The sequence below is a fragment of the Lissotriton vulgaris genome, chromosome 2_1, assembly GCF_964263255.1.
Source record: "Lissotriton vulgaris chromosome 2_1, aLisVul1.2, whole genome shotgun sequence".
Lineage (NCBI taxonomy): Eukaryota > Metazoa > Chordata > Amphibia > Caudata > Salamandridae > Lissotriton > Lissotriton vulgaris.
The window spans coordinates 918,288,426-918,432,604 of NC_141687.1; positions in this window are offsets into that span (position 1 = coordinate 918,288,426).

The following is a 144,179-nucleotide window of genomic DNA, read 5'->3' on the forward strand; positions in this document are numbered from 1 at the left end:
CGTGCAGCGTGCGCTTAATAATCTCCCTAGAAGGTCTCTGGGTGGGCGGACCCCGTACGAAATGCTCTTTGGTATCAAGATGTACGTCCCTGACCTCGATGGTTTAGACTGCAAGGCCCAGGCCTCGGCCTTTGACGTAGATGAACATTGCAATGTTTTACAGGATCTACAAAAGACCAGAGACAGTCTAGCAAAGGGACATTTGCCCTCCACATCGGATGATGCGTTGCAGATCCCGGTAGTTGGCTGGCTACCCCAAGTTGGAGAACTGGTTCGAGAGAAGATCGAAAGAGTTTGGTCCCTCATATCGTGCACCGGTTCGAGTTCTTGGAGTGAAGGGCACAAGAACAGTCATTTTACCACCACTTCCAGGTCGTAAGGAAAACAGATTTATTTCTATTGACAATGTCAAGACACACAGGGTGGCCGATTCTTCATAGCATGACACCGGCTGTATCCTGTCCTTCCATGGTGAGGCATTCTGTGCTGGCTATTACATCTGGTGCAGAACAGGAGGTGTCCCTCGAGATGCCTGCCATATCCAGTCCTTTATTAAATACTATTCCTGTTACTAACATTGATGAGCTAAACTACACCTATCCTGCAGATTTATCGATGCCTGATTTACAGACTCGTTTGGCCGACCAGTCCAGATTCTCTTTTGACTCTGTTTCGGAACTTTCAAAGAAACCCTCAACTATTTCAAAATATGCAACGTTGTTTAAAAAACATTTTCTAGTTCCCCCTTGGACATACATTTGGTTGATCTTATTTTCATTTTACCTTTTTATGTCAATTGGTTTTGTGTTTTATTTTTTCCGCCTGATCGATGGTCACTACGTTGAAGAAAGAACAGGAATTCGGTACCTTAATGGAACATTGGCCCCTCTTTCCTCTTCACACTCAGCGCACAGACTGAAACGAAACTTAAATACAGTCAACATTACAGCTTGGCCTGTCCTTGATGGGATTGTGTGGGATGCGGTTAGATTTCAAATACATGGGCCCACTGAAGTGGTTAATGTTCCGAATGTGCTTAGAGTAAACATGGGAGATGTGATTAAACAAAATGTACGTTCTGATGATTGGGATATTCAGGCCGTAGAAGCATTATTTTCTGATTTAAAATTCTATGCGGCTTTTGATGCTGAAGACTTATATTTAGATTCTGTTAATTATGGGGATTTGTTTTGCTTCCAACATTATGGTAATCATTTTTTCCATAAGGCGAACTCCAGGAGGGTTGCTGTGAATTACACGCAGTGGGAGCACTGCCCAGCTCCTTTAATTGGAAGCTCCAGTACATTTCTGAAAAAATACAGCTATTTTACAGATTTCAATCAATCAAATCCTGAGTCCTTTTATTTCAGAATGACAGAAAAATCCATGTCCAAAGTTAGACTTACCGATACAAAGTTGCTGTATTCAAAGTCCTTTCTAGACAGATTGGCTTTAGATGGCTACGAGTTCTGGAAAGGAATAATTGACCTTAAATCGGTTTGGGGTACCAAAAATTGGCAGGTACAAGGCACTGAGGCTTTGCACCGTGCATGTCTCATCCCGAATCACATGTTGTTTCTAAATTCTACTATTTCCCAAACAACATGCTTTGGATTGGCTACTTCTAAAAAATTAAATACACCAATTATCCCCGAATTAGAAGAATATTCAGGATGGGATAATTTTTCAGATTTGTCTATTAATGAGATACAATCTCTGTTACACAATTCGGCCTTTAATGTGTCCAGCTTGGATCCTAAAGGTTGGCTATTATGGCAAAAGAGTTCTGATTCTTGCCAACGTCGATTTCTAGGGTTGGCTGAAGGGTTCACACAAGTGCGACCAGATCCCCGTTTTGAAACTGATTATACTGTCACCACTTACTCAGTAGGGAAACTGTGTCAGAATTGGTTACGACATTCCACGTTAGCTGCAGTTAAACTACATCCGTCTCAGTTGACTGAAAATGTGGATTTAAATGATTTTATAAAAGGCCCAGTTAAGGGTAGGTCTAAACGGTGGATTTATGCTGTTTACAATGAAATTTGGAAAGTGTCTCAAATTGAGGCTGCTAAGTGCCTAAGGGCAATTGACCAAGCAAATTTGGAAAAGGTACTTGCAGTGGTCGATAACAGTATTAACACGCTTTCTTCCCGAATTTACACGTTAAACAATATTGTTTCTTCTGTTGTTGACATTGTACATGATGAAGTGTCCGTTTTGTATCCTGGTCAAAATCAATTGCGTTCTGTTATGCAGTTTGCCTGGACACTACAGACTCTCAAGTCTGGTCGAGTTCCTTGGAGTTATATGAACGTTTCATCATTGTTTGCCCCGTTTAATTTGACTGACAAGCAGCGCATGCTTTCCATGCGAGATGCAACATTTTCTATGTTACACATTGAGAAGTTAGAATCTTTGCCTTTCTCTGTGGCTGAGGCGGCTGCTGCTACATGGCTTATCCATGGTATTATAACTTTGCCATTTGCTCTGTATAAATTTACAAATTGTATGAGATATATTGCTATAGGGCGATATGAACCACTAGGAAGTGCTTTCCTGCATGAGACATGGTCTTTACCATATACATACAGATGTCTGAAAGAGGGAAATGAAGTGAATCTGAATGGTGAAGAATGCACACAGTCGCCTGACCGTTCACTGATATGCAGACACATCCAATTACATGGTTCTTGTAATCAGGACAGACCAAATTTAGCCTGTGTTTTAAAGGGCACACCGGTTCCTGCAATAGTTCCCACATTCACTTTGTTGTCTAACGGTAGTTATTTACTTTTGAACAACGAACTTTGTTGTGGGTTAATGGTCGGTATCGCATATGTGGTTACTGTATCAGAACGTGTGGTGTGTTGCAAAAACGTGTTATACCCACCCACGCATGGGAATTCAGATGTTTCCATTTGGCCAAGAATTCCAACCTTGAGAGCGGACTTCAATGGGTTGAGCCGAATAAGAGCACTATTGTCTCAAAAACAGGTGGCACTGAGCTCTGCCCGCGAAACTTATGTCCTTCACATAGCTAACACACGCACAGAGGTGCAGGCACTTTTAAATACTGACTTGCCGTTTCATTTCTGCGAGCTGGTTCATCAGATCTTCAATGCCTCCTCCACAAAAGGCCTGGCACATTTTTTTAAATTAGTTAGTAGTGGTCTCGTGACTACGTTTGAAAAAGTATTTGGTATTATCCCTGCATTCTTTCATTCTATATTCGCAAGCTTGTTTGGCGGATTTCCTGTTTTGCTGGCTTTGGCTGCAGGCGCACTGGTGATATTTTGCTTTATAAAACATGGATGCCCATCCTGCGCAAGAAAACGCTCAGCACCTACTGATGCTGTTTCGCAACCGGATGCTTGATTACTATGGCTCCTTGCCGCTTGCGACTTTAAGCGCGGCTTTTGGATTATCGTTCCGATTTTCCTTTTTCACATGTGTCCAGCCTGTGTTTCATTGCCTGAGCTGTGATTTCGACTGGGCCATTGATTTGTGTCTCTGCTTACCGACTTCTCCTGACGTCGATTTTGATCAGCTGATGAGCCCCGTAGTTGCTCACGAGTCGGTTTGTTCTGGCAAAAGGGTTATGGCAGTGGCAGCGATGCATGGACTAATGGGTCAGTGGGACATATTCGCAGCGGCGCATGACTTTCTGGCACATAGCGTTCTCGAGAACCCACTGAGTTGTCCTCTGATGCTGCTAGAGGATTCGGTGCTGGAAGAGCACGCATGTTCTTTCCCATTACTTAATTGGATGGCTGAACTGTTTTCGGATGATGACAGTGATTTCATGTTGGAGACTGTGGCTACCTATTTTGCATATTCTATCCACCCATGAGTGGCTTTGGAGACTTTCACTATTATGGCACGTGACTTTTTAGTAATTCTGAATGGTGCCTTGTTTATTACGAACATTGGACTTTGATATGTTCTGGGCCTCTGATCATATAAAGGGCCTCAAGTTCAAGTTTTTTTTATTATTAATTTTTGTGTGGCCACTATAGGCATTCATACATATTTTTGTATTATTGGATTTTATATACATTTACATACATTTAGCTTGGCTCAATATTATTGAAGTCTGCTTTCATGTTTTGCCTTTCTTGTAGTATTGGCTTAATTGTCCTTTTTTTTTGACCGTCCTCGGATCATTGGGGGTGTGTCATATGGTTACTGCGTTTCTATATATTGTGTTAAGTTAGCATGAGTTTATTAAATGTTTAAACACCATATTTTCCTTCTGGCTTCAGTTTGCGCACGACACCTAATTGTTATTGTAGCTTTCAACCTAGACGAAAGATGTGATTTATTTGAGAATAATATGTTATTGCCCTGATATCAGTCGTGCTTGGTACACTTGGTACAAATGTCTGCTCACTGAGAATTGCACCCTCTAAGAATAACCTAACACAAGGTTGCTGAAGGCCTGATCCTCGCACCACATTAGACATAACACAAATAATGTCGCTTCCAACATTGGGCTCTACTTGGGTTTAAGATAGAGTTACAGGGAATGAATCAACACACTTGATGCTTTGCATGCAGAGAGCTGGTAGCTGTTGATGTGATCTCCTCCTACTGAGAATCAGAGGTATGGGCCTGCCCTGCTAGAACCCTAATGAGACCTTAGATATAATATAATATTCTGAATAGGGTGCGCGAAATATAGGTGATACAGATTTCTATAGATTTTGCATTATAATATGCTATCACCGTTTGCTTACTATGGACTAGTGACTATGCTGCTAACTCTGATTTTTATAATATGTATGTTGATATTATACAAGATACTGCGTTTGAGAACTTTGCATTGAAAAATAAACATTTCAAACTTGCACGTGTGTTCTTTGCCTCCCAGTTTTGGTTTGTAATGATTATATAACGAAAGAGTGTTCATGTGTTCCACGATACCTGAGGTACTCTAAGTTCATGTTCTGGATTGTCTAAGTCATTGGTAAGTTATTACTAGCGATGAGACACTGTAGCTAGCTTGGTAAGGGGATTTCTGAAACAAAGGTAAGTTTTGGGTCACCCTAACACACCCAAGTTCTAGATCTCTGTGCACAGTTCTGTGGGAGAACGGAAACCCTGCTACAGAACGACTCCTCGGCACCCGACATCGCCATAGCCATCCCGGAAGGCTACAAGATCACCCACAGGGACCGCGGCAACCGAATCGGAGGGGGAATAGCCATCATCGACAAGTCCACCCTCAAGGTCACCACCCTCGCTGACGACATCCTCAACACCGCCGAACACCTGCACTTCCAGATCCACAACTACCCCAACACTAGCCTCTGAGGAACACTCATCTACTGACCACCCGGACCCCGGGCTCAGTTCAGCGACTCCATTGCCGACCTCGCCAGCACCCACGCACTCGCCTCCACGGACTACATCCTCCTCAGCCTCAGACAACTCGTCACCGCACCCACCCATGCCACCGGCCACACGCTGGACCCCATCTTCTCCACAGGCTCCCACATTACCTTCGACCACTCCACCAAACTCCACTGGACCGACCACCGCTGCATCCATTTCACCTTCAAGAAACCAACCATGCACCACCGCACCCAACAGCTGCCTCGCCGCTGCTGGGGCAAAGTCACTGAAGACAAGCTGATCACCTCCCTCGCCCAGAACCCAGCCACCGACCCAACCAACTCAGACTCTGCGGCCCGCAACCTCAGACGGCGTATTGACGACTACGCCAACACCTTTGCCCCGCTCAAGAAACCCTCCAACAGCCACACCAACAGGAGAGCCACCTGGTTCACCGACGAGCTCCAGGCCTCCAAACACGCATGCCGGAAACTGGAGAAGACTAAGCATGGGCGGAAAATCCGTTTCGCTCGCGTTTTTTGCGGATTTTCGGTAAATTCGCAATCCGCGAGATTCGCGAATCTCCCGCAAAATCCGCAAATCCGCGAGCAGCGGATTTTATGGCTTGCTCGCACTGTTCGCGTGAGTTCGCGGCTTCCCAGTACAACTTCGCGCCCCGCGAATAAGCACTAAATTGCAGAAATACGATCTTAGCAAAACTGAAACTACTTACCAGGTTCAAAAGTTCAGGCTCATCATTAGTAGCCATTTCCTGTAGTGCTTCCTGAGGGGCCCCTCCAGAGTTCAGTTGCCAGTTGCAACTATTATGTGACCCTGCTCTGAACCTCAGAATAGTTACACATATGCCACAAAGGTCCTGAATTACAGCTAAGGGAGACAAGCAGGAGCCAGGCTGGAAGTTCAAATCCATTAATCAGCCCCTAATTCATTATTGTCAGTTGGGGCAGGGCAGGTGTTGTAACTAATTTTGCAACAATGAAAGCACTTAGCAAGTGCAAAAGATCACTAATCAGGAAGCACTAAGGAAGCAGGTGCCAGCTAAAAAAATATTCTGTGACACATTAATCAGCCCCAAATTAATTCAGGTCACTTGAGGCAGGGAAGGTGTGCTTTGCTTTGCCACAATAATGTACACTGACTGGACAACCAGAGGGTGCTGTGATGAAACAGAGGGTGGCATGGGTGGGCCACAGGGTGGCATGAGTAGTCAGAGAGTGGCAGTGGTGACAGAGAGTGGCAAACACAAAAAAAAAAATCCGCAAATTCGCGAGAATTCGCGGATTTTGCGGATTGCGAGTTCGCAAATCCGCAAAATTCGTGAACGCGAGATTCGCAAAATTCGCCCATGCTGGCTCCTCTAACGCACACCGGACAACCACGCAACCAACAAGGACACTATCCGCAGACACCACCACCTCATCAGACTAGCCAAGAGATCCTCCTTTAAAGACCGCTTGGATAACAATGCACACAACAGCAAAGAGCTCATCAGCATCGTAAAGGAACTCTCCAACCCCAGCGCCAACGCCAACGACATCCCGCCCTCACAAGAACTGTGCGATTCACTAGCCATCTTCTTCCACTGCAAGATCGCTGACACCCACAACAGCTTTTACACCACGACCACCCCGAATACGCCAGACTCCACCCCCCCTGTGAACACCACCAGCCTGACCTCCTGGACCAACGTCAAGGACGACGAAACACGCAAGGTCATGAACTCCATCCACTCAGGATCTCCGTCTGACCCATGCCCACACCACGTATTCAACAAAGCAGACGCAGCCATCGCACCCCAACTACGGAAGGTCATCAACATCTCCTTCGAAACAGCGACCTTCCCAGAAAGCTGAAAGCACGCCGAAATCAACGCCCTCCTCAAGAAGCCCAAAGCGGACCCCAAGAACCTCAAGAACTTCCAGCCCATCTCCCTGCTCCCGTTCCCGGCAAAAGTCATTGAGAAAATCGCCAACATGCAACTGGCCCGCCACCTAGAAGACAACAACATCCTGGACCCATCCCAGTCCGGATTCAGATGAAACCACAGCACCGAGACAGCCCTCATCGCCGCCACAGACAACATCAGACGCCAACTAGACAATGGCGAAACATCAGCCCTCATCCTCCTGGACTCGTCAGCCGCCTTTGACACGGTGTGCCATTGCACTCTAAAGACACGCCTCCTAGAAGCCGGAATCCAAGAGAAGGCTCTTGACTGGACCACGTCCTTCCTCTCCGACAGAACCCAGAGCGTCCGCCTCCCACCCTTTCGATCCTAAGCCACCGACATCATTTGCCGCGTCCCCCAGAGCTCATCCCTCAGCCCGATGCTGTTCAATAGCTACATGGCCCCCTCACACAAGTGGCCCACCATCACGACCTCAATATCATCTCCTACGCTGATGACACCTAGCTCATCCTCTCCCTCACCAAGGACCCACGCACTGCCAAAACCAACCTCTGTGAGGGAATAAAGGCCGTCACTGACTGGATGAGGAGCAGCCGTCTGAAGCTGAACTAAGACAAGGAGGAGGTCCTCATCCTCGGACCCACCCCTTCAGCCTGGGACAACTCCTGGTGGCTGACCACACTGGGAGCAGCACCAACACCCACCAACCATGCACACAACCTAGGATTCATCCTCAACTCCTCCCTCTCCATGTCGAAGCAGGTCAACGCCATCTCCTCCTCCTTATACAACACTCTCCGCATGCTCCGCAGGATCTACAAGTGGACCCACCGAAACAAGAACGGTGACACAGGCCCTTGTCAGCAGCAGACTGGACTACGGCAACGCACTCTACGCAGGAATCCCAGCCAAACACCTGCGACGACTACAACACATCCAAAACGCCTCTGCCCGACTGATCGTCAATGCCCCCCGCCGCAGCCACATCACCCCCCACCTCTGAGACCCACACTGGCTCCTCATCGACAAGAGGATCACCTTCAAGCTTCTCACCCACGCACACAAAGCACTCCACAACGCCGGGCCAGCCTACCTGAACAGCAGACTCAGCTTCCAAACACCCACCCGCCAGCTCCACTCAGCCAGCCTCGCCCTTGCAGCTGTCCCCTGCATCTAACGAACAACCTCTGGTGACAGATCCTTCTACTACCTCGCCGCCAAGACCTGGAACAACCTTCCTGCCCACATACGGCAGACCGAAGACCTTCTCGCCTTCAGATGGCTCCTCAAGACCGAGCAGTAGCAGCATCCCCCCCTCCCCTCTCTGCGCTTTGGGACCCTCACGGGTAAGTAGCGCTCTTTATAAGTAGATTGATTGATTGATTGATTGATTCTGTCCATCAAGTGTTCTTTTTGCATGTGTCTCAGTTAGGCTTGGAGGGAAACACTGCCATTTGACATATGTTTGGTTCTTTCACAAAGTTGCCTTCACTTTTACGCAGTGACTTATGACACACATTTACGTCAGTGACAGTCTGGATTAGTTTCTTGAAGACTATGCTTGCTTACAAAATCAACTTCGCAAGAACACTATCATGCTACCTTGACACCATGTACAAGGTTTATCCATACATTGTCCAAATGTGCTTGTTGTTTTTGTACATATAGCAACATAGCAATTTATAACACACAAACAATAGCAGCCTGACCAAGAGCTTAGCCCAAGGCAAGGATGCCTTTTGTAATGAATAAACATCCGTTTCTGGGTGTTGGAAGAGGAGTACTTTGCAGTCATTGGTGAGGTCTCTACATACTGATGCTTCGGCCCAGGAGCCTGCTTACATGTCTACGAGGGGTGTCCAGCTCGTGACCATGACGAGGACCTACATTTTCCCCTTCAGGTAATGGGGGTGGAATCATCCAGTGCGAGGATTCGTGGCAGAACACATACACATGCCCTAGACACTTAGGTTAGAAGATGCATGATAGGAGTACGCCTGATTTCTATATTGTTTTATATGCTTGCATATATAAATTGTTTTAGCACGAAGGTGCAACTTTTCATTCTGTTCACTGTCCTAGTACTTCTAATAACTTTCATTTGCTTCTGTCTATTGATCAATGCAGCACATATATATCATAAAAGATCATGTTAATCAAGTATAATTAGAGTATCCAGAGGCACACGCCAAGGCTGTCCATGTTCTCCGATATTATTTGCCCTGTATATAAACCCTTTGATTTTGAAACTTTTAGAGAACCCACTAATCACACCTATAGTTGTTAACAAATTTGAAACCAAAGTATTGGCCTATGCAGATGATATTGCGGTACTGACGCCTATTCCTTCCGTGGCAATATCAGAATTGGAGGCAGTAACGCAAGTCTATGGACGCTACTCTGGATATTCTCTGAATAAAGAAAAAACAATCATCCTATGTACCGATAACATTATTTGTAATGATCACAGGAAAACTGACACTGCTACATACCTTGGTGTTAGCATAAGCCCCGATGTTACACGAATCTCTCAACTCAATTATGAGCCATTACTAAACACTGTAAAGAAAGATCTAGATCGGGTTAATAGTCTACAGTTGTCAATAATTGGTAGAGGAAACTTTTTAAAAATGAATATCTTGCCAAGGGTGCTTTATCTTTTCCGGGCTATTCCATTGATACCAGAAGAAAAGGTCCTCAAAATTCTAGACTCTATTATGTCCAAATTTATGTGGCAACAGGGCAAAACCAGAAGATCCTTGAAGCTTTTGTCACTACCACAGAACAAAGGTGGACTAGCAGTTCCAAACATTCTGCTATATCTCTGGGCTTCATTTCTCCAACAGATGGCTCCTCTACTTTATGAGAATCCTAGCTCCGATACTATGGAGGATGTACCTATCCCATCTATATACGAGCTATCCCTAGGGGAAAAAGCTAAAGGTCTTTTTCTAAGACAAGTAGAGAGAAGCTACTACAAGAAAAATAAATTCAAAGTTATCACGAATGCCTGGACAATCTGGTTAAGGATTACGAAATATATGCACATCCCAAAGCTTAACAGGTATTCTCCCCTATGGCATTCTAATCTTCTTCCCGAACTAGGGAGTGATGCAATCGCAAAGAAATGGCACTCTGTAGGAATTACCTCAGTTGGTGACCTTTTTGGTGCGAATGAGGCTTATACTTTTACTGATTTACAACAAAAATGTAATCTTCCAAATGGGCACTATTTTAAATATTTGCAGATTCATACTAAGCTCAAACATAAGAACCCTAATATTAACTCGGAGAAAATTGAAATTATCGATACTATCGCTAAAAGAACAGCAAGAATAGGTACAATCTATGGTCAGCTACTGGATAAGATACAAGATGATCTAGAACATACAGAAATTGCGTGGGCAGACAGACTTGATAATCCGAATGTAGATATTGATATGAGTCTCTGCCTATCATCACGACTAATTATGTCAGCCAGTTTAATTGCCCAGACCTATAAGACTATCTATAATCTATACTATACTCCGGCCAAATTATATGCCTGGGGTAAAAGAGAGAACGATCACTGCCCCAGATGTCTTAAAGGCCCTGCAACGCTTATTCATATGTTCTGCGAATGCGACCAACTAACACTTATTAAAAAAATGATCTGTGAATTCTGGGAGGAAGTGTTTGGCCATAAAATACTCGACTCCCCTACTCTATATCTGCTAGGTACTGATAATACACTAAACCTGAGCAGGGAAGAAGAGGACATGCTTTTTATAAGCTCGGCAGTCCTCAGGGTAATACTAGCAGCACGGTGGAAAGACTCAGATCCACCGAGTTTTCAAATGTGGTTAGCACGCCTTCTCGGGGTCTTCAATCAGGAAAGTGCTATCTATGCCACTAGAGGGCCAAGATCCGCTATGCGTGGTATGGCGATCTGGCAACCCATCACTAATTGGAAAAGGAGGCTTAGCACAGTATGATTGTATGATAATGACTTACCCTAATATCTGCCTTTTTTATTATTATTATTATTATTATTTTTTTATTGTTTTCTTCATTTTTATTTCACTTTCTCTCTCAATATGAGAAAGAAAACAAATCAAACATGAAAGCCATTGTTTATTGTATAATATTATTGTATTTTGAATACTTTTTCTTTTGTATGTACCTGTTTTATCTGGTTCTGAAAAATAAAATGAAAAAAAAAAAAAGATCATGTTGGTTCAATAAATATTAAAAACATCCCACACTGTATTACTTGTATATTTCTCTGAGAGAAAGACAGCTCGAGTGACTGTCATGGTCCTGGATGGCGGCTCTAGGTACCGGATGCATGCTTTGTCCTTGTGCTTTCAGCCTCCGTGTCACAGATAGCTATGTGGCAAGATCCATGGACAGTTTGCCATACCCAAGTACTGGTGGAAATGTCAGCATGTTTCCTGTCTCTGAAAGGTGTACACATGGACTCTTTGCCTTTTCTTTGTGCTGTGTTAGCATGCTATGTTATTGTGAAGCCAGGCATTGTTTTATGCCAGTCTGTTATCAGCCCTCCTTTATTGGATGTTTTCATCTTGCAGAACTACCTCCTAACGTTCTCTTGCTGAGGAAAATACAATATCCAGCTCCCCGGCCTCTCAGCCATCTTGGGAGGGGATCTGGTATAAAATGAGCCCCACCCTTGATGCAATGCTCGCTATTCCTCTCGCAGAGGAATAGCGAGCATTGCATCAAGGATGTCCTCTTAGAAGCTTCTGCCCGAGTTTCCTGTGAGTCACATGTGGCTTTGGGCGTGGTCTTCAGCTTCCCATGGCCTCGGAGAAAGAACCGATGGCCATCTTTGGATGAAAACAGCTTTAGGAAGGAAGCACGGCAGAGATCTCGAATCACAGAAAGATCACAGGTTTGAGGTTGGCCCAGTCCCCAAGAGTAAGAGTTCATTGCTTGCACAGACTCACTCACATGGAACTCATGTTCTTTACTTTATAAGGCAGGTCCCTCAAGTTAACTTGTGTATGTAAGTACTTTACAGAAACTGTTGGGAAAACAGTCAAACACTCTGCTACGGACTTGATGATTAAATCTCCACATACATAACAATAACTGCAACTGTTTTGAAGATCAGAAGCAATACTTTCTCAAGTCCATTAGAGAGCAGAGTCTGCTAGGTATTATTAACCCCTTCGAAGCTAATGACGAGCTGGGCTCGTCATGGCGCTTACCTGCCGTGCGCTGATGACAAGGCCAGCTCGTCATGAAATAATGTAAAACAATCATCTGCAGCTCAGGACGGGAAAACGCCTAGCAGCCATGTGGTTAAGGAGTAGGGATACTGTTTGACCAACTGTTGCCTTCCTTGCTGATGCTCTGTATTATTGTGTTTTAAAGTATGTTCCTACCATATCATGACCATCACTAGGAGACTGTGGCACATGGCACAGATGATTATCAAGTGGAATTAAAGGTCAGGGAGAGCAAGGGGGATTTCTAAAAGGAAGTAGTCATGAGACTGTTATTTTTTCCTTACAGATACCCTTCCCCGCTGTTCCTTTCCCAACACCCTTTCGCTCACCTGGCCACTACAACAGCCTGTGCTATATCGACAATCAGACTTGGTGGTGCCTGAAGGTGGAGCATGCTGGCATCAAGCAAGCTCTGAGGAATCGCAGAATTGACAGATTAGGGAGCCCACAGATTACTTTCATTTATTTTGGCACATTGGATATAAATCACTCTTTGTATGTTGAATGTATAGTTTTCTGTTCATTTACGGGTTATATGGAAATGTGGGTCAGATTGTAACCATCAAGTAAAGCATTTTGTAAAAACACCATGATTATGACTAAGATGTACTGTAATTTATGCATCATCTGTCTCCTTGCAGTTACCCCTGATGAAGGGCATATGCTTCCCAAAATGCATTGGGTTTTTCAACTGAATTAACGTCATGCTGCATGGAGGGGTGAATCCCTAGGTGTTGTTAATGAAAGGCCTGGATGGGCATTCGTTGAATTTGGAACTAAAATCTTGAATTACGATTGGACATGAATTGATTATGAATTTAGACTTGGAAAATAAATGGTTTAAAATGAAAAAAATCGTAGTAATTTTAAATCCAACTTCATTAGTAAGGAGGATTTGTCATTGTCATTCCAAATATATGAAATATGAAAAATCTACTCCTCTCTGATTAGGAATTGCAGTTTAAAAGTGTATTATGGAATTCCCAATGCTAGCCTACGAGAGGAGTAGGCCTCACAGTAGTGAAAATTGAAAAAAGGTTGTTTGTCACTACTAGGACATGCAAAACATAAAAGTATATGTTCTACGTTTTAGTTACATAGCACCCTGACCTTAGGTCTACCTTACGGGTTACTTACATGTAATACAAGGGGAGTTTAAGGCTTGGCAAGTAGTTTTAAATGCTAAGTTAAAGTGGCAGTACAATGCACACACAGGCACAGGCCAGAGACTGGTTTGAAAGGCTACCTACATGGGTGGAACAATCAGTGCTGCATGCCCACTAGTCACATTTAATTTACAGGCCCTGGGTATTTGGTATACCACTTTCCAAGGGCTTACAAGTAAACCAAATATGTTAAACAGGTGTAAATCAAATCTACCATGTTTAGAGGAGAGAGCACATTTGCGCTATACAAATAAAAGTATAACATAACATAACATAACATAACATAACATAACATAACATAACAAGCATTTTAGCACTGGTCACCAGTGGTAAATTGCCCTGAGTACTAATGCCAACAAAAAGAAGGTCAGAAAAAGAGGAGGATGAAGGCAAAAATGTTTGGGGTGACCCTCCAGAGAGGGCCATTTCCAACAGTAAACTTTAAGCTTAAGTTGTCAAAACTAGATTCAATATTGAACAACTAACCTTGATTATCTGATGCAGAGACAGACATATCAATAACAGATACTCCACAAATGGCTTCTGGCTGTAATGTTGATTCTGTCATCTCTTCCATAGGATCTGGGTAATGGCTCTTTAGACTTGCATCCACCAGTAACTGATGCATCCTTCATTCTGTTTGCTAGCTTTTCTTTGGTACAGGAACAAAGGTCACACTACCTCTTATGTATTTCATTGTCCCATCATTTGGCCACTCGAACAGCACTTATTCTGTCCTCGATCACGCTACATATTTATTTAGTTGTAGCCTCTGGAACAGACAAGAACGTCTTTCCAAAGAGCATGTCATGCTCCTCCACACACTCTTCCAACAGAATCTCCAGCTCTGCATCGTCACATTTTCATTTTGTCTTCCTTCTCACCTCCTCCTATGGATAAGTGCTCGACATTTTCAGTGTTGTATCTGCTAGGCTGTAAGCCAAACAATGACTGTTCTCTGCTGCTGCTCCCAGGAAATACACTTCTTGAACTGGGTGTGTTTCTCATTCCCTCCAGGAGCCACATTTACAATGTGCAATTCATACCTATTCACATTTACCTATTTTGTATTCTAAAATTCCAAATTGTAGCCAATCACTATTTGCATAAGGAAACGCTACATAAATCAACTTTAACGTTTCATATTTTGCGAATTGGTATGACTTACAAATTAGGAATTGATATATTGAATTTTCATAAATCAGGCCCCAAGGTCCTTATTCTGTGTGGCCTGTTAATTTCAATGAAGCTGCAAACAGGAGCCACTGGTCCTATTGGAATTATAAATTGTGGTGTTTTACCTTTCAGCAGTCAGCAGCATACTGGGGAAATGCATGTGGGAACTATCACAGAAAAACGAATTACTGCATGTTATTCCCCCAAAATCCTATAATCAGAAATATTATGGAACATTCCACTCCTGAAGTTATCCGTGTCTCGGTATTGGTAACTACTAGGGGTGGGGGAAAGCGGGATTCTGAGGAACCCAAAATAGAGCCCTTAAAGCCTGAATGAAGAACAGCTAAACTGATTCAGAGATGTACAAATAATTAAGCATAGGCACTGCAACAAACAAAAACATACACAGCCCAAAAGCTGCAAAACCACACAGACCAAAGTAGAGAGAGCCGTGGTAAGACATACACACAAACACACTTAAACACAGACGCACAAACCCACACACACACACACATACACCGATATATATACAAAGGTTGATCAATTATGGTAACAGAGTGTGTACTTACTATAACCACCAGTGCATTATTAGTGAGATAGGTTATAAAGTAGATCAAAGCAAATATAACTGTGTTTTTAGTTTTTTTTGTACAAGCTTTAAAGAGCCTAAATACTACGGTGACCCCATCTCATGCTGGTCCTCACCAAGATTGTGTTTGTCTGGGTTTTTTCAGGGTGTACCAAAACTGTAAGGTCCTTATGGTGTGGGTTCAACATGCCCACAGACATTAAGAAGTTCAGAAGTGATTCACATTTAGAAAGTATTCTTCTCACCCTTTTTGTGTGAGAGAAATTGTTTTCACTTTTTACATCACCTAATTAGAAGAAATCTTTAAGACAAGCACCATGACAAAATATGATCTGTGATATGAATGTAGAATGTAAAAACAAAACGATTGTCCCCAGTTTTACAAAGTGGAAATCACATCAAGAAGTTTCTTTTATGAAGTTTATTCGTATACAACCCATCGCATTGAGAATGTTGCCGCACTCAACACTCCTTCAGAACCCTAATAAAAAGATGTCATCAATGCTGTGACTCTTAAACCGCTTGATCCTAGCAAAAAAACGAATATTGTGGTAGATGCAAGTGCTTATGGGTTAGGTGCCGTTTAGATGCGGAGAAAAGACAAATTTGAATGGGCAATAGCGTTTGCTTCTCAGACTTTGAGAGGAGCGAGCCATCGTATTCGGTCATAGAAAAAGAAGTGTTGCTTGCTTTTGGGGAGTTAATTACTTCAGGACCTATGTGTGGGGCACTAATTTCGAGCTAAGAATGGATCACAAACCCCTTGTGGATATATTTTCAACTAAAGGTGCTGGTAGAGCAACTCCCAGAATTGCTAAATGGATCTACAAATTACAGGAGTATGATTTTAAGATTATGTATGTACCAGGTATTAAGAATGTTAATGCTGATTGCTTGTCTCGCCTTCCTTTGAATGACAATTGTGAGATGATTGACATGGATGAGGAGTGGTCAGTAGCCACTGTGGGTGAAGCTTACAATGGTGCTATTTGTTTGGAGGACTGAAAACAAGCTGTACCGGATGATCTGTTTTTACAACAAGTCATTTCACGGTTAACTCAAGACGGCAATCGTTGTACTTGGAATGACAAAGAACTTCCAGAGTATAAAACTGTGTGGTCTGAATTATCCTATGATTCTGTTCTTGGCATTGTAAGGAGAGCAGACAAACTTATCGTACCATTGAATTTATGTTCTAGATTACTGAAGCTCATTCATGAGAGACATTCGGGTATGTCAGACATGAAAAGAAGAGCTAGATGCGATTTTTGTTGGCCAGGCATGGACAAGGACGTTGAAAGGTGTGTTAGAAATTGTTTAGCATGCACCTGTAGTGACAAATCTCATTTATCACAAGAATCTGCTATCATTCCTGTTCCTTTTCCAGAGAAACCTTGGCAGAGGTTAGCTATGGATATATGTAGTCCATTTGGTGTTGGTAATATTACAGGAAAATTTGCCATTGTTTTAATGCATTATCATAGCAAATGGCCTGAGGTTGCGTTTGTTAGGGAGATCAAGGCTTCAAATATAATTTGTTTTTGTGAGGAGTTATTTGACAGAGAGGGTTTTCCAGAATCTATTACTACGGATAATGGTCCACAATTTGTGGCAGGGGAATTTCAGGATTATTTAAAGACACATGGTGTAAAACATATTACTACTGATTTTTATTGTCCAAGGGAAAAGGGAATGGTGGAGAGATTCAACCGAGTATTGAAGGAATGTATTCAGTTGGCTGTTGTGGAAGGTATGGATTGCAAAGTGGCTGTTAAGAAAATGATTTGGATTTATCACAATACTCCACATTCAGCTACTTTAGAGACACCTTTTACTCTTCTCAAGGGACGTTCAGCGTGTAGTAAAGTAACTCCTGCATGGATGCACAAAACACCTTCTAAGTCTGTTTCCAGACAGATTCTTAGTAATAGAATGAATGTATATCAGGAAAAGTACACCCGCAGGCATAATAGTAAGATTAAGAAGCATGTGCAAGAGTTTGGTGTGGGTGATTGGGTGAGAACTTCGCATGTTGGAGTGTCAAAGGATAGTTTCTCTAAGTGGTCTAAACCAAACAAAATCTTAGAAGTGATGGGTAGTTGTGTATTATTGAATGATGGGCGTAGATGGAATTTCAACAAATTAACATTGTGCAATGATTTAGAACGCAACATCTGGTTGGACAGTGATGGAAATTCTTGTGTTTCTAAAAATGGAAATGCTAATGTTTCTAGAAATGTTTAACCAAATTCTGTCATTGTTTCACCAAAAACAACATCAGGTGTATCTGTTCCAAACAGTTCTGGTTCTAGGAGGTTATCTGGACGGATTGTTGTGAAAACTGTCAAGTTAAATTATTATGTTCTCTATTCTTAAAATTGTCATCATTATGTGTTTTATGGTATTACTGATAGTATTCATTTTTACATTTATTTATTTTTCTCGTTTTTTTTGTTTTTTTGTTGTTTATTTTAGGAAAGAGGATGTGTTACATCTAATGTTTGTTTATATTTAATATGACATCGCCTGGTATGTTTGTTCTACATTCTGAAGGAGTGTTGACTGCGGCAACATTCTCAATGCACTGAAAAGGGTCCTGAGACAGCAGCAGTTGTGTAGCTGTGTCTCGGGGGTTGTATACTAATAAACCTCATAAAAGAAACTTCTTGATGTGATTTTCACTTTGTAAAAGCTCAACATTCCTTCAGAATGTAGAACACGATTTCATATTAAATATAAACAAACATTAGATGTAACACCCAGTAAGGCAGCTTTTCTATTTTTGTGAGTGGTAGGGAGGTATGGTGGAAGAGTAGAACGAAAGAAGGCAAACACCCTCTCTTATGATTTTAAAGGACATATATGGAATCAGCTTGCAGTCGTCCATATGACAGTTCATAGTTTCCTGCTGTCCATCTTTAGCATTAAAATTCTTATCTATTCTCGGGGCAACTGATTGTAACTATACTGTTGTAGTGTTTTCTACATTTTTGTGGATTTGACACATGCCACATATTTTGCCATTTCCCCTATAATTTGCAGGTTTAAAAACAGTTTCTACCTAAAGTAGCCCAAAAGTCACTGAAAGAAGTACAGCACCATGGCCTGGAGGAGGAGATGCTGAGGGGGGCCTAGGACCTCCCAAAAATGAAACAGAGACCGATTCCAGCGCTCCTCTATGCGGATGACGCCGTCATCCTGGCCCGAACGCCGCGTGAACTCCAGTATTCACTAAATAGATATACCACCTTCATGAACGCCTTGGATTTAAAGGTTAATGTAAAAAAAACGTTTGTCATGATCACGGGGGGGGGGGGCGAAGAAAGGCACAAAAAACATCTTCCTTGATAGTCAACCACTGGAGATCACTACACAATATCCATACCTCGGGATCATGATCGATGACAAGCTAACATGGAAACCAGCAGTGGAAGCGAGGTGCCACCTTTTTAAGCGTTCAATAGCAGCCTTGCAGACCTTCTCACGGAAACTGGGAAGGAGGCGTCCAGCAGAACTGTTAAGAATCTACAACGCCAAGTGCCAGGCGATTGCTCTCTACGGAGCAGGGGTCTGGGGCCACACAGACGTTGGAGCCTTACAAAAAATTGAAAATCTATTTATAAGATTTCTTCTTGCCACCCCGAAAGGTTCACCAACCTACGCCTCCCATATGGAACTGGGAATTCCTTACTTGCAGGATCTCCTTAAAATTCAGCCATTGCTTTTGTGGAGGCGTATATGGTCATCGGATGCAAACACGCTATCACAGTCGATAATGGCTGACACAATGTCACTTGATCATTCCCTTAGACTGAACTGGCTCCGCTATATTAGAAACTTTTTTACTGACCTTGGACTTGAAAAATATTATCTTCATCCAGAATCGATTGTTGCCCTCCCAAAAAAGGAGCTCAAGGAACTTGCACTACGACATCTGGAAACACTAAGATTGTCAATCGAGGCTGTAAAACCTTCAGTGATTCACGCGAACACAGTTCAGCAAACTTTTGGCATTCAACCGTACCTTACTCTGCACACTAAAACATATGAGAGGATGCTGTTGACCAGGCTTAGACTGAACCTTTTTTTCAGACTAGTTGCTTTTCCCTTAAACAAGGCCTGGGAATCAAGCTTGCCCCGTGTCCCTGCGATGCGAAATCAATTCAATCTAATATCCACGTCATCATCTTTTGCAAATTTTACCAACCTCACAGAAAACGTTGGATACTCCCGCTATGTAGGCGATGGGGCCTCAGACAATGTCGACCGGCCTTTCTTAGACTGCAAACCTTAGAGTCTGAAGAAGTCTGTTACCTGGTCTTAAACTTTTTAAAATGTATCATGAACCATAGAAAAAACCTTTAGCAAAATGCACTAGAAAAAAAAATAATGACTTTTAAAAGCAAAAATCCTCTCCTTTTTAAACATATGTCAGTTGCTTTTTTTTTTTTTTTTTAACTGTACAAACTTTCCTATGAAATGTCTTTTTCTATTTACTCGTATTTATATGGACCTTTTTATGCTGACTGTCTCTTTTATGGTTTTCTTCGTGATTAACCGAATAAAGAATTATTATTATTATTATTATTATTATTATTATTATTATTATTATTATATCAGGAAAAGTACACCCGCAGGCATAATAGTAAGATTAAGAAGCATGTGCAAGAGTTTGGTGTGGGTGATTGGGTGAGAACTTCACATGTTGGAGTGTCAAAGGATAGTTTCTCTAAGTGGTCTAAACTAAACATAAATCTTAGAAGTGATGGGTAGTTGTGTATTATTGAATGATGGGCGTAGATGGAATTTCAACAAATTAACATTGTGCAATGATTTAGAACGCAACATCTGGTTGGACAGTGATGGAAATTCTTGTGTTTCTAAAAATGGAAATGCTAATGTTTCTAGAAATGTTTAACCAAATTCTGTCATTGTTTCACCAAAAACAACATCAGGTGTATCTGTTCCAAACAGTTCTGGTTCTAGGAGGTTATCTGGACGGATTGTTGTGAAAACTGTCAAGTTAAATTATTATGTTCTCTATTCTTAAAATTGTCATCATTATGTGTTTTATGGTATTACTGATAGTATTCATTTTTACATTTATTTATTTTTCTCGTTTTTTTTTGTTTTTTTGTTGTTTATTTTAGGAAAGAGGATGTGTTACATCTAATGTTTGTTTATATTTAATATGACATCGCCTGGTATGTTTGTTCTACATTCTGAAGGAGTGTTGACTGCGGCAACATTCTCAATGCACTGAAAAGGGTCCTGAGACAGGAGCAGTTGTGTAGCTGTGTCTCGGGGGTTGTATACTAATAAACTTCATAAAAGAAACTTCTTGATGTGATTTTCACTTTGTAAAAGCTCAACATTCCTTCAGAATGTAGAACACGATTTCATATTAAATATAAACAAACATTAGATGTAACACCCAGTAAGGCAGCTTTTCTATTTTTGTGAGTGGTAGGGAGGTATGGTGGAAGAGTAGAACGAAAGAAGGCAAACACCCTCTGTTATGATTTTAAAGGACATATATGGAATCAGCTTGCAGTCGTCCATATGACAGTTCATAGTTTCCTGCTGTCCATCTTTAGCATTAAAATTCTTATCTATTCTCGGGGCAACTGATTGTAACTATACTGTTGTAGTGTTTTCTACATTTTTGTGGATTTGACACACGCCACATATTTTGCCATTTCCCCTATAATTTGCAGGTTTAAAAACAGTTTCTACCTAAAGTGGACCAAAAGTCACTGAAAGAAGTACAGCACCCTGGCCTGGAGGAGGAGATGCTGAGGGGGGCCCAGGACCTCCCAAAAATGAAACAGAGACCGATTCCAGCGCTCCTCTATGCGGATGACGCCGTCATCCTGGCCCGAACGCTGCGTGAACTCCAGTATTCACTAAATAGATATACCACCTTCATGAACGCCTTGGATTTAAAGGTTAATGTAAAAAAAAGTTCGTCATGATCACGGGGGGGGGCGAAGAAAGGCACAAAAAACATCTACCTTGATAGTCAACCACTGGAGATCACTACACAATATCCATACCTCGGGATCATGATCGATGACAAGCTAACATGGAAACCAGCAGTGGAAGCGAGGTGCCACCTTTTTAAGCGTTCAATAGCAGCCTTGCAGACCTTCTCACGGAAACTGGGAAGGAGGCGTCCAGCAGAACTGTTAAGAATCTACAACGCCAAGTGCCAGGCGATTGCTCTCTACCGAGCAGGGGTCTGGGGCCACACAGACGTTGGAGCCTTACAAAAAATTGAAAATCTATTTATAAGATTTCTTCTTGCCACCCCGAAAGGTTCACCAACCTACGCCTCCCATATGGAACTGGGAATTCCTTACTTGCAGGATCTCCTTAAAATTCAGCCATTGCTTTTGTGGAGGCGTATATGGTCATCGGATGCAAACACGCTATCACAGTCGATAGTGGCTGACACAATGTCACTTGATCATTCCTTTAGACTGAACTGGCTTCGCTATATTAGAAACTTTTTTACTGACCTTGGACTTGAAAAATATTATCTTCATCCAGAATCGATTGTTGCCCTCCCAAAAAAGGAGCTCAAGGAACTTGCACTACGACATCTGGAAACACTAAGATTGTCAATCGAGGCTGTAAAACCTTCAGTGATTCACGCGAACACAGTTCAGCAAACTTTTGGCATTCAACCGTACCTTACTCTGCACACTAAAACATATGAGAGAATGCTGTTGACCAGGCTCAGACTGAACCTTTTTTTCAGACTGGTTGCTTTTCCCTTAAACAAGGCCTGGGAATCAAGCTTGCCCCCGTGTCCCTGCGATGCGAAATCAATTCAATCTAATATCCACATCATCATCTTTTGCAAATTTTACCAACCTCACAGAAAACGTTGGATACTCCCGCTATGTAGGCGATGGCGCCTCAGACAATGTCGACCGGCCTTTCTTAGACTGCAAACCTTAGAGTCTGAAGAAGTCTGTTACCTGGTCTTAAACTTTTTAAAATGTATCATGAACCATAGAAAAAACCTTTAGCAAAATGCACTAGAAAAAAAAATAATGACTTTTAAAAGCAAAAATCCTCTCCTTTTTAAACATATGTCAGTTGTTTTTTTTTTTTTTTTTTTTAACTGTACAAACGTTCCTATGAAATTTCTTTTTCTATTTACTCGTATTTATATGGACCTTTTTATGCTGACTGTCTCTTTTATGGTTTTCTTCGTGATTAACCGAATAAAGAATTATTATTATTATTATTATTATATCAGGAAAAGTACACCCGCAGGCATAATAGTAAGATTAAGAAGCATGTGCAAGAGTTTGGTGTGGGTGATTGGGTGAGAACTTCACATGTTGGAGTGTCAAAGGATAGTTTCTCTAAGTGGTCTAAACTAAACAAAATCTTAGAAGTGATGGGTAGTTGTGTATTATTGAATGATGGGCGTAGATGGAATTTCAACAAATTAACATTGTGCAATGATTTAGAACGCAACATCTGGTTGGACAGTGATGGAAATTCTTGTGTTTCTAAAAATGGAAATGCTAATGTTTCTAGAAATGTTTAACCAAATTCTGTCATTGTTTCACCAAAAACAACATCAGGTGTATCTGTTCCAAACAGTTCTGGTTCTAGGAGGTTATCTGGACGGATTGTTGTGAAAACTGTCAAGTTAAATTATTATGTTCTCTATTCTTAAAATTGTCATCATTATGTGTTTTATGGTATTACTGATAGTATTCATTTTTACATTTATTTATTTTTCTCGTTTTTTTTGTTTTTTTGTTGTTTATTTTAGGAAAGAGGATGTGTTACATCTAATGTTTGTTTATATTTAATATGACATCGCCTGGTATGTTTGTTCTACATTCTGAAGGAGTGTTGACTGCGGCAACATTCTCAATGCACTGAAAAGGGTCCTGAGACAGCAGCAGTTGTGTAGCTGTGTCTCGGGGGTTGTATACTAATAAACTTCATAAAAGAAACTTCTTGATGTGATTTTCACTTTGTAAAAGCTCAACATTCCTTCAGAATGTAGAACACGATTTCATATTAAATATAAACAAACATTAGATGTAACACCCGGTAAGGCAGCTTTTCTATTTTTGTGAGTGGTAGGGAGGTATGGTGGAAGAGTAGAACGAAAGAAGGCAAACACCCTCTCTTATGATTTTAAAGGACATATATGGAATCAGCTTGCAGTCGTCCATATGACAGTTCATAGTTTCCTGCTGTCCATCTTTAGCAATAAAATTCTTATCTATTCTCGGGGCAACTGATTGTAACTATACTGTTGTAGTGTTTTCTACATTTTTGTGGATTTGACACACGCCACATATTTTGCCATTTCCCCTATAATTTGCAGGTTTAAAAACAGTTTCTACCTAAAGTGGACCAAAAGTCACTGAAAGAAGTACAGCACCCTGGCCTGGAGGAGGAGATGCTGAGGGGGGCCCAGGACCTCCCAAAAATGAAACAGAGACCGATTCCAGCGCTCCTCTATGCGGATGACGCCGTCATCCTGGCCCGAACGCCGCGTGAACTCCAGTATTCACTAAATAGATATACCACCTTCATGAACGCCTTGGATTTAAAGGTTAATGTAAAAAAAACGTTCGTCATGATCACGGGGGGGGGCGAAGAAAGGCACAAAAAACATCTTCCTTGATAGTCAACCACTGGAGATCACTACACAATATCCATACCTCGGTATCATGATCGATGACAAGCTAACATGGAAACCAGCAGTGGAAGCGAGGTGCCACCTTTTTAAGCGTTCAATAGCAGCCTTGCAGACCTTCTCACGGAAACTGGGAAGGAGGCGTCCAGCAGAACTGTTAAGAATCTACAACGCCAAGTGCCAGGCGATTGCTCTCTACCGAGCAGGGGTCTGGGGCCACACAGACGTTGGAGCCTTACAAAAAATTGAAAATCTATTTATAAGATTTCTTCTTGCCACCCCGAAAGGTTCACCAACCTACGCCTCCCATATGGAACTGGGAATTCCTTACTTGCAGGATCTCCTTAAAATTCAGCCATTGCTTTTGTGGAGGCGTATATGGTCATCGGATGCAAACACGCTATCACAGTCGACAGTGGCTGACACAATGTCACTTGATCATTCCTTTAGACTGAACTGGCTCCGCTATATTAGAAACTTTTTTACTGACCTTGGACTTGAAAAATATTATCTTCATCCAGAATCGATTGTTGCCCTCCCAAAAAAGGAGCTCAAGGAACTTGCACTACGACATCTGGAAACACTAAGATTGTCAATCGAGGCTGTAAAACCTTCAGTGATTCACGCGAACACAGTTCAGCAAACTTTTGGCACTCAACCGTACCTTACTCTGCACACTAAAACATATGAGAGGATGCTGTTGACCAGGCTCAGACTGAACCTTTTTTCAGACTGGTTGCTTTTCACTTAAACAAGGCCTGGGAATCAAGCTTGCCCCCGTGTCCCTGCGATGCGAAATCAATTCAATCTAATATCCACATCATCATCTTTTGCAAATTTTACCAACCTCACAGAAAACGTTGGATACTCCCGCTATGTAGGCGATGGGGCCTCAGACAATGTCGACCGGCCTTTCTTAGACTGCAAACCTTAGAGTCTGAAGAAGTCTGTTACCTGGTCTTAAACTTTTTAAAATGTATCATGAACCATAGAAAAAACCTTTAGCAAAATGCACTAGAAAAAAAAATAATGACTTTTAAAAGCAAAAATCCTCTCCTTTTTAAACATATGTCAGTTGTTTTTTTTTTTTTTTTTTTTTTTTAACTGTACAAACGTTCCTATGAAATGTCTTTTTCTATTTACTCGTATTTGTATGGACCTTTTTATGCTGACTGTCTCTTTTATGGTTTTCTTCGTGATTAACCGAATAAAGAATTATTATTATTATTATTATTATTATTATTATATCAGGAAAAGTACACCCGCAGGCATAATAGTAAGATTAAGAAGCATGTGCAAGAGTTTGGTGTGGGTGATTGGGTGAGAACTTCACATGTTGGAGTGTCAAAGGATAGTTTATCTAAGTGGTCTAAACCAAACAAAATCATAGAAGTGATGGGTAGTTGTGTATTATTGAATGATGGGCGTAGATGGAATTTCAACAAATTAACATTGTGCAATGATTTAGAACGCAACATCTGGTTGGACAGTGATGGAAATTCTTGTGTTTCTAAAAATGGAAATGCTAATGTTTCTAGAAATGTTTAACCAAATTCTGTCATTGTTTCACCAAAAATAACATCAGGTGTATCTGTTCCAAACAGTTCTGGTTCTAGGAGGTTATCTGGACGGATTGTTGTGAAAACTGTCAAGTTAAATTATTATGTTCTCTATTCTTAAAATTGCCATCATTATGTGTTTTATGGTATTACTGATAGTATTAATTTTTACATTTATTTATTTTTCTCGTTTTTTTTGTTTTTTTGTTGTTTATTTTAGGAAAGAGGATGTGTTACATCTAATGTTTGTTTATATTTAATATGACATCGCCTGGTATGTTTGTTCTACATTCTGAAGGAGTGTTGACTGCGGCAACATTCTCAATGCACTGAAAAGGGTCCTGAGACAGCAGCAGTTGTGTAGCTGTGTCTCGGGGGTTGTATACTAATAAACTTCATAAAAGAAACTTTTTGATGTGATTTTCACTTTGTAAAAGCTCAACATTCCTACAGAATGTAGAACACGATTTCATATTAAATATAAACAAACATTAGATGTAACACCCAGTAAGGCAGCTTTTCTATTTTTGTGAGTGGTAGGGAGGTATGGTGGAAGAGTAGAACGAAAGAAGGCAAACACCCTCTCTTATGATTTTAAAGGACATATATGGAATCAGCTTGCAGTCGTCCATATGACAGTTCATAGTTTCCTGCTGTCCATCTTTAGCATTAAAATTCTTATCTATTCTCGGGGCAACTGATTGTAACTATACTGTTGTAGTGTTTTCTACATTTTTGTGGATTTGACACACGCCACATATTTTGCCATTTCCCCTAATTTGCAGGTTTAAAAACAGTTTCTACCTAAAGTGGACCAAAAGTCACTGAAAGAAGTACAGCACCCTGGCTAAAGTGACAGTCACTTTGCAAACGTTTGTTGCTCGCTGATTGTTATTTGTTGATTGCTGTACTCAGTTGTTACACTAGTGCTAATCAGAAGAACCTGCAGCCTTGGCAGTATGGTTATGCATAGAAGATGGATGGAGAGGAGGGAGAGAACAGGACGTTTTCTGCATCATGTAATACATCTTTACATCATTAAAGGTAATTCAAACAGTGTGGAAATAAGGATTTCTTCATTGCCATGATAACATATGTTTAATTATTTCTGCACTTTCTTCTTACACTTGGGACATTGTTTCAGACTTATATTTTAAACCTTACAATTTCTTAGTGCCTAATAGTATCTCTCTCTCTCTGTCTCTTTCGATCTATCTATGTATATTCACTTAAAAAAACCAAAGGTTACAGAGATGTTATAGTTAGGCGCAGGTTTCACTCGTAAAAGAACACTGAAATTCAGCAGTTATAGTTAGCTGAGCTAACTATAACTTGTGTGCCTGCAATGAACTGCTTATGACCTCACATATTACATCACTCATGAGATGGTCAATCACATCTCTCATGATATCACTGATGACAATCTCAAATGACATCACTGATGACATCATCCAGTGACTGTGAGTGTTGTAAAAAGGTTTATGCCTGTTTATGCTTGTTAATAACTACCTACTGGCGGTCGCCAGTAGGTAGTTATAGTTAAAACCTAGTTTCCATAGGAAATCTGCAACATTCTATTTGGATTAACTATGGCGCCGTTGGATGGATGTACCATGTTACTCCGCATACTATTACAACTACCTACCGTTACAACGCGACCATTACAACGCATACCATTACAACGCATAGCGCTTTGAGGTGCTGGATAGTGGTAAGTATAATTTACTATTCTAACTCCAGTCCCCGTGGACCCTAGGGAAGGTGTTGGATAGTAAATTATACTTATTCCCTATCCTAGAGCGCCCCCCAGCGCAATGCGTTGTAATGGTATGCGTTGTAAAAGTCGCGTTGTAACGGTAGTGCATTGTAACAAATGCGTTGTAACAGGTGTATACCTGTTGGATGAATCTTCGCAAATTTCTCCAAGAAAATGGCCTGCTCCGCTCCGCTCCTTCCCTAAAAGTTTGGGGGTGATTAGTGAAGCGGGGACCGAGAAAAAAGGGGTGTCCCAAAACATGTTTTCCCCATGCAATTTCCCATAGGAACTTTAGCTAGGGCTACAGCCCGAACGGGTGAACGGAATTACACCAAACTTGGCAAAAAGGTGAGTTCCGTTCGCAGATCACACTTTTTGTTAAATTGTGTTAATCCGTTCAGTAGTTCGTGAGAAAATCATAAGTAAAATCATAAGTATATCTATAGAAGCTTACCGTAATCTTTACTGTACTCTGTACAGTAAGCTTACGTATGCGTACATCCCCGAGCATGAGCTGCATGCTAATTGGCTGTCAACTGTCTGTCAACACTCCAAACCAGGAAGTGTTGGCAGCTATCTTGTGCCTCGGTAGAACGCTGAAAACAAATGCGTAAAACACGCAAAGGGGGCATGGTAGACACACCCTGACTCCCTAGGCCTGCTCAGGGGGTCCCACAATGACCCCCAGGGCCCAAAAAAAGTTCGTTTTTTAAAAAACAATCACGGGGTACGCCGTGAAAAATAAATAAATTGGTGTGCTTTTTTTAATATTAGCCACCGGGGGGGACCAAATCCCGATGGCATATTTTATAAAAAGTGTGGGGGGCCCCTTTCCCCCCCCTACACTGCCATGGGGACCGCCACCCCCGAGGCAAAGTTATTATGCTAGAGGGGGGCATAGAGCTCCCCCGAGCCCCGGGGACCGCCACCCCCCCCGGGCTTTAATATTTGTGATGGGGGGCCTCTAAGGCCCCCGAGCTTTGGAGACCACCACTCCCCCGGGGCTTTCTTTTTGAGTATGCGGGGGAGTCATGGCCCCCACAGCCCAGGGGACCGCCACCCCCGGGGGCTTCGTTTTTTATAAATAAACCTGTGTGAGGGGGGGCTCAAGCCCCCCCACACACCCCGGGGACAGCTACCTCCCCTGGGCACTAATATGCAAATAGGGGGGTCTGTGATTGACCCTCCAGCCCCGGGGACCACCACCCCCCGGTGCTTCGTAAATGTTGGGAGGGGGGCCACGCAGCACCCCTCCTGGAGCCCTTGATGACCCTGGGGACCGCCACCCCCCAATGCCGGCTCCTGCAGTTTCCCGGGGTGCCCACACCCGGGACACTGTTGTTTGCTGTGGTAGAGCGGGAGCTTTGCGGCTCCCACCATACCACAGCAAACTGCTTTGATTTTTGAAAGAGAGAGCAGGAAACCTGCTCTCTCTTTCAAAAATCAAAGCCGATTGCTTTTCTGTACGGGGAGCAGCATGTTAGCTGCTCCTCATACAGAAAAGCAATGCCAGCTCCCGCAGGATGCGGGGTGCCGGCAGGGACCGTGGGGGGCTATGGGACCCGCCCACGGCCCCCAATGAGGAAGGCCAGGCCACGGGGGATGGGGGCCCCGGGGCCAGGAGTGGCCAGGGAGGGGGGCCATGTGGCCCCCCTTCCAAAAAATAAAAATAATAAAAAAGGCCAGCCCCGGGGGATAGGGTCCCCGGGGCCTTAAGGTAGTATAGCCCCCCTCCAAAAAAATATAAATAATATAGTTGGCCATGCCCCGGGGATGGGGTCTCCGGGGCTGGGAAAAGCCACAGGAGGGGGGCCACGTGGCCCCCTTATTGATTTTTTTAAAAAAAATAATAAAAATTGGGGGCAGGCCCTGGGGGATGGGGCCCCCAGGGCCAAAAAAAAAGAATTTGAAGGGGGCTACAAAGACCCCTTTCTTAAAAGTTTATTTTTTTTAAACTACGGGATCGGGAGGAGGCCATGCCTCCTCCCTGCACCTCTCTGCGAACGCGCCCCCTGGTGCATTTGCAGAGGGGGAAGTAATTCTCCTCGCATACTGGGGGTCTCTGGGGGCCGACTAGCCCATCAGGAGCCTCCAGTATGGGCCAGGTGGCAGAGATATGTAAAGAGGCCACGCCCCTTTTTACACCTCTCTGCCATAGAGACCCCTGGCGCATACCGGAGGTTGCTGGTGGGCTAGTTGGCCCCCAGGGACCCCCAATATGCGAGGGGAATTACTTCCCCCTCTCAAAAAGCACCAGGGGGCTGTGTTGCAGAGACACTCATTCTGATACTCAAAAAAACAACTAATAGCCCATATAGACACACATGTAGATACTCACCAACCCATGCAGCCACTTATACACAAAGTAAGACACTGATACAGATATTTACATATTTAAACATTACTCGCTAATACATGTATTTACTAAGATATACTTAATAAGTCAGTTTTACAATCAATTTTACAAAAAAACATCCATTTAGACACCTATTTACCCATTTATTCTTCCATCAACCTTTAGATATACATATATAAAAAATATTCATTTTTCAGAAAGACACACATTCACTGGATGATGTCATCAGTGATGTCATTTGAGATGTCATCAGTGATGTCATGAGTGATGTCACTGACCATATCATGAGTGATGTAATATGTGACATCATCAGCAGTGCATTGCGGGCGCGCGAGTTATAGTTAACTATAATGGTGGAATTTCAATGGTTTTGTATGAGTGAAATGTCCAGCTAACAATAACATGTGTGAAATCTATGGTTTTTCGGTGAATTTATATGTTTTTTTAAATGCTAATTTTTAACTATAACGTGTGTGAAACCTATGTTTTTTTCAGTGAATATTTATATATATATATACCAAGGTGTACTGGTGAATCAGTGGGTGCATGAGTGCTTGATTGGATGATTCAGTGGGTGCATGACTAACTGTATAAGTGATTAGGTGTCTCAGTGAATGCATGGGCGAGTGACTGGTTGTGTGAATGTCTGTATCTATCTATCAGTTGGTGTCTAAATGGTTGACAGGTGTGTGAGTGGGTATGTGGGTTTCTGTGTAGGTGAGTGATTGATTGTCTGACAACCTCTATAGGGGCCTGAGTATCTGTGTGGGTGGGATAGGTGTGTGTATGGCTGTGTTGGTGGGTGATTGCATGTGTCAGTGGTATATGGGTTACTGGGTATGTGAAAGGCAGTATAGGTGAGTGATTGGGTATATGAGTGACTGTATGGGTGAATAAGTGAATGTGAGAGTGCCTGTATGGGTAAGTGTGTGCTTCTGCCAGTGACTGTATTTGTGAGTGAGTATGTGTTATTATCTGTATGAGTAAGTGAGTGTGTGTGTATGTAACTGTATGGTTGAGTAAGTGGCTGTAGGATTGACTATATGGGTGAGTGAGTAGGTATGTGAGTAACTCTATGGGTGACAGACTCAGTGTGTGAGTGGCTATATGGGTATATTTGTGCATATGTCAGTGGCTGTATCAGTGGGTGTGTGAGTGGCTGTATGGATGAGTGATGGGATGTGTATGTTGATCTATGAATCAGTGAGTAGCTGTGTAATACTGCTATGGCTGTGGGGCTGGGTTTGAGAATGGTAGTGTGGAAGTTGGAGTGGGTATATCAAAGGTTATATGGGGTGTGAGTGGCTGGGGCAGAGATTATGTCAATGATGTCATCCATTATGTCATCAGTAATGTCATTTGAGATGTCATCAGTGATGTCACTGACCATGTCATGTGTGATATAATATGTGAGGTCAAAAGCAGTGCATTGCGGGGGCACGAGTGATAGTTAGCTCTGCTAACTATAACTGGTGAATTTCACTGGTTTTGTATGAGTGAAACCTGAGCCTAACTATAATGTTTCTGTAATTGTTTTTCAGATAATTTCTAAAAGAAATTTCTTCAATTTCCTAACTATAATGTCCCTGTAACCTTTGTTTTTTTCTGTGAATTTCTAAGGATATTTAAATGCTAATTCCTAACAATAATGTCCCTGTAACCTTTGTCTTTTTCACGGAATTTCTAAGGTATTTGAAGTAGTAGTTGTGTTTGCAGAGTGGTGGAGAAAGGACGCTGGGCCTCTGACCAGCTCTCAGGAATCCCAATCTGTAGGACTTACACAAGGTACCAGGAGGGCTTCTTGGCCCCCAATGCCCCTCAGAAGTAAAGTGAACTTCATACCCCAACCAGTAGTGCACCATGTGCCCCGTTTGCTGAGTGGTGGAGAAGGGGGCATGGCCTCCGAAGACCTTGGCCACTGTTACCTCCAGTAAGTCCCACACAACGGGATTGCCGAGACCTCATAGGAGGCCACACCCCCTTTCTCCACCACTCCCCAAACATGCTTCCTGGTGCACTACTAGTAGGGGGATGAAGTCCCTTTGGCTATTGTGACCTTGGGGACCAACTACCTCTCCTGTTACCTCCAGCAAGTCCCACACAGTGGGTTTGCTCTGACGATTTCGGTGACCATGCCCCCTTTCTTCTTCTTCCCTCTGCAAACATGCCTCATAGCACACTATTACTTGGGGGATAAAGTCACCTTGGCTCTCGAGGGTCTTTGGGGGTCAACTAGCCCTCCTGTTACCTCCAGGAAGACCCACGCAGCTGGATTGTTGAGTGGTTGTCAGAGGCCATGTCCCCTTTTTCCACCACTCTGCAAATGTGTCTCTGGCACTGCTGTTTGGGGGAAGAAGTCCACTTTAGTCCTGAGGCCCTCAGCAGCCAAGTCGACTTCTTTCCCCAACCAGCAGCGCACCAGCAGGTGCATTTGCAAAGTGCTGGAGAAAGGGACGGGGCCTCCAGTGTGTTGCCAGGCTTTTAAATTTTTTTCAAGGGAAGGGGGGCTGCGTAGCTCCCTTCCCTTGGCCGATTTTGGCCCTGTGCATCCTATCTCCCAGGGGCTGGCATGTTAAGAATGGGGAGGGGCTGCGTGACACCCCTCCTAGGCTGATTTCGGCCATAGTGACCCCATCCCCTGCAGCCTGGCCATAGTGTGGGTTCCCTGGTCCTACATAGGGCATCCACTTTTGAAACATTGGGGACAGTGGGGGGAAGCTCAAGGCCCCCACGGTCCCTGCCAGCTCCCCGCCTCCAGCGGCAGCCAACATTACTTTGAGACCCAGGGAGCTTCTAACATGCAGCTCCCTGGATCTCAAAGCAATTTGTCTGTTTCCCTGTTTACTTGACAGCGGGCAGGGAAACAGATACGCTTCACTTTCAGCAAGCAAGAGCATTTTCTGCTCTCGCTCGCTGAAAGAGGAGTTCTTTGCTATGGCTTGGCGTGAGAAGCTAAAGCAAACTGCAATGTCTCAGGGTGGGCACCCCGGAACATTGTTGGAGCTGGCCCTGGGGAGTGGCAATCCCCAGGGCCATCTAGCTATCCAGGAGGGGAGCCATGCAGATCCCCTCCAATGTTAACCTTAGCCCCTGGGGCCAAGGGGCCGCAACAGACCCCCTTCATAAATGTGTTTCTTCCCCAGGGTGGTGGCAGTCCCTGGGGCTTTGCATAAGCCTAAGAGGGGGACCTCATGAGCCCCCCTCCTTCATGCCCCCAGAATATGGCCTACCCGTGGGCTTTTAAAATATTGCTGTGAGTTCATGACAAACTAAAAAAAGATCCACAAGTCCACTGCAAGGCCTCGCGTCCCCAGACATCTTAATTTTTTTAAGTTAGATATCTCAAAAAACAACTGAATGGATTGAAACCAAATTTTAAAAAAGCACGATTTCTGGACCAAAATCTAGCTTTCTGTCAAATTTGGTGTAATTCCTTTCAGAAGTTCGTGCTGTAGTCGTGTTCAAAAAATGAAAAATCCCTATAGACATAACTTGGGGAAAAAGCATTTTGGGAGCCCACTTTTCTTGGCCCTTTATATATACTTTTTTTCCAACGAAAAAAGACAACGTTTAAAGCTTAGTTATAGTTTGGCAATCTTTTTTCCCCTATACAAACCAAATTTAAACTACACAAACTTAAAAATTCTTCAGTTGTAGTTATAACTTTCATTTACAATTTATCTACCACCTTCCAATTATTATAAGTAGCGCACTGTTGGAGTAGATGAGTAAAACGTTGTACCGTTCAGAGTTGTTGAGTGCAGTCTAATAGAATGGAGTATAGTGGAGTACACTGGAGTGGAAATGTGTTGACTGGAGTAAAGTGTCATGGAGTGGAGTAAGGTGTTGTAGACTATAGTGGCATGAAGTGCAGAGGAGTGAAGTGGTGTAGCATACAGTAATTTGAGTACCTTGTTGTACAGTAGAGTGGTGAGTCATACAGTATTGGGAAATTATGTAGACTATACTACAGAAAAGTGGCATATAGTCTAGTTGTGTTTTCTAGAGTGAAGTGGTGCTCAGTACAGAACAGTTTCGAAGTGTGTGGTAGAGTAGATTGGCATAAAGTGTTCTAGTTTTCAATGGAATAAAATGGCGTAGAGAGTGGAGTGGCGTACAGTGGAATAGTGGAGTAGAGTGGAGTACTGTGTCATAGAGTAAAGTGGAGTAAAATGGGGTGCAGTGGCACACAAAACGTTGCGTACAGGGTTGTATAGTGGACTAGAGTATCATAGTGCAGCATAGTGTGGAGTGTTGTACATTGCCATACAATATAGTACAGTGTTATACAGTAGAGTGTATGGGGTGTAGACAGTAGTAAAGTTTTGGCGAGTGGCATACAGTGTAGTAGAGTGTTATAGAGTACAACAGTGTGTCAAACAGTGGATCTGAGTAGAGTGAATTTTTGTATAGTAGTGTAGAGGGAGGTCCAGTCTCATACAGTGAAGTAGAAGCAAGTGGTGTGGTGTAATGTAGTGTGAAGTAAAGTGAAATAAAGTGTATTGGTGTGTCGTAGAGTAGAGTAACATTGAGTGGAGTGGTATAATGTAGGTAGTACATTGTAATACATTGATTTGGAGTCTCATACAGTAGAGTGGAGATCTGTGTTGAATAGAAAAGTGTTGTATAGTAGAATAGAGTGTGTACAAACGAGTGTATGGGCATATAGTGGGGTATAGAGTTAGACAGTGGAGAGTATGGGACTAGAATGGCATATAATATTGTGGTAAAGTGTGGTGGACGTTTATCGAGTGGAGTGATATAGCTGGAGGAGAGTGCCATACAGTGGAGCTACATAGAGTGTAGTGGCAAGCACAGTAGTGGTGTAGAGTGGATTACCCTAGAGTGGAGTAGCATACAGTGGAATAGCGTACAGTGGAATACTCTACAGTGGAGTGTTGAAGAGTGGAGTGGCATAGAGAGGAATAACATAGAGTGGAGTGGTGTACAGTTGAGTGGAACAGAGTGGAGTAGGGTACACTGGATTAGCGTACAGTGGGCAGGAGTACATTGAAGTGGCGCAGTGTAGAGTCAAGGAAACTGTTATAAATTGGAGTGGCATCTCATACAGTATAGTATAATGCTGTATTGGACAGTGTTGGTACCGGCCATAGAGTGTTGTACGATAGAGTATACTGGCATAGAGCTGGGTACAAATTTGGACAGTGGAGTGTACAGGGATAGAGTGGAGTGCAGACTAATAGAGTGGCATAGAGTGTAGTAGAGTTTTGCAGAGTGGAGTTATAGAGAACGCAGGAGAGTACACTGTGATGGCTTAAAGTAGCGGACAGTGGACTTGCATAAAATAGAATAGCATTGAGTGGAGTGGCATAGAGTGGAGAAGCATATAGTGGAGTAGTGTACAATAGAGGTGCATACAGTGAAGTAGCGTAGACTTGAGTGGCATACGGGGGAGTGGCGTAGACTGTATTATCATATAGTGCTTATTATATAGTGCAGTAGCATACAGTGGAGTGGCATACAGTGAACTGTTGTAGACTGGAGTGGTGTATTGTGTAGTGGGATAGAGTGTACTAGCATACAGTAGACTGGCATACAATTGAGTGGGATAGAGGGGAATGCCATATAGTAGAGTGGTAAAGATTGAAGTTGCAAACAGAGTTGTAGCGTAGAGTAGAGTGGAGTTCAGTACAGTAGAATAAAATAGAGTGGAGTACAGTGTAGGGGCATAGAGTAGAATAGAAAAGAGTGGAACAGTGTAGAGTGGAATAGTGTACAGCAAAGAGGGGTACAATAGAGTGTCATACAGTTGAGTGGGATAGAGTGGAATAGCATACAGTGGAGTGGTGTAGAGTTGAGTAGAGTGACGTCCAATGGACTGGCGTAGAGTGGAGTGGTGTACAGTGGTGTGGTGTAGAGTAATGTAGGATATAGTGGAGTGGCATTCAGTGAAATAGCGTAGAGTAGAGTGGTGTAGAGTAGAATAGTGTATGGTGGAGTAGCGAACAATGCAGTGCCATACAGTGAAGAGTTGTAGACTGGAGTGGGGTAGAATGTAATAGCATACAGTGGAGTGGCGCCCAATGGAATAGCGTAGAGTAGAGTGGCATAGAGTGGGGTGGTATACACTGGAGTGGCATAGAGTAGAGTGGCATACACTGGAGTGGCGTAGAGTGGAGTAGCATACATTCTAGTGGCACACAGTGAAATAACATACAGTAGAGTGTTGTACAGTTGAGTGACATACAGTGGAATGGCAGAGAGTGAACTAACATATACTGAAATAGCTTATACCAGAAAGGCATACATTAAAGTGGGGTAGAGTGGAGTTGCATACAGTTTAAAAGCGTAGAGTGGACTGGCATAGAGTGGAGTGCTATACAGTGGAATAGCATAGAGTGGAGTGGCGAAGAGTAGAGTGTTGTCCAGCGAAGTGGCACAGATTATAATAGTGTATAGTGGAGCAGCATACAGTGGAGAGGTGTAGACTGGAGTGGCGTACAGTGGAGCTGGGCAGAGTGTAATAGCAAACAGTGAAGTGGCGTACATTGGAGTGGCATCCAAAGTAATAGCGTTGAATGAAGTGGCATAGAGTGGAGTGCTATACACTGGAATGGTGTAAAGTAGAGTAGGGTACAATGGAGTGGCATACATTGGAATAGTATACAGTGGAGTGTTCTAGTTTGGAGTGGCATACAGTGGAATAGCATAGAGAAGAGTGGTGTACAGTGCTATGGCATAGAGTGAAATAGCATATAGTGGACTAGCGTCCACTGGAGTGGCGCACAGTGGAGTGGTATAGACTGAAGTGGCATAGAGTGGAGTTGCATATAGAGTAAAAGTGTTGAGTATAGTGGCATTCAGTGGAGTTGCATAAAGTGTAATAGCATAGAGTGGTGTGGCATAGAGTGGAGTCTCGTACAGTGGAAAGGATTAGAATGGAGTAGCGTAGACTAGAATAGCGTATATTGGACTGGAGTACAGTGGTGTGGGGAACAGATGTATGTGAAATTTAGCAACAATACAGATTATGATGTTCAAAGTAAGGCAAAACAGTGAATTGTGCTGCCTTGTTTTTCTCCAGGTTTACCAATCAATGCAGGGCCATGCATGGTGGCCTTGTGTTGCTTTGTAAGTCTGACATAAGTATTGCATTGCCCATGCCACCCAAGCTTTGCACAAGGGTACCAAAATCCAATAATTCTGTATGCCTTAGTTATGTTTTGGGCCATTGTATACTGTGGTAACTTTCCAGTGTATGTGGTACATGGCGATGACAAGACAGTATATATATGGGTAATGGTTGTTTTTAGAGAATGAAAAGGCAGCCACATTGTTTGTACTACACTTTGGCTGTGTTCAGTGTTAGGGTCTCTGATATAGGTAAGTAGTAGGACTTCCACTATTACCACTTTATTAAAGTGGTAATAGGTAGGGACATTTTTAATATATATTTTTATATACATTTAGGGCCATCTACCATGGTAGTTTCAAGAACTTTTGTGAAATTCTACAACAGTACAGTGGTGACAAATATCACTATATTTAAATGTCTTATAGCTTAAAAAAACGTACCCTACTAAACTGCAGTTCTCAAAATGCTTCATCCGTGCACTATATTGTAAAATCCTGCCAAATTTCATGTAAATTCGTTCTGCCATTTTCAGGCTACGTCAAATGCAATAATCTAGGGAAAATGAATTGGTGGAAAAATATGTTTTGGGGCCACTCTTTTTTCTTTGCATCCCCTTACTGATTCTATGGCAGGACCGGAGGCTCAGATTATGCTTTTCTTTCTTCGCCATTTATTAACATACAAAACGCACAACAGCCCAGAAAAGCTCTTATTGGAACATCATCATCGGTTTCAATAAAAGGAAGAAAACCATTAAAGAAAATCAACATAGTGCAAATGTCCCAGACTTTAACTTCAAGTCCCAGCACTCCAACTTGTAAGTAAGCTTGGGCGAATTTTGCGAATCTGGCGTTCGCGAATTTTGCGAATTTGCGAACTCGCAATCCGCAAAATCCGCGAATTCTCGCGAATTTGCGGATTTTTTTTTTTGTGTTCGCAAGGATTTCTGCCAGTTCGCAAGGATTTCTGACAGTTCGCAAGGGTTTTGTAACAGTTCGCAATCGCGAACTTACATGTAGGCTCGCAACGGTCACGATTATGTTGTTTCTACGTCTGGTTCATCATCATAGGTTCCCAGCACCCTCTGTTTCACCCCTGCCACCCTCTGTTTTACCCATGCCACCCTCTGGTACATCAATGCCTTATGCCACCCTCTGGTTCATCATCACTGTAGATTATGGGGGGGAAAAAAAAGCACACCTGCCTGCTTCAACAGACATGAATTAATTTGGGGTTGATTTATTAATGTGTCACTGTTTTAAAATTCCAGTCTGGCACCTGCATCCTTATCTGTAATTTGCTTTCTGTTGCAGTGCAATTTTTTTTTTCCAGGACCTTTGTGGCCTACTTGTAGCTATTCTATGAGCCTGCTGTGAGGGTCAGAGCAGGGTCATACAATTGTTGCAACTAGCAACTGAACAATTGTTGCAACTAGCAACTGAACTTTGGAGGGGCACTTGTCAGGAAGCACTACAGTGAACGGTTACTAATGATGAGTTTGAACTTTTGAACCTGCTTTCACTTTTGCAAAACTCGTTTTTCTGCAGAGCAGCATTACAGCAACTTTAATGCCCCACCAAGCTTATATGAGAAAGTTGATTTCTAATCCAAAAGTTATCCAAAGAAAATCAAAAGGCCTCAAATCTAAAAAAGTGCAGGCAAATGTCAACCTGAGGAGTTATTCTGATAAAAATAATCATTTTCAGAAGGTCTATGCTGCTTGCTAGTAGATTTCTTGTGCAGAATTGCAATTTTTGTAATTTCGCGAGTGCGAGATTGTTGCTGCCCGCCGCACCTACATGTTCGCAATTTCGAACTTACACCCCAAAGAAAAAAAATCCGCTGCGTGCGAATTTGCGGATTTTGCGGGAAATTCGCGAATCTCGTGGATTGCGAATTTACCGAAAATCCGCAAAATCCGCGAGCGTAACGGATTTTCCGCCCATACTTACTTGTAAGGATCCGAGGGTAGTCCTTTCACAGTGTCCATTATCCTTATATAAGCAGTCCCCTCTCTCTGTTCCTCCTCTTTCTTCGCTGCTCCCGCAGCCAGTTAAGTGTTTTCTCTTTTGCTCTTGGGTTTGTAGTGTTATTTACCTCACATTGGGGGTTTTTTCTTGGTTGCTCTTTCGGGGTCTGTGTAAGCACTGTGGCGTTTTTCTCTTCACAGAGCCCCGAGAGCGTCGCGGGGGCGGTTTTCCGCACCTTTCGCGACTGTTATTCCGGTTGTGGTTCCGCGGCGTGTATCAGCCACTAGAGGGCACTGCGGCGTCTCGTTGGTCTTTAGCGTGGTTCCTCCTCAGAGGAGCCGCGCTGAGGAACCCAACGGACGTGGAGCCTTGCCCTCGTGCCCCCTCAGTGACGCTCGGTGAATCCGGGTCTGTAGCCCCAGTTAAGTGATTTTTTCACTCTTACGCCCTGTTGAGGGTCTGTATTGCGGTCTTACCGCGTTGCTGCCGGTGGTGCCGGTTCCAGCACTCTTTAGCCCTGGTGTGGTAGCGCGCTGTGGGGGGGCAGACCTGGTCCCTTGTGGTGGGTCGGCGCGCTGTGTGGGGTCCGAGTGCGCCCTAATTGCGGTCAGTTCCTGACGCCCAAAAGCTATTCAGTCCTCCGGGCTGTTTGAATACCTTTGACCCCCTCGTGTCTGGGGCTGTGTTGTGAGACCGTTGGGTGTCTCTAAGTCAGGTGGTGGTCGTCGGTCAGAGTACCTTTCATTATCGAGGATGAATACTATGAGGAGCCCCATTCCTACCTGAATGATGAGGAGTTTTATCAGGCGGTTGATAGTTCTATCTATAGGTGTGTGACTGAGGTAGTTGGCCCTATGGAAGACCGCCTTTCGGCGCGCATTGTTGAAGAATGCGCCAAGTTGGCGCGCGCTGATCTTCCAGGTCCTTCGGGGTAGGGTCCTCCAGCACCAAAGAAGCCTTGCAAGGAAGGGCCGTCGGAGCTGGCCCACGGGGTGGACAAGGGTGCCTTTGAGCGTCTTCGGGACGCTTTCCTGGTGAAAGCGACCGCGCCCCCGCGGAGCAGCCCGCTGCCCCGGTCCCGGCGGCGCCTTCGGAGATGGCGCCTTCTTCCCCTGACAGGGATTCCCCAGATACCGATGATGACGACGAGTCGGAGCGTTCCTGGCGTCCTTCGGGCTCGGTTGAGGAGTTGCCTTGGGATAGCTCTGGCATGCTGGATCCGGACAAAATCATTCATCCGCGGTCAGCGGCCTGGGCCCTGGGCGACAAAGTGGCCAAGTTCATGGCGAGCAGGCTTCGCAAACCTCTGGAGAAGGAGGCCAGAGGTTGTCTGCGGGGGGAATGTCCTAGGCCATCATTGGAAGGCAAGGTAGCCATGACTCCAGACCTGGACGCCAAGATGGCAACATTTCTGGCCAAGTTCATGAAGGATCCACGCAAGGGCATAGACCGTTCTTGGCGGTCCTGCCAAGATAAGTTATTGGACACGGTGGGTCCGATCACGAAGATTTTGGATATGGCGGAGGAGGCGAAGGTCACAGGTGTGACCATTTCCCCTGAAGTGCTGTCTAATTGGGCACAGAGGGTGATTATTTTCCTGGGCAACGCCAACTGCGCCCTTTCCACAGAGCGCCGTCGGTCCTTTCTAATTAAATTGGACCCGAAGCTTGGAGACCTAGCCTCTTCGGAGGCAGGGGCTGTGGCCCAAGGGGGTCTCTTTGGGGAGCCTTTCATTAAGGAATTGGGCAAATTCGTATCTACCTTTACCTCGCTGGACAAGGCCCAATCCAGCATCAAGCGTGTTTTCCATCAGCGTTTTTCCTCCGGGGCTGGTCGCAGCAGGGGCCGTGCGACCGGCCGTACAGGGCAGAATGCCGGCAACAGAGGGCAAGGCTCCGGACGAGGGCAGTGTAATACATCTGCCAACTATACCAACTTCTATCCCACCAGAGGACAGCGCTTTGGAGGTCGCGGCTTCAAGAAAGGAGCAGGAATTAACTCCAATGCCGGTGAGTGTAATTCCTGCAGACCAAGTTTGTGTTGGCGGCCGTTTAGCAGCCTTCTGGGGGGAGTGGGCACGTCTCACTGTGGACGCATGGGTGTTACAAACCGTCCCCGGTTTCCATATAGAATTCTACGACCAGCCCTTTCAGGTGAGTGCCCCTCATCCGATGGTGTTCTCAGAGGCCGATGCGTTGTTGATAGACGAAGAGGTCGCGGACTTGCTCCGCAAAGGGGCCGTTCGTCGTTCAACTCAACATCCCTCGGGGTTCATCAGCAACCTCTTTCTAGTGGACAAGCCGGGCGGCGGACGTCGCCCTGTCATCAATCTCAAGGAGTTCAATGGGTGGCTGGTGTATCGCCACTTCAAGATGGAGGGCATCCATCTGTTGCGCGACATTCTTCTTTCACAAGACTGGTTGGTGCGGTTGGATTTAAAGGACGCCTATCTGGTGGTTCCAATTCATCCCCCGCACCATCGTTTCCTGCAGTTTGTCTGGAAGGGTCAAGTGTTCGAGTTCATGGCCCTTCCTTTCGGTCTGTCTTCCACTCCGTGGTGCTTCACGAAAGTACTGCACCCGGTGATAGAATTTTTACGCGGTCAAGGTGTCCGGCTAATCGTCTACTTGGACGACACCTTGCTCTTAGACCAATGCCCTCAGAGGCTGCGCGAACACCTGCAGCTGGCGGTGTCGCTTTTGCAAAAGTTGGGGTTTGTTATCAACAAGACCAAGTCGGTTCTGGTTCCCTCTCAACGGATAGAGTTTTTGGGTTTCATCATAGACTCTGTCGAGTCCATCCTCAATCTTCCAGCCCGCAAGTTGTCGAAGATCCGTCATGTGTTGCGACAGACTGTGGGGAGGTTCCACACCTCATTGAGGCAGATTGCCAGAGTGGTGGGCCTCTTGTCCTCTTCCATCTAGGTGATTTTCCCAGGGCCGCTGCACTACAGAGCCCTTCAACGCCTCAAAGCCTTTCATTTGCGCAGAGGTTTGTCTTACGATCAGATGGTTCCTCTCTCCGAGGAGGTGTAGGAGGAGATGACGTGGTGGCTCTCTCACAGGGAAGCCTGGAATAGTCGGGCGATATTTGGGTCGGTCCCAGATTTAGTGATCGAGTCCGATGCCAGCAGGGCCGGTTGGGGCGCTCGCTGCAGAGAATTTTCCACAGGCGGCGCCTGGTCGTCGGAGGAGCAGAAGTTGCACATCAACTGTCTGGAGCTCTTGGCGGGGTCCTTTGCTGTTCGTTGCTGGACCAAGGATACGGTGCAGACGTGCGTCCTTTTGAAGATGGACAACGTCTCAGCCGTGCGGTATGTGAACCATCTGGGAGGTTCTCGGTCCCGTGCGCTAGCGAACCTCGCGAAGGAGTTTTGGACCTACTGCCTGGACAATCAAGTGTCGGTACAGGCAGAGTATCTACCGGGCCAGTCCAATCAGGTAGCGGACTGGCATTCCAGATATCTACGAGATTTCAGTCAGTGGAAGCTGGATGTACCGGTTTTTCAGTGGTTGAACGGCCTCTGGGGTCCTTTTTCGATCGACCTTTTTGCCTCGCGGTTGGATCATCAACTTCTGAGGTTCTTCAGTTGGAGGCCAGATCCGGTGGCGCAAGCCACGGACGCGTTTCTTCAAGACTGGAGTCGGGAGTCTACTTATGCGTTCCCTCCCTTCTCCATGATAATGAGAACGGCGGCTCAGCTTCGCCGGCAGAAAGGGGAGCTGGTCTTAGTGACTCCATTCTGGAGGTCGCAAGTGTGGTTTCCGGTTCTACTGGAACTTTCCTGGGATTTTCCAATCCTACTCCCCCAGTTTCCTCACCTGCTTCTCAGTCCAGATCAGGAGCCTCATCACCTCCTCGCGCAGGGTTCTCTCCACCTCATGGTATGGAGGCTTTCAGGGGACGCTGGCCGCTCCCAGGCCTTTCGCGACCGGCTGAGGGACTTTTGTTCAAGGCTTTGCCTCCCAGTACGTCGAAACGCTACAAGTCCGCTTGGGCTAAGTGGGTACGTTGGTGTCTTCAACATGACCTGGATCCCTTGGTCGCAGGAGTGGTTCCCATCCTGAATTTCCTAACGGAATTGGCTACGGGGGGTTTGGCGTATCGCACAATCAATGCCATGCGTTCAGCGATTTCTGCTGCGCACCTGCCGGTGAACGGTTCCCCAGTGGGTGAACATCCTTTTGTGTGCAGGCTCTTGAGGGGTGTCCGGTTGTCTTTGCCGCCGGAACCCCGTTACTCCATCCTCTGGGACGTGAATGTGGTGCTGAATTTGTTTCTCTCCTGGCAGGCCAATAGATACTTGTCTTTAAAAGAGCTTTCGGCCAAACTGGCCATGCTGTTATGCTTGGTGTTGTGTCGCAGAGTTTCTGATGTTCGAGCTCTGGATGTGTCCGCACGGGTGTTTTCGCTGGAAGGCGTCACCTTTACGGTTGGCCGCCGTACGAAATCTGGCTCCAGAACCATTACGTATCCTGCTTTTGTGGATGTCCCAAAATTATGTGTTGTAAATTGTTTGAAAGCGTATGAAGATATGACTTGGGATCTTCGCCCTCCGGGTGAACGTCAGTTGCTGATTGCCTTGCGAAAGCCACACCATGCTGTCTCTTCCCCCACAATTGCCAGGTGGGTGCGCTGGGTCATGCAAGAAGCAGGCATCGATACTAAACGTTTTGGGGCTCATTCTGCCAGAGGGGCCATGGCCTCTAAGGCGTTTGCAGTAGGTGCACGTTTGGAGGACTTGATGCGTGCAGCGGATTGGTCTTCAGAGTCCACTTTTAAGTTTTACTTCAAACCAGTGGTGGACATTGCCCAGTTGGTGGTGAGTAAGCTTTTAACTAGCATAATCTGAGCCTCCGGTCCTGCCATAGAATCAAAATTTGCCTAGCTAGTGTGACGGTAAGTTTCAATTCTATTAAGGACACGGAGGCGAGGATTATCCCACCCAGATCGTCCGCGTGTGACGTCCCACCCGTATACCAGTAAGTACGTAGGTTTCCAGTTTGGTGCTGTTAACTTCATGCCTGTTGTGGTCCATGTTTTGTTGCGGACATGCTTCTGGTTGTACAGCTCTCACGTAGTTGTGTTTTCTCTAGGTAATGATGGTGCCAAGCAAGACCAGTGAAGATATAGCGTAATTTGCGAAGAAAGAGGAGGAACAGAGAGAGGGGACTGCTTATATAAGGATAATGGACACTGTGAAAGGACTACCCTCTGATCCTTACAAGTGGGAGTGCTGGGACATTTGCACTATGTTGATTTTCTTTAATGGTTTTCTTCCTTCTATTGAAACCGATGATGATGTTCCAATAAGAGCTTTTCTGGGCTGCTGTGCGTTTTGTATGTTAATAAATGGCGAAGAAAGAAAAGCATAATCCTCGCCTCCGTGTCCTTAATAGAATTGAAACTTACCGTCACACTAGCTAGGCAAATTTCGATTCACCACAAAAATTTAAATCATCTCAAAATGCAGAAAATGCTAACGGTCTGGAAATTTTGTGGTGATTAGGCCTGGGTGGAGCACACGGAGTGTTGCTCTGTGGAAATTCCACACAGTTAAAGAAAATCTAAGCGAGATTCTGCAGAGTTCCACAAGCTATGGAATTCCGGTCCATCACTTTGAAGAGACCCCACACAAATCAAAGACCAATCCACCAAAGGCCATATTGTTTAATTAGCCCACTGTGGTAGTGTCATTACCTCTCCCTCCATGTTTTCCAAGTGGCAAACTCCACAGAGGCTGCTGCTCCATTACTGCTGCAGCTTGTTCTCCATGCAGCTCGCTGCTGACTGGTCTCCACTCTTCCCTCTACTAAACTCCACACTTCTCACTTTCCACAGAGTAATAACGCAACAAGCAAAAGACTCCTAGCTGAGCAACGAAGTGTCAGCAAATAGATACAGGAAGCTGTGTCCAGGCCCTTTCTTGCTAGCCAATCACAAATGAAGTCATTATTCAGCCATTCAGAATGCACACTTTGGCTATCGCCTCCCTTGCAGTCCAACCACAGCTCACTTTCGGTTTATCATTACACCAATCAGAAACTGTGCCTGCCTTGTGTGGCTCCTTCTGAATCTAAGTATCATCGCTGCATAAATGCCACTTTCATTCACGGGTGATGTGCCGCAGAACGAGCAGTAATGCACACAAGAGCACAGGGATCGAAGTTATTTATTAAGTGCACATCCTTTTAAAAATGTAGCTGTGCATTTTGATACAAACTCCGGGTTTCAACATTTAGTTAACATTAGTTGAAAGCATAGAGTGCAATATCCTAGAGTTGAGCGTGTGCCAAGAATACCTGAACATTTTGTACTCTCAGAGCTTATGGCTGCTCTTAAAATGTCTGATTAAATCACTGCCTTGGTGCACCAAATACCAGAGGAAAATTATGTACTAATAAAGTATTTGCACATTCCATCCAGCCTAACTTCATACCTACAAAAAACTGGATCATAAAATGACAGACACGTACAGTGCTTTAATAATATCGTTGTTTAGATGTGTGTGAGTCAGGCCCTTGAGCTTGTCACAGTGGTGTGCAAGCAGATAAATGAGCAGAACAAAATGACCGATTTACAATTCACTCTACAAGACATGTGCCCAGGTGCATCAACCTTTTTAGGAAGTGCAAACGGTGCGATTCGCATAAATCGGCCTTTTGCACTTCCTAAATTGGTTACTGGGATGCATCAAGCATTTTTTGAAAATCGCTTTTTTTTGCGAGTTCCAAAAAATGCGATTGCTGTTAAGGAATCGCAAATTTGCGATTCCTTAAAAGCAATGCATCATCCTCAAAACATTTGCGATTTTACAAATAGCAAATGCAAATTACCACGAAGTTGAACTTCGTGGTAATTTGCAAAAATGTTTAAAAACGCATAAAAATGCATTTTTTAAACGTGTACGTTACAGGCACACATGTCCTTAGGACATGTGTGTATGTAACTCACATGTAAAAGTGCATTTCATGGGTGCAGGGGGGGGTCCTTTGGACCCCCCTCTCCACCCTTGAAAGGCTTTGATGCATTCCGATTTGAAATTGCGAATTCGCAATTCCCATTCATTCCTATGGGCATTTCAGCCCATAGGAATGAATGGGAATATCGGATTCGCTATTTGGAACTCGCAATTTTATTGGAATTCGGTAAAAATTGCGATTTTTACCGAATTTCAATAAAATAGCAAAATTAATGATGCATTGCCATTTGCGAATCCTTAATTGCGATTCCTTATTTTTCGCAATTAAGGAATCGCAAATGACAACGTTGATGCATCTAGGGGAAAGTGATTAGCAACTGTGACTCGTTCTGGGTTAAATTACACAAATAAAAAGAAATGTTGTACTAACAATACTATAAAAGAATACATAATTTGAAACCTAATATAATGTTATAAATAAACATAATTAAAGGCACTGGGCAATCTATGGCACATAGTAACAGAAGTACTGCAGTAGAGCCATACTAAGATATAATTTTTTTTATTATGCAAAATGCACATATATCAAATGGCATAGGACAGCTGACAACTAAAGTAGTAAGGGAAAGTGGCTAACCCCTGAACAACCATACATTCTCCCCTTTCTGGCTTACAAGATGGAGCTAGTTACAGAGTTAGCCAGATGATTTCAAATCATTTCTCTCCCTTGTGCCACACAAACACAATCACACATGCACGCTATTTGGAACATTTTAAAGAAGATTTTGACTGTTGAGATGGAGCAAAGTTCTTTATTGAAACTGGGATGGATGGTAAAACTCCATAGGTGGAGTTTTTGCTGAACTCCGCGCTCCAAGCAGAGTGCGGAGTCGTCAAAACTCCGCCAACTCCGCTGATGGAGTGGAGTTTACTGCCCACTGCTATGATGATTCAGCAAATTGGTGGAAAGTTATTAGGAAGGTAAAATCCAAAAGATTCCTATCACTGGGAATACTAACCATAACTACAGAGTGACAATCTGATTTAATGCAGTCTATCTTTTCATATTTTGTATTTGTTATGGATGATATGCAGTCTAGTTTATTTCTTGGGCTGCTGTGTTACTTTTAGTAGGATTATGCTGTATATGAAGCCCAAAGTGAGTGAAAGATGATGATTATTGTGGTATAAAAATTGAGATTTTTACCTAGTGGCCAATTATCATGTCCTCTAAAGAGTAGTTTGCATAGTTCACAGCTCGGTCACTTTTTCATTTGATTGCACAGTTATACATAAGGAAGATGTTTTTTGTTTGACTTGTTCAGCACAGTTTTATTTTGTGATCCAGAGAGCACACAAAGAAAACTTATGTAGAATAAGAAGAATTCTATTTGTTATGTATTTGTTTATAGGTTTCCATTAGCATGAGACCATACATCGTTCAGTTGTTCATTCAGTACATCTGAAACTTTACATATGCAGTCTATCCTAGACGCCTCCCAGTCTGGATTCCCCAGCAATCACAGCACCGAGATGGCCCTCCTCACTGCCACCGACGACATCCGCATGCTACTAGACCAGGGACACACCACAACCCTCTTCCTGCTAGACCTCTCTGAAGCTTTAAACACTGTCTCACATCGCACTCTTGCAGCCAGCCAGACTCCAAGATGCTGGGATATGAGGAATTGCCTTTCCTGGATCCAATCCTTTTTCTCTGGCAGAACCCAGATGATCAGACTCCCTCCATTCGTCTCCGAACCCAATCAGATCAACTGCGGAGTACCCCAAGTATCATTGCTCAGCCCCACGCTCTTCAACATTTACATGGCACCCCTCGCCGCCATTGTCAGACAACACGGGCTCAGCATAGTCTCATATGCTGACGACACCCAGCTCATCCTCTCCCTCACAAAGAACCCCGAAGACACCAGACACTGCTTCCAGGAAGGAATGAGAGATGTAGCCGCCTGGCTGAAAAGCAGCTGCCTGAAGCTCAATTCAGATAAGACAGAGTTCCTCATCCTCGGACCCTCCACCTCTGCCTGGGACAACACCTGGTGGCCCTCCGCCCTTGGGAGAACACACACGGAACCTTAGCATCATTCTCGACTCCTCTCTCACCATGACCCGCCAGATCAATTCCATCTCCTCCACCAGTTTCAACTACCTTCGGATCCTCCACAAGATCTTGAAATGGAAACCCCCGGAATGCCGGAAAACCATTACCCACACTCTCATAACCAGCCGACTGGACTACGGCAACGCCCTCTACGCCAGGATCAATATAACCCTTCTCCACAAGTGATGGTCCATCCAGAATGCCGCAGCCATACTCGTCCTCAGAACACCATGGCACGAACACATGACCCAACACCTATGTGATCTCCACTGGCTCCCTGTTGAGAAGAGAGTAACCTTCAAACTGCTCGTCCATGCCTATAAATCACTCCACAACATCGGGCCTAAATACCTCAATGAGAGAGTAGCCTTCCATGTACCCAAGAGGAACCTTCGTTTGGCAGACCTCACCCTCACAGAAACCCCCCACATCCGCAGAACCTGAGCAGGTGGAAGAGCTTTCTCCTACGTCGCAGCCAAAGCCTGGAACGAGCTCCCTGTCAACATCAGACGCTCCCCCAGCCTCCACACCTTTAGGAAGAACCTTAAGACCTGTCTCTTTGACTGAACCAGAGCTTCAACCCCCCCCCCCCCGCCCGGCGCCTTCAGACCCTCACGAGTGAGTAGCGCACTTCAAACCCACTGATTTATTGATTGATTGAGTTTATTTCTGGGCGTCCTTGCTACTTTTAGTAGTATTGTGCTACACAGCTATCACTAAGTTATTGACCCTTATAACTTCATAACCACTTCATAACATCCCTTGCAATAGCAAAAAGAACCATCTGCATAGTTTAATGTCCTTTGCTGTGAAATTTCATTACAATCTGTTCAACCGTTTGCTGCTATGTGAAATACAAAAGTCTATGTAAAATGCATTGGAGTGCAAATGTGTTTTGGGACGGCTCATTTTTCGCTGCATCCTCTTGATCAAACGCCACCAAACCTTCAGTCCCTTGACCAATATAATGGGTGGAAAAGCTCTGAAAAATGTTGCGATGGTTCGTCAAATGGGTGCTAAGGGACAAATATCAGAGGGATTCCTATATCTAGTAAACAGTGTTGTAACAAAATCTGAGGGTGCCCCCTGCAAAGTATATGAAGGTGCCCCCCCACGCTCCTGACCTAGTCAAGAGCTCTCAGCCCAGGGGCCTGCCGCAGGTGCACAATGCCTGAAGGGTCCCCTGTAGCACGGGCGCCCTGCGCCACAGGTACTGCACGGGCTATTGTTACACCAATGTTGGTAAACCTGACTATAAGTACAGATAGCTATATGTTTTATATATATTGTTTCTATTCAAAAAGCGTTTTTTCTTTTGCCAATATCTTGGTGCCGTTGGGCAAATCGTTGGGAAATTTTCAAAGCTAATTGTGCGCTCTCATCAGCTTCTGTCTTTAATGTTTTGGTGTGATTCGTCAAGCGGGGCCGAGAAAAAAGCGAGGTCCCAAAATGCGTTTTCCTCATGTTCATTTCCATAGGAACTTTAGACAAAGCTACAGCCCAAACTGCTGAACAGAATTACACCAAATTTAGAAGAAAGGTAGCTCTTGGCTCAGAAAAAGACCCTTTTTTAAAATGGTGTAAATCCGTTCAGTAGTTCCTTAGAAATTAAAGATATAAAAGTTTTGATATCTGAGCACCGAGGAGGAGTCGCGACTTCCCCCGAGCATGAGCTTCACTCTGATTGGGTGCCAACACTACAACTCAGGAGGTGTTGGCAGCCATCTTGTGACTCGGTTTTTTCATTGAATACATATATAGATATCGCACAAGAACTCCTGCCTGCCACTCAATCTGGCAGTACCTCCAGGGGAGGACCTCGAACACTCCCAGGAACTTAGAGAGTCCCATGAAGTGTTGGTGGATGGAGCAGTGAAGTTTATTAATAAAAAGCCTACAAATAAAACAGGCATAATGCCTGCCCTGAGCGTTTCACTCCTAACAGGGCGAATGGTCACATGAGTGTTGGTGGATGAAGCAAATATAGATATATAGATCTATATATCTGGTGCCTAATACTATCTATATCTATCTATCAATATGAATAATTATATATACATATCTATTCACTAAAAACAAAGGGTACAGGAATGTTACAGTTAGCTTCTGAATTTACACACACAAAACCATAGAAATTCAGTTGTTATAGTTAGAGTAATGTCAAGTAACTATAATTCACGCCCTAAGGTAACTATAACTCGCACCCCCACCATGCACAGTTTTTACATAAATAATTTTTTTGTAAATGTTGCAGTGATAATATCAATGATGCAACAGAAGATCAATGATGTAATATTTGGAGTAATTATTTGTGCATGGCGGGGGCACGAGTTATAGTTACCTTAGGGCACGAGTTAGTCTGGGCCAGTCAAGGATCTGAGGGGAGAGGGTTATTTTTTAATGGAGGTTTATTCATTAAACAAAAGAAAGTCACAAAAGGAGATGTGATATAGACAAACAAAAATAATACAGACACTGCTGATTGAGGTTCTTTATTAGAGGGCATTCCTGCTTGGGTTCTCCGCAGCTCTCTGTGCCGTTGTTGTGGAAGACCTGGTATTAAGAAGGGACACAAAACAAAAAAAAAGAAAACACCTCTGTTACTACTTCTGTACGGAATCTTTTAGGAGAATGGAAGAAGGGTAGTGTAGTGGGGTCAGAAAGGAGTACACAGCAATACGTCACCCGTGACCAATATAGAGAAAGAGAGTCTAATGCTAGCGTGGTGTTTGTGAGCCTCCCTCCTCCCCAAGAGACGATGGCTTTCCCACGGTACATTTTGCAAACAGGGTCCGAATTCTGCCACATACCTGTGGGAGCGTGGCGGTTCTTTCGCAGTGCTGATATGGGTTTGGCTTCTCCTTGTTGCGAGGGAGCTCCGTGGCTCTCCCTTCGTCCTCGTCTGCTTCTCGTCCCAGCACTCCAACTTCAGGCGGTGTAGGAGGTTTCGTCAGCTGCTCCGGCACTTCCTTCTCCCGGTCGGCTTCTTCCTCATCTGTTTCTTCCGGCCTCGTTATGACGCTGGAGGTGGGTTGAAATACACCAATGGGATCCCTGCTTCCTGGTTGGTGGGCAGGGTTTGACTCTTGGACTCCTTAAAGGCCCACAATACCTCGGCAGAGGAAGATGACTGAAAAGAGAGGACGGGGAAGATACCGGGGAAATACATCAAGATCCTCGTCTTTTGACTGGTCAGTACCTAACAATAACATCCCTGTAACCTTTGTTTTTTTCAGTGAATTTTTATGGGTTTATACATCCAGTGGGGCTTACTAATGGGGCCAGGCCCTGTGGCCAACCCAACACGTTCTGCCAATCCCACGGCGGTTGGTTGGCCGCAGGGTCTCTCCCCCTGTTTTTCTGAATGCTTTTCCCTTCTTTTGCCTAATTTTTTACTGCTTTCTTCTTACTTTCCCCCATTTTTCTGAGTACTTTCTCCTGCTTTTACCTCATTTTTTACTGCTCTGTCTTTTCTGTCAACCTTTTTTCTGAGTGCTTTTGCCTGCTTTTCAATTGTTTTTTACTGATTTCTCCTTCCTCTTCCCCCATTTTCTGAGTGCTTCCTCATGCATTTGTTTCACTTTTTACAGTTTTCTCCTTCCTTTCCCCCTGTTTTAAGGCCCGGGGACCACCACCTCCCCAGGGCTTTATGTAAATATTGAAGGGGGGCCGCAAAGATCCCCTCCATGTGATCATTTTTTAAATGGAAGGGGGCCATGGGGACCCCCCTCCTAGGGCTCTTTGAAGACCTAGGGACTACCACCTCTCTTAATCTGTAATTAAAACAAATGGAATTTAAAATGGGAGGGGGAACCATGCAGCCTCTTTACGGGCCAATTTCAGCCCCGGGGATCCCATCCCCGGAGCCAGGCCATTGTTGAATAGAGGAAGTGAGCCACGTGACAGACGATCTTTACTGGGTAACTCAAAGTGTTGTGAAAATCTCAGACTCCCACTCCCCCAATATTACTGACTAAGATAATCCCCTGAGCAAAATATAATTGTCAAAATATCATCCAACATAAAAAGTGTATCCTAAATATCATCTACATAAAAACTGCCCAACTGGACTTAATACTAAAAACTCTACACCCAATGGGATGAGAATTATGCAAAAGATACTTAGGACACAATATTTATGTTAGATGATAGTTCTGTATATTTCTGCATATTTGGACATACATACGAGTCAGCGTTAGGGTATGATTCTTCCTGGTAGATATTAAGCAGCTAAGAGCGGGGAACAGCCATCTCATCGCGGATTTTACTCTGCTTACCATTACATCGCATGCATTACAGCGCATACGATGTAACTATGCATAGCCATTACTACACGTACCATTACATCGCATGCGCTTTCACAACACATGTGATGTAATGGCTATCCACGTCGCTGTGAGGAAACTGAGGCTGTTTCCTCACAGCGACGTGTACCGCCCCTGAAAGCAGGAAGCAGGAACCGGGAGCAGAGAGGCGACGCTGGAACCACGAGGAAAGAGGTAAGGCTGATAGTGCTTGGGGTGGGGGTAGTGGTTTAGGGTAGTTTCGTAGTGTTTTAGGGTTATGGGTAGTGGGAGTAGTGTGGGTAGTGTTGTAGTGTTTGTGTAGTGTTTTAGGGTAGTGTAGTAGTGTAGTGTTTTAGGGTTTAGAGTAGTGTTGTAGTGTAGTGTTTTAGGGTTTAGGGTAGTGCTGTACTGTTTGTGTAGTGTAGTGTTGTAGGGTTTAGGGTAATGTTGTAGTGTTTGAGTAGTGTAGTTCATTAGGGTTTAGGGTAGTGTTGTAGTGTATGTGTAGTGTCGTTTTTTAGCGTTTAGGGTAGTGTTGTAGTGTTTGTGTATTGTAGTGTTTTAGGGTTTAGGGTAGTGTTGTAGTGTTTGTGTAGTGTAGTGTTTTAGGGTTTAGGGTAGTGTTGTAGTGTAGTGTTTTAGGGTAGTGTTGAGGGTCGTGCAGGGTAGTGTAGTGTTATTGTAGGGAGAGGACTGGGGTGCGGGAGGGTTGTGTAGGGGTAGGGCTGTCACTTACCTTGCAAAATTTAACCACAAGTGTAGCTTTACCACACATGCCTTTGCGTTGTAATGGCATGTGTGGTAAAGGCATACTCGTGGTAAAATATTCGATGTAATGGCATGTCGTTTTCACTGACATTGCGTAGTAATATCCGCGTTGTACTGGTATGCGTGGTATTAGTATGCGATGTAATGACATACAAATACAACAGCTAAGAGACAATCATTGATTTGGGGTATTGTAAAGCTGTCTCTTTTTCAACATGAAATGCTTGTTGGTCGTGGTAATGCGTTTGCGGATGAAGTTGCGAAAGTAACTGCTAGAGACGTGATGAGTCGAATGTATGTTGCGGGTCCGGCGATATGGGTTCCAGAGAAGAGTATGTGTGAAGATACCATTAAGAGTGTGAAATCCATTCAAGGTGAAGCCACAGAGAAAGAGTTGAATGAATGGAGAGAAAGTAAGGGTAGATTGGATTTGAATGGTTGTTGGACTGATTTGTCAGAGCATCAGAGATGGTTGTTGCCTAACGCGTATGTGCTTCCAGTTGTTACAATGGCTCATGGAATGGCACATATTAGTGTGAAAGGGATTTGCAAGTTGTTGGCTCTCGTTTGGCAGAATGTGGGAATCCCCAAATGCGCAGAGAATTTGGTCAAGAACTGTATGGTGTGTTTGATGCATAATCCTGGTAAGGAAACTACAACACCAGCTGGTCATTTTGCTCCTCCTACGTATCCGTTCGAGGCTTTGCAGCTAGATTTCATCCATATGGAGAGATGCAACAACTTGAAATATGTGTTAGTGGTTGTTTGCTCCTTTTCTAGATGGGTAGAAGCTTACCCCCTTAAGGACAATACTGCCTTGTTCACAGTGAAGGCCTTGATAAAAGAGTTTTTCCCGAGGTTTGGAATGCCGAAAATTATCTGGAGTGATAATGGGAGTGAATTTGTGGGTCAAGTTATGAAGAGAGTGTGTGAGGGGCTCGGGATTAGGCAGAAATTCCACGCTGCAAATCACCCTCAATCAGCTGGTTTAGTTGAGTGCTATAATGGCACTCTTAAGTTAAAATTGGCCAAAATCCAAGAGAGCACTGGTTTACAATGGCCAGATGCCTTGCCATTAGCACTTCTGTCCACAAGAATGGGTTTGAGTCCGTATGAGGTTGTGTTTGGTCGCCCGGCAAATTTTTGGGGCGTACCAAGACCAACGAGGTTCAGTGACCTCGAGCATCCTGTTTTGCTTGACTACTTGCGTGAACTGACAACTAAAATGAGTGTTTTATGCCAACAGGTGCATGACAGCCTTCCACAAGCTGCAGAAGATCCAGGCAATTCTATTGAACCTGGATCGTGGGTTTTTGTACGTAACTTCCAGCGGACCAAGAACGAACAGCCCCGTTGGACGGGGCCCTACCAAGTGCTCCTGTAAACAAGATCTGCGGTCCGAGTGCGAGGCAAGCGAAACTGGATCCACGGATCCCACACCAAAAGGGCACCTTTGCCCTTGCCATACGATAAGTGGGTCCAGGAGGGACTTGCCGACTCTGAAACAGAAGTTGTCCCACGGTTTTTACCGTTCAGTGATGCTCGACTGATTGGAACAAACTCAGAGAAAGAGAGCGACAGGATTTTGCAAGAATCAGTACCTCCTGCAGATCGATTGGACTCTACAGAGCCTCACCTTTTGTTTGCTGATCAAGAATTAGCTGGAAAGAATCGCTATAATTAGAGACAGAGAGTTACAGACAAATAATAAAGACTAATAAAGTTTGATGATTTTTTTCTGTTTGCAGGTTAACTCTCCACCAAGGATCTACTCATTTTTGTTTTTCTTGAACCGCCATCCGGTTCTTGCTGCTAGGGTCACGGTTGCCGTCAGTCTTTGGAGTGCAAGCCTGAGACACTAGGTCGAGGGTTCTGTTGGCCCAAGGCAGCCTTCCTGGGTTAGCAGAGGCATTCCTAAGCAGAATCAACCTACCACCGCGGGCAGCACATTTAGTTTAGGATGGATTTCTTTGAGTTGGAGAGACCTGTACAGACACTGACTTTTAGAAAACGAATATGTAAAATAATATCCAAGAAAAGTTTTTTGATACCATGTTTATTTTTACTATTGAGCTTTATGATATTTATAGCTGGTTATGTAACATTTGTTTTTAAAATGACGTTTAATCCCACTGTGCAACCTACACCTTCACCTACTATTTCTTCTCATTCTTTCCATCCTTTGCCTGAGCATGAGGTAGTTAGGCAATTGGAATTTGCTAACAATTCCTTCATCCAACTTTTGCACCAACACCAGTTAGTGATGAACACGACAAACTGCTGGATTTGTGGTTTGATACTTCATACAACCGATAAGGAAATTCCTTATTTAGTCTTGCCCTTTAGTTTTAATGGTTCGATTTGGGCTTATAGAACAATGTTTATCTATGCCCATAGTGTTTACCCCCAACGCTCACTGAAAGACAACCCAAAGAATAGCGCTATAGTTAAAGGCATTGTCGACATGATTAGAGGGATTAGCTCGTATGAGACTGTTCCGAGAGATGAGACACTAGCCTACATTGGTTGGAACGGTACTGGATATGGAGTTAGTCTGAGTCTTAACCAGCGAGCGAAAAGTTCTCCACTGATTTGGATAGTGCCCCATCAGGGCCACTATTGTCTGCAGGGCAACGGCAAGAATCCGAAGGCTCAGTTAGGGAAGAGTGTTTGCGCTGAGACTTATGTATTTGCGTCTTAGTCTTCTCCAGCGTTCTTAGCTGCTAAGGGTACCTACTTTGTTTGCTATGACAAAGCGTATACATGGTTGCCCCTCGACTTCTCGGGCACATGTTTTGTTTCCTTTCTGTTACCTCCCACTTTTACAGCTGCGGCAGATTACCATAAGACAAGAGTTGCTAGAGGTGTCTTTAGTCAAGACGACTCTGCAGGACAAGAACTGGGAGATTTCTTTAAGGGTTTTCTGCCGTTCTGTGGACCTATGGCTAAAAGTAGGCATATTCGCCAGTTGACGAGAGTGGTTGAGTCCACCATAGTCGAAACTGCTGGTGCCCTTGGTAACTTGACTGCTGAGCTCCAGTCGGATAGACTCATGACACTTCAAAATAGAGTTTCCCTTGATGTTATTCTAGCAGATCGAGGTGGAGTTTGTAAGCTGATTCATTCGAGCTGCTGCGTTTTCATTCCAGACAACGCTCCATCAGTCTTCCAGGCCATTTCCAAATTGCATAAGATCTCCGATTCTGTCCATTTGGACAAAGGAGATTGGTCTTTGATGGGATGCTTATGGGGATTGATATCCACTTGGGGTTGGAAGATTTTGATGGTCATTGGGATGGTCTTAGCAATCCTTTTCATGTTCTGTCTCTGCATACAGTGTGCTCCTGCTATTTGTGGCTTCTGTGCTCCTTCATATGCAAGGAGACCTGTCCAGGGAGAGGTACTAAGTAATAGGATGATGCTACAGCAACATATCGATGATCTGATTAATATAGATCCGGATTCAGATTAACATGGGTTAGGGTCTGTTGCCTATGTAAGGGCAAAAGGTGGGTCTGTGGTTCCGTGGTTCGCGAACTGGGTTCGATGGTCCCGAACCCGTTCAATAAAGATCGTTGGAAATGGACGATTTTTGTGTCAGCAGACCGCAAATGACGAATGTAGCGTGTCTGAGTGTTTTCGTATGAATCGATATAGGAGAACACTTCGTATTTAAGGATTTAGTTTGAACCTCCGGGTTCCATTTTGTATACGGCAGCCATTTTGTGTGGTTGCCCTAACATAGGCCCGATGACTGTGGCCGAACGAGTCCTTGAGACACGTGCGCCTTAGCTGACTCCTGGGTGACCTGGCCGAACTGACTCCTTGCCCGAGGCTGACCTCGCTGAGCCAGTTCCTTGTTCAGCAGCTGGTCTGATAAAGATTAACCTCTTGGCTGCTAAGGCATTATTTGAATTTGTATTTAATTTCCATTGAAATCAATGGAAAGTCCATGACGAGTTACCCTTGTCATTAGCAGCCAAGAGGTTAAAGAGCAGGACGTGCCCGAGTTTATGGTACACTGCTCCCACCTTTCTATCTCCTTTCTAATCTGTTTCTGCCTTTCCTTTACGACATAATCATTGATTTGGGTTGAAGGTTTTATGATGGGTTTGTCCGGCCTGATCGAACAGGAAACCTGGAATTCGCTTGGTCATTTCTGGTGGGCTGGACAACGGAAAATGGGATTATCTGAGATTGTCGTCATACGCTACTTTTGAAATGTTACACTGTCATTGGTCAGTTTGTATGCACCGAATGTTAATTTGAAATGTTGCCTGAGGCTTGATTTTTGGCATAAAAGACCATGCTCCGCTTACTGAATTTGGGCAGTCTCTGACGAACCACCTGTGTGTGCTTCGTAGATCTCTGTTCCTGGTTGCAGCCAATAAACTTTGGTCTTTGACGTCATCAAGAAGTATCCCGTGTCTCTGTTTGCCAAGACAGGGGAATTCGAAGGTATCAGGCGTTCTCCCTGACGCCGCTGGGTTCTAAAACCCGGTCCTTCACTTCACTCTACTAAACAACACACATCTCACTTTCCACAGAGTAATACGCAACAAGCAAAAGACTCCTAGCTGAGCAACAAAGTGTCAGCCAATAGATACAGGAAGCTGTGTCCAGGCCCTTTCTTGCTAGCCAATCACAAATGAAGTCATTATTCAGCCATTCAGAATGCACACTTTGGCCATCGCCTCCTTTGCAGTCCAACCACAGCTCACTTTCGGTTTATCATTACACCAATCAGAAACTGTGCCTGCCTTGTGTGGCTCCTTCTGAATCTAAGTAACATCGCTGCATAAATGCCACTTTCATTCACGGGTGATGTGCCGCAGAACGAGCAGTAATGCACACAAGAGCACAGGGATCGAAGTTATTTATTAAGTGCACATCCTTTTGAAAATGTAGCTCTGCATTTTAATACAAACTCCGGGTTTCAACAGTTCGTTAACATTAGTTGCAAGCATAGAGTGCAATATCCTAGAGTTGAACGTGTGCCAAGAATACCTGAATATTTTGTACTCTCAGAGCTTATGGCTGCTCTTAAAATGTCTGATTAAATCACTGCCTTGGTACACCAAATACCAGACGAAACTTATATTGATTGATTGATTGATTGATTGATTGATTGAAGCTTTATTTCGATATAAAAACATATCATAAAAGCAATACATTACATCAATAAAAACAATTTAACAATGCATAATATAAAATATCCTACAGAATCAACAGTGGGATTAAAAGAATGCATTATTGGGCAAATTATAAAAGTCAATACAGGCAGAGAACACATTACTGAATCAGCAACTTCTTTGCAGTTCTTATTCGCCAAGCCCAGCCTAGGAATTTTGCCATACAGCAGGCAAAAAAGGGTCGGGCATCTGTACGCAATATGCGTAAGGCTTCCAAATGTGATCTCGTTCCCAAGCTCCTACATAAAGGCTTTAGCCATCTCGATCTAGGCACCGCATAAGCATAGCACTCAAACAACAGGTGGGCAAGGGACTCAACCCTTGAGTCACAGAAGGGACAATATGGTACAGTTTGTAATGGTGGTTTCCAGGTGGAAGTTAACAACCCTAAGGGGAGAACCCCCACCCTGAATTTGAAGTACAGTGATCTGTCGCCCGAGTTATGGATTAAATCCAGATAGGGTTCCCTATAGGGGAGCTCCTTAACTAACAGAAACTGGGCAACAGATTTACAATGCTTAGGATTGCACATTTTCTCGTTGTCCACCCATGACCAATAAGCCTTCTTTAGCAATTGTTTTGACGGTGCTGATCTATTGACCCAAGCGTCTCCTAACCCCAACTCATAGAGAAGCCGCTTAACCTCCCTGAGCCAGGTTACCTTATAACAGCCCGAAAGGGACAAAAGTTCACTTAGGGCATCTGCGTAACTGCACAGTTCAGGGACATTCCATATCCTGGCCCATAATAAAAGGGGACGTAGTTTTGCTTGCTCACATATTGGGCGGGTGCCTGCGTCTAGCAAGAGGGGGATTGTAGGGGTACTGTGGGGTAGCCTCATAAGATCTTTGTGAAAGTTATTTTCGAGGTGGGCCAAGGTGTCAACTCTCTGAATACCCCACAGTCCTGCGCCGTACAGTGCTGCACTCACAACCCTTGCCCTATAAATGTCTAATAGTGCCCCAATAGGTTTTATAGATGAGGCACGTTGTTCTTTGAGCAGGGCACCTGCGCCCCTCTTATGAGTCAGAAACACCTTTTGGTGGTGTGCCTTCCAACTCATAGTGTCGCAGAGTCGTATGCCCAAGTAGTCAAATTCCTTGACTCTTTCAAGTGGAACAGAGTCTAGAGCAGGAGGGGCAACAGATTTCTTGGGGGGGTTAAGGACAAGGAATTTGGTCTTGCCTATATTTATAGACAGGCCCTTAGTATCACAAAAGGCCTTGAAACTAGAAAGCAACTTTTGGATGCCTGCTGGTGATTTTGAGATTAGAAGGGTGTCGTCCGCAAATAGGAGCGTCAGAACTTTCCTTCCAGCCAGGGAAGGTGCATCAGATGGATGTTGAAGGAGATGCTCCACCACTCCGTTAACGTAAAGAGAGAACAGAGTGGGGGCAAGCACACACCCCTGGCGGACGCCCCTATTTACAAGGATACGAGATGTTTTTTCCCCCTGAACACCCCATCTAATCTGAGCAAAGTTGCTTTCATGGAATTTTATAAGCAAAGCCAGCAAGTAAGGGGGTATACCTAACCCATCGAGGACATTCCACAATAGGGCTCGTGGGACCAGGTCGAAGGCAGTTCACAAGTCTATAAAGACTAGATACAAACTGCCCCCTCCCAGCACCACCACTTTCCAATATATCATTAGAATGCGAAATGTCTGCTCGATGGTGCCTGTCCCTGTTCTAAAACCTGCTTGGAAATCTGACAGGATCTGGTTTTCTTCAGACCACTGCAAAATCCTACCTAGTACCACTTTGCCCGCAACCTTTTGAGTTGAGTCCAGCAGACTGATAGGGCGATAGTTGGCTGGGTCGTCCCTACAGCCTTTCTTAAAAATAGGGACGACTTCAGCACCCCTCCATGAGTCAGGGAGAGAACCTCCCAGCAAGGCCTCATTTAAGAGTGAAGCAATTAATCTGCTCCACAATAATGGGTAGTTCTTCAGCAAGTCACCCGGAATCCCATCAGGGCCTGCAGCCTTATTGGATACGATACACCTGATTGCCCTTTCAACTTCCTCACTGGTAAAGGGGCCGTCATTAATTGGGAAGTCAACTGTGGGACTGGGCAAAGGACCCAGACTTAGATAAGGTGCCCCCAGTGGAGCAGAATATAGCTTGGAGAAGTGGGCAAACCAGACGTCACCAGGGATATTACAAGTTATCTGTTGATCAAGAGGCTTGTCCCTAGCTCTCAGCAGATCCCAAAACCCCTTGGAATCTTTCCTAGTACTTGCCTCTACTAGCTCCCACCAAAAATTGTATTCATGAGCCTCCTTTGCCTCAGCCACAGTTTTTTTGTAGAGTTTCCTCGCGATTCTAATATTAACTGGGTCCTTGTTTTTTACTGCAGAGAGAAGTTCCCCCTTAGCAGCTCGACATTTGGAGGAATACCACTTGTCTCTTGCCTTAGAAACACCTTTCGGTACAACCCTCGCACTGGTTTGGGGAATGATAAACAGTTCGCTCAGTGCCACTATAGTCTCTGTAAATATTGGTAAGACCTTTTTACTGGTGGGACTTAAGGCGTCAAGCCGTGGCTCCACCACTGACAAGATGGTCCCGGCTTGCTCCATCCTTGCTTCCTCCGCTGCTGCTTTTGCCCACTTTAGGCGCCTGCCACAGTTTGAGGGAACAATTTCATGGGATGATTTCCACTTGTGGGCAGACTTGTCTAGGTTCCCGACCTGCCAAGGAGGAGTAAGGGTTAAGGAAAGGGGATTGTGGTCACTATCACAAGACACTATGACCTCCATGTCTTGATGGAATGACCAAAGATTATAATTCAGCATGATGTAATCAATTCTGGAGGTATGTCCCGTCCTGTTATATGTATGCGCACCCATAGAATCCGATTTGGATCGTCCATTTGTTGGTCTCAGGTTGTGTTCCATGCAAAGAGCATTGATGTCTATCGCACTTTGCGTCCATTTGGGAATCGGGTCTAGGGTCAGGATAGGGATACCTCTCCTTGTATCCTCTTCGAAGGTGTCCAAAATATCCTCCCTAGCCAATGGCTCAAAACAGCAGTTGAAGTCGCCTGCAAGAAGAACATAGGAATCGATGTTGCAAGCAGCTAAATCGCTGCTTAGTCCTGTTGAGGTTAGGCATGATGCCCCACCCCTGGCGCCCCTCAAATAAAGATTAAAGACTTCTAACTTCCTTCCCCCTTGGCAGTGTATAGTTATCCTCTGGAGGTCAGGAGATTGAGTGGTCCTTTGACTTACACTTAAACCTAGTGCAATGCTGATCCATATAAGAAGGCCGCCGGACGGGCGACCTTTGCATCCATGTTGTTGGGAAGCTGGGACAAAGTAGGTTGTAAAGCCTACTCTGTGCCTGGGTTCTAGGCACCAGGTTTCCTGTAGGAGGCAGGTGTTATAGGGTTCTAAGAAGGCATTCCATTCAGGGATTTCAAAATTACGGGCAAGCCCTGCCACATTCCAGCTTAGAATCTTTAGCAAAGGTTCACCTGGGGTAGTCTGCTTTGGAAAATAGACAGGTATAGGCGAATTGGTCACAGCCGCTCTAGATAGCCTTGGTGGTGGCTCAATCTGATGGTAATTAGGAGCCATTACTACACCAGACAGCTTCCTATCTATTAGGACAGTCTGAATGGGTGACAGGGGAATCATACAGGGTGAATCCAGCCGTTCTTGAAAATCTAAAATGCTAGGAGCAATCAACCCCCCATCTATAAACAGAGTATGTGGTATTCCTACTGGACCTACTGGGGGGGTCAGGAACTAAAGGTTCAATTAACAAACGGGGAGATTCTACGAGCCCTAGGGGCTGTGGCGGAGGTGCTTTTCCCATTAATTGATGGTCAGGTTGCCTAGGGAGTCAATCTACCTCCTCCAGGCCATCAAACCTATTTAAGGTTGGAAGGCCGTTCCAATGTGAGAAGAAATCCTTTTGGTTGTTAGGGTGACTCTTCCATGGATGGTGATGTACCAATGACCAGTCATCCACCTGGATATGTCTGGGGCGTGGTGGATAAAAGAAGGACAGCGGCCTAGGTATGACAAGAGACCCTTCGCTGATGGGCCAAGAACAGATGTGCTGTGCCGTGTGTGAGTCCTCAAAAGTCACCACTATACAGTCCCCGGGACTGGTTTTCTTTGTGGGACCCACCCAGGGAATTCTACGAACCATCAGGACTCTGCTTCTCCGGCCATTGGGGATTGGTCTATTCACATTAAGCCAATGCATTATCTTGTTCTTCAGGGACCAGTGGTTCTCGTGTTGACCATTACCAATCTGGGGGACGCCCGTCAACACAACCACATAATCATTGGCCTCTGGAGGAAGATCAATAATGCCCCCTCTAAAGTTATTCTTAACAGGAGGGCCCTGAGTAGGCTGATAAGCCACTTCACTGGGAGGGGGTCTAAGAGGGACTCCGGCATTAGGGTTTATTGATTGGTGCGGAAAAGCACGCTTAGAAGCCTTAGGTTTAGTGACAGCGGAAGTTTGATCCACAGCCACGGTCCTCGGTTTGGGAACCGGCCGTACAGAGGCTGGTACTGGGGGGGGAGGTTGCTGGGCTTGTGATGTAGGGACTAATGGTGTTGGATCAGCTACAGGGAGACCCTGATTTTCAAGACTTCTCAGGCCGAGAGTGGCCAGAGCAATAATGCTCTTTTCCATCTCAAGCAAGTTGTTTTCAATGCGTGAGAGTCTGAGGTCGAGGGGGGAAAGAAGTTTTTTAAGAGTTTCCCAAACTAAACCTATAAATTCCCCTTCATTCTTTCCCAACCCATCTACCTGTAAGCCCTCATCCTCTAGAGTGGTGGTGGATGAAGCAGTGGCTGTCCCCTCTCCCCCTCCCTCCCTTAGTGGCTGTTTACTAGGGATACGCTCTCCTTTTGCGTTAGATACGGGGACACTAGTCAATGTCAGATGTTGTGAGACCGCAATTTTTGCCTTCTTGCGAGAGTAGGCAGAGCGGGAATGGCGTTTTCTTTTAGGTTGTTTGCCACTAGTCAAGTTAGAAAATGCCGGGGTGGGGGGGTTAAAACTAGCATCCTGTTTGGGAGAAACAGCTGGTAGGTTCGCTTCGTCTGTCTTGGACAGTTGCTCTAAGGGCGGGGAAAGAAGGGAGGGAATCGGGGTCTGGTGAACATCGACCTGCGTGACTACACAATGGGGAATGGCAGGACGCTCCGGGGTAACCGCAGTGGCTATGTGGCCAATGGAGGATTTTTTAGAAATTGCAATGACCTGGGACAATCTTCTAGCAGCTACCAATTCCAGGGAGACCCGAGTTTGGAGTTTAGAAATGTCTTGGTCTATAGCTAGATTGGTACGGGTAATGAAGTCATCCATGGGGCCATTGATTGGTGGGCCACCCTTGGCAGCCTTACTCCGAGTTAACCTGGTACACATAACTTTAGTACACAAGGGCAATCGCCAATCTAGCAGTAAGAATGGGATAATAAGATGGGTTTACCTATTTAAACTCAGTAGAGGGTAATCGAGGATATAATGGCGAAAGAGGATGGCCAGTCCAGTCCACTCAGTCCTCGAACGGCCTCAAACGGCCCGCTCTTTGCCCGGTCTTCGCCCCGGGCTGCGTCCCGCGCTGCGGGAGTCTTAGGATGTAATATAGAGGGGCGTGTTAGGCGGGGGGCGGGCCAGCAGGGAGAGCGGACCGGATGGTGGTTCCCGGTCTAGCAGGGGCTCTTGGTAGTTGGAGTCCCCTGCACACTCGCAGCCCCGCCGAGCCTCACGCCCAGACCGCCTTGCTGCCTGAAGGTCCAAGTCTCACGCACTCCTGTGCGCTGCGGCACCCGCGGAGCGGGTGCGGCGAGGTGTGGTCGAGATCACAAGGGAAAATGCCGCCTGGAAAGGTATGCCTCCGTGAACGCTGTGGAAACAGGAATCCGAAACTTATATACTAATAAAGTATTTGCACATTCAATCCAGCCTAACTTCATACCTACAAAAAACAGGATCATAAAATGACAGACACGTACAGTGCTTTAAAAATATCGTTGTTTAGATGTGTGTGAGTCAGGCCCTTGAGCTTGTCACAGTGGTGTGCAAGCAGATAGATGAGCAAAACAAAATGACCGATTTACAATTCCTCTACAAGACAAAGGGATTAGCAACTATGACTCGTTCGGGGTTAAATTACACAAATAAAAAGAAATGTACTAACAATACTACAAAAGAATACATAATTTGAAACCTAATATAAAGTTATAAATAAACTGATATATAATTAAAGGCACTGTACAATCTATGGCACATAGTAACAGAAGTACTGCAGTAGAGCCATACTAAGATATCATTTTTTTTTATTATGCAAAATGTACTTATATCAAATGGCATAGGACAGCTGACAACTAAAGTAGTAAGGGAAATGGCTAACCCCTGAACAACCATACATTCTCCCCTTTCAGGCTTACAAGATGGAGCTAGTTACAGAGTTAGCCAGATGATTTCAAATCATTTCTCTCCCTTGTGAGTGCCACACAAACACAATCACACATGCACGCTATTTGGAACATTTTAAAGAAGATTTTGACTGTTGAGATGGAACAAAGTTCTTTATTGAAACTGGGATGGATGGTAAAACTCCATAGGTGGAGTGTTTGCTGAACTCCGCGCTCCAAGCAGAGTGCGGAGTCGTCAAAACTCCGCCATCTCAGCTGATGGAGTGGAGTTTACTGCCCACCGCTATGATGATTCAGCAAATTGGTGGAAAGTTATTAGGAAGGTAAAATCCAAGAGATTCCTATCACTGGGAATACTAACCATAACTACAGAGTGACAATCAGATTTAATGCAGTCTTTATTTTAATCTTTTGTATTTGTTATGGATGATATGCAGTCTAGTTTATTTCTTGGGCTGCTGTGTTACCCAAAGTAAATGAAAGATGATGATTATTGTGGTATAAAAATTGAGATTTTTTTTTACCTAGTGGCCAATTATCATGTCCTCTAAAGAGTAGTTTGCATAGTTCACAGCTCGGTCACTTTTTCATTTGATTGCACAGTTATACATAAGGAAGATGTTTTTTGTTTGAATTGTTCAGGACAGTTTTATTTTGTGATCCAGGGAGAACACAACAAAAACTTATGTAGAATAAGAAGGATTCTATTTGTTATGTATTTGTTTATAGGTTTCCATTAGAATGAGACCATACATCTTTCAGTTGTTCGTTTAGTACATCAGAAACTTTACATATGCAGTCTATCCTAGACGCCTCCCAGTCTGGATTCCCCAGCAACCACAGCACCGAGATGGCCCTCCTCACTGCCACCGACGACATCCGCATGCTACTAGACCAGGGACACACCACAACCCTCTTCCTGCTAGACCTCTCTGAAGCTTTAAACACTGTCTCACATCGCACTCTCGCAGCCAGACTCCAAGACGCTGGGATATGAGGAATTTCCTCTCCTGGATCCAATCCTTTTTCTCTGGCAGAACCCAGACGATCAGACTCCCTCCATTCATCTCCGAACCCAATCAGAGCAACTGCGGAGTACCCCAAGTATCATTGCTCAGCCCCACGCTCTTCAACATTTACATGGCACCCCTCGCCGCCATCGTCAGACAACACGGGCTCAGCATAGTATCATATGCTGACGACACCCAGCTCATCCTCTCCCTCACAAAGAACCCCAAAGACACCAGACACTGATTCCAGGAAGGAATGAGAGAGGTAGCCGTCTGGCTGAAAAGCAGCTGCCTGAAGCTCAATTCAGAGAAGACCGAGTTCCTCATCCTCGGACCCTCCACCTCTGCCTGGGACAACACCTGGTGGCCCTCCGCCCTTGGGAGAACACGCACGGAACCTTAGCATCATCTCGACTCCTCTCTCACCATGACCCGCCAGATCAATTCCATCCCCTCCACCAGTTTCAACTACCTTCGGATCCTCCACAAGATTTTGAAATGGAAACCCCCGGAATGCAGGAAAACCATTACCCACACTCTCATAACAAGCCGACTGGACTACGGCAACGCCCTCTACGCCAGAATCAACATAACCCTTCTCCACAAGTGATGGTCCATCCATAACGCCGCAGCCAGACTCGTCCTCAGAACACCACGGCCCGAACACATGACCCAACACCTATGTGACCTCCACTGGCTCCCTTTGAGAAGAGAGTAACCTTCAAACTGCTCACCCATGCCTATAAACCACTCCACAACATCGGACCTAAATACCTCAATGAGAGAGTAGCCTTCCACGTACCCAAGAGGAACCTTCGTTTGGCAGACATCACCCTCACAGAAGCCCCCCACATCCGCAGAACCAGAGCAGGTGGAAGAGCTTTCTCCTACGTTGCAGCCAAAGCCTGAAACAAGCTCCTTGTCAACATCAGACCCTCACCCAGCCTCCACAGCTTCAGGAAGAACCTTAAGACCTGGCTCTTTGACTGAACCAGAGCTTCAACACCCCCCCCCCCCACCCAGCGCCTTCAAACCCTCACGAGTGAGTAGCGCACTTTAAACCCACTGATTTATTGATTGATTGAGTTTATTTCTGGGCATCCTTGCTACTTTTAGTAGTATTGTGCTACACAGCTATCACTAAGTTATTTACCCTTATAACTTCATAACCACTTCATAACAACCCTTGCAATTGCAAAAAGAACCATCTGCATAGTTTAATGTCCATTGCTGTGAAATTTCATTACAATCTGTTCAACCGTTTGCTGCTATGTGAAATACAAAAGTCTGTGTAAAATGCATTGGAGTGCAAATGTGTTTTGGGACGGCTCATTTTTCGCTGCATCCTCTTAATCAAACATATCTAGTAAACAGTGGTGTAACAAAATCTGAGGCTGCCCCCCTGCAAAGTATATGAAGGTGGCCCCCCACGCTCCTGACCTAGTCAAGAGCTCTCAGCCCAGGGGCCTGCCGCAGGTGCACCATGCCTGAACGGGCCCCCTGTAGCACGGGCGCCCTGCGCCACAGGTACTGCACGGGCTATTGTTACACCACTGTTGGTAAACCTGACTATAAGTATGTAAATGTATGTAAATGTATTGGCATTTATATAGCACACTACTTACCCGTAGGGTCCCAAGGCGCTTCGACCGCTGCGAAACCCTTCCTAGCTTCCCTGAGAGATGGTCCCTTAATGGGTATCTCCAGGGTGAGACCAGGCATCCCCGGCGGTCTGGTGGGGCCGTTAGTGAAGATGAGGCAAGCTAATGCCCAGAGTTGCCGAGTGTGATCGCTGATCAGAGTGGGCACCGAGGCGAGAGAATTATCGAGTCCGCTGACCCTGGTCCAGAAACCTGCCGCGCCGGGAATTGAACCCTGGTCCCGGGCCGTCCTCTGCTCTCGGGTCGGCCGCCTCTAACCAGTGAGCCACACTACTTCACTACTCAGTACAGATAGCTATATGTTTTATATATATTGTTTCTATTCAAAAAGCGTTTTTTCTTTTGCCAATACCTTGGTGCTGTTGGACAAATCTTTGGGAAATTTTCAAAGCTAATTAGGCGCTCTCGTCAGCTTCTGTCTTGAATATTTTGGGGTGATTCGTCAAGCGGGGCAGAGAAAAAAGCGAGGTCCCAAAATGCGTTTTCCTCATGTACATTTCCATAGGAACTTTAGACAAAGCTACAGCCAGAACTGCTGAACAGAATTACACCAAATTTAGCAGAAAGGTAGCTCTTGGCTCAGAAAAAGACCCTTTTTTTAAAATGGTGTAAACCCATTCAGTAGTTCCTTAGAAATTAAAGATAGAAAAGTTTTGATATCTGAGCACCGAGCTTCACTCTGATTGGATGCCAACACTACAACTCAGGAGGTGTAGGCAGCCATCTTGTGACTCGGTTTTTTCATTGAATACATATATAGATATCGCACAAGAACTCCTGTCTGCCACTCAATCTGGCAGTACCTCCAGGGGAGGACCTCGAACACTCCCAGGAACTTAGAGAGTCCCATGGAGTGTTGGTGGATGGAGCAGTGAAGTTTATTAATAAAAAGCCCACAAATAAAACAGGCATAATGCCTGCCCTGACGCGCTTCACTCCTAACAGGGCGATTGGTCACATGAGTGTTGGTGGATGAAGCAAAGATAGATATATGGATCTATATATCTGGTGCCTAATACTATCTATATCTATCTATCAATATGTATAATTATATATACATATCTATTCACTAAAAACAAAGGGGACAGGAATGTTAAAGTTAGCTTCTGAATTTACACACACAAAACCATAGAAATTCAGTTGTTATAGTTAGAGTAATGTCAAGTAAATATAATTCACCCCCTAAGGTAACTATAACTCGCACCCCCACCATGCACAGTTTTCACATAAATAAACTTTTTGTAAATGTTGTAGTGATAATATCAATGATGCTATGGAAGATCAATGATGTAATATTTGGAGTAATTAGTTGTGCATGGCGAGGGCACGAGTTATAGTTACCTTAGGGCACGAGTTAGTCTGGGCCAGTCAAGGATCTGAGGGGAGAGGGTTATGTTTTAATGGAGGTTTATTCATTAAACAAAAGAAAGTCACAAAAGGAGATGTGATATAGCCAACAAAAATAATACAGACACTGCTGATTGAGGTTCTTTATTGGAGGGCGTTCCTGCTTGGGTTCTCCGCAGCTCTCTGTGCCGTTGTTGTGGAAGACCTGGTATTAAGAAGGGACACAAAACAAAAAAAAAGAAAACACCTCTGTTACTACTTCTGTACGGAATCTTTTAGGAGAATGGAAGAAGGGTAGTGTAGTGGGGTCAGAAAGGAGTACACAGCAATACGTCACCCGTGACCAATATAGAGAAAGAGAGTCTAATGCTAGCGTGGCGTTTCTGAGCCTCCCTCCTCCCCAAGAGACGATGGCTTGCCCACGGTACGTTTTGCAAACAGGGTTCGAATTCTGCCACATACCTGTGGGAGCGTGGCGGTTCTTTCGCAGTGCTGATATGGGTTTGGCCTCTCCTTGTTGCGAGAGAGCTCCATGGCTCTCCCTTCGTCCTCGTCTGCTTCTCGTCCCAGCACTCCAACTTCAGGCGGTGTAGGAGGTTTCGTCAGCTGCTCCGGCACTTCCTTCTCCCGGTCGGCTTTTCCTCATCTGTTTCTTCCGGCCTCGTTATGACGCTGGAGGTGGGTTGAAATACACCAATGGGATCCCTGCTTCCTGGTTGGTGGGCGGGGTTTGACTCTTGGACGTCCAACTCCTTAAAGGCCCACAACACCTCGGCAGAGGAAGATGACTGAAAAGAGAAGACGGGGGAAGATACCGGGGAAATACATCAAGATCCTCGTCTTTTGACTGGTCAGCAGTATGCTCCTCGTCACAGTTAGTTACTTGAAATAACCATAACTATAACAGCTGTATTTCTATGGTTTTGTGCCTGCAAATTCAGTACCTAACTATAACATCCCTGTAACCTTTGTTTTTTTCAGTGAATTTGTATGGGTTTATAAATCCAGTGGGGCTTACCCATGGGGCCAGGCCCTGTGGCCAACCCAACACGTTCTACCAATCCCACGGCGGGTGATTGGCCGCAGGGTCTCTCCCCCTGTTTTTCTGAATTTTTTTCCCTTCTTTCGCCTAATTTTTTACTGCTTTCTCCTTACTTTCCCCCATTTTTCTGAGTGCTTTCTCCTGCTTTTAACTCATTTTTTATTGCTCTGTCTTTTCCGTCACCTTTTTTCTGAGTGCTTTCGCCTGCTTTTGCATTGTTTTTTACTGCTTTCTCCTTCCTCTTCCCCCATTTTCTGAGTGCTTTCTCATGCATTTGTTTAACTTTTTACAGTTTTCTCCTTCCTTTCCCCCTGTTTTAAGGCCCGGGGACCACCACCTCCCCAGGGCTTTATGTAAATATTGGAGGGGGCCGCACAGATCCCCCTCCATGTGATCATTTTTTAAATGGAAGGGGGCCATGGGGACCCCCCTCCTAGGGCTCTTTGAAGACCCAGGGACTACCACCTCTCCAGGGCAAAATCTGTAATTAAAACAAATGGAATTTAAAATGGGAGGGGGAACCTGCAGCCTCTTTACGGGCCAATTTCAGCCCTGGGGGTCCCATCCCCAGAGCCAGGCCATTGTTCAATAGAGGAGGTGAGCCACGTGGCACCCCTCCCGGGCCAATATCAGACCTGGGGACCCCATCCTCCAGGGTCCCAGGGCAGCCATTATACTATGGGGAGGGTTACTGTATGCCCCTCCACCCCCACTCCCCAGGCCGATTTAGGCCCTGGTGACTTCAGGTGAAAATGTCAGTTGTAATGTAACACTTTAAACTAATAATTAGTAGACAGTGGGTGCACCAGTTACAGTAAGCTCAGTAAACTATAACTGGTGTTATGTCAGTGTTTTTTGTGTGTAAAATGTTACATTACAACTGACATTTTCACCTAAATGTGATGTAACTCTTACCCTTTATACAGTGAATGTTAAAATTTTTTTACCGTAAAGCATGATAACATTATTAGACCTAACTACAACAGCTAATTAACCTTTTATTTTCTTCAGTGACATTTGTATCAGGACACAGATGGACTCATTTGCAAAACAGGTGCATTAAACCACCAAGCAATCTTATCATTACCTGCAGGTCACACACTCCAAAGCTCAGTCTCCTGAGCCCTCATACTGGGTTTGGTCCATTGAGAAGTACTTAGAAAGTCAGTGATTAGTTTTGTCATGGCCATGTATTTATTGATAGCTTTTCTCACACTTTTTTTATAAAAGGCTTGTAAATGTTTCATAGCATTCGTTATTGTGTTTTACTTTGCAAAATACCACCATCTAACTCACTGGTTTAACAAATGTAAACCTCAGACCCTATCAATACCATACTTTCCCTACTTGACAGACGATCTTTACTGGGTAACTCAAAGTGTTGTGAAAATCTCAGACTCCCACTACCCCAATATTACTGACTAAGATAATCCCCTGATCAAAATATAATTGTCAAAATATCATCCAACATAAAAAGTGTATCCTAAATATCATCTACATAAAAACTGCCCAACTGGACTTAATACTAAAAACTCTACACCCAATGGGATGAGAATTATGCAAAAGATACTTAGGACACAATATTTATGTTAGATGATAGTTCTGTATATTTGGACATACATACGAGTCAGCGTTAGGGTATGATTCTTCCTGGTAGATATTAAGCAGCTAAGATCGGGGAACAGCCAACTCATCGCGGATTTTACTCTGCTTACCATTACATCGCATGCATTACAGCGCATACGATGTAACTACGCATAGCCATTACTACACGTACCATTACATCGCATGCGCTTTCACAACGCATGTGATGTAATGGCTATCCACGTCGCTGTGAGGAAACTGAGGCTGTTTCCTCACAGCGACGTGCACCGCCCATGAAAGCAGGAAGCAGGAACCGGGAGCAGAGAGGCGACGCTGGAACCATGAGGAAAGAGGTAAGGCTGATAGTGCTTGGGGTGGGGGTAGTGGTTTAGGGTAGTTTCGTAGTGTTTTAGGGTTATGGGTAGTGTAGGGGTGGGAGTAGTGTGGGTAGTGTTGTAGTGTTTGTGTAGTGTTTTAGGGTAGTGTAGTAGTGTAGTGTTTTAGGGTTTAGAGTAGTGTTGTAGTGTAGTGTTTTAGGGTTTAGGGTAGTGCTGTACTGTTTGTATAGTGTAGTGTTGTAGCGTTCAGGGTAATGTTGTAGTGTTTGAGTAGTGTAGTTCATTAGGGTTTAGGGTAGTGTTGTAGTGTATGTGTAGTGTCGTGTTTTAGGGTTTAGGGTAGTGTTGTAGTGTTTGTGTATTGTAGTGTTTTAGGGTTTAGGGTAGTGTTGTAGTGTTTGTGTAGTGTAGTGTTTTAGGGTTTAGGGTAGTGTTGTAGTGTAGTGATTTAGGCTAGTGTTGTGGGTCGTGCAGGGTAGTGTAGTGTTATTGTAGGGAGAGGACTGGGCTGCGGGAGGTTTGTGTATGGGTAGTGCTGTCACTTACCTTGCAAAATTTAACCACAAGTGTAGCTTTACCACCTTTGCATTGTAATGGCATGTGTGGTAAAGGCATACTCGTGGTAAAATATTCGATGTAATGGCATGTCGTTTTCACTGACATTGCGTAGTAATACCCGCGTTGTACTGGTATGCGTGGTATTAGTATGCAATGTAATGACATACAAATACAACAGCTAAGAGACAATCATTGAATTGGGGTATTGTAAAGCTGTCTCTTTTTCAACATGAAATGCAATATGCTTGTATGAATAATGCTGCTCCCATTGCAAGATAAGTTTATCCTGGGCTGTATCAGCAACACAATTTATTATAACATGATTCTTTTGAAGCCACCAAATCTTGACATTAGCATAACATAAAATTGACCTCTCCCATCATGCTCCTCATACTCGAATATTGGCATATCCAAACCAAGCCACACTTGTTGAGTATGTGAAGCCGGAGAAGGCTGTTGGATGAAATGAGATCCCTGTAAGCACACCTTTTGATTTTTCTGAGTAATATTAGCAAGGTCCACCCAACACCAAATCTTTGATACCCTCAAGCATTGTCAAATGTTCCCTACTCTTTGATCCCAATGTGCCATTGTCAACTAATTCTGAACCATGATGGCTTTTGAGAAAGCATTCTGCATACTCCATCTGTGTATTCTTTCATACTCATGTGCATCAACCCTCAGAAACCAACATTGGTTGCTAACTTTATCTCTGCAATGTAAAGAACTTCCCAGTCAGACTGTTGCGCACTATGCGCACACGAAGTGCTTTTTTATTTAGTTATTCTTGGAGTAGCACATCCTAAACCCTAATTAAAGTGTCAGAAAGGTGCAGAAAATAAACAAATAAAAAAAAAAATCTGCATTGTAGGAGATAATATTGCATACCGAATTAGGCACCCTGGAGGCATTTTAGATGGAGCCATAATGTCAACGTTAGGAGATCTTCTACAGCGAGGTGTTGGAAGCTCTAGAGCGGTCACATTCATGAGACGGTCAAGCTTGTGTAAAATAGGTATACCATACCACCCGACTTAGAAAGAGCATTCCGCCAATTAGTAGCTAGCAGCTTATTTTTTCATCAATGTAAAGGAGACTGTCAGGTGTATCTTTGTTGGGAGGGAGTTCTAGATTGTTGAGGCATTGCCCATGAATGTATGGGTCTTTGTGGCAGTTGTCTAATATGTGGAGAACTATAGAGGGCTTTGCTGGAAGTTTTTTGCTTCTTCTGGCTAAGATCATTTTGGTTGATTTGGATGTAGTTCAAGTCTCTAGAAGTAGCCAGTTCTGTGACGTCAGGATTATATTACTGAACATTGGCCCCCAGAATATCATGGTACAAAAATACCAAAGACAAAATATTGAGACAAAAATTCAAAAGGTAAGTGCATATAGGGAAGTACAGATTTAGTATTCTTAACTCCACATCTATGTACTTTGAGGAAATATGAAATGCGCAGGTAGATAAATGTGGGGTTAGGTATAGAAAATCTATGCTATTTACCTGTCAATATTTTTTTTTTGTTATGTTTCGATATTGTTTCTAATTGAAATTCTGGGGTCGATATACAGGGTGCACACCAGTGTGCGTACTGGAGTGATGTGGACACATTTCTTTATTTCATAGATGAGGCTGGTAATAGAGTGGAAACTGCTTTTAGCGGTGTAAGTCGTGTCCTTAGGTGGTCTGCGAAGAAAATATTGATGCTAACTTCTTTAGCTCGCACCTGGGAAGGAAATGTCTGATATTTCGCACAGTGGCTGCTCCACCCCTATTGCTGGGGAGCGTCACCCGACTGCTTTACAGCAATGCCAACTTTAGAAACATAAAATGACAATAACCTAGTTGTTATCATTTTATGGTTCGTATCTGTCTGCGTAGCGGGCGGGTGGGTGAATGGTGCTGCTCTGCTCTGGGAGCAGGGGAGAAGTGGTTTACCCACTCCTAAGTGCTCAATGACTGTTTGGTCGGCCATCTCGGGCCGCCCAAAACAGTCATGCGCACTTCCCTGATCTCCATGTAGGCTGCAATACAGCCTGCATGGAGAACATGCCTACCCTCCAGCCACTGACTGAGCGCTGTGGTATGGCACTCAGACCAATCACAATGCTGCATTGCAGAGTTGTGATTGGCTTAGGGGAGGGAGTCTGGCTGTCTGCTTCCTGTTCCTGTCGAAGGCAAGAGAGCAGGAGCAGAGAAGACGCAGACCCGGTCTCAAGGTAAGTTTACTTTTTTATTTTTTGCCCCCCTCTGTGCGACATCTCCTGTAGCCCCCTCTTGCGACCCCCACACCACACAATCTATGCCTTCCAAACCTATTTCTAAAACTTCCACGGTCATTTGTACTCTGCATGTGCCGCCTAGGTGTCGACCTGCTGTGCATGCACTGCTGGGGATGTCTTATGCTTGGCTGTCTTCTTGATGTGTGGACCTAACCTATGAATTTCACTGTATTGTATTTCTGGGTCTCTACTAAGATATATGCTTATCAAATTAGATGTCTCCAATAGCATGAAAACTGCCTTTCAGCAGCCATTGTCAGGCCTCCACACAGTGATACAATTCCAGTTCCCACCAAGCAAAAGCAATTGAAATCCATGGGAGGCAGAGTATTGAATAAAATATTTTTATATATCTGAAATCATGCATGTATTCAGCTGTCTTGAGAATTCTGCATCGCCTTGTTGGTCCAGACAAGACTGTTATCGAAGGTTTCACTTGCAGAGCGAAAACTTGAGATTCAGCTCACAGAGCAGGATGTAATTTGTGTGTGTTTTTGTGTAATTACTGCACTTTAGAATTCCTGTTTGTCTTCCAGGAAAGCATTTTGGATAGCAGGGAGACATTTCTACTACCATTGAACCATTTGATTTTATCTTTGCTGGCAAGGGTGGCAACGTCTTTGTCAGGTAATTAATTTGAGTGGCAAACACCCAAGCTAAATTATTGGGAGCAATTAGTGGGAATGGGAACGTGCCAAAAACAGCGATAGTTTTGGCAAGCGCAGTCAGAGCAGGTACTCAACAAACAGCCCATTTCAGCGCTGCTTCACCTGGGGATGGCACGCGTTCCAAGCAGCAGCTCTACTATAAATCTGCAAAAATACAATTGTCGGTTTCTTGGCTCTATACCGCCACGCACTTGATCTTTATTGGCGCCACTTTTAATATTTGTCAGATCCTTTCCTATTTCCCTCATTTGGAACCGCAGAAAAGCGATTAGCGTTTTAGGGCTTCTGTGTAAATACAGACTCAGAGAGACACCATTAGATCCTTCCGATCGCATCAGTGTCACTGCAAAGCAAAGAAAAGGAGGCGTGATTTAAATAGGTACTGGCAAAGCCAGTAATTTCTGGCTTGCCTCTTGAGTCCCGAATTAAATAGTTTAAAAAGCATGCTGCAGTTATGAAACAGAGCATATTTAGGTAGGCAGTGCATCTCTGAGATAAGGAACGAAGGGACATATTTACTAATCCTTCACACAATGCAGCAATGCAAGTTGCTGCGCTATGAGAGTGCAACATCTCCATATTTACCAAGATATGGCGCTGCTCAGCTCCCTCTATGCAATGGCAAACTTGTGGCTATCTATTGCTGTCTATTGCTTACCACAGGCCACTTGCGCCATCCATCGTGCAAGGGTGCCTGCATGAGGAGCAAGATTGTTTTTGGACAATAAAGGATTCCTTCCTGCACATAACCAATTCTCCGAGGCATATTCCTCTTTCTCTGTTTGCTGCTGAATGAAGCACACCTGGATAGAGGAGAAATGGAGATATTTTTACATGTTACGTGACTGTCGAGTAGGCACACTACTTTGGTGCAAATCCACGTTTACAGCAGGGGCGGCCTTAAGCATGTGCAAGTTGTGCACCTGCACAGGGCCACCAAACCCCAGGGGCCACCATGCCAATATATATCCTTAATATAATAATCCTCTGAGGATGGATACATATTTGTGTGGCGGCCCCTGGCAGGGATTTGGCGGCCTCCGGCTCTGTTCCACTTCCAAACACCCTGACCCCCCCTCTTCACCGGCCTCCGTGCTCTGCCGCGCCCGGACCCCCTCTTTTGGGGCCCCCTACCTACGCCTCCTGCCCAGGGCCGCCATGAGCCTAGAGCCGCCCCTGTTTACAGGTATATGTAAGTCTGGGTTTGGGTCAAAATAAAAGGTGGGTGCACGGAACAGCTATGCTGCACTCATGTAACACCTACCCGATGCAAATTAACTCAAGGCAGCGGTTAATGCTGCCTTGCATTACTTTGTGTTTACTAAACCAGGCAAAGCCATGCAAACCGACTTTGCATGGTTTAGTAAATGTCAAAATGGATTTTGTGTTGCTGCTGCACCACAAAGATGGCATAACCCTGAAATATAACGGGCAAAAGTGGTGCGGTCCACTCCGCACCCATCCGTCGCACTGCTGAGTATCTGGATTGTCCCTTTCATTAACCCCTTAACTGCTGCCGACGGCCAACGGTCGTCACGAGCACTACCTCCCCAGTGCTGCATCCGACCGTTGGCCGTCGAGCCAGCATTCGTTCTTCGAACGTTCAGCACTGGGCGCTGAACGTTCGAAGCTCTGATGAGGTTAAGTTGAGCTTTGTTATCTTGTCAGTATACATCTCGTCAACCATTGTTAATCATCCGTCTTCATCCAAATCTTAAACCATGTATTTAAGACCACTACAGAGACTGCATAGTTCCACTTGAACGTTTTATTTATCATTTTCAAATGCCACCTGGCGTCATCTTGACTTTTACAAGCAGCACATGTTCACAAAGCATCCATATAGAGCAGGTACTTTACAATCCACCCAATGCATTTCGAACCTTATCTGGTTCTTCGTCAGGGGTTACTACAAGAATGAAAATGAAAAAAAGTGACTATGTCATATATGCGATAAACTTATTGCAAAATCATACAAACGATCTGTGTTCCTTTAATTACCCACCCTCGTTGTTGTCATGATTATTACACAGAAACTACCCAAATTTTTCAATGCGAATGATGAACAGTTCTACCTGACAGTGGGCGCTCGTCATCATAAATATCTAGTCAATGCATCTTACAAAGAACGTACCTTAACAAGAACAGTTAAAAAATGACCTGAATGCTCTATTACTCTCTCCTGCTACCTCCCCTAGGATTCTACTAAGTAACGGCCCATTCAGTTATAAGCGTAACCCTCCTCACATTTTACCTTTAAAGCCACATTTTGGCGCTACATCTTTTTCTTTCCAGTTGCGCTCTGACTGAACTCTGTTGCTTTTCACCGTTATATAGTCAAATCCCGTTAACCTGTGAGTAATCAGTATCACGTGGGCCCTGACTCCGTCCTCCCCTTTCACGGCCAATAGGACTTAAAGGGATATCGTATCTAAGGAAGTAGTCGCATTGCATCAACCCTCCACCCACCGTAAACATCCACACATCTTTTAAAGCATCTCGAAAAGACTTTTTTTTGCAAACACAGGTTAAGTCCAGTGTATAATTTACCCACTTGGGCGAAATAAAACATTTGAAATAAAGTTGAATTGAAACTTGTGACTTGTTCATCTTTAAAAAAAAGACCTTATAGTTTAGTGAAAAGCAATAAACGTGCACACTGAAATCCATGTCAAATCCATAGTCAATAAAGTTCACTTTCTAGTCCGCTCTCGATCTTCCCAGTGATATTCTGCTGTCTCTGAAGTGGTATTTTCATTCTCATTGTTTCTCATCATAATTTCATCAAGTCATCTAACCCTGAAATATCTCAGTAAACCTGGGCCTTAATGTGTGAGCATTAAAAGATACCCTCATGAATTTCAATGCATGCTCTCCATAGCAGGTGGGATGAAGCAGCAAACACCCAACAGCAAGAGTTGTGAAAGAATAACTCTCCTGGGTGGAGCTAAAGTCCTGTCTAGTTACATTTTGAAGAACTTGCAACAATAGCTATTGCAGACCGCTGTATCAAGTAAGACATAAAATGTGTCCAATGAATGCCTGCCCCTTGCTCTTCCCACATTACTGAGCTATCCGCAACTCCTCTGGAAGTTTGCAGTCATTGCATTATCCCAACATGCTTCATGGACCTTAATTACATTGCTTGACAGTCGTCATTTATGTCCAACTTAAGTACCTAAAATTGATGGAGAAACTAGCAATCAGTCTAAGAGCAATTTCAGGCCCAGCTTTTTCAGTACTGTTATAATTGAGGCTGGGTCCAAACTGGGTTGGTGTGGTGAGCAAAAGAATGATGGATTTAACCCAGATCCTCGTGACTGGGGGTGAATGTTTGCATTGTCCAGCATTCCGTCCATCAACTGTTCCTTTTGCATATGTCACCCTAAGTGGGAAGGGTATGCCCAGACGTGGGTCCCGTGCTCACCACACCACTGGATTCAAGCTAGCCTGGCTGATGAAGGGTGATGCCCTGAAACCAGTACCCGGATGCCTGTTTCCGGTCCAGGGAGGACCTGCCTTGGTAGTTTGGGCTGGACTGTTCCCACAAGGAACAGGGTCAAGACTGATTTGCATAAGGCTGGGTCCAAACTGGGGTGGTGTGGTGAGCAAAAGAATGATGGATTTAACCCAGATCCTCGTGACTGGGGGTGAATGTTTGCATTGTCCAACATTCCGTCCATCAATTGTTTCTTTTGAATATGTCGCCCTAAGTGTGATCGGTATGCCCAGACGTGAGTCCCCTGCTCACTACACCACTGGAATCAAGCTAGCCTGGCTGATGGAGGGTGATGCCCTGAAACAGGTCCCAGGATGCTTGTTTCCGGTCCAGGGAGGACCTGGCTTGGCAGTTCGGGCTGGACTGTTCCCACAAGGAACAGGGTCAAGCCTGATTTGCATATGGCTGGGTCCAAACTGGGGTGGTGTGGTGAGCAAAAGAATGTTGGATTTAACCCAGATCCTTGTGACTGGGGGTGAATGTTTGCATTGTCCAGCATTCCGTCCATCAATTGTTTCTTTTGCATTATTTGAGGCTCCAGCACATCTAGGAGGATGTAAGGTTACATCTGGTGTTGTAATTAAGCGGTATGGCTAACAATTTTTTAAAAACAATGAGAGCCAGAAGAAAGGTTTAGATGTGTCTATGTTATTTTCCCAAACTATCCTCTAAAGAATTTCATTACTGAAGAAAAAAGCAATGGCAAACCCAATAAGTCTACATATAAAACTGATGACTTTGTTAAACGTTTGTTTTTCACCCCAGATGCTCGCGTGAATCCGCACATGTGTCAGCCATCCTTGAATTCATTTTCTTATGCTTTAAGAAAAGCTATTCAAAAGTGACAGATGCAGATGTGCAACTATCCATGGAGTGAAACCTTGAATGGATTTTCTTGAAGCATAAGAAAATTCCTTAGAAGACGTTGGCTGTGAACGTGTGCGCGCAGGGCAGATTACTTAGAGTGGTTAAAAACATTTAAGATGTTTGCCCACCAGTACAGCAGCCAGCAGGACTCAGTGCGAGAGGGAGTTGGAGGAAAGTGGATGCTGGGGGTCAATTTTTAATAAAGCTGGGTATGGGAGGAGGTGGGAGCTAGTAGCGAGAGAGAGGGAGAGAAAGTGTCCCTCATTTGCACTGCAATGCAAGGCCTCAGCAGCAAAGTGATACATACCATCCACTGAAAACATGGGCAATTCAGAGGAAAGATCCAGAATCAGGAGATTGGGAAGTGAGATAGAAAAGAAACGAATTCAGTCATTAGTAGGGACTGAACTAAAGCCCATTCTACGGCCCTGATTCCAAGGTGGTGAACGTTTTAAAATATTTTCTCAAACCACATTGACCAGGGTTCACATTTCTGGGTTGGATGGATTTCTCTACCCCATTAATTGCAAGGTGTATTAAATAACTCACCCTTCTTTAAATTGTGGCACAACAACTTGCCGGAATTTACCAGGGCAAAAAATACTGTATTTTCGGTGCCGCGCAGATTGTGGTGTGGTATGCACCAAAGTCCACATATGATTCTCTGTAACTCAGAAGAAGTGAACTTTATGACACTGGACACATTTCAAACCGTGCGAGTCAGATTTTTTGGGGTGCAATAAATAGCAACTACTTTTCCAACCAACTTGTAATAAGAGCTAAGTATTGTTTTGTCCACAATAGATCTTTGACAAAGGAGAGCTAAAGCTATCAGTAGTCAACACCTAAAACCACTGCAGAAATTAAAGTGGGAAAAAATGATCATGTAAGCTATTTTGGTGCTAGGGTTAATTAATTGCAGTGTTTTTCTTTGAAGTCCCTATTTCCAGTGCCCCTTCCATAATGCAGAAGTTAAATGTGTTAATCTGGTGAGACTTTCTCTGATATATTTTGAAATTATGCCCCCCTTTTCCTACACCCCTTCGCAAAATGAAACAGCACCCGCTGTTAATTTTTATGTTTCAGTTTTCATTCACTGAACTTCGTTGCCTCTTTGCCCACACTGCACCAAAACACCCACATTTACTTACCTATAAAAATGTCAGAAGTGTAGCATACACATGGTTGATTAAACAGAATCTGATCAGAACCCATGAGTGGATCAGCAAGGGTAATCGATAGGCTCTCCATAACCGCCCCCACCCTCCAAACTCCCCCATCACTCTGAGAGTTTCAACGTGCAGAAATGCATCTATGGCACACTTACAGATTGAGTGGTAGTTACAATTTGAAAATTGTGCATATTTTTGGATGTTGTTACACACTTGGCCAAGCCAACATGCAGAATTTGTGTTTAGAGATGTGATGTACAGAGCTCTATTTGACAAGAATGGTCTGCCAAGGTAGGTCACAATTCTTTAAATGAGCACTGTAAATCAGTGCTCCTTCAGCAACTGCATTCTCAGCGTCAATCACATTGTAGCCACTGCGCTGGGTCTGTCATTGTGGTAGCTTATGACATAATGGCGACCATCCGGTTTTTCATTGAGTGATGATGCACGTCACTGGTTTAATGATGGCCCTTACCTAGTGACAGTAACTCTTGGCATATTATGTGCATCCATTGCATAATGCTGTCAACTTTATACACCGTGCTATAAAGTTGACTCTGGCAAAATGGTTGCAATGGTTGCCATTTTGTGGGCATCCTTACCATGATGATCCACACCACTGGAATAATGCTTGACCTGATATAGCGGTTGGCATTTTTGATATACTGTGGGCCTTTTTCGAAGATTGTGCCCTCTCCTGATATAATGCTGGGGATGGCATAAAGGTGTTTGATTCCTAGCTCTTTTGAGAACATCCATAGCATGAACAAGCCACCATTGTTATCATTGCATAATAGCTGTAAATCGTTGCAGATTGCGAACATCCATGGCATATTATTGTGATACATGGTCGTGCAAAGCATAATGAATCCATTTGTGCAGTGACAGAGTCCTTAGTCAAAATGAGAAATTGATGTTTGCTCTACAAACAAATATTTTTTTTATGAAAACGTTATATTTCAGGGTCAAATGTTTGTGTTTTGTTCATAAAAATATTATATGATTTTTATTTGTGGGAATTCAATTTATTCCAAATGTTTTTCCAAAATGAAACCTTTAGCTTAGATAGCAAAAATTAAATAATTTTCATGAACTGAGAAAATGACGTTTTTGTACCAAATTAGTACATTTCCAAATATATATTTGAAGCAAATATTAGACTACTATGTAGTACTCCTGTCAAAATCCCTAGTCTCTGAAACTGATGTATCAGCTGTACTGTCTGGGCCTACAACGTTTTAGTAATCTCAGTGAGAGCACTGTTGTATTAGTCTATAAAATCTGCCTGGTTCTGCTGTACTCCCTGAGGTTATGATATCTGGGTATTGTTTTTTTTTCCATCCTGCCTTTTCCAAAGAAATGCATATATGATTGCTGAGAAAGAGCAGGGTGGGAAGCTTAAAGGGAGTGAACGGCAGAGGTGAACAAAGTTGCTAAACAAAATGATAGGACTTGTAATTGCTTTTATCTAAGTCTCGATTACCTATGGTTTTATAGACATTTTTTGAGAAATTGTGCTACTAAATGCACCATTTTACTACCACGTTTTCAAATTTATCTCGAGAAATGATAATCCTGCAACACTTGCGGGACTCCTGGGGAGATTTATATTTGCTTACTACACATCATAATTATCATAATATTTCATGAGAACCTTTTTAGAAACCTGGCTGCTTCGCAAATTAAATATGAAAATTATGCTGTAAAATGCATTATTTTGCCTTATTCTTTCAAAATCACTGCAAGAGAGCACCTACATGATCCACCCTTGTGGAAGTCACTTAAGTCACTTAGTTGCAGCAGTTTAGGGCATCTTTTTTGTCCCACCACTTATAAGTTATCTGACGTGATAGGCTGGTGCCCGACTTAGATTGTTACTTAATTGTTACTTAATTGTGAATTAAATGTTATTTATTACTTTTGCCCTCTTGTTAGTAATATCAGCGAGATTTTTTTAACTTTACATTTAACTCATATGGCAAGACTTAAAATGGGCACCTTCATGACTGTGTGTTAAGGTATTGCCTCTGAACGGGTTTAGTGGGACATGCTGAGTTCATCATTTCGAAATGGGGATGAGATGGGATTTTGATCTTACAGCCACGTAGCACTGCATGCATTCATACAGGTTTCGACCTTGTAAGTCATCCTGACAAAACCTGGAGTGAATTGAGCATGTCTAAGTGCAATTTCCATCTACATTAGACTATCTAATTGGGTGCAACCGGACTTTGAACCTAATTTAACATGTATAGCAAGACTCAGAATGAGCCTCTAAGTATCAAAAAGTATCAAACGTGGTTGAACAGATCCTTCCAAATATCCATGAAGCATGGCACAGGTCCTAGAGTCTGATATATCAACTGCTGCATACAGAATGACGTTGTCTTTCCAATGATTAAAGCACAGAGGGGCATATGTACAACAAAATGTCGGAGCGCGGAGCTGGTCCAAATTTGGCAGTGCCGCTCTAAGACATTTTTAAAATGCAGGGATGTGCCATATATACAACAATATGGTGCAGGGAATGATTGTTTATGTGCAGGAAGGTGTCCATTTCTGCACATAAACAATCCATAATGGCGATTTCTTACTTCTATGCGTGCTGCATTCTGCAGCACACTTAGAAGTAGCAAATCATCAATATTTAATGATTGTTAATGTGCAGGAAGGGACACCTTCCTGCACATAAACAAGAATTAATGGCATTTTTCTCTGTCTATGTGCGCTTTAGGGTTCAGGACTAGGTGTGGGTTTTGGGGTACAGGGGTATTTTTAGGGTTCAGGGATAGGTTTGGGTTTTGGGGTACAGGGGAATTTCTAGGGTCAGGATGGGTTAGTGTTTAAGGGTGCTGGGGTATTTTAAGGAATAAGGGTGGGTTAGGATTTTGGGGTGCTGGGGTATTTTAAGGGAGCAGGGTGGAATTAGTTTTTAGGGTGAAAAGAGTAATTTAAATATATATGTAAACACTTAAATCATTAACAGGCATTCAACCGGAGTATGTTTAAACAAGTTTACTAACAGTAACCAATTCTTAAATAAATAAAAGAACACAGCAGATTTACCTCGTGGCATACGCGGCATGCCATGTGTCACCGGGCCGATGTCAAATACAGAAATCACCGGCCACCTGCAGTAGTGTAACATTTGTGCTCTCACCCTCAGCACGAGTGTCCAATTACAGACCCACAGACTCCCAACTTAGCAAGCCCCAGCCAATCATGTGTTATATGTTATACACATGTGTTAACACCAGGGGCCAAGGATTCGGTAAACAGACTCTATACAAAACATTGCATGGATCAATATTAGAGGTGACGCTTTAAAAACATTCACAAAATATTTTATTTTATTTTATTGAGCACATGGGAATGGCAATTCCAATTGTAATGTATTATTTATTGAATGTTATATATGTCCACAATAACAAGTGAAGAAAGACTACCATGAATTTAAAATGTGCAAGTCACCAACTTTTTAATTCACGGGGTGTAACCATGTTCACCATAGCAATGGCCTGTTGTAACAGGTTGGCTAATGAATCACATGACATACTTAACATGTATATATATGTTTGGATTTAACACACAGATGTTAGTGAGCAAGGCGGGAGCAAGCCGCCGAAACGCGTCTGAGCAGAAACTGAGCATGAAAAAAACGTTTGAACTGAGATTCACGGAGTCAGCACCTTCTTTGATGGGATGTTTGGTGTGGTAAAGAATATATATATATATTTAAAAAATATTTGTAAAAAATATATATACACCAAATTTCAACACCTTGCCTGTGGCACTGGAATAGTACTGATGGGCAGCTGTATTTCCTGATGCGTTTCGTTTGCCTGCTGCGAACTTTTTCAAAGGTAAGCCCAGGTGGTTCAGGGTGTGTCAGTGGGAACTTCAGAATTTATAACGCTTGGTGGACATCTTGGGTGACGGTTGCCTAGCATGCTGGTAGTTGAAGTCTCACTGAGTCCCTGCTTGCATGCTGACGGTGCTCTGTTACTACGGAAACCTGAGGATTTCCTGCGGTGTTGTACCGTGGCAGTCTGTATTGTTGGACTGCTTGGATCCTCACCAAACTCTGATGCTTGGCGGCTGCCGTTCACCCTATGTTCGTTTCCGAGGCAAAAGTTGTGGTCCATGGTCGGGTTTTGGGGTACAGGGGTATTTCTAGGGTCAGGATGGTTAGTGTTTAAGGGTGCTGGGGTATTTTAAGGAAGAAGGGTGAGTTAGGATTTTGGGGTGCTGGGGTATTTTAAGGGAGCATGGTGGAATTCGTTTTTAGGGTGAAAAGAGTAATTTAAAAAGAGTAAAATATATATATACTTATATACATATGTATTATTAAGTATATATATATATATATATATATATTACCTACTGGCCAGTAGGTATATATAGTTAGGATTTTTTTCCTATGGGATTTCTGAAAATTCTATGTCGAATAACTTTGGCGTTTGTGGACGGAATTGGCTGAAATATTCAGGAAAATGGCACATTTTGTTTCTGAGCAGCCCCTGAAAATTTGGGGGGGTTTCGTCAAGGGGGGGCCGAGAAAAAAGGGAGGTCCCAAAATGCGTTTTTCCCATTCATTTTTCCATAGGGCGGTTGGAATCACTTTTAGCTCGAACGGCTGAATGGATTTACACGAAACTTGGCAAAATTGTAGATATGGTTTGCCTGACGTGCCTTTGCTATGTCTCAATATATGTGCTCCAGTGGATTTTGAGAAATAAACGTTTTAAAAAACAGATATATCTGTGACAGCGCTCCGGTTAGCGCTCCGGTTCGCGTACCTGACGCGTAACGGAACTTCGCGAAGCGAAGCTGATTGGCTCTCCGGTGTCTGTCAACATTCTAAACAGTCCGGACCGGCCGCCATCTTGTCTCTCGGTAGGATCGAGAGACGAGGTGGAGAAAAACAAAGGGGGAATTTAATGAAAGGGGGCAAGGTAGACCCCTCCTGACCCCCTAGGAATGATGTGGGGGTTATTAAAGAGTCCCGTGGGGCAAATAAAAAAAATTCGATTTTTCGCGGTAGAAGCGCTTCCCGGTGCGCGAACCGGGTAGCTCACCGGTAGCGTAACGGGAGTTCGCCATTTTATGTTTCGGATGAAATAAATCACAAATTGGAGGGAAAACAATGCGGGAAATGGGAATAAGGGGGCACAGGAGACGTATCCTGACCCCCTAGGTTTTCTGAGGGTGGCTGAGGAGGCTCATATATGTCGGAAAAAAAAAATTTGAATTTTTTGCGCGGTTAGCTGCCGGTACGCGAACTGGTTAGCGAACCGGGAAGCGAACATAAGTGAAAATTAGTGAAAAAAGGTACATTCGAAATTTAAAAAGAGTAATTATAGTTAAGGTAGCTCTGAAAATAGCTTTTGGGTTCTGTGTATGTTCTAGGTACTTATAAGTAGGTACCAATACACAGTCTTAAATTTTGTATGAAAACTCTGTTTCCCTCATCTGAGAAGTGCACACCATCTCCTCTGTAGATATCTTGCATGTAGTAACGCAAGTTATTGTTGTAGATGGCGCCCATTCCATGGTCTCTCATATAAGCTGAAACAGACTTATCTACATGTTTCCTCGCTTTCTCTATTTGTGGACAAATTTGATAGGACCACCTCCATTTCTGTCTTTGGCATATATTGGAATATACCAAGGCAGTTTGAGGAAAAAGTGCCATCAATTGCTCAAAGGTGTCCTTTAAAAGCATTTCCAGACCTACCCCAGTCAAAGTGCCCAAATCATTTCCTCCACCGTGCACTATTATGAGGTCAGGGTTTGGCAAATGTAAAAAGGTTTTCACCAATGGTATCAATTGGTGACATCTCAATCTGGCCAATCCAGTTGATTTCCACATTTTGTAAATTGAGGTTGTGTAAATTTCTGTTATCAGCATACCTGTGAGCCCAGTGGATGTAGCTATGTCCAAGAATCCAGACAGAAAACATGGTGAGAGGAGGTTCTGCTGCTTTCAGATGAAGTGTGGGAATAAAATGGCAGTTGAAACAGTAGGAGTTTGTAAAGAAAAAAACTGTGGAGTTTCAGTGCTAATGATTCACTAGCAGTGATTGGTGGATTTCCATTTCTGAAAATAGAAAGTTAGGGTGAATGGATGTGTTCTTTGAAAGATGTAATTTGAATGGTTAAGAAAAAATATAAAACTGTTCAGAAAAGCCATAAAAAGTAAAAAATGTTCAAAAAAACAATAAAAAAATATAAAACAACAAAAAGAAAAAAAAAACAGAAAAAATTCTTTTAAGAAACATTGCAGTGGATTTGCAGGTGTACTGAGAGTTCAGAGTTATCTTTCAGAAAGTGGCGGGCAGAAAATATTAACAGCACAACAGAGTATAAGCTGTTCATAGGACATCCTTTTACGTCATGGAAAGTAAGTTACTTTTGAGGAGTTCTGATTTCTGATTGGTTATATTATATGGGTTTTTTAAACACAATCATTTTGATTGTGTTTTTTTTGCCCGCTGTTATATGATGAATACCTTCAACTCACTGTTTTTAGTGAAATTTGATATATTCTGAGAACAGCAAAAATAAACCATTTAATATGTATAATTAATTCTGTACTTTGAATTGTGATTTTTAATATATACTTATCTTGTCTCATGCTCACTCATCTTTTACTACCTTCTATCAATTTAAAAATTGTTGTTCTTTCATTCACAGATTGAAAGTATAAAAATAACAAGGACTAAGTTAACGATAATTATAAGGTAAGTGTTTAGTACTCATTCCGTTACATCTCTTTCACATTTAACTTTTATTAGTTCCACTGCTTCATTTCTTTAACCCTCAGTTTCCTGCCTTTGCTACTTCCCTCATTCCTTTTCTATTATCTATTATACAGTATCTCTGTGGTACTCCCTCTAGCTATCTTTTACCATTATTCTCCCTGTCTTCTTCCCTTATACTCACTCTTCCTTTTTTTTAAATTGTTTTTTTTTTGTTTCGCTTCCGGTTTGCGTACCGGGACGCGAACCAGGAAGCAAACTTTTTATAAAAAGAGGTTGCCAGAGTGCTAAACATTCTAGCATTTTTTTAGAAATGGGAGGTAGTTCTGAAAAGAACTTTTTTTTATTGTCTTTGATGTTTTAATTTTTTAAAATTATTTTTATGAACATTTTTGGACTTTTTTTGTATTTTAAGAACGGTTTTATTTTTTTTTGGATTTTTTGGGGGGAAACGAAAAACAGTCATTAAGAAGGGCTCAACAGGAGCAACAAAAAAAAAGATAATTTACTTTCGGGGCCGTTTTGAACATTTATGATTTTCATAAGCTGTGTTTATGAGAGTTATACTTTTTTCCCCATAGGAAATTAACTTGCCGCAAAAAATACAGGTATGTTTCATGTTACCAAAGTTCATCTGTATGTTTGGGACCGTCTCCCTCGCCTCTGGTCCAGTTACTGTCTGTTCAGCTGATGTACTGGCCACAGGAGGGGGGTTTTCTTGTAGGTCACGTACCTGTGCAGCACTGTAATTAATAGGATGCCACCTCTCCATGTGGCGATGCATGGTGTAATTCCCATAGCTGTATTTTTTATCTGTTCCTCTGGATAGTTCCATGTTACAGATCAAACAAGTGACATAACGGGCATTCACTTTTTTTTGGCCCTGGGGATATGTAAAGAATTGTCAGATGTAGTTTACTTTGACATGGGACCTCCTTGGTTCTTCTTGCAAAAACGGCCTTCTCACTTGCTGATCTTCCTCTTCTTCTTCTTCTTCTTCTTCCTCTTGATTAATGAAGACCTGAGGAGGTGGTCCATCCTTTTTTGGTGGTGGTGGTGGAGGGGCTCCAGCAGCTGCAGCTACAACACTTGCCATTTTTGCAAATTTCCAAAGTAGGTTTTTCTCTCATAAAAATGAAAGTCAGAGTGAGGGGAAAAGGTGGGGCTTTCATCATTTGGGAAAAAAAATGTTCTAAACCAATGAAAAGTGTTATTTTTAGGTCATATGGCCTAGCCTTACATCATTAGGAAACCAAAAGTAAAATGAACCAATGAAAAGTTTTATGAACAAGTCACATGACCTGTTATGCTTACGTTACGCGTCCCGCTACGCACCCGGAGCGCTTCCGGGGCGCTGCGCTTCACGCCTCGGTTCGCGCTCCGGAGCACTTCCGTGTGCGCTAACGCGGCACGTCATAAAACGCATTACGAGGCAATGCGATACGTTGCGTTTACGCTACGCGTCACGATGTTGTTTTCTTGCGCGGCAGTTGCGCTAACGGAACGTTTCCCGGTTCGCGGACCGAGTCGCGGCACCAAATTGAGCTAACGGGAAGTTACCTGGTGCACGGACTGGTAGCAAAACAAAAAAAAATTATTAAAAAAAATATATAAATAAAAAAATTATATTACAAACATATAAAATATATTTTTGCATTAAAATAAGAATACATTTTACAGCTTTTGATATTTGCTATTAAAAAACCATTGAAATTCACTGAAAAAACCATAGGTTATAGACCATATATAGTTAGGAATTAGCATTTACAAAACCTTAAAAATTCACTGAAAAAACCATAGGTTATAGACCATATATAGTTAGGGATTAGCATTTACAAAACCTTATTTTACTCGAACAAAACCATTGAAATTCACATATATAGTTAGTTGCACTAACTATATATCGCGCACCCGCAATCCACTGCTGATGATGTCACATATTACTTCATTCATGACATGGTCAGTGACATCACTGATGACATCACTGATGACATCTCAAATGACATCTCAAATGACATCACTGATGACAACATCCAGTGACTGTATGTTTCTGTAAAGTTAAAATATGTCTTACGTATTGAAGAATGAGTGGATGTATAAGTGTCTGGATGAAGGATTTAGTAGGTGCATGACTGACTGTATGAGTGAGTGATTAAATGTGTCTCGCTGAGTGCATGGGTTAGTGACTAAACTGTCTTAATTTGTGCATTATTATGTCTGTTGTTCTGTAAACTGCTGCATGTGTTAATCAGTAGCTATATGAGTAACTATATGGGTTATTGATTGGTTGCCCAATTATTTGTATGGGAGACTGAGTATGTGTTTGAGTGGCTGGGAGGTGTATGACTCTGTGCATAGATGTGTGAGCAGTTGATTCACTAGATGTATGGGTTCAAAAGTGCATGTGGAAACAGCTGCATGGGCAGTTGACTGTGTGCATTAGTATATTGGTGAGTGAATGGATATCTCAATGCTACATGTCAAAGTAAGTACATATGTAAAACACAGTACATGTGAGAGTTGACATATATAAATAACTGTGCATAAGAGCCAGTGAATGTGTGAGTGGCTGTATGGATCATTGTGAACTTGTATCAGGGATTGTATAAGAGAGTAAATATGTGTTAGAATATGTTTGAATTAGTAAGGTGTCTATAACTGTATAGTTGAGGAAATGGAGGAGTGATTGATTCTTTGCATGACTGACTAGATGTATGAGTAACTCCATGGATGAGTGACAATCTGTGAGTGTCTGTTTACACTGATTGTATCTAAGGTTATATTAGAGTCTGAAGAGGTTCATCGTATTATCACATGAATGATATTATCAGTGATGTGATCAGTAATGTCAAATGAGATGTCTTCAGTGATGTCATCAGTGATGTCACTGACCATGTCATGAATGATGTAATATGTGACATCATCAGCAGTGGATTGCGGGTGCGCGATATATAGTTAGTGCAACTAACTATATATGTGAATTTCAATGGTTTTGTGCGAGTAAAATAAGGTTTTGTAAATGCTAATCCCTAACTATATATGGTCTATAACCTATGGTTTTTTCAGTGAATATATATATATATATATATATATATGTATATATATATATATATATATATATATATATATATATATATATATATATGTATATATATATATATATATACATATATATATATATATATATAGATATATATATATGTATATAGATATATATATATGTAGAATATGTGACGTTATTCAGCAAACAATAATCCCGCATACCATGACTCTGCATTTATTGAAACGCATGAGCCATTACTCCGCAGTACTATCACTCCTCAATCTTTTACCCCGCATATAACTTTACCACGCATGCCTTTACAAGACAAAGGCATGTGTGGTGAAGTTATAAACTGTACTTACCACATATATATAGATATATATATATACAGTATATAAAGACTGACTGGGGAATTGAAGCAACAGAGGCACTTTTAACACAAAGAGGGCATTTGAAAAAGGATCACTTCCGAAACGCGTCATGCCCGAAAATTTTCATAAATGGTGTTTACCAAAACCCCGCTGTGCCGCCTTAATCTGCTTCGACACGAGGAAGATTGCCTGTGGAAATATTAGCGTGCTCTCACCGGCACGCGAGGATGGCCCTCCCTCAAGCGTTAGGGGAGGAGTCAAGTTGTGGAAGACTTCCCGACCGCCTCGCACTACGGAAGCGGTGGAGAAACGCAAATGGTGGTCCCTACTTTGATGGAGGGGTGCTGTTACTTCATCAACATCCCCGACTGCACTGTGAAAGTAAATGCTAGGCTGGGAGTGAGGGTTACTAACACCAGGGAGCCCAGAACATTTGCGCAAAACCCCTACCTGGTAAACGCTGCCATCGGAATCCCAATTGGAAACAAGAATCCTGCCGAGAAGTGGAGTCCACAGACAGCGTGATGGCAGCACTGCATGCTGAGAGACGAAGTCCCAAAAAGGAAGCGTTGTGACTCCATGCAACTTCTTACCGGGATCCAAACACTACTTCAGTGAATTGGACAGTATATAAAGACTTACTGAGGAATTGAAGCAACAGAGGCACTTTAAATACAAAGAGGGCATTTGAAAAAGGATCACTTCCGAAACGCATCATGCCCGAAAATTTTAATAAATGGTTTTTACCAAAACCCCGCTGTGCCGCCTTAATCTGCTTCGACACGAGGAAGATTGCCTGTGGATATATATATATATATATATATATATATATATATATATATATATATATATATATATATATATATATATATATATATATATATATATATATATATATATATATATATATATATATATATGTATGTATGTATGTATATATATATATATATATATATATATATATATATATATATTTATACATACATATATATATATTTATACATACATATATATATATCTATATATATGTATATATATCTATATCTTTAAGCAAACTCGTCCCAAATCCACAAGACTGCAAAGATCCTGCACAGCTCTGGACAAACGAAGAGAGGAACCCAGGAATGGTGCCAAACAAGTGTGATTTTATTTCAGCTCAATCTCGCTCAGCATGCCCGCCATTACGCGTTTCGACAGTATCCACTGTCTTGATCACATGATGTGATCGCAAAGTTACATGGGATTTTATCCATCTAGTCATAGACACTAAAGGTGGACTAAATTATAACCACCACATTTAAAACATAGCATTCTTTCAAAAGGGTACATGGAAACAACAGAAGGACTACCGTTATTTTGTATAGTCCAGTTCCATCTTGAATATAACCCATAGTGGGTAAATAAACTGAAGTATATACATGTGCAAATACGCAAATAAATAGCATGTACAAAAAAACTTCATAAATATATACATATAAATATATAAATATATAATTCATTTAAAACCATTGTTAAATTTCATGATTTACAAGAGGACAATGTTTCACAAACCCTTTTTGAAAAAACGTTCAAAGAATATATCCCAAGTGGGAATTTCCAATAAAGTGTCATGTGCTGTATGTAAACAAAGACCATATGTAAACACACATATTTGAAAGTATCCAATTCCCATCTTGTAACAAGGAGCAGCCATCATCGCAAAAATTGCAAATAAAGAATATATTGAAAGTGATTGAGTGCCAGTATCTCAGTTTTCTTAAAAAGGGAAGAGCCCCTCCCTATTTCATATTCATCAATCTGACAGATGTTAATACACGGCAGCAACCGAAAAATACAAAACAATTCTATTGACTGCAAATTTTACAATTTGTGAATTTAGAACAGTCTACTCTAGTAACTAAACAGTATGGTTAAGTCCAGCTCTGGTATAGGTACACCTTATTTTCTGAAAAAAACTACAAACAAGTGTATAGGTCCTCACTGGCGTTAAGACCTCCAGGGGCACGACTGTTAAGTTCTAAGATGTACCTAGTTTCAAGTACCCTGAGCAGCCCATCCCTATTTCCCCCTCTCTTCAGGGGTGGCACACAATCTATAACAAAATAGACAAGATGTTTGGGATCACTCCCGTGTACCGCCTGAAAATGGCGTGCCACAGGGTAGGCTTGTTCATTATTGGTGATTGCCCTCAAGTGCTGCAGTATTCTCCTGTGAACCGGCAGCCGGGTACTCCCTACATACCTAAGTTCACAGGGGCACTGCAGCACATAAACGGCAAACTCCGTTTTGCAAGATAACTGTTTAGTTATCAGAACTGGATCTTCCCTGAAAGGAATGAGATAGCGTGTTGTGTTGCATCCGTTTTTACAGGCTTTGCAGCTGGAACATTTCAGAAAGCCTTTCCTCAAATTCATAAAGGTCTTAGATGTTGGGAGTTCCAAATGATTTTTCACTAGCCTGTCTGACATGGAGGTAGATTTCCTAAAGGAAAACTCTGGCCTTCTGCCCACTGAACCCACAATGACGGGGTCCCCCGTCACTAGGTTCCAGTTGCGGCTGAAAATCCGCCTGATTTCCCTATGTTGCTGGTTGTAAGTAACCACGACTCTAGAGCTATCTTTGGGTACTGCATCTGACTCAGTATCATTCTTAGATTTGGGCACTAGAATCTCTGCCCTGATCAGATTATTGGCTCGTTCCATGGCCCTAGTGACCGTATTAGCTGAATATCCACGTGCCAAAAAGCGCAAACGACTTTCATCCATAGCTCTAGCGCACTCCCTCTCATCACTGCAAATTCTTTTGATGCGAAGCATCTCCCCAAAGGGGATGCTTTGTATCAAGTGATGCGGGTGCTGACTTGCCGCGTGCAAAATAGAGTTGCCTGCAGTTGGCTTTCTATATAGTCGTGTTGCTAGTTTACCTTCATGTACATAAACCTCCATATCAAGGAAGCATAGTTGGATTTTACTCATAGAGGATGTGAATTCCAAGTTCTGATCATTACTATTTAATTTTTCTACAAATTCCTGGGCCTCCAGCATGGTACCCTGCCAAATGAGAAAGAGGTCGTCTATATACCTCAAATAGACCGGTACATTCCTCTCCATGGTGGCCTGATGCTGCACCATGAGGACCTGTTCCTCCCACCAGCCCATGCGCAAGCACGCTAGGCTGGGAGAAAAACAGGCCCCCATAGCTACCCCTCTAACCTGCTGATATACCTGACTATTGAACAAAAAATAATTTTGCTCCAGACAAATTTTAATCATCGCAGTGAGCATGGAATTATGAGCAGAAAAATTCATAGATCTCCTATTCAGGTAATAATTCACAGCCCTGATGCCGTCCAAATGACGTATAGACGTGTACAGGGATGTAACATCCAAACTTATGAGTATACAATTTTCATTCCAAACAAAACTGTCCAATTTTCTAACAAAATCTGAAGAATCCTGTACATAGGAGTCCAAGCCCCTAACACTGTCCTGTAAAAAATAATCTATGTAAGTTGACATCTTTTCGGTGGAACTGTTAATTGCAGAAATTATAGGTCTGCCAGGAGGGATTTGTGTGTTCTTGTGGACCTTTGGAAGTAAATAAAAAGAGGGTATAACAGGGAATTCTTTCTTCAAAAATCCTAGCTCCTCTTTCGTTATTAAATTGCCACATTTCCATGCAATTAGCTTGGCATTCTGATCTTCCCATGCCAACCTTACTGCTCCCAAATTACTCCTCCTGTAACAAGAATGGTCTTGTAATTGCCTTTCCGCTTCATCTATATACATCTGGCGAGGCCACAGTACAATATTTCCACCCTTGTCCGCTTGACGGACCAGGATGGTGTTGTCAGACTCAAGCTTTTTAACCAGGGTGTTGTAGCTCTGATTTAATTTGTTGATCACTCCGCGTTTCTTGTTGGTGGTGATGTAGAGCTGTTTTAAATCTTTGGTTATCAAATCTTGATATACATCTATATTGTCATGAGGCAATATGGGGAGAAATACTGACTTAAGTTTGAAAGGAGTGGTCCCCGCTATTTGATCAACTCTTGATCTCACCAAAGGCAACATTGTCGAGGGGGTCATTTCCTCTTGCAATCCCCATATTTCATCAAAGTCCTCTCTGTCCCCTGCTTGCAAGGTGATTGCGTCCATGTCCACTGCCCCAGATTTCTTTTTCCTCGCCGGTTGTAATTCAAAATATGTTTTTCAGTTTTAACTTTCTCACAAAACGGAAGGCATCCATCCTCGTATCTGCATAATTAAAGTTGCACGGGGGACAATATGACAAACCCAGACTCAAAATATTGGCCTCCTTTTCCGTTAGTTTCAATGTGGACAAATTCATTATTGTGTGGGGGCTGCCGCCTGTGTTTTTGCTGTTTTCTTGCTGTTCCAGCGGTTTTTCTTTTGACTGTTGTTTGTTTTTGGTTTTGTTGCACCATCTCCTTTCGCCTCGTTTCCTGTTGGCCCTTTGGCGTTTGGACCGCCAGTCTGCCCTCTGGATCTCAATGTGTCCCGGCGATCTTGACACATGCAGCTCATTTCCTGGGCCTTGGAGAGTGCTGTAAACCCCAACGGCATACTTCTTGCCCCCTCATTTTCTGACTCGCTGCCCACAGAACTCGCATCTGAAGAGGATGGGACATTCGGAACATTGTCAGGCGCGACTACACGAGTTTTTCTAGCCCTCGCCTTGATGTTTTCATAGCGCTTGGCGTATGTGAAGATTTGCCCATGTAAATAGTCCAAGCGATCCCGCTCGAATTTGTAGGCTTTACGTTTTTTTATAATATCCTCTTCCTTGCTTAGTCTAGTTTGCATTTCCACTCGCATTTTGTCCGTCGCTTCACTCATTCCCATACCTTCAATTTCCTCTTCTAATGCTTCGATTTGCGCTTGCAATTTGCAACGGTCCGATTCCGCATATTTTACCAATATTCTCATTAATTTTGCCGATGACTCTAGGTTTGCCTCTGCCCACTCAGTGAGCATGTCCGGGTCGGGTGTCTCATAACTAGGGGCTAAGCTGATTCGTAACCCTCTAGGAACCCGTCCTTCCTGTAGGTACATAGTTAAAGACTTGTTCTCCCACCATTTGGACTGTTCTTTAATTTTCAATTTTTCTAATTTTCTGTAAAGGTCCCGAATTGTCGGGTTTGCATTTGTAACGGTTGCTGACCGCGTAGAGTCAGTCCCCCCAGCCGGGGGTTGTACAAACACGAGGCCGGCGGCCTCTTCTCTGCTCCGCAATACATCCGCGGACATGCTTATGCTGTAACCTTTGTAATTAGAGCCACACTCTTTAAAACGGAAAAGACGTTCACAAAGGCAAATTACTCTTGCTGGCTCGTGAACGCCACTCCAGGCACACTCCCCACCGGACAATCTTCCTCGCCTACCTTGTAGGATTACCGCTGTGCACTTAGTCTTCTCCAAACGAAGCGCCGCGATTCCGAGAACCAAGGCAGGATTCTTCAGCGTCCGGGGGTTACAGGCGGCTAACTCCAAGCCGAAGTACGTAGAGACAGTCCCACAAGGAAACTCTCAGCTTCCCGCCGCCAAACCACTTCAAAGGGGGAGGGGTTCCTCTCGCACCAACGGAAGCCTCCAGGTGCAATGTATTCAAGCAAACTCGTCCCAAATCCACAAGACTGCAAAGATCCTGCACAGCTCTGGACAAACGAAGAGAGGAACCCAGGAATGGTGCCAAACAAGTGTGATTTTATTTCAGCTCAATCTCGCTCAGCATGCCCGCCATTACGCGTTTCGACAGTATCCACTGTCTTGATCACATGATGTGATCGCAAAGTTACATGGGATTTTATCCATCTAGTCATAGACACTAAAGGTGGACTAAATTATAACCACCACATTTAAAACATAGTATTCTTTCAAAAGGGTACATGGAAACAACAGAAGGACCTCCGTTATTTTGTATAGTCCAGTTCCATCTTGAATATAACCCATAGTGGGTAAATAAACTGAAGTATATACATGTGCAAATACGCAAATAAATAACATGTACAAAAAAACGTCATAAATATATACATATAAATATATAAATATATAATTCATTTAAAACCATTGTTAAATTTCATGATTTACAAGAGGACAATGTTTCACAAACCCTTTTTGAAAAAACGTTCAAAGAATTATATATATATATATATATATATATATATATATATATATATATATATATATATATATATATATATATATATATATATATATATATATATATATATATATATATATATATATATATATACATACATATATATATATATCTATATATATGTATATATATCTATATCTTTATATATATAGAGATAGATACTTAATAATGCATATGTATATATATATATTTTACATTTATATTTTTTTACAAATATGTTTTAATATATATATATATATATATATATATATATAGTAGAGCAAATTGCGCAAGCGCTTCGGGAGGGCTCACCGCTTCATCCGACACTCCGGTCTGTATTTGGCTCCTCTGCAATGTTCACAGGTTCCTCTGAATTAAAATTGGGTCCGAAGCGTTTCAGACAAAGACAACTCCTTTTGGCTTCTGTTTATTTATACTTTTAAAAAAACGATTAGCGCATTTTTGATACATTTTATCCTATGCAATCAAGTTTGCAGTATTTGTAAATCCGATAAACAACAGGTTATCTAGTTCTTGGAGACTATTCCATGCACGTAAAACTTGAAGGACAATTTTCCCCATTTCCACAGTCATTAGTTATCTCTTTAAACATGTTTTTCTTACATGTACTCCCTGATAAGATCGATAAGCACATATGCCCATCTCTCCCGATGAGGAATGAGGACATGTGGGTTAACCTAACCAATATACAATGCTTAGGGTATTTAGGCCGAGATATATAAAGCAACGCATAACAAAACCTAAGACTTAATATATATACCTGTTTAACCTGTACCATATACAATTTTTCAACTATATGCATATTTTCTAACGAATCTCAATGTGAAATACTGTATGCACTGTATGTTGTGCTATGGCATAACATTTGGTCACAAACATTTTGTATACAATTTCCCTATTAGAACTCACAGAAGAACTCTTGCTCCTCGAGTATTGAACTTTCTGTATCTTGGATATTATCAAAATTGGAAACAGTAATAATATACGCTGTATAAGTGGAAGTAGGTATGATTACTACATATTGTCTATAATGCTCTTACTCTTCTGTCTTGTCTTATTACATCATCTTGGCTTGGTGCCCTTGCTCACTACCTGAGTCGCTAGAGAATATCGAACACTCGACCTATCGGAGACACTGTTTAAAGCGCACTCTTCTGTACTGTTCTTAAAATCACTTGTTTCATCCTTTTACGTCTTGCACTTTTTGTTGTTTGGCCTCGCTATAAGTACATGTGAAATCTGTAATTACGTGACTTGAGGCACGATACACTGTCATTTCACGTTCTAGATAATGCCTTGATGCTGAGACTTCACAAAATATTTCAATCACTCTCCACCTTAGGTGATGTCTTTCTTTTCTCTCTTTCTCTTGGGGTCAACTGCTATCTCATCACACTACTAAACAATTCATTCATCTTTCTTTACAGCCTTGAGAAAGCCCCGGCGCAATTCGCCAAGAGGGGGCAAAACACGTGTCGGCTGTCCATGTCTCACTAAAAAATAATAAAGATGTTACACTGCAACCTGAAATAGTTCTGTCCTCTGTATGACGACTTGAAAGAACGGATATTAATCCTAACAAGCACAATTGTGATCCCTCATGGAGTACACACTCTCCACCTTTCAAACTTGCATTCCTGTATGAAGCTCAAGAGGTCCAGAGCTTCGAGTGTGTCTCCATTCACCTACAAAAGCAGCTTATCAAAGCGTTGTTTAAGCCTCAGAATCCTTGGACCTTTCCTATCTTGCCTGTAACCTAAAAACTAATTCCACCCTGCTCCCTTAAAATACCCCAGCACCCAAAAATCCTAACCTACCCTTACTCCCTAAAATACCCCAGCAACCTTAAACACTAACCCATCTTGACCCTACAAATACCCCTGTACCCCAAAACCCAAACCTAGCCCTGAACCCTAAAAATACCCCTGTATCCCAAAACTCAAACCTAGCCCTGAACCCTAAAAATACCCATGTACCCCAAAACCCAAACCTACCCCTGAACCCTGAAAATACCCCTGTACCCCAAAACTCAAACCTAGCCCTGAACCCTAAAAATACCCCTCTGCCCCAAAACCCAAACCTAGCCCTGAACCCTAAAAATACCCCTGTACCCCAAAACCTAAACCTACCCCTGAACCCTAAAAATACCCCTGTACCCCAAAACCCAAACCTACCCCTGTACCCTAACCCCTGTACCCCAAAACCCAAACCTACCCCTGAACCCTTAAAATACCCCTGTACCCCAAAACCCAAACCTAGCCCTGAACCCTAAAAATACCCCTCTACCCCAAAACCCAAACCTAGCCCTGAACCCTAAAAATAATCCTGTACCCCATAACACAAACCTAGCCCTGAACCCTAAAAATACCCCTGTACCCCAAAACCCAAACCTGGCCCTGAACCATAAAAAACACCCCTGTACCCCAAAACCCAAACCTAGCCCTAAACCCTAAATTACCCCTGTACCCCAATACCCAAACCTAGCCCTGAAGCCTAAAAATACCCCTGTACCGCAATACCCAAACCTATCACGTAACCCTTAAATACCCCTGTACCCCATAACCCAAACCCACCGTTAAAATACCCCTGAACCCCTAAAACATATACCCCAACACCCCCAAACTAAAACCATATACTTACCTTACACTTAAATATTAAAAACATATGCTTTTACCATTAATGCTTTTACAACGAATTTCGTTGTAAAAGCATGCGTGGTAAAAGCATATAAGATGTAATGGCATGCGTTGTAATATTTTGCGGAGTAAAGGTACTTGCGTTGTAATGGTATGAGGAGTGAAGGTATGCAGAGTGAAAATTGCGGAGTGAAGGTATTTTACCGTTTATGGCATGTAGGTAAAGTCACAGATTCAATGCTAAGGAACAAACGGAAGCGCTTGCCTGCGCGACTTTAATTATATAGAAACGCACAAAAGTGAGGCTAAAGCCCTTTGCTGTTCCGATGGAGTTTATTGAATGTTGCATTAGCTACCGTGTGCAAGTATGAAGACCCTCTGTGCTGGACAGCCAGCTCCTGGTTAATAGCTCATACATGACAAGTTCTACATTGTTTCTAGCCACCCGACTCGGCCCCTTAATCCAGAACCCTACCCAGTGAACGAGCAGCATGTGAGGCTCAGGTAAGGGGCATGTAACGGGCTCACAGCGGCTCCTTTTTGTTCGGAGATTCTGAGCGTCCCTAATGCGTCCGCGGTCACTGGGCATGGGGTGGGGGTTTGGCAACAGGAGTCCGACAAGAAGCTTGGGACGGGTACCGGAAAAAGCACAGGAAGAGTAAGCTTTAAAATACCAGGCACCCGTGTCCCACAGGGTGCGGCTGAAAAACACCTGGTAATTGGAAACCTCGCGAAAGCAGTGCTGGCCTATTAACACCGGCAGAAAAGATGGCATAAACCAAGGAAATTAGGCAAGAATAAAAAATTAGCTAGCTATCGCGCCAAGAATTTTCAACTCTACTAAGGACACGGAGGCGAGGATTATGCTTCTCTTTCTTTTAATGCTACACACAGCAGCCAATGAAAATCATTGTAAATGTAAACAAACTACATTTCCCATGATGCAAACATACATCACTTCCTGTCAAAGCCCATAAGAACTAGGCAACACCGGATATAGTCCTCTTTCTTTGCTACGAACATAAGTCCATTAAGAACATTGATCCAACATGAATCGCCTCCAACGTGGAAGAACAGTCAACTGGAAAGAATCCCATCGATCCTCAAGAAATTCAGTCCATCTTCTTTTCAGAACCTGAAAGGATTTATTTATTTATTTATTTTTTCAATTTGTAGGACGCAACAGCTACCCAAAAAGGGTTTCCCGGCGCCTAGACTCAGCTAGTTAGAAAGACAGAAGAAGGGTTTTGGCTATTGAGATTATTGTTCAAATAGCCAAGTCTTAACATGCCTTCTAAACCTGGCATAATTTTCCTCCTTTCGGATGAAGGGAGGGAGTGTGTTCCAGAGGGATGGTCCCAGATGGGCGAAAGATCTGCCACCTACTCTTGCCAATTTGAATCTCGGCACACAGAAATTGGCCACCGATTGAGACCGCAGGTTGCGCTTGGGAGTGTAGGGGTGGGCTAGAGCTAGAAGGTATTTAGGTGCCGTGCCCGCTTTAATTCTGAACATATAATTCAGGGCTTTAAAGCGGATTCTGTTTTCGACCCTGAGCCAATGGAGTTCCCGGCGGTGACTCGAGACTCCGGAGTTTTTAGGAATTTTGCACAGTAGACGGACTGCTGCGTTCTGGACCAATTGTAGTCGGCCGACTACTGATTTGTTAGCTCCCAGATACAAAATGTTGACGTAGTCAAGCCGCGATGTTATAAGGGCATTGACTACGGTCTTTTGCGTGGAAAGAGGCAGCATCCAAAGGATTTTCCTCAACCATTTGACTATGGTGAGGCATAGACCAGTAACTTTACTGGCCTGTTGATTCATAGAAAGGGAATTGTCCAGAAGAAATCCCAGATTACGAACATGGGTCACCGGGGTAGGAAGAGCGTCCATCTGATCAGGCCAGTGTAAGGGATTCCACAAATCTCGATGTTTTCCCAGGACCAAGATCTCTGTCATGTCACCATTGAGTTTTAATTGGTTTCTCGTCATCCAATTAAGGATGTTTTGGAGTCCTACTTTAAGTAGAGAAGGGGAATTTGGACAGGATTCGGATAGGGAAAAAATTATTTGGGAGTCGTCGGTGTAGGTCATAAGGGTGAGACCAGATTGTTCAACAAGGTCGGCCAGGGGTCTGAGATATAAATTAAAGAATAGAGGACTGAGAATAGATCCCTGCGGCACTCCATGGGGTGGCGACAGGGTATCCGAAGAGGCTCGTGAGGAAGTAATTTGAAAGATTCGTTCCGCCAGGAAAGACCGGATCCATTCAAGGGCCTTACCGCGTACACCATTTTTATGCAGTTCTTTGCTGAGAGTTTCGTGGGAGATGGTGTTGAAGGCCGCGCTTAGATCTAGTAGCACAAGCGCGACCGTCTGACCTTGGTCTAGGAGCTTTCGAATGTGTTCAGTGACTCCAAGCAGGGCGGTTTCTGTGGAGAAACCAGCCCTGAAACCCGACTGTGAGGGGTGCAGCAATGAATTTACTTCTGCAAAATTGGATAGAACTGAGTGCACGTGCCTCTCCAGACATTTGGAGAAGGCAGGGAGAAGGGATATAGGTCTGTAGTTGGCAAGGATTTCCGGGTTTGCTGTAGGTTTTTTTAGAAGAGGCGTGACCATGGCATGTTTCCATATGGCTGGGACAGTGGCAAGGTTAAGAGAGGAGTTCAGAAGATTTGTAATAATCTCCAAGGAGCTGTCGTCAAGTTGCTTGATGATTTTGATTGGCATAGGGTCCCTGGGAGAGCCGGATTTGATGGTCTTAAGAATCACTTTCAGTTTGTCTACTGATAAGGCAGGCCAGGATTCCAGTACATTGGCACAGGAGGGAGTTAGTTCTGAGTCAGAGGAAGGGGGTGGTTCTTTATTGTTAGCATTAATGTCTAGGATGATTTTTTCAATTTTTTCCGTGAAGAAACATGCTAAAGCCTGGCATTGTTGAGTATTTAATGGGGGTGCTGCAGCTATAGTGTGAGCGCCAGCCAGTTCTTTGACTTTATTGAATAGGGTTTTAGGCATATTAGTGGCTTCCATGATAGTTTTTGAGACGAATGCAGCTCGTGCTTTTGCGCAGGCCGTGTGGTAAAGATTCCTAGCTTCATGATAGCTTTTTTTAGCTTCAGGGGCGTAATGTTTTCGCCATTTGCGCTCAAGCGCTTTACAGTTAGATTTTTCAGTTTTTAAGATATCATTGAACCATGGAGCCGGGTGTCAGTGTCTGCTCCCTTTAATGCGAGAAGAGGGCAAGCATCGCTGAGCCACTTTTGTTCAGCAGCCGCTAGGCTGTCCATATTTTGGCTGTTACTTGGAGGGTTGTCTTGTAGTGCCGAGCTGAGCATTTCTAGGTCCACTAATTTCCAATTTTTTCTAGATGTGTCAGGGAAGTCGTATTGCAAATTGGAGGTGGGTGGGAGAATAATGCTGAATTTTATTAGATGGTGGTCAGACCAGCATATGGGCGTGGTGGCGAGACATTTTAACTCTTTGATGTTGGAGATTATAGGGTCCAGCAAATGGCCGGCTATGTGAGTAGGGTCAGAGTTGATCAGAGACAGGTTAAGGGCTTTCAAGTCATCACGTTGGTTTGAACAGGAGGTGATGGAGGGGTCCTCTAGGTGCAGATTAAAGTCGCCCAGCAGGGAAAAGTTACTTAAGGTGATAGAATATGGGGTGATAAGATTAGCTAGATTTGATGCCCATTTGGAGGAATTTCCGGGGGGGCGATATAACAAAAGGCCTGACATCGTGAAATTCGGGTTCAAGGAGATTTTGAAAAGGCCTGCTTCACAATCTGGGATAGCTACTGGTTCAAGCGTGCATTTAAGATCTCTGTGAAAAATAATTGCTATTCCGCCACCTAGCTGTTTGTTCCTGTCTATCCTAGCGATGGCATAGTTGTCAGGGAGGGCGGTAGCAACGTCCGGTCCGGCGCTGTCGTGTAGCCATGTCTCAGTTAAAAAGAGGACGCTAGGATTGTTATCTAATAAAAGGTTAAAAATGTTGTGTTTGTGTTTAGGTAGTGAGCGACAGTTGGTACTGAAGAACACATATTTTAGAGGCTCGTTTTTATGCGATAGTTTGCGTTTTCTGTGTCTTCTGGGGGTGTCAGGGTGGGGTTGACATATTGTAGTGGTCAGTTTGCAGTTAGCACAGGAGCGTACTCCAGTTTTATGTAGATTAAGTGTAGTGCACCTAAAGTTAGAGGTAGGGCGTAGCGCTTTCATTTCCGACGAAGATCTTACCAGCCTTATTTGTGCAGGTGGAGCATGAGCCTCTGCCCCATGCCCCGTCCTGGCACGGACGGGCACAGACGGGCTAGTCTTTGGCGTGTCTTCGGCGTGCCGATGGTGTGCCCGCTGCGCTCGTCCGCTGCGCTTCCGAGGAGTGAGCATGGTAATAAGGTGGAGGAGGGGGCGTGGCTACTTGGGAGGGGCGTGGCCCCGACTCACGTGGGTGGTGACGAGTCTCAGGGAAATTAGTCTTCCCACAACAAACAGCGCTCGAGTAAGTTCAACAAATTGTACACATTTAGCATTCTAAAATCAACACAGGTAGTGCAAAGTGAAACACAGTTTAAAAATTGAAGAGCAACACCCCCGGCTTCCGCCTCAAGGGTAACTAGCAAGTCAACACCGGCTGCAGCTCAGCGCAGTGGTTTTAAGCCTCCAGGAGGGGGCGTGGTTACTTGGGAGGGGCGTGGCCCCGACTCACGTGGGTGGTGACGAGTCTCAGGGAAATTAGGATGAGAAAAATACGCCCGTAAAGTCTGTCAAACAGAACATATCAGGGCGGGCATAATATTACAATACATGTAATAACCGGGTGGGATAATCCTCGCCTCCGTGTCCTTAATAGAATTGAAAATTCTTGGCACGATAGCTAGCTAATTTTTTATTCTATTACGTACCGGAGGCTTCGTATTATGCTAGTTAAACGCTCTTGAAACACCACCGAGGAAATATCACCCACCGGTTTATAGTAAAACTGTTTGAACCTTGATTCAGAAGACCAATCAGCAGAATGCATTATATCCTGAATAGTACATCCCAACATAAAACTTTTAGACGCCATGGGGCCCCGAACAGAATGTGCACCAAACACCTGAGTATCAATGCCAGCCTCTTGCATTATAAATTTCAACCACCTGGCTATAGTGGCCGCAGTAACAGGTCTGAAAGGCTTCTGTAAAGCAATCAACAATTGCGAACCACCTAGAGGTCTTACATTTTTTGTACATTCCTCGTATGCTTTAAGGCATTGCACCACACACAGTTTAGCATTGCTAGGAAAGGCATAGTAATCAACACAACGGGACATAGTCTTAGTTCTGGCTGTTATATTAAAGGAAACCCCCTCCGGGGTGAATACTCTACCCATAATATCCAGGGCCTTCACGTCAGAAGAACGGCGACAAGCCAAAAGACAGAGTAACATAGCGAGTTTGGCTGAAAGTTGCTTTCTGGACAACAAATCGTTATGGGGCCAATTCGCGAGAAAATCGAGCACTTTAGAGACGTCCCATAAGGACGTATACTTAGGCGGATTCGCAACCCAAATCCCCTTCAATAGCTTGCAGACCATAGGGTGCATACTGTGAGAAGTTGGCCTGGTATATAATGCTCACTAATTCTAGTGATCACTTTGTACCATGCCAAGCAACCCTTATGATGATGGTTGTAATTCAACCTTGTAGACCAGTTATCCTAGTGGTAACGTGGACAAAGCAGTCTTAGGCTAAACTCTGAAAGGCATGTGAAGCCAGCTGTATTACCATACACAACCCCCTTGAATACCAAATGAAAGGGACACCACACAGATATATATTCAAAATATATATTGATTTATTAACTATAAAATCCCCTGGACTCTTTATGAGCACAGAAGCACAAGCGTTAAATCACAAGACAGTTTAAAATACACAAAGGTTGCACAATATGGATGAGCCCTAGGGGCCACCTAAACCATATACTAAGAAAGTGATATAAGAGATACCAATAGGATACCAATAGGAAAGGGAACAGGCCTAGGGCCTTGGGAATCACTGGAGCTATTCGAGACTATCAATGATTAAGTCGGGAAAGGCCCGCTGGACTCGGGTGCAGTGTTCAAAGTGCACGCACTTTCCAATGCAAAGTCTATGGTGCGTAAAAAGTAGAAAGTTAGAAAGTTAGGAACCTTCCGAGTGACCTACGGAGCTGAAACTTAAGACACAGGCCCTTGATATGTGTACCAGTGCAGGAGCACCGGCGGAGCTGAGTTACTTCACCCACAGGAAGCGGGTGCACAGGATCAAAGTAGTGTCGGGTTTCGTCACGTTGGTCGATGGTGCTTGGAGCTGAAGATGCTGCAGGCGGCTCGATGTGAAGAGTTCCGGTGGATCCAAGGGTGGATCTGAAGATGTGAAGACCTGAAAGCAGAGGGGACAATGTTCAAAGTCACTAGCCAGTGACTACCGTGGAACCAGATTGGAACCAGGCGATGTCTGGTGCAAACAGGCGTTGTCGGGTAGCTTCTCTCTGCAGCCACGTGGACACCGGGGGTCAAGGACATCCAAGAGTCGGTCACGAGCTGTCCCACGCAGGCTTCTCGCTGTTGGCGGTGTCGGTAACTTGATCGGAGCAAACAGGCCTTGGCAAATGCAAGCCACGCAGAAGTTGAAAGATGCTTAACACTCGGACCAGCAAGGTCAGAGCAAATGCTCCTTTTTACAGGAGCTTGGGTAGGTCTGGAGCAACCAGACCTGCTGTGTAAATTGTCAGTTTCGTCGCCAAGATGGCCGCTGACCACGTGGCTAGTGGCCGGGATGGCGCGTCGAGTGGCACAATGCAAAAGGGCCCCACGCAGATCGTGGAGATGCTGGAGGGTTGATCTTCGGTGCAAGGGCTGCTCGGTGGTGGGGGTTCTTAGTCCCCAAAGCACAACGTCGAGGATACCTCAGAAGCTGCGCAGTCAGCTTTTCGAGTGTCTTCCAAGAGGTCCGGTCCCACGTCACTCGGTGCCTCCACGGGTCCCTTCTTTGCAGGGACTGTGGATCGGGCTCTGAGAGGTCTGGGAGTCTGGTTCTTGTTGGGCTCTGGGCTCCGGCGGGAGGCGGGAGGCGGCGGCAAAGCAGACGTCGAGTTGCTGGTTGGTACCTGTGTTCACAGGGTGGCCACTCCTAGGCCACAAGGGAGATTCTCTTCAGTCTTCTGAGCAGCAGAATGTCGAAGTCCAGTCGTCTTCTTAGTTTCAAGTTGATTCAGGATGATCTGCTGTGCAATGGCACTGCTCCGACTCTTATTCCCAATCTGAGGGGTGGATCACCTACTAGGTCCCTCCTCTGAGAGGAACCAGGAAGGGGGGCGGTTACACCCCCTTTCCTTTGTCCAGTTCCACGCCAAGCCTGGGTCTGGAAAGTCCCAGGACCGGTTTGGACTGGCCTATGCACGGGGACACCTTGTGTGCCCCGGACATGTCTGATTCTATTCAGCCCTGTCCTACCCAATACACAAAACCCTGTCTGGGGTGGTGCTCGCACCTCCCAAGGCAGGAAACCCTTTGTCCAGGCCACCATATGCAGAGTTTCGGTCAGCAGCAGGAGGGCCAGACTCGTGTCTGTGGTGGCAGCATCCATTTTGTGATGCTGAGGCTCTGGTTAACTTTAACCGGGGTTTAAGGTTACACACATGTCGTGTCCCTCTAGAAGGGTGGAATGCTATCCCCATCGACAGAACTGTCGAGGGGATAGTATTCCAATTCGTATGACACCTTACTCGACATGTTTTGATAAAGCCAAACCAAAGATAGCATTTAACCGCGAGGATTATAATGCACTTAAGAGTATATGGTATGGCAATATCCCGGAACAGCTTAGGGAGTGGTTCCCGACAGCTGCAGACAGGCTCAGCTCATGCTAGAGCACCATTTCACATATTTCCAAGCACTCTGCCTCCAGGATTGATGAGGCCTTCCATAGGAGTGGCTGATAGGAACATATGTGTCCAGTTTAGGGTTAGGCACAGACATACTGTACCTCAGTAAGAGGTGATTACACCAACTTACCCCAGCTGAGTGATCAGCCAGTTGTGTCAAATATGGAGGCCAGGCCAGGGGTGGCACAATGCATGCTGCAGCCCCTGGTAGGCCTTGGATACACCTATGCCCTGGGTACCTATGGTACACTACTACAGGGGCTCATAAGGTGAACCAGTTCCAATTCGTAATGCACCTAAAGTGCATTGGCAGTAATTTAGAGAGAGAACAGCAGGCTGTGGGTCTGATTAGCAGGCCCACAGCCACATTAAGTCAGAAACCAGTGAAGCAAAAAGCAAAAATTTGGGGTGACCATAGGATAGCAGACCCTACTCTCCTACATAACCCCCCCCCCCCCCAAACGCAGGGACATTAGACTAACCTTGACCAGTTGTGTCTTCATGTTCTAAGTGGAAGTACCTGGAGAGACCATCTGCGTTGCCATGGTCAGTCCCTGGGCGGTGCTCCACTGTAAAGTCCATCCCCTGTAGGGAAATGGACCACCTGAGTAGTTTGGGGTTTTCACCCTTCATCTGATTAAGCCATAAGAGGGGCTTATGGTCAGTCTGAATCTTGAAGTGAGTGCCAAACAAGTATGGTCTCAACTTCTTCAGGGCCCACACCACAGCAAAGGCCTCCCTCTCTATAGCTGACCAACGTTTCTCTCTGGGGGTCAGCCTTCTGCTAATGAAAGCAATGGGCTAGTCCTGGCCATCTACATTAAGCTGTGAAAGCACTGCTCCCACTCCCAACTCAGAAGCATCTGTTTGGACAATGAACTCTCTTGAGTAGTCAGGACTCTTCAGGATAGGTGCAGAGCACATGGCCTTCTTCAGGTCATCAAATGCCTTTTGACAGATTTCTGTCCACTGAGCCTTTTTGGGCATCTTCTTAGATGTCAGATCATTAAGAGGAGTCACAATGGACCCATAGTTCTTAACAAACTTCCTGTAGTACCCAGTCAGGCCCAAGAAAGCTCTGACCTGAGTCTGGGTGGTTGGAGGGGACCAGTCCTTGATGGTCTGGATCTTACTCTCCAGTGGTTGAACTTGGCCTCCACCTACAAGGTGGCCCAGGTATACAACCTTACTCTGCCCTATCTGGCACTTTGTTGCCTTGATAGTGAGGCCTGCCTTCTGCAGAGCCTCAAGCACTTCCTTCAGGTGGACCAGGTGATCCTCCCAGGTGGAGCTAAAGACAGCAATATCATCCAGATAAGCTGCACAAAAGTCATCCAACCCAGTAAGGACTTGATTCACCAACCTTTGGAAGGTGGCAGGTGCATTTTTCAAACCAAAGGGCATCGCCACAAACTGATAATGCCCACTAGGGGTAGAAAATGCTGTTTTGGCTTTAGACTCCTCAGCTAACCTGATTTGCCAGTAGCCAGCTGTCAAGTCAAATGTGCTCAAATATTTGGCAGAAGCCAACTTGTCAATGAGCTCATCTGCCCTTGGAATAGGGTGTGCATCTGTCCTGGTGACAGCATTGAGTCCTCTGTAATCCACACAGAACCTCATCTCTCTCTTGCCATCTTTGGTGTGAGGTTTGGGGACCAGAACCACTGGCCTAGCCCAGGGGCTCTCTGAAGGCCCAATAACACCTAATTCCAGCATCTTTTGCACCTCAGTCTTTATACAGTCCCTGACATGGTCAGGTTGCCTGTAAATCTTGCTCTTTACAGGAAGACTGTCACCAGTGTCCACCACATGGGTACACCAGTTAGTCTGACTGGGTGTCAAGGAGAACATATGTCTGTATGCCTGTAGAACTTGTCTGCAGTCATGTTGCTGATGCTCAGTGAGGCTGCCACCTAAGGCCACACCATCAACTGAACCATCCTCAGGGTTCTGAGTGAGCAGGTCTGGGAGAGGGTCACTCTCTTCCTCCTGTCCCTCATCTGTAGCCATGAGCAAGCCCATGTCTTCCCTGCTGACATATGCCTTCAATCTGTTTACATGGAGCACCCCGTGGGGGCTCCTGGGAGTTCCTAGGTCCTTCAAGTAGGTAACCTCTCCCTTCTTTTCCAGAATTGTATGGGGTCCAGACCATTTGTCTTGGAGTGCTGCTGGGGCCACTGGCTCCAACACCCATACCTTCTGTCCAGGCTGAAATTCAACAAGGACAGCCTTTTGGTCATGCCAAGCTTTCTGTAATTCCTGGCTAGCCTCAAGGTTTTTGGATGCCTTTTCCATGTACTCTGCCATCCTGGAGCGGAGACCAAGTACATAGTCCACTATGTCTTGCTTAGGCTTTTTGAGAGGTAACTCCCATCCTTCCTTCACTAGACACAGGGGTCCTCTTACAGGGTGCCCAAACAACAATTCAAAGGGGCTGAAGCCAACCCCCTTTTGAGGGACCTCTCTGTAAGCAAACAAAAGGCAGGGCAGTAGGATGTCCCATCTTCGCCTGAGCTTTTCAGGTAATCCTTTAATCATGCCCTTTAGGGTCTTGTTAAATCTCTCAACAAGCCCATTGCATTGTGGGTGATAAGGAGTGGTGAACTTGTAGTTGACACCACATTCCTTCCACATAGCTGTCAAATATCCTGACATGAAGTTGGCATCTCTATCAGATATTACCTCCTTAGGAAACCCCACTCTGGAGAAAACTCCAAGTAAGGCCCTGGCCACAACAGGAGCTGTTGTGGTCCTAAGTGGAATTGCCTCTGGGTCCTTGGTGGCATGATCCACTACCACCAGTATGAATCTGTGCCCAGCTGCTGTAGGGGGATCCATTGGACCAACAATATCAATCCCCACTCTTTCAAAGGGAACCCCCACCACAGGTAGTGGTATCAGGGGGGCCTTTGTTGTTCCACCTGCTTTACCACTGGCTTGGCAGGTTTCACAGGAGCGACAAAACTCCTTGGTGTCTTCAGACATGTGAGGCCAGTGAAAGTGAGGGACAAGCCTGTCCCAGGTCTTGTTCTGGCCTAAGTGTCCTGCTAAAGGAATATCATGGGCCAAGGTGAGAAGGAAACCCCTAAATTGCAGAGGTATAACCAACCTCCTGGTTGTACCAGGCTTGGGGTCTCTACCCTCTGTGTAAAGGAGTCCTTCATCCCAATCAACTTTATGGGCACCTTGAGCATTCCCAGCAGCCTCAGCAGCAGCCTGCTGTCTGAGGGGTTCAAGAGAAGGACAGGTTAACTGAGCCTGCCCCAAGTCTGCCCTAGAAGGTCCCACTGTCCCCAGAAACTCAACCTGATCAGGTTCAAGTTCTTCAAAGACAGTTCCTTCAGGGGTCTCAAGATCAGTTTCCTGTGAAGCCTGATCCTCACTTGCAGGCAGTTGGGAAGGCACTGCCTTTACCCTCCTGTTCTTCTTCTTGGAAGGTGCTTGGTCCATTTTCCAGGATCCAAGACCTGAGGTTCAGAGAGGCACTTTTTGGCCTGTGACCTGGTCACAGCAAGGACATGTGATGATATCCCTAACATCTCTGCATGAGTCCTGTACTCAACTTCTGACCATAGGGAGTTCTCCAGGTCATTGCCCAACAAACATTCTACTGGGAGATCAGCACTAACCACAACTCTTTTTAGGCCAGTTACCCCTCCCCAGGAAAAGTTAACAAGTGCCACACAATGTGTAGTAGTGACATTGCTGGCATTGGTCACCAGGTAATTATCACCTGGCATGTATTGTCCAGGGTCCACAAAGTTAGGTGTCACCATAGTGACACTGGCACATGTGTCCCTGTAAGCTTGAGCCACTTTATTGTTGATCAAAGGCGTCTGTCTGTATTTGCCCAGATTACTGGGACTTATGTCAGGGGTCAAATCTATGTCCCCTTCACAAATCAGGACAGCCTGTGTAAGGGTTCTGACTAGGTCAGAATCTCCTTCAGTTCCCAAAGTGATACCCACTACCCCCTTGGTTTGAGGACCAGCACTGCTAGCTGTACTAGTGGGTGCACTTGCCTTAGGGGCTGCAGTGCTGGGGGCTCCACCCTTTTTACACTCACTTGTCCAGTGAGAGGTGTTCTTACAAGTTTTACACCAGGGTTTCTTCTGACCTTCTCTCTTCTTCTTCTTGGAAGTTTGGGACCCACCCTCTGTCTCAGTTTTGGGCCCTGTTGAAGACTTCTGGTCTTTAGATTTCTGCTCCCCACCCTTCTGGTCTGTTTTCTTCTGGTCACCACCCTGGTTCTGGTTCTGGTTCTTTTGCTTAACTCTGGTTCTTACCCATTTATCTGCCCTCTTTCCCAATTCTTGGGGAGAGGTCAAATCTGAGTCAACCAAATGTTGATGCAACTGCTGGTTCTGACAATTATTTAAAATTTGTTCTCTCATCAGCAAATTATACAATCCTTCATAGTCTGTAACCTTGCTTCCCAGCAACCATCCCTCCAGAGCCTTAGTGGCACACTCAACAAATTCAGACCAGTCCTGAGTCTGTGTCTTCTGGGTATCTCTGAACATTAACCTGTACTGTTCAGTGGTTAAGCCTAACCCATCAATCAGAGCACTCTTCAGGACCAGGTAGTTTCTAGAATCCCCATCACTAACTGTGAGGAGTCTGTCTCGGCCTCTACCTTCAAAGGAGAGCCACAAGATTGCTGCCCACTGCTCCTGAGGGATCTGCTGTACTCTGCAGGCTCTCTCCATTGCAGTAATCCATTTATGGATATCATCCCCAGCTTTGTAGGGGGGCACAATCTTACTCAGGTTTCTGTTATCAAAAGACCTGTCTTTATCCTTGTGGATATTGCTGCCACCAGTGGGTTCTATTATCCCACTCTCTCTAGGCTGTCTTGCTCTAGCAAGTTTCTCTTGGGCCAGGGCAACCTCTAATTCTTGCCTCTGAATCCTAAGCTCAGCCTCTCTCATCTTGGCCTCATGTTCCCTTCTCTGAGGGCTATGTGGAAAATTAATACGGTTTAGTAAACATTATCTGCGCCATCTTGCCTTCTCTCCCGATGCCACACTTTTTGTCGTGCACACCCGCCATTTTAGGTACCTTGGTCAGAACCACCCTCTGCACGCCACTGACCCCCAGCACGGCTCTTCGCCCTCACAAGCTCCCCCACGCACTGGTCACGCCCGCTCTCTCATGCATGGGCCATAAACCCTCCCCATCTGCGCGGCTCTGCCTCGGAATCCTATCCTGTTCCCAGCGCGACACCTCCCTTCATCCCTTTCATAGTCCCAGGTCCTTTGATACAAACCCCCTTTTCCTGTGTGCCCGTTTGTCTTCCTCGTTCCCAGGCCACCACCTGGACCTGCGGATACTGTTTATTGCCCCCCCCGTACAGTAGGAAGCTTCCCCCATTAAAGGACCCTCGAATTGATCAAAGCCCCCACCCTATGAGATCCGATCAACCCCACACATTCCGTGAATCGGCGGAATGTCCAGCTGCGCGATAATCATCACCTGTTGTGACCAGGGTGGGGACTTCAACTGTAAATGTGTGTGGGAACGGGCCTGAAGGGGAGATTCCGAGGATGTCCTTTCATACTTCAAAGCATTGCAAGAATGTGTTACATGCAATAAAGTTCGTAAACCTGTGTATAAGAGGCCAGGCCTCAGACATGCGGTTAGAGCACCTTGTGACGATACTTGCTGTCCGAACTGACGTGTTTCTCCTCCGGAGAGAATAAAACTTCTGTTTCCTGCCTTCCAGTCTCCAGCGCCTGCCTCTTTGTTTGGTAAACTTGAGTGGGTATAGAGGCGGCTAACGCCGGGCAACTTCGGAAAAGGTCTTCTGCCTGTACCTTTTTCAACAATTGGCGTCCCAAACGTGGGGCCCATCAGCGACCAGTGGATCCAGTGGGAGAGGTCCTGACGACAGAGTGAACGACTGCAACGATCGGGAGTGCACCTGTCCGATAGACCCTCGTCTGACAGCCGATCATCCGAACTTCACTGGTTCCGAACAGACCTCTCTCGAGTGATCTACGGTCCTGACTGGGAACCATCAGGAGTGCCGCGAGGAATACGAAGAATAGAGGACGATCGGGCGCTGGATTCGGAAGACAAGAAACTGTCCATGCAGTCCGGGTAAGGTCGTGTAAACACGACAAATTGCGAAATGATTGTTTGATTGGAAAATACTAGTATTACTCTTTGATTGATTTGTTTGGAGATTCGCTGTCTGCAAACGGAGAAACAACAGGCTCTCTCTTTGCAAACAGTGAAGGATAGGTAACGCAGCCGTCGTGCCTATCTTTCTCCCCCACTGATTAATTGATTGAACCCGAACTACTGTTCGCGGATTGTTTTTCTGGAGATTCTCTGTCTACAAACAGGAAAGAACAGGTTTCCTCTCTGCAGATAGTGAAAGGGTAGGGAACGCAGACCTTTTGCGTGCCTATTTAATCTCCCCACTGATCGTTTGATTGACTGAACACTGATTGTTTGATATTGGTTCTTGAGGTATTCACCGCCTGCAAACAACGTAGAATAGAAATATTCTGTCTAGTCTTTGCACGCAGTGATAAGATAGGTAGTGCTGACTTTTGTCCCCATTGTGATCCGTCATGCCTGTCTTCTCCCCACTGATTGGTAGCCTGTTTAGCCCGGACCGCTTATTAGAGGTGGACCATCTAGCTCCGCTGGAAGGCACCCCTAATAAAGACATGTTCACAAAGTATGGATTAGTTACCATAGCTTATAGTAAGCTATGGCACAAGTATACCAAAGAAAATCAAGAGAAACAGTGGCCACTGATAGGATCCTTCGACCTTGATAAAATAGAAACATTAGAAATAGCCCTTTGTAGTAGTAAGACAACGCCTATTATGCTCGACAGTCTCGGTATGTGGCGCAAAGAAGCAATGCAACGAAAAGAAAGAGAAGAAGTCAGAGTAGGTAAAGAAACACGACAGACAACCTTCCAAGCATCTGGTAGGCCAAAGGAAGGGATAGCGGCAACACGGTTCCAAGGAGTAAACACAGGAAGGGAACAGTGCAAAGGGATGTACCGACAGGACAACCCCAAGACACGACGACCCGAAAGTAATCCCCCGACATTACGCGCAGGACGAACAGACTTAGGACAAAATCAATGTGCTTTTTGTAAATATTTCGGGCACTGGAAAGCCCAATGCCCGACTCTACTGAACACGGGTAAGAGCAGAGGGCCGACAGAAATAACAGGCCGGCAGAAAGGGAAAAGGCGTGAGACAAAGATGAATCAGACTGACACAGACAGGCCGGATAGAACCACCACGTTTGATTACGCCCGATGGCACAGATTTCGCCAGACCGATTTCAGCGACATGTTTGAGTTCTCATAGCTCGAACAACGCTAAAACGGGAAACTCAGTCAAGCTCTAAGTTACCCGGTAACGAACCCCGTACTACCGCTACTGTTCCCGAACACAAAAGCCACCCTTTCGGATAACACACAGGAACAACACACAGAATAGTTTCGGACAGATTAGTATACATTCCATTAATGAACTCAAACCTCGAGTGCAATGGGACTGATTACTCTCTGTTTGCCCCCCCCACTCTGTGAACAAAAGCAATTACAGGCCTGCATAGACAACCCCCCGTTCAGGAAAACTGTTCTTGTGGACACCCCACCCCCCATTACCCAGGCATAAATACCTACCCCACTGTAGCGAGGTTCTCGTAGTAAAAGGATTCAAGGAAACCAAGTCTCTGTTATATAATTTAAGATTTAATTCCAGTAAAGTAACACCGTATTAATAGGAGCAATACAATACATATTACACCCACTCCGGAAGTTCCCAAAATGCAGCAGGTCACCGGTCACGCCCATCCGGAAGGTGAAACACGCAGCACGTGTGGGGCGGGGTCCTGCTGACAGCCGTCGATCGAAGAGGTCGCCGGTGGGAAGTCCAGGAGGCACCACGGGCCCGGCATGTCCCATCCTCTTCTCCCATATGGTCTAGCAGTTAGGATTCCTGGTTCTCACCGCCGCGGCCCGGGCCACGAGTAGGGAGAGGGCGGATGCAGATGGCCCCCTCCCTCGTATCTCCTGGTCCAGCCATCACGAATACCTCCGCTGAAGAAATGGTGCAGGGGGGCCGGGAGAGGGAGGAGGCGCGAACGAGCCTCCCTCGCCTCCCCAGGTGGAGGTTTCCCAGCCCCGGCCCGGCGCCGAAATCCTCCAGCCGGGCGACGCACATACTTGCGCAGCACAGGACATACAACGGCGACGCACATACTTGCGCAGCACAGGACATGGAATGGCCAGCCGCCATACTTGTGCAGCACGAGACATATGATGGCCCTCAAGAGTACTTGTGGAGCACGTGATATGGTCCGGCCATCACGTATACCTGTGCAAAGGGACGGCGTGGGGTGCACTGGGAGAGGGAGGTGGCGCGAACGAGCCTCCCTCACCTCCCCAGGTGGAGGCTCCACAGCTGCACCCTAGCGCCCTGAACCGAATGTCCTCTCCTACGGCACGGTGTTCCATTTTTTGCCCCAAGAAGTCTCATCCACTCTTGCAGACACGACGAAGGGCGACTGCTGCGGAGTCTCAAAATGGCGTCTGGGCCCCCTGGAAGCCGAGTCTAGGCCGCTAGAATAACTTTGACCAGCAACGTAACTTGGACGCTTGCCCACCTGGGCATGAGCCCCCACCTCCGACAACATCTCCACAGCTTTGAAGATTCTACAAGAGTCCCAGGAGCCCTCGACCCCTGCAGGCTTCCGGTGGGGAACAACTGCCTTGATCACTCGAACAAGTTCTGGCTGAATCTCAACGTGACCCGGTAGGGGAGATTTTTACCTCCCTCCCCTTTTTGATTGACGGTCCACATTGCCTGCCCTTTCTGTTAGCACAAGTTTTGAACTGCCGAAAAGGACTCTGGTCCAACCGCCGGTTGTTGGGAACATTTTTGTCCCTGATGCTACTTCCGGACTAACCCGGCCTCGCCCAAAAATGGCGCCGGTGGCAATAGGAACTAACGAACACCTCGTGGTGTCTTCTTTTGCTAATAAGACTTGATGTTCTGAGAATTGTATATGATCCTTTGTACACTTGACGTAAAAGGGGGAGGGTTCACTTGGCGAACATGTAAAAAGATCCCGTTAAAATGTTGGTTTCAATGTACGATTTATTATGATATTATTGTAACTGATACATAACGACGCTTATGACACACGCCCACGGTATGCTTCTAGGAAATTTGATTGCAACTAATCTGACTATGCTTCCAATTATGAAATGAACGTCCCCTGATCCCTCAACTATTGATAGACGTTTTTAAGTTTCCTGCAAATAACCAAATGAACTCTTTTAAAATATTTTTAATGCTGCAGAATAGCCCCCTACTGTACACACTTCAGCCAACGCCGTGTCCGGCCAAAATACGATTGCACTCTCATATTTACATGCTGAACGATTATGCAAATAAAGGTTTTTCAAACTACGAACAGGTATCGCATACTTTTGTAAATGTGGGATCAGCGGAAAGGGTTTTTTTCTGTACGACCTGTTTTGTTCTCTTTTTAAGGTTATTAGAAAATGGTCGCTCAGCCTCGAAATGATGATCGAATCTAAGGCACGATACGCTGCCCCCAAATGTGCGACTAGCTCAGGAACAAACGCATGAAGGAGGACCTCGACTACTGAGAATGGGTAAAGTAAAGCGGTGTGAATGATTAAATGTTATAAAGGTATGGTACTCAAAGGTACTAGGGAATAGGGTTGGCCAAAGAGCGAGTATGCCTTAGGACATCACAGCATTGGGAATGATTTAAGGATCCCCGATAACTAGATACCTCGCACTAAGCGCCTCTAATTTTTTAACGTCTCCCTACACACGACCTATAATGCCACACTCGGACCGTCTCCCTCATGAACAACCTATCGCTCGCCATCCTTACCACACTGCCCGCCCCCTGGCTTCGGAAACCAAGATCTCAGGGATTATATCCCGAGGGGATAAGACGAGTAGGTGGTAAGTAAAGGACTTTTGTGTCCGTACATGTGATATGCTCAAATGTTGTCCCCCTCCCTTCCCCTCTTTTCCTCCCTCTACAGGTTACATTGGAATCCCGACTGAGGTATAGTGAAGATCTGAAGCCACGCCATGTCTGATACATGAAGCGGACTAACGCAGCAAGGTGGCACCTAAAGACACCCACACACTGCTCTTGTAACGAAAGAGCCAATAGTTGTATGATATGATGAGACGCGACCACCCCTAACCCGTGTTGCGTGAATGAGCACAGACCACGTATGTCTGAAACTGAGAAAATGTTTTCGATGCGACTGAAGCATTGACTTAACTAGGCAAAGGACTGAGAGTGCGAGGAGTGCGACACAATGGTGCCCTTTTACTCAATGCATGTCCCTCTGTCAAACTGCATGCTTTCTAAATCCTAACCCAGACCCGTAATGTCTCATGTTGTGTAAAGCGCCGAATAGCCTATCTTAGTACACGGCCACTCTCCATGTTGCACGTGTACTGTTTAGCCTATTGTTGCATATCTCTCTCTCTCTCTCTCTCTCTCTCTCTCTCTCTCTCTCTCTTTCTCTTTCTCTCTCTCTCTCTCTCTCTCTCTCCCTCTCTTCCACACTCCCACTCTTCCTAACGACTGGCACCTAATTGGCGAACCACCATCCCTGGTGCACCACCCAATTGGATCCAAATATCGCAAGTATTTGCACAAATTTGCCTTAACTAAAATTACATTAATACCATGTTACTACCTCTCCTTTCTGCTAAATATTGATGTGATCTAAATTGGCCAAAAAGGAAAGGACAGGTAAGACGACTGAGGTTCCCTAATCTGACCCGTAATAAGGGAACTACATGTCAGTGGCTTCTGTGATAAGATGCCTCAGGTAACGCGACCTTCCCCGTTCCGAATTATCTCAATGTCCAAACAGTAAAAGTGATCGAAGCATCCCCGTTTTCCCAGAACGCCCCCAGTTTTGTATCAGCTGCCCCGGACGAGAGTTTGAAAAATGTGACTCACCCCTGGTTGTAAGGGATGGGTCGACTTACGGCTGACACATGCCAGCCGTTATTCCTAGAAATGATTTGTTGACGAACAAGCTACAAAATTTAGAATTTGAGAAATGTCCCTGAACGCTTACCAACTGAACTGTAGCCTTCTGCTAGATAACGCCCTTGCGACTCAAAGCAGGACGATAGTCCCTCATCCCAGTTTGCTATGTGCCTAGTTGTTTTTCACAAGACCCCAGTCACCCCAAGGATGAGTCGAATAGTTATCGCAAGACCCCCCGTTTTTAATGAAGTAGCCAGGTTGTAAGAGACTATGTAGAAATTAGAATGATGTTTGCGAAGTTAAGATTAGATTGAAATGAAGACATTGTTGCAGTAAACCCTGTTGAGAGTAAAATGTTTAGCTGAAAGATAGGATGCATTGATATAATGGAAAATTGTTGAGCCTATGTTCATTCCTCAGAAAGATACCTATCAGACCATGGTGATAGCACGTTGCACTTTTTTGTAAAATACAAAGCCCTGAAGGACGTTATAGCTTTGTAAGACTCGTACTAGAAAAGTGGGTGTCTGCCAGAAGAACTGATGTGACTGTAATAAACAAATGCAATGAACAGGTATCAGACCTCGTACCACGACAATGAATGTAATACCAACAAACGCCAAAGAAATAGTCACGAAGAAAAGTTGTAGGGAATCCAGCAAACCTATCAACAATTATTTACACGTTGGTCGTAAACCCCAGTGTAACGGATGTTTCCCCAGTTGCTTGGAGTTGGGAGAGAAATAGACTTATGTGATTACCTTCTACTGCCAATTCTCTAAAGACTGTCTTTTCAAACTCATTTAAGGGTACCACCGTCGGAGGAGATAGAGACCGGATGTGGGAGCACGCGGCCTGACTGCTGATCGTGGAACATCAGCGACTTTGACCAAGGCGGGACCGCAACAGTAAGGAGTCGCAGGACGAGGCATTGTTTCCGACCAAATGAAAGGAAAGGGCTGACCTGGTGCCCCTGTTCGATGATCAACAAATGCCGAAAGTCCCCGCCCTCTGAGCCCGATCATGGGCCCACCTACCTGAAATTTTTCGTCCCCCTGGTCTGTTCCCGATCTGGCCCCGCTCCATCCCCTCTTCCCCCGACCTACCCTAAGGACTACTCACACACCCCTTCTTCCACCTGAACTCTTTGACAATTGACTCGAAAAGGAAAAACTGCAGTCAGATTGAATAGGGTTTCGTTGCAAACTAAACTGAAACTTGGGTGCCCTGTCTAAGGTACCCACGAACGAATAGTTTGGACACAGGGCAAAAAAGGACCTTTTTGACCAGAAAAACGAGGAAAAGGTTGTGCCCTGCAACGCAGGACCTGGACTAGAGCTGAACGCATAGCTCCACCGCCGGTGCTCAACAGTGCCAACAGAAAACGACAAAGAATGCCGAGAACTCACTAATAATGGTCCACGACAATTAGACACTGGAAAAGGCAACACCCCTCACCTTCGAACAATGACACCCCTGATTATCGTTTTTACTACGTCTCATTTCTCTCCCAGCCACCATTGTATTGATTATGCTCCAACCGAGAACGAAATGAACTTACATATGTAATAACCTATCAGTTCATATTCCGAATGACTATAAGCATCTATGAAATGTACCCAACGCTCTCACTACAGAATCACTTTTTGTCCGATATTGCATTACTATGACTTTCCTGCAACAAGCTTAACGATGGGCCCGCCTCCTAAAATTAAAGATTGTAAATGTAATGTTTATGCACAGCTCCTTCGCCTGGGTTCCTACTACTTTACTTATAACTGCCACAGTAGACATGGTAGGAAATAGGCCAGCAAGATGTCTTAGGAATGTTAAAGGGAGGACTGTGGAAAATTAATACGGTTTAGTAAACATTATCTGCGCCATCTTGCCTTCTCTCCCGATGCCACACTTTTTGTCGTGCACACCCGCCATTTTAGGTACCTTGGTCAGAACCACCCTCTGCACGCCACTGACCCCCAGCACGGCTCTTCGTCCTCACAAGCTCCCCCACGCACTGGTCACCCCCGCTCTCTCATGCATGGGCCATAAACCCTCCCCATCTGCGCGGCTCTGCCTCGGAATCCTATCCTGTTCCCAGCGCGACACCTCCCTTCATCCCTTTCATAGTCCCAGGTCCTTTGATACAAACCCCCTTTTCCTGTGTGCCCGTTTGTCTTCCTCGTTCCCAGGCCACCACCTCGACCTGCGGATACTGTTTATTGCCCCCCCCCGTACAGTAGGAAGCTTCCCCCATTAAAGGACCCTCGAATTGATCAAAGCCCCCACCCTATGAGATCCGATCAACCCCACACATTCCGTGAATCGGCGGAATGTCCAGTTGCGCGATAATCATCACCTGTTGTGACCAGGGTGGGGACTTCAACTGTAAATGTGTGTGAGAACGGGCCTGAAGGGGAGATTCCGAGGATGTCCTTTCATACTTCAAAGCATTGCAAGAATGTGTTACATGCAATAAAGTTCGTAAACCTGTGTAGAAGAGGCCAGGCCTCAGAGATGCGGTTAGAGCACCTCGTGACGATACTTGCTGTCCGAACTGACGTGTTTCTCCTCCGGAGAGAATAAAACTTCTGTTTCCTGCCTTCCAGTCTCCAGCGCCTGCCTCTTTGTTTGGTAAACTTGAGTGGGTATAGAGGCGGCTAACGCCGGGCAACTTCGGAAAAGGTCTTCTGCCTGTACCTTTTTCAACAGCTAGTCATCTCCTTCCTGGAGTGACCATGAGAGCCTCTAGAAGCATGGGAGTTGTTGAAGTCACCTGAGTGATTCCTTCTCCTCCTAGGCTTCTGGTTAAGTCCACCTGGGGGTCTGAATGGGTTGTTACCTGATTCAGTCCCAAATAGGCTTAAGTTAGCCTGGTTCAGTCTACTGACCAGCACCTGACTATTTCTGTCATCATCTGACTCACTGCTTTCCACCTCCTCCTCTTCTTCCTCTTCCTCTTCCTCTTCCTCCTCATCTACCCGAGGAGCTCCAGTGGTGGAGGCTTCCTCATCTACCAGGATGATAGGGGCAGGGGTGTCTACAGTGTCATCCTCTGAGGGATGGCCTCCTTCAGCATTCCCTGTGGGGTTTGCCTTAGAGGGCTTTAGAGTCTCAGACTGGTCTAAGAGCTCTCTTAGGTGGTCTGTAGTAGGGGATGGCCCTGTCTTCAGACCCCTTAAGACACAAAGCTGTCTTAATTCCTTAAAGGATAAAATAGCAAATTTGGATGGTGCCCTTGGAGGGTCACTCTCAACAGGGATGTTCCCAGTGGAACCCTCTGCTCCAGACATTGCTCTAGTGTGGGTGGATTTGTTGCAATCTACCTACACTGGTGTTTACCTACTAAACCTATCTAGTAGTTGTAGCTAGGGTGTGCTACTCCCTTTGCTCTACAACAACTAAGTTCAGTAGAACTTATGTATACTAGTCTTGTTTTATATGTACCTAGCAGGTACCTGTATGATCTTTCAAATGATAATCTCAAAGATTGTAATGGTAAAACAACAGCAAGCTCAGATCCCAATCCGCTGCTCACCAATGTGAGAAGTTGGCCTGGTATATAATGCTCACTAATTCTAGTGATCACTTTGTACCATGCCAAGCAACCCTTATGATGATGGTTGTAATTCAACCTTGTAGACCAGTTATCCTAGTCGTAACGTGGACAAAGCAGTCTTAGGCTAAACTCTGAAAGGCATGTGAAGCCAGCTGTATTACCATACACAACCCCCTTGAATACCAAATGAAAGGGACACCACACAGATATATATTGAAAATATATATTGATTTATTAACTATAAAATCCCCTGGACTCTTTATGAGCACAGAAGCACAAGCGTTAAATCACAAGACAGTTTAAAATACACAAAAGTTGCACAATATGGATGAGCCATAGGGGCCACCTAAACCATATACTAAGAAAGTGGTATAAGAGATACCAATAGGAAAGGGAACAGGCCTAGGGCCTTGGGAATCGCTGGAGCTATTCGAGACTATCAATTATTAAGTCGGGTGCAGTGTTCAAAGTGCACGCACTTTCCAATGCAAAGTCTATGGTGCGTAAAAAGTACAAAGTTAGAAAGTTAGGAACCTTCCGAGTGACCTACGGAGCTGAAACTTAAGACACAGGCCCTTGAGATGTGTACCAGTGCAGGAGCACCGGCGGAGCTGAGTTACCTCACCCACAGGAAGCGGGTGCACAGGGTCGAAGTAGTGTCGGGTTTCGTCACGCTGGTCGATGGTGCTTGGAGCTGAAGATGCTGCAGGCGGCTCGATGTGAAGAGTTCTGGTGGATCCAAGGGTGGATCTGAAGATGTGAAGACCTGAAAGCAGAGGGGACAATGTTCAAAGTCACTAGCCAGTGACTACCGTGGAACCAGATTGGAACCAGGCGATGTCGGGTGCAAACAGGCGTTGTTGGGTAGCTTCTCTCTGCAGCCACGTGGACACCGGGGGTTGAGGACGTCCAGGAGTCGGTCACGAGCTGTCCCACGCAGGCTTCTCGCTGTTGGCGGTGTCGACAACTTGATCGGAGCAAACAGGCCTTGGCAAATGCAAGCCACGCAGAAGTTGAAAGATGCTTAACACTCGGACCAGCAAGGTCAGAGCGAATGCTTCTTTTTACAGGAGCTTGTGTAGGTCTGGAGCAACCAGACCTGCTGTGTAAATCGTTGGTTTCGTCGCCAAGATGGCCGCTGACCACGTGGCTAGTGGCCGGGATGGCGCATCGAGTGGCACAATGCAAAAGGGCCCCACGCAGATCGTGGCCACCGTACAAATCAGAGGCCACCGAAGTCATCTGCGGCGTCCCCCAAGGATCATCTCTGAGCCCCACCCTCTTCAACGTCTACATGAGCCCCCTCGCGGCCATCGTACGCAAACACAACCTCAGCATAATCTCCTACGCCGATGACACCCAGCTGATCCTCTCCCTGACCAACGACCCCGCCGCCGCCAGAGCCAACCTACACGAAGGGATGAAAGAGGTAGCCGAGTGGATGACGACCAGCCGCCTGAAACTGAACTCGGACAAGACGGAGGTCCTCATCCTGGGCTCCTCTCCCTCCGCCTGGGACGACTCCTGGTGGCCTCCCGCCCTGGGCACCGCACCCAAACCGACAGACCATGCACGAAACCTGGGCTTCACCCTGGACTCCTCCCTCTCCATGACCAGGCAAGTCAACAACGTCTCCTCGGCATGCTTCAACATCCTACGCATGCTACGGAAGATCTTCTGGTGGATCCCCACCGAGACCAGGAAGACCGTCACCCAGGCCCTCGTCACCAGCCGACTGGACTACGGCAACGCCCTCTACGCCGGTACCACCGCCAAGCTCCAGAAGAGACTCCAGCGGATCCAGAACGCCTCAGCCAGACTCATCCTCGACATCCCACGAACCAGCCACATCTCCGGACATCTGAGAGACCTTCACTGGCTCCCCGTCAACAAAAGAATCACCTTCCGCCTCCTCACCCACGCACACAAAGCCCTACACGACCAAGGCCCGAGCTACCTCAACAGCCGAGTCAACTTCTACGCTCCCAAACGCCACCTCCGATCAGCCAACCACGCCCTCGCCGCCGTCCCCCGCATCCGAAGAGCGACTACAGGAGGAAGGTCCTTCTACTACCTGGCCGCCAAGACCTGGAACTCCCTCCCTCCCGACCTGCGCCTGACCCAAGACCACCTCTCCTTCAGGAAGAAGCTGAAGACCTGGCTGTTCGAGCAGTAGCGGCTCCCCCCCCCCCCCCCCCCAGCGCCTTGAGACCCTACGGGTATGTAGCGCGCTTTATAAGTGTCACTGATTGATTGATTGATTGAGGGCTGATCTTCGGTGCAAGGGCTGCTCGGTGGTGGGGGTTCTCAGTCCCCAAAGTACATCGTCGAGGATACCTCAGAAGCTGCGCAGTCAGCTTTTCAAGTGTCTTCCAAGAGGTCCGGTCCCACGTCACTCGGTGCCTCCACGGGTCCCTTCTTTGCAGGGACTGTGGATCGGGCTCTGAGAGGTCTGGGAGTCTGGTTCTTGTCGGGCTCTGGGCTCGGGCTCCGGCGGAAGGCGGCGGCAAAGCAGACGTCGAGTTGCTGGTTGGTACCTGTGTTCACAGCGTGGCCACTCCTAGGCCACAAGGGAGATTCTCTTCAGTCTTCTTAGCAGCAGAATGTCGAAGTCCAGTCGTCTTCTTAGTTTCAAGTTGATTCAGGATGATCTGCTGTGCAATGGCACTGCTCCCACTCTTATTCCCAATCTGAGGGGTGGATCACCTACTAGGTCCCTCCTCTGGGAGGAACCAGGAAGGGGGGGCGGTTACACCCGCTTTCCTTTGTCCAGTTCCGCGCCAAGCCTGGGTCTGGAAAGTCCCAGGACCGGTTTGGACTGGCCTATGCACGGGGACACCTTGTGTGCCCCGGGCATGTCTGATTCTATTCAGCCCTGTCCTACCCAATACACACAACCCTGTCTGGGGTGGTGCTCGCACCTCCCAAGGCAGGAAACCCTTTGTCCAGGCCACCATCTGCCGAGTTTCGGTCAGCAGCAGGAGGCCAGACTCGTGTCTTTGGTGGCAGCATCCATTTTGTGATGCTGAGGCTCTGGTTAACTTTAACCGGGGTTTAAGGTTACACACATGTCGTGTCCCTCTAGAAGGGTGGAATGCTATCCCCGTCGACAGAACTGTCGAGGGGATAGTATTCCAATTCGTATGACACCTTACTCGACATGTTTTGATAAAGCCAAACCAAAGATAGCATTTAACCGCGAGGATTATAATGCACTTAAGAGTATATGGTATGGCAATATCCCGGAACAGCTTAGGGAGTGGTTCCCGACAGCTGCAGACAGGCTCAGCTCATGCTAGAGCACCATTTCACATATTTCCAAGCACTCTGCCTCCAGGATTGATGAGGCCTTCCATAGGAGTGGCTGATAGGAACATATGTGTCCAGTTTAGGGTTAGGCACAGACATAATGTACCTCAGTAAGAGGTGATTACACCAACTTACCCCAGCTGAGTGATCAGCCAGTTGTGTCAAGTATGGAGGCCAGGCCAGGGGTGGCACAATGCATGCTGCAGCCCCTGGTAGGCCTTGGATACACCTATGCCCTGGGTACCTATGGTACACTACTACATGGGCTCATAAGGTGAACCAGTTCCAATTCGTAATGCACCTAAAGTGCATTGGCAGTAATTTAGAGAGAGAACAGCAGGCTGTGGGTCTGATTAGCAGGCCCACAGCCACATTAAGTCAGAAACCAGTGAAGCAAAAAGCAAAATTTTGGGGTGACCATAGGATAGCAGACCTTACTCTCCTACACATACCTACCGGTTTACCATCAATCTGAGAGTGTCCCGCCGAAATCGCGGAGCGGAAGTTGTTAACAGAACGATAAGCTAGCCCCTCCGATGCTTTTGCAGAAAGAAAATGTATGATACAGGGCAGTCCTGCCCCCAAGGGATCCACGTGCCGTTCCATGCACCAACGAACCCAGCCCTTCCAAACGGAAGTATACCGCTTCCTGGTGGAGGGAGCCCAGGCTTGGTCAATAAAGGCTGAAGCCTGTTCCGAAAACTCTGGCATTTGCCAACGTTTCCTGAAAGCTTCCAGGCCATCAGTGTTAGATGCCCCGACAGAACCATCGGGTGTATTTCTCCCTGAGGGCCCTGGAGCAGCGTCGGAGAATCCGGGATCCTCCTGGGAAGGTCGCAGCACAGTTCCAGCAGTCCCGGGAACCACGGCTGCGACTTCCAAAGGGGAGTCACTAAAATCAACTCCGCCTTCTGACGCAGAACCCGAGAGTACAAACGGGGAATCAGAATGAAGGGGGGAAACGCATAATTCAGTGACTGAGGCCAGTCCTGAGAAAAAGCATCCATCGCTAGAGCCAGCGGATCCGGTCTCCAACTGAAAAACAGAGACATCTGACGATTCAGGCGGGACGCGAAAAGATCGATCAGGCATGTCCCCCAAATCGATTGCAACCAGTGCACCACTTTCGGGTTGAGTTGCCAATCGCTGTAGTCCTTCAGGTGGCGCGAGTGCCAATCCGCCACCACATTTGACTGACCCGGGATGTATTCCGCCGTGACCGAAATCTGATGGGTCAGACAGTAATGCCAGAAATCCTTGGCTATCTTGACTAACATGGAGGATCTTGTACCCCCTAGTTTGTTGATGTAGTGCACCGCCGAAATGTTGTCCATCCTTAGTAGGATGCAACAAGACACCTGTTTGGGTGCCAGTGTTCTGACTGCGAACGAACCGGCGAGCAGCTCGAGACAATTTATGTGCAGCTCTAGCAGCTGCAGAGACCACCTGCCTCCGGTGGAAATACTTCCACAACGCTCACCCCAGCCCCAACGGCTGGCATCGGACTCTATGACCACTTCCGGAACCGAGCCGAAGACGGCCCGACGGTTCCAAGCCTCCACGTGGCCCAACCACCACTGGAGTTCCTGTCGAACTTCCGACGACAGGGGAACCAGATCTGTGTAGGAGAGACCTTCCTGAAGGTGTCGAATCTTCAAACGTTGAAGGGCCCGGTAGTGTAGGGGCCCCAGAAATATTGCTTGCACAGAGGATGCCAAGAGACCCACTACTCTGGCAATCGCTCGCAACGTCACCGTCTGTATGGATAACAGAACGCGCAATTCCTTCTGGATGTCGCGCAGTTTCGACCGTGGGAGACTCAGCTGAGCCTTTTGCGAGTCTATGAGAAAACCCAGAAATTCTATCTTCTGGGACAGGCAGAGAACCGACTTCTTCTCGTTGACGACAAAACCTAGGTTTTGCAGAGAAACAATGGTCAAGCGCAGATGCTGAAGAGCTGTATCCTGCGTCTGTGCCATGATCAGAATGTCGTCTAAGTACACTATCATACGGAGCCCCTGCTCCCTGAGATATGCAATCACTGGTTTTAACACCTTGGTGAAGCACCAAGGAGCCGACGAGAGACCGAAAGGCAGGACCAGATACTCGTACCAGTGGTCTCCCCATTGAAACTGTAGAAACCTCCGATGGGGAGTAAAAATTGGAACGGATAGGTAGGCGTCCTTCAGGTCCAAGCAGACCATCCAGTCCCCCTGTTTCAACAGGTCCGCCAGAAAAAAATGGATGCCCTCCATCTTGAAGTGTTTGTAAACTAAGAACTGGTTGAAGGATTTTAAATTGAGTACCAACCGGTAACCTCCACTCTTCTTCTGTACTAGAAAAATATTGCTGCAGAAACCGCAAGGGCCCACGTCGCAGCGTGCTATCGCGTGTTTCTGCAGCAATTCTCCTATTTCTGAATCGATAAAAAGCTCTTCTGCTTGGGAAAAAACCAACTGTCTGGGGAAAAACTCCTGAACGGGGACCTGAAAGAAATGCAGATGAAAACCTCGAACAGTCTCTAGGACCCAGGCGTCCTGAGATAACTGAACCCAATTGTGAAAGAAATAATAAGTACGACCCCCCAAGGGCAACAGGAAAGGATCTGGAGCACTCACCTCCTGATTCTGAAGCCTGGAAGCCGCCATGGTAAGAACCCTTGTTGAAGCCTCCTCTGGTGGAATCCCATTCTCCTCTACCACGGCCAAAATCACCTCTGTGGGGGCCTTGGAACTGCTGACGGCCAAACGAGCGACCCTGGCTTCGTCCGGCCCTGTTAAAAACACCAGTTTGTAGGGCACGCTTGATGCCAGACTGAGCTTTATCCAAAGTGGTAAAAGTACCCACATACTTTGCCACGTCCTTAACAAAACGGTCGCCGAACAGGTTGCTATCTGCCAGAGGCCCTGGTTCTGCATTGGCCAGTTCAGTGAGGTTAGAGTCCATCCTCATGAGAAGGGACTTCCTACGTTCTGTCGAAATTGCACAGTTCGCATTGCCCAAAAGGCAAATGGCCCTCTGGGTCCAGCCCGCCAACACATGCGGATCCATGGCCGAGTTGGATTCTTGGGCCTCCAAAGCCATCTCTAGGATTTTGGCTAGAGGACCGACCACGTCCAGGAGTTTGTCCTGGCAGCCCCTCCATGCGCAGTCTATACCCTTTTTGGGGGCCTTGGCGAACTTCTTGAGAAAGGTGAGCATACTGGGGTCAAAATTTGGGGGTCTCCGCCACCTTGTCGGAAATGTCAGGCCACGGGCATTCCGACCGGAGTCTATTGCTAACCTCTTTGTCAAACCTCCTGCGGAGATTGTCATGGATAAAGGCAGCGACCTCCGGGGCTGGGAGCCAATCGGAAGATCTTGGGTGGACGATATCTGCCGGGTCGAAAGTGAAGGGAGTGGACAGAGACTGGGCAGATTCCACATGCTTGGATTTCTTTGACCGCTTTTTAGGTGGAGATTCATTAGAAGTGTCAGTAGCAGTGGTAGTATCCGTGTCAGTATCAGTAACCACTACCTGGGTGTTCCTACCAGAATCAGGAGCAGGCAGGGAGGACATAGAGTATGAGTGATGTCGCTGCGCCCTTCTTCGCGGTGTCAGCTGGAGTGAAACCCTTTTGCATTTTAGCAAACTTTTCCAGTTGTTTTGTGATCGGTTTCAGAGCACTAGCCAGAGCCTGCTGTACAGTTCCAGGAACTGCCTTTTCCAGGGCCTTGTTGACGGAGTCTTGGACAGTGGCATTCAGAGCCTCAACAATTTTATCTTCAACAGAAGGATTAACCACTTCCTCAGCATAGACATTCTCCTCATCATATGTCACCCAGTCCTCCATGGTGGCACCAAATTTATACATAGACTTGCTCATGATGACCAAGAGCAAAAGAAGAAGAGGAGTCACAGGGGGAGCCAACCCACACCACAAGATATAGAGATAAGGGCAATCAGGTACCTAGCTCCTCAGCCAAAGTTATTGCAGCCCACAGGTGTAAAGAGGGAGCCAAAATCCTTTGAAAGTGCAATCAGTCCAAAGAGGTGTGCTCCCTCTAGGCCCAGCAGTTGTTGCAGCTTGCCAAGCGTCAAGAACCTCCTCCGATGGAATCAGCAGGAGAATGATCGAGAAAAGTATCAAAACTGACTAAAAAAAGGGCAGTAGCGACGTGCGTAGCCCAATCCTACTGAAAACCAGCCCAATTGGTCTACGCACGTCGAAACTATTAATTTAACCTAACTATTGGCTCCGAGCGTGTGAGGCCAATTATCGAGGGCCAAGCGCTCTATATTTTAATAAAATCTCGCCGTCGACGAGTCGGTACCATGCCCAGTGAACCTACACATGTCCCCAAAAGCAAAACGGCAACCGCCGCAATCTCCGTGCCTCCGCGCGTGCAGGTAAGGACAATAACTCCTCGGGAAGCAAGCGCGATATCAGCGCTGCTCCCGCAAGCAAAACTCAGTGCTCCGGTGCGCTCGCGGGCCCCGTAAACTCCGGGAAGGAGCGCGAACACACGCGGAGCCGAGAGTTGAACAACGAGCAACCCGCTCTAAACACTGTGCGCCGCAGCGCGAACAGCAAGGCTTGTGCAAGGGCACAGCGTTCAACAAGAATGATCGGTACACAGCGGCAACATGCACAAATACATTAACAAGCCATTGAATCATGTATAAATACATAAACAGCCATTAAACGATATAACCAACTATTACAAGTTATGATAAGAGCAATAAGTAGGCACTTAACTGGCTGCGTGAGCAGCAAAGAAAGAGGACTATATCCAGTGTTGCCTAGTTCTTATGGGCTTTGACAGGAAGTGATGTATGTTTGCATCATGGGAAATGTAGTTTGTTTACATTTACAATGATTTTCATTGGCTGCTGTGTGTAGCATTAAAAGAAAGAGAAGCATAATACGAAGCCTCCGGTCCTGTAATAGAATCAGGACAAGGTGTCTGACGGGTAACATGATACCAACAGATCGGGGTGAGCTGGGGGGGGTGAGGAGGAGGGAAGGGGCGATGTTGGTAAGAGAGACTCCCTGCTTTGCGACCATAAGAGGCAAAGAGGCAGAAACCCCTTCCACCAAAAACTGAAAATTGCTCCAAGAGTCTTCCTGAATCCTCCGTTGATCTGCAAGCTGCTGGAATTGCATTCTAAGAACAAGCAGCTGGATTCAAGATGACAGTGGTGTGAATGTGTGCGCGCAGGGTATTTATATCTTTCTCTATTGGTGCTGAACTGTACAGTCTGCCTCCAGAACACGTGACCTAGCAGGGCAAGTGTGATAGTGGGCGCCCTTAGGATTGGTCGAGCCAGTCGCTTGTCAAGCGCATGCTGCACCGAGGAAGTGTAGAGGAAAAAAGTGGAAATTAATGAGCAAGAGGATTTCTGTATTGCATGACGCCACTAGAGTCTGATACATAAGTATAAGAAAGAGGGAGCTGTGTTTTTATGAGAAAGGCGACTGGCCTCCTAAAATTGCTGGCATGCCAGTAACCAGAGCCCTGTGTGGCTGCAGACCTCAACGGATCGAGTGAAAGAACAAGGGAGAAACGCAGGTGGGGTGGCTATGGAGACTTGACCCGCCTAGTAACCCAAACTCACCATTCAGGCCGGTGGGCTGCTGCAGCACGGCTCCCGAGGTGCCGTCGATGACTTTGATGCTGCCCCGGCTGGTGACGGCTAGGATGGCGTTGAGCGCTGGGTTGTAGCGCTGTACAGCCCTTCGTCCTGGAAACGTATTATTGTAAAAAAAGAATTGTGATTCGTGTATATAACGTAGCTATATACGCTGACTCCGAAAGCAGAATTTCTTTATTAAAGATGGGAACTGGGTGCGACAGTATTCCCAGCAGAGACTGCATCATGGGACAACAAGGAAGTAGTCCCTACACAAATACATAAGGCAGAGCAGTGGAACCTAACTGTAGTTGGTCGGTGGTGCTGCCGGCCAAAGGGATGCAAAACAGAAGTACCGCATTTGACCGCAAGCCAACCATAAGCCCGCTAACAAATCGAAAGCCACCGTTAACGAATGGAAAGTGGCAGGAGAAACTACCGGCAAGAGGCAGAGTTTCACCCAAGTATAGAAATTACGTAATGCCTCATAGCGGCAGCGTGACCGAGCAGGGCCATTGTGATAGCGGGCGCATTTAAGATTGGTCGCGCTAGTTGCTTGTCAAGCGCATGCTGCACCGAGGAAGTGTAGAGGAAAAAAGTGGAAATTAATGAGCAAGTGGATTTCTGTATTGGATGACGCCACTAGAGTCTAATGCATAAGTATAAGAAAGCGGGAGCTGTGTGTTTATAAGAAAGGCGACTGGCCTCCTTAAATTGCTGGCCTGCCAGTAACCAGAGCCCTGTGTGGCTGCAGACCTCAATGGATCGAGTGAAAGAACAAGGGAGAAAGGCAGGTGGGGTGGCTATGGAGACATGACCCGCCTAGTAACCCAAACTCACCATTCAGGCCGGTGGGCTGCTGCAGCACGGCTCCCGAGGTGCCGTCCATGACTTTGATGCTGCCCCGGCTGGTAACAGCTAGGATGGCGTTGAGCGCCGGGTTGTAGCGCTGTACAGCCCTTCTTCCTCGTAACGTATTATTGTAAAAAAGAATTGTGATTCGGGTATATAACGTAGCTATATACGCTGACTCAGAAAGCAGAATTTTGTTATTAAAGATGGGAACTGGGTGAGACAGGATTCCCAGCAGAGACTGCATCATGGGACAACAAGGAAGTAATCCCTACACAAATAGATAAGGCAGAGCAGCGGAACCTAACTGTAGTTGGTCCGTGCTGCTTCCGGCCAAAGGGATGCAAAACGGAAGTACCGCATTTGACCGCAAGCCAACCATAAGCCCGCTAACAAATCGAAAGCCACAATTAAGGGATGGAAAGTGACAGGAGAAACTACCGGCAAGAGGCAGAGTTTCACCCAAGTATAGAGATTACGTAATGCCTCATAGAGGCAGCGTGACAAGCAGGGCCAGTGTGATAGCGGGCGCATTTAGGATTGGTCTACCCAGTTACAAGTCAAGCACCTGCTGCACTGAGGAAGTGTAGAGGAAAAAAGTGGAAATTAATGAGCAAGAGGATTTCTGTATTGGATGACGCCACTAGAGTGGAATGCATAAGTATAGGAAAGCGGGAGCAGTGTTTTTAGAAGAAAGGGGACTGGCCTCCTAAAATTGCTGGCATGCCAGTAACCAGAGCCTTGTGTGGCTGCAGACCTCAATGGATTGAGTGAAAGAACAAGGGAGAAAGGCTGATGGGGTGGCTATGGAGACATGACCCGCCTACTAACCCAAACTCACCACTCAACCCCCATTGCCTACAGCACCACTCAATCTCCACCGCATACAGCACCGCTCAACCCACAACGCCTACATCACCACTCAACCCGCAACGCCTACAGCACCACTCATCCTCCACCGCGTACAGCACCACTCAACCTGCAACGCCTACATCACCACTCAACCCTCAATGCCTACATCACCACTCAACCCGCAACGCCCACATTACCACTCAACCCGCATTGCCTACAGCACCACTCAATCCTCACCGCGTACAGCACCACTCAGCCCGCAACGCCTACATCACCACTCAGCCTGCAACTCCTACAGCACCACTCAATCCCCACCGCATACAGCACCACTCACCCCGCAACGCCTACATCACCACTCAACCCGCAATGCCTACAGCACCACTCTGCCCGCAACGCCTACATCACCACTCAACCCGCATTGCCTACAGCACCACTCAATCCCCACCGCATACAGCACCACTCAACCCGCAAAGCCTACAGCACCACTCAACTCCCACCATGTACAGCACCACTCAACCTGCAACGTCTACATCACCACTCAACCCCCATTGCCTACAGCACCACTCAATCCCCACCGCGTACAGCACCATTCAACCCGCATCACCTACAGCACCACTCAACCCGCAATGCCTAGAGCACCACTCAATCCCCACCACGTAAGGCACCACTCAACCCACATTTTCCAGGATTGAATTGACACAAGACAGCACTGTGCAGTGTATGTTGTGTGACGGATCTTGGCACATTTATTGCACAGGGTCTCTGCTGAAGCAGTCAACCGAGCCTGAACGGCCAGTTGGGTCTTGAACACCTTCAAGCTTATCCTTCCAAGACCCTACATTCCCGCTTTGAAGCCTCGCCCCAAGCATAGAGCAAACAGATGCTGCTGTGATTTAAATTCCAAACAAAGGCCCCGGGACAGGCCGTTTGAGGCTGTAGACTGGAGACAAAAGGTCTTTCAACATTAACAAGTTGGATTAATAAATAAACAAACTTTTTTTGTTTTATGTGCGAGCCTGGAAAATTAACATTGAGTGCGCCAATGGGGAAGGAAGAATATGGGGGGGAGGAGAAGTGGGGGAGGGGCCGCGAGGATGGCTAAACTTGGCATCTCAAAATAGGCCCCCACCAAAGGAGGCCAAGCGGGCGCGGCACGGCGACTCTGTGCGCCCCCGCCAGCCCACTGACTTGAACACACTAACACAGAGCAATGCACAGACTGGTCATGCACCAGTCTTCCACTACCAGAGAGCCGTGCACAGACTGTGCATGCACCACTCACACTAACAGAGCAGTGCACAGACTCTGTGAGCACCACTCTCCATTAACAGAAAGCAGTGCACAGCCTTTGCATGCACCCCTAACCCATTACCTAAGCACAGCTCTTATAGCAGACAGTGCACAGACTGTGCGTGCACCACTAATAGAGAGCACTGCAGACTGTGCCTGCACCACTCTACCACTAACAGAAAGCACTGAACAGACTACGTATGCAGAACTTTTCCATTAACGGCCACGTGTTGCTGTGGCTCAGTCTGGTTTAATGGAAAAGAATAAAGAAATAAAGAAAAGAGTAAGCGCAGGTTTATAATATGCCATGTTAGATTATTTATTTTAATTATTTTGAAAGTTTAATGTTCTGATTTGTTACCTTTGCCTCAAATTGTAAAGCGCTCTGATATCCTTCGGGATCACGTTTGCGCTATACAAAACTTTATAAATAAAAAGTAACAGAGCAATGTCCAGACTGTGAATGCACCACTCCCCCCCAACACAGAGATATGCAGATGGTGCGTGCACTGCTAACAGCACTGCTCTTACAGCAGGCATTGCACAGCCTGTGCATGCACCACTCCACTAAAAAGGCTGTGTACAGTCTGTATGTGCACCACTAACAGACAGCACAGGTTTTTTCATCAGACAGTGCACAGACTGCACCACTCTCCACTACCAGAGGTGCACAGGCTGTAGGTGCCCAACTCTCCCACTAAGCGAGAGAAGTACACAAACTGTGCATGTCCCGCTCCCACACTAAGAGCAGAACTCCTACAGCACACAGTGCACAGATTCTGCATGTACTATACCCCCACTAACAGAGCATAGCCCGTGGGCTGCTGCAGCACGGCTCCCGAGGTGCCGTCGATGACTTTGATGCTGCCCTGGCTGGTAACGGCTAGGATGGTGTTGAACGCCGGGTGGTAGTGCTGTACAGCTCTTCTTCCTCGTAACGTATTATTGTAAAAAAGGAATTGTGATTCGGGTATATAACGTACCTATATACGCTGACTCGGAAAGCAGAATTTCGTTAATAAAGGCGGGAACTGGGTGCGACAGGATTCCCAGCAGAGACTGCATCACGGGACAACAAGGAAGTAGTCCCTACACAAATAGATAAGGCCGAGCAGCGGAACCCAACTGTAGTTGGTCGGTGCTGCTTCCGGCCAAAGGGATGCAAAACGGAAGTACCGCATTTGACCGCAAGCCAACCATAAGCCCGCTAACAATTCGAAAGCCACAGTTAACAAATGGAAAGTGGCAGGAGAAACTACCGGCAAGAGGCAGAGTTTCACCCAAGTATAGAGATTACGTAATGCCTCATAGAGGCAGCGTGACCGAGCAGGGCCATTGTGATAGCGGGCACACTTAGGATTGGTCGAGCCAGTTGCTTTTCAAGTATATGCTGCACCGAGGAAGTGTAGAGGAAAAAAGTGGAAATTAATGAACACGAGGATTTCTGTATTGGATGACGCCACTAGAGTCTGATGCATAAGTATAAGAAAGCGGGAGCTGTGTTTTTATAAGAAAGGCGACTGGCCTCCTTAAATTGCTGGCATGCCAGCAACCAGAGCACTGTGTGGCTGCAGACCTCAATGGATCGAGTGAAAGAACAAGGGAGAAGGGCAGGTGGGGTGGCTATGGAGACATGACCCGCCTCTTAACCCAAACTCACCATTCAGGCCGGTGGGCTGCTGCAGCACGGCTCCCGAGGTGCCGTCGATGACTTTGATTCTGCCCCGGCTGGTGACGGCTAGGATGGCGTTGAGCGCTGGGTTGTAGCGCTGTACAGCCCTTCGTCCTGGAAACGTATTATTGTAAAAAAAGAATTGTGATTCGTGTATATAACGTAGCTATATACGCTGACTCCGAAAGCAGAATTTCTTTATTAAAGATGGGAACTGGGTGCGACAGTATTCCCAGCAGAGACTGCATCATGGGACAACAAGGAAGTAGTCCCTACACAAATAGATAAGGCAGAGCAGTGGAACCTAACTGTAGTTGGTCGGTGGTGCTGCCGGCCAAAGGGATGCAAAACAGAAGTACCGCATTTGACCGCAAGCCAACCATAAGCCCGCTAACAAATCGAAAGCCACCGTTAACGAATGGAAAGTGGCAGGAGAAACTACCGGCAAGAGGCAGAGTTTCACCCAAGTATAGAAATTACGTAATGCCTCATAGCGGCAGCGTGACCGAGCAGGGCCATTGTGATAGCGGGCGCATTTAAGATTGGTCGCGCTAGTTGCTTGTCAAGCGCATGCTGCACCGAGGAAGTGTAGAGGAAAAAAGTGGAAATTAATGAGCAAGTGGATTTCTGTATTGGATGACGCCACTAGAGTCTAATGCATGAGTATAAGAAAGCGGGAGCTGTGTGTTTATAAGAAAGGCGACTGGCCTCCTTAAATTGCTGGCCTGCCAGTAACCAGAGCCCTGTGTGGCTGCAGACCTCAATGGATCGAGTGAAAGAACAAGGGAGAAAGGCAGGTGGGGTGGCTATGGAGACATGACCCGCCTAGTAACCCAAACTCACCATTCAGGCCGGTGGGCTGCTGCAGCACGGCTCCCGAGGTGCCGTCCATGACTTTGATGCTGCCCCGGCTGGTAACAGCTAGGATGGCGTTGAGCGCCGGGTTGTAGCGCTGTACAGCCCTTCTTCCTCGTAACGTATTATTGTAAAAAAGAATTGTGATTCGGGTATATAACGTAGCTATATACGCTGACTCAGAAAGCAGAATTTTGTTATTAAAGATGGGAACTGGGTGAGACAGGATTCCCAGCAGAGACTGCATCATGGGACAACAAGGAAGTAATCCCTACACAAATAGATAAGGCAGAGCAGCGGAACCTAACTGTAGTTGGTCCGTGCTGCTTCCGGCCAAAGGGATGCAAAACGGAAGTACCGCATTTGACCGCAAGCCAACCATAAGCCCGCTAACAAATCGAAAGCCACAATTAAGGGATGGAAAGTGACAGGAGAAACTACCGGCAAGAGGCAGAGTTTCACCCAAGTATAGAGATTACGTAATGCCTCATAGAGGCAGCGTGACAAGCAGGGCCAGTGTGATAGCGGGCGCATTTAGGATTGGTCTAGCCAGTTACAAGTCAAGCACCTGCTGCACTGAGGAAGTGTAGAGGAAAAAAGTGGAAATTAATGAGCAAGAGGATTTCTGTATTGGATGACGCCACTAGAGTGGAATGCATAAGTATAGGAAAGCGGGAGCAGTGTTTTTAGAAGAAAGGGGACTGGCCTCCTAAAATTGCTGGCATGCCAGTAACCAGAGCCTTGTGTGGCTGCAGACCTCAATGGATTGAGTGAAAGAACAAGGGAGAAAGGCTGATGGGGTGGCTATGGAGACATGACCCGCCTACTAACCCAAACTCACCACTCAACCCCCATTGCCTACAGCACCACTCAATCTCCACCGCATACAGCACCGCTCAACCCACAACGCCTACATCACCACTCAACCCGCAACGCCTACAGCACCACTCATCCCCCACCGCGTACAGCACCACTCAACCTGCAACGCCTACATCACCACTCAACCCTCAATGCCTACATCACCACTCAACCCGCAACGCCCACATTACCACTCAACCCGCATTGCCTACAGCACCACTCAATCCTCACCGCGTACAGCACCACTCAGCCCGCAACGCCTACATCACCACTCAGCCTGCAACTCCTACAGCACCACTCAATCCCCACCGCATACAGCACCACTCACCCCGCAACGCCTACATCACCACTCAACCCGCAATGCCTACAGCACCACTCTGCCCGCAACGCCTACATCACCACTCAACCCGCATTGCCTACAGCACCACTCAATCCCCACCGCATACAGCACCACTCAACCCGCAAAGCCTACAGCACCACTCAACTCCCACCATGTACAGCACCACTCAACCTGCAACGTCTACATCACCACTCAACCCCCATTGCCTACAGCACCACTCAATCCCCACCGCGTACAGCACCATTCAACCCGCATCACCTACATCACCACTCAATCTCCACCGCATACAGCACCACTCAACCCGCAACCCCTACATCACCACTCAACCCGCAACGCCTACAGCACCACTCAGCCCGCAACGCCTACATCACCACTCAACCCACATTGCCTACAACACCACTCAATCCCCACTGCGTACAGCACCCCTCAACCCGCATTGCCTATAGTTCCACTCAACCCCACCACGTACAGCACCACTCAACCTGCAACGCCTACATCACCACTCAACCCGCATTGCCTACAGCACCACTCAATCCCCACCGCGTACAGCACCACTCAACCCGCAACGCCTACAGCACCACTCAACCCGCAATGCCTAGAGCACCACTCAATCCCCACCACGTAAGGCACCACTCAACCCACATTTTCCAGGATTGAATTGACACAAGACAGCACTGTGCAGTGTATGTTGTGTGACGGATCTTGGCACATTTATTGCACAGGGTCTCTGCTGAAGCAGTCAACCGAGCCTGAACGGCCAGTTGGGTCTTGAACACCTTCAAGCTTATCCTTCCAAGACCCTACATTCCCGCTTTGAAGCCTCGCCCCAAGCATAGAGCAAACAGATGCTGCTGTGATTTAAATTCCAAACAAAGGCCCCAGGACAGGCCGTTTGAGGCTGTAGACTGGAGACAAAAGGTCTTTCAACATTAACAAGTTGGATTAATAAATAAACAAACTTTTTTTGTTTTATGTGCGAGCCTGGAAAATTAACATTGAGTGCGCCAATGGGGAAGGAAGAATATGGGGGGGAGGAGAAGTGGGGGAGGGGCCGCGAGGATGGCTAAACTTGGCATCTCAAAATAGGCCCCCACCAAAGGAGGCCAAGCGGGCGCGGCACGGCGACTCTGTGCGCCCCCGCCAGCCCACTGACTTGAACACACTAACACAGAGCAATGCACAGACTGGTCATGCACCAGTCTTCCACTACCAGAGAGCCGTGCACAGACTGTGCATGCACCACTCACACTAACAGAGCAGTGCACAGACTCTGTGAGCACCACTCTCCATTAACAGAAAGCAGTGCACAGCCTTTGCATGCACCCCTAACCCATTACCTAAGCACAGCTCTTATAGCAGACAGTGCACAGACTGTGCGTGCACCACTAATAGAGAGCACTGCAGACTGTGCCTGCACCACTCTACCACTAACAGAAAGCACTGAACAGACTACGTATGCAGAACTTTTCCATTAACGGCCACGTGTTGCTGTGGCTCAGTCTGGTTTAATGGAAAAGAATAAAGAAATAAAGAAAAGAGTAAGCGCAGGTTTATAATATGCCATGTTAGATTATTTATTTTAATTATTTTGAAAGTTTAATGTTCTGATTTGTTACCTTTGCCTCAAATTGTAAAGCGCTCTGATATCCTTCGGGATCACGTTTGCGCTATACAAAACTTTATAAATAAAAAGTAACAGAGCAATGTCCAGACTGTGAATGCACCACTCCCCCCCAACACAGAGATATGCAGATGGTGCGTGCACTGCTAACAGCACTGCTCTTACAGCAGGCATTGCACAGCCTGTGCATGCACCACTCCACTAAAAAGGCTGTGTACAGTCTGTATGTGCACCACTAACAGACAGCACAGGTTTTTTCATCAGACAGTGCACAGACTGCACCACTCTCCACTACCAGAGGTGCACAGGCTGTAGGTGCCCAACTCTCCCACTAAGCGAGAGAAGTACACAAACTGTGCATGTCCCGCTCCCACACTAAGAGCAGAACTCCTACAGCACACAGTGCACAGATTCTGCATGTACTATACCCCCACTAACAGAGCATAGCCCGTGGGCTGCTGCAGCACGGCTCCCGAGGTGCCGTCGATGACTTTGATGCTGCCCTGGCTGGTAACGGCTAGGATGGTGTTGAACGCCGGGTGGTAGTGCTGTACAGCTCTTCTTCCTCGTAACGTATTATTGTAAAAAAGGAATTGTGATTCGGGTATATAACGTACCTATATACGCTGACTCGGAAAGCAGAATTTCGTTAATAAAGGCGGGAACTGGGTGCGACAGGATTCCCAGCAGAGACTGCATCACGGGACAACAAGGAAGTAGTCCCTACACAAATAGATAAGGCCGAGCAGCGGAACCCAACTGTAGTTGGTCGGTGCTGCTTCCGGCCAAAGGGATGCAAAACGGAAGTACTGCATTTGACCGCAAGCCAACCATAAGCCCGCTAACAATTCGAAAGCCACAGCTAACAAATGGAAAGTGGCAGGAGAAACTACCGGCAAGAGGCAGAGTTTCACCCAAGTATAGAGATTACGTAATGCCTCATAGAGGCAGCGTGACCGAGCAGGGCCATTGTGATAGCGGGCACACTTAGGATTGGTCGAGCCAGTTGCTTTTCAAGTATATGCTGCACCGAGGAAGTGTAGAGGAAAAAAGTGGAAATTAATGAACACGAGGATTTCTGTATTGGATGACGCCACTAGAGTCTGATGCATAAGTATAAGAAAGCGGGAGCTGTGTTTTTATAAGAAAGGCGACTGGCCTCCTTAAATTGCTGGCATGCCAGTAACCAGAGCACTGTGTGGCTGCAGACCTCAATGGATCGAGTGAAAGAACAAGGGAGAAGGGCAGGTGGGGTGGCTATGGAGACATGACCCGCCTCTTAACCCAAACTCACCATTCAGGCCGGTGGGCTGCTGCAGCACGGCTCCCGAGGTGCCCTCGATGAATTTCATGCTGCCCCGGCTGGTAACGGCTAGGATGGCATTGAGCACCGGGTTGTAGCGCTGTACAGCCCTTCTTCCTCGTAACGTATTTTTGTAAAGAAGAATTGTGATTCGGGTATATAACGTAACTATATACGCTGACTCGGAAAGCAGAATTTCGTTATTAAAGATGGGAACTGGGTGCAACAAGATTCCCAGCAGAGACTGCATCATGGGACAACAAGGAAGTAATCCCTACACAAATAGATAAGGCAAAGCAGCGGAACCTAACTGTAGTTGGTCCGTGCTGCTTCCGGCCAAAGGGATGCAAAACGGAAGTACCGCATTTGACCGCAAGCCAACCATAAGCCCGCTAACAAATCAAAAGCCATAGTTAACAGATGGAAAGTGGCAGGAGAAACTACCGGCAAGAGGCAGAGTTTCACCCAAGTATAGAGATTACGTAATGCCTCATAGATGCAGCATGACCGAGCAGGGCCAGTGTGATAGCGGGCGCATTTAGGATTGGACGAGCCAGTTGCTTGTCAAGCGCCTGCTGCACCGAGGAAGTGAAGAGGAAAAAAGTGGAAATTAATGAGCAAAAGGATTTCTGTATTAGATGACGCTACTAGAGTCTGATGCATAAGTATAGGAGAGCGGGAGCTGTGTTTTTAGAAGGCTACTGGCCTCCTAAAATTGCTGGCATGCCAGTAACCAGAGCCCTGTGTGGCTGCAGACCTCAATGGATCGAGTGAAAGAACAAGGGAGAAAGGCCGATGGGGTGGCTATGGAGACATGACCCGCCTAGTAACCCAAACTCACCACTCAACCCCCATTGCCTACAGCACCACTCAATCCCCACCGTGTACAGCACCACTCAACCCAGAACACCTACATCACCACTCAACCCGCAACCCCTACAGCACCACTCAACCCCCACCACGTACAGCACCACTCAATCTGCAACGCCTACATCACCACTCAACCCGCAACGCCTACATCACCACTCAACCTGCAACGCCTACATCATAACTCAATCCGCAAAGCCTACATCACCACTCAACCATCAATGCCTACATCACCACTCAACCCGCAACACCTACATCACCACTCAACCCTCATTGCCTACAGCACCACTCAATCCCCACCGCGTACATCACCACTCAACCTGCAACGCCTACAGCACCACTCAATCCCCACCGCATACAGCACCACTCACCCCGCAACCCCTACATCACCACTCAAACCGCAATGCCTACAGCACCACTCTACCCGCAACGCCTACATCACCACTCAACCTGCATTGCCTACAGTACCACTCAATCCCCACCGCGTACAGCACCACTTAACCCGCAATGCCTACAGCGCCACTCAATCCCCACCGTGTACAGCACCACTCAACCCGCATCACCTACATCACCACTCAATCCCCACCGCGTACAGCACCACTCAACGCGCAACGCCTACATCACCACTCAGCCCGCAACACCTACAGCACCACTCAATCCCCACCGCATACAGCACCACTCAACCCGCAACGCCTACATCACCACTCAACCCGCAACGCCTACAGCACCACTCAGCTCGCAATGCCTACATCACCACTCAACCCACATTGCCTACAGCACCACTCAATCCTCACCGCGTACAGCACCACTCAACCCGCAACGCCTACAGAACCACTCAACCCCCACCACGTACAGCACCACTCAACCTGCAACGCCTACATCACCACTCAACCCGCATTGCCTACAGCACCACTCAATCCCCACCTCATACAGCACCACACAACCCGAAACACCTACATCACCACTCAACCTGCAAATCCTACAGCAACACTCAATCCCCACCGCGTACAGTACCACTCAACCCGCAATGCCTAGAGCACCACTCAATCCCCACCGCGTAAGGCACCACTCAACCCACATTTTGCAGGATTGAATTGACCCAAGACAGCACTGTGCAGTGTATGTTGTGTGATGGATCTTGGCACATTTATTGCACAGGGTCTCTGCTGAAGCATTCATCCGAGCCTGAACGGCTAGTTGAGTCTGGAACCCCTTCAAGCTTATCCTTCCAAGACCCTACATTCCCGCTTTGAAGCCTCGCCCCAAGCATAGGCTGCAGTGATTCAAATTCCAAACAAAGGCCCCGGGTCTGGCCGTTTGAGGCTGTAGACTGGAGACAAAAGGTCTTTCAACAATAACAAGTTGGATTAATAAATAAACAAACTTTTTTTGTTTTAAGTGCGAGCCTGGAAAATTAACATTGAGTGCCCCAATGGGGAAGGAAGAATATGGGGCGAGGAGAAGTGGGGGAGGGGTCGCGAGGATGGCTAAACTTGGTGTCTCAAAATAGGCCCCCACCAAAGGAGGCAAAGCGGGCGCGGCATGGCGACTCTGTGCTCCCCCGCCAGCCCACTGACTTGAACACACTAACACAGAGCAATGCACAGACTGGTCATGCACCAGTCTCCCACTACCAGAGAGCCGTGCACAGACTGTGCATGCACCACTCACACTAACAGAGCAGTGCACAGACTCCGCGAGCACCCCTCTCCATTAACAGAAAGCAGTGCACAGCCTTTGCATGCACCCCTAACCCATTACCTAAGCACAGCTCTTATAGCAGACAAAGCACAGACTGTGCGTGCACCATCAATAGAGAGCACTACAGACTGTGCATGCACCACTCTCCCACTAACAGAAAGCACTGAACAGACTGTGTATGCACAACTTTCCCACTAACGGCCACGCGTTGCTGTGGCTCAGCCTGGGTAAATGGAAATAAAGAAAGAAAGAAAGAAAAGAGTAAGCGCACGTTTATAATATGCCATGTTAGAATATTTATTTTAATTATTTTGAAAGTTTAATGTTCTGATTTGTTACCTTTGCCTCAAATTGTAAAGCGCTCTGATATCCTTCGGGATCAAGTTTGCGCTACATAAAACTTTATAAATAATAAAATAACAGAACAATGTCCAGACTGTGAATGCACCACTCTCCCCCCAACAGAGAGATATGCAGTTGGTGCATGCACTGCTAACAGCACTGCTCTTACAGCAGGCATTGCACAGCCTGTGCATGCACCACTCCACTAAAAAGACTGTGTACAGTCTGTATGTGCACCACTAACAGACAGCACAGGTCTTTTCAGCAGACAGTGCACAGACTGAATGCACCACTCTCCACTACCAGAGGTGCACAGGCTGTGGGTGCCCAACTCTCCCACTAACAGAGAGAAGTACACAAACTGTGCATGTCCCGCTCCCACACTAAGAACAGAACTCCTACAGCACACAGTGCACAGATTCTGCATGTACTACACCCCCACTAACAGAGCATAGCCCGTGGGCTGCTGCAGCACGGCTCTCGAGGTGCCGTCGATGACTTTGATGCTGCCCTGGCTGGTAACGGGTAGGATGGTGTTGAACGCCGGATGGTAGCGCTGTACAGCCCTTCTTCCTCATAACGTATTATTGTAAAAAAAAGAATTGTGATTCGGGTAT